Genomic DNA, 144,179 nt, shown 5'->3' on the forward strand with positions numbered 1-144,179 from the left:
ATCTTAACCTGGGCTCTGGCTGTTAAATTAGGTTTTTACCGTTTGTAAATCATTGGTAATCTATTTCTACAGAACTCACTGAAATTCTAGGCAAAAATCTGCAGCTCTAACCCTAACTAACCCTCTCTCAGAGAAGTACTCTATTATTATTTTTTTTTAATAACTGTCCTTCATCATTCAGACTGCAGTTTTACAGCTTTAATGCCCCAAGAAGCAGCTGCCACTGCTGTTGCAGTGACCAGAAGGATGCTGAAGGAGTGTTTAATGGATTCCAGTTGAAAAGAAATGTGTTTTTCCAAGATACAGCAAAGATATGTGGTAAGAGTGGTATTATTCTGTCAGAAATACTAGGATTTATTTGCTTAGCTTTACCCTACCCTTCTTTTTACCCTGCCTGATTTTGATTTTGGTGAAACAGTCAGTTCACCCTAGTAATGACTTAGGAGCAGGCAGCAAGGAGCATGATTGTTATGTGACCTCTTTTCAGAGGGAATTTTACCTTACACCAGTTAATAAAGACTACTGATAACTTTGCTTTACAGAAATGGCTCCCCTCTTCTCACCCCTACCCATCCTTGATCAAGGAGGGGTTTCTGTTATTTTTTTAGAATATTTATCTGAGTAGCAGAGCCTCAGTGCTTTTGCTGTCAGAGTATCTGTGCTGATACCACGTGGTGCCTGGCTAATGCTGTGCAGTCAATTATGCAGTATCTGGGCAGAGAAGCAGTCGCAGCACGTATGAACGTAACACTAAAGTGATCACCTGATGTCTCAGCCCAATCCTTACCTCTGCTGCTAGTGGGAAAGGGTCTCTAAAATGCAATCTCGTGCCTGTTTTTCATCATCTGTCTCCTTCCCAGTTTTGTAGTAAAATACTTGCTTTGTGTTAGGCACAAATGCAGTCAGGCATATAGGAAGGAGAAGGGGTTGTTAATAATATTCCACTTCATCAATCAGGAGAGCTCTCATTTTTAGTACATTGATATTTAATACAGCAGTAAAAAGACAAGCACAATTATACACACTCATACATATTCCAAAGAGAGGGCTTGGCTATTTTTCTCTCCTTTAAGAGGGCAAGGAAAACAGTTTACCATATTTGGACTAAAACCATCTCAAGCTGGAACCAGTCATACCTTTTTAACTTGCATCACCATGTGATGTTCATAAAATCAATATGATATGAAGCACTTTCACGATCACATTTACATTTTTCATTTAGGAATTTGAAAAATTATTCCTCCTGCTGTTTTCAGAACACTGGTACCACAGCATTACTCAATTTTGCTTGAGAGGGATGTGAAATATTAAAAAATGACAAAACACAAACCCTGAGTTAAATACCTGAATTAATTCCTCTGCCTCCACTTCTAACATTTACCACCCTATCTTCTGTTATTTATGCGGAGCTCCTCTTACTCTCACAGTCAGAAACCTGAATGTTTAAGCTGCAAAGAAAAGGTTATCACTTCAATTCATTCGTGGGCAAATTGCTCACACTCAGCTGTCAATCAACAGTCCACTCCAGCATCTGAGCTGATTTGTATCTATCAGGGGTGTTTACTCGACAGATTCTCACAAGCAAACTGGAGCAGAGAAAATGTGTCTAATGATAACATCATGCCGACAACACGCTTTCTGCAGATAACATTTGCATTCTGTGTTTACTGTTTGCAGAGCGTCTGGAAGACATCAAATGAAAAGGAAGATGTTTCTTTTTCTGAGCACATATTCCAACAAAAAAACCCCATGACTCCATAGGAAAGCACTTCAGATGAGGAAGCCTAGATATAACTTTGCCTTTTCTTCCTGCTCCCTTTCTACATATTCCATTTCTTTTCATCCTGCTCCATTGCCTTTCTGTCTCCCACTTTTTTTAATCCCTGTTATTCTGTTACTTTGGAAAAAAAATAACTAAAGGAAGAGAAAGCAGATGCACTGCTTTCTATGTGCATGAATCTATTTCTATGTGCATGAAACTATTCCCATAGTTTCAGCTATTTTATGAATTTTGAATATGAATAGATATTGAAACTAATCAACAGGTGGTTGGAAACATGAATATTCATGAATTCTGAAATCCTCTATTACTTTGCCAGGTATTGTTTGGATGTAAAGAATATATGTATAGTGTAATCTCCACTTTTGAGAAAGAAATTAAGCAGTCTTTTTAGCTGTCCCATGCTTGATGAAGTGGCCATTTTGGACAATAAACTGAGGTACATGTGTGTATCCTTTGAAAAGGAAAAAAAACCCTAAAGCCTGAAAAATATCTTTATGAATTTCTAAGGCCCTCTGCTTCAAGATGAGCCATCCCAAAACTTCAGTTTGATGAGAGACAGGAATAAAATATTTTTAGTGTTACTAAACTAACTGTTACTTTGATTTGCAACTCCAAAACCCAAAGAAAAACTGAATGAACCAATGAACCAGTAAAGAAATATGAAATTAAGTATAAGTAGTTATGAATCTATGATTTCCCTTAGGCAGACATTGATGTCTAGCAGCAATCTGTTTTATATAAGTAATAAGCTGCTGCCACCTTCTGAAAAAAGCTCAGCATGACTACAAATGCCATCTTTCTCTCAAGGCCAGAGTAACATACAAGATCTGAGCCAAGAAAATTAGGCAACAAAACAAGTTCTGCTCCAGCATCAGTGCAAAAAAATCTCCTGCACTTAGAAATTCTTGCTCAAGAAGCTCATCGGAGGGTGGTGTCAACAGTTCCACGCAAAAATGTAAGCATGTCATCCTTATCCCAACTTAGGAAGACGTTCCGACATCCTAGTAACCTTCAAACTGGTAAATGTGACACTGAAGCAGGACAACAGGACTGTGACCTCCCTTCAGCCATATCCTTCTTTATCTTTTAAATGCTCACCTGCTTGAAGAAGAGTCTACTCTCCTTGGAGATAACTTCCTACCACGGCTTCCTCATTATAAAGCGTCAGAAAGTGATCATTTTTCTTTATGTTTTCTGCAAGAACCTGGCTCTTCAGTGTCCCCACCACTGACAGCCAGGGACCCCCTTTCTGGTAGAACTGGATACAACAAGGGTGGTGGGATGAGCCCTCTGTGCCCTGTAAATGGGCCCCCACTAACCAACGCTGGCTGTGTGCTGATCCAGAACTGGGAGCTTCTGCTCAGAGTAGTTCCAAATCTTCAATGACTTGGAGAAGGGATGACCTGGTGCATTTTCTCCTCTGCCAACTTCAACCTGCACAATGCTGGCATGAGCTTTATTTTGGTTTATATTCTGGAAGCAAAAGTAGCATCAGAGGGTACAACAGCAGAGCAGCAGCAAACCAGTGTCACCTCTAGCAAATCAGTACTTCACAGTCAGTAGCTCTGTTATGAATAGATTGATCACCACTCCAAAATATTCCTAAAAATAAAATTGTGGCATTTTTGCCTGATTTTCAAAGCAAATGAGGATTATATCTTCTTAGTGTCTAGCTCCTCCATCTTCCTATAATCTTTGAATGTATTGATCAGTTTCAACTAAAATTGACAGGAAATTGAAAGTGTCAAAAATATAATTTATAGAACTTTAGAAAACCCATAGAGCACATAGCCAGAGAAAATCAATCTTCAACAGTTGCACTGCTGACAGGCCAACATGCTTCAATGAATCACTGAACTAGAGTCCTGTGATATGGGAGAGGAGGAGGAGAAATCATAATCCAAACTACAAGCTGCATGTGAATTTCCTGGGCAACACCCAAGGCTCCACAATGGCAGAATATTAAAGTGGATTTCTTTTGGAGGCAATTCTGAGTTATGCTGGGAACATGGCCTAAAACAAGCCAAATATATGAAGGATTACAAAGATGTCTTAAAACCATTCCTAATGTGTCTTTTTTTTGCTAATTATACAAAGCATCCTGACATAATGATATTTTTGATGCATCTATTTAGCTTTTTCCAGTAATTTAAGAAATGTGTGAGTCTGTGATTAAAGATGCTTGGAAGAATGAACCAAATGAAAATGAAAACACAGAGCTATCACTTGACCTGTTATGACATCCTTTCGTACGCAGCTCAAAGCCCATCACTACCTCTCTTCATTTACTGGCAAGCTTATGTTTCTCAGTGCTGGTAGACAGGTCTCAATGTGCCATTCCAGCACTTTGAGGCTCCATGCATCTGATGAAAAATAACAAAGCAGCTGTTTTGAAGGATTGCTGATTTTCAGGGGTAGTACTGTTATTGATTTGTGTCGCAGAATCAGCATTAATTTTATGATAAAACAGAAGTTGTGACAGACGTAAAACTGATTAATTTAATTGGAAGTATTTCTCTGAAACTCTTTTAGCAAAGACTTCAAAAAGTTGCACGGGGAGTTCTTCACCATTGTTTTGGGTGGTTAAGATCCTATCTGGGAATTTTTTTGCAAGTCAAGGTCACAGCTTTATGCATTATGTTTTTGACTAGTGGGCTTCTTTTCCTGTAATTTCTGAACACAAATGCCATGCCTGGGATGGAGTCTTCCGCAATTTCTTTTTTGTCTGTTTGGTTACTTGTTTGTTTCCTCAGGTTCACAGAACCACCAGCAGTTTCAGTGACCCCCCACCCAACCCCGATTATTTGCAGGTGTCATCTCCCCATGCGGAGTCATAGAATCGTAGAATCACAGAATGTTAAGGGGTTCCAAAGAATGGAAGGGACGTTAAAGATCATCTTATCCCAACCCCCTGCCACGGGTAGGAATACCTTCAACTAGACTAGGTTATGCAAGGCCTTATCCAACCTGGCCTTGAACATTTTCAGGGATGGGGCATCCACAGCTTCTCTGGGAAACCTGTTTCAGTGTCTCATCACCCTCACAGCAAAGAATTTCTCTCTAATACACATCCGAAAATCCCCCTCTCTGAGTTTGAACCGTTTACTCCTTCTCCTATCACTGCGGCTCCTGATGGAGAGTCCCTGTGCGGGGCGGTCCCGGGGCGGGGCCCGCCGGAGCTGTTCGGGGCGGCGGGTGCTGAGCGCGGCCGCTCCGCCTGGTGCAGCCGGGCGGGGCCGGCGCCTCCCCGCGCCGCGCTCGCTGGGGGTGCCCCGGGGGGAGCCGCTCCCGCCGCCGCCGCCGCCCGGGGCCATGGCGGCGCTGGTGCTGGTGCTGCTGGCGGCGCTGGGCGGGCGGGCCGTGCTGCCGGGCGGGCGCTGCGCGGCGCCGCTGGCCGACCTGCGCTCGCAGATCTCGGGCGTGGAGACGCTGCTGGAGGAGTTCCGCCGGCAGCTGCAGCAGGAGGAGCCGGGACCGCCGGCGACGGCGGGCGGCGTAGCGGGCGGCGGGGAGCGGTGCGGCGGAAGTGGCAGCTTCTCCGCCAGGCCCGACTCCATCATCCGCACCAAGGACTCCATCGCGGCCGGCGCCACCTTCCTGCGGGCGCCCGGCGCCGTGTCGGGCTGGCGGCAGTGCCTGGACGCCTGCTGCGCCGAGCCGCGCTGCACGCTGGCCGTGGTGCAGGGGCCCGCCCGCCCGCGGGGCACGGCGGCGGAGCCGGGCTGCTACCTCTTCAACTGCACGCACCGCGGCCGCCCCGTCTGCCGCTTCGCCCCGCACCGCGGCTACAGCTCCTACAGCCGCCGGACCGCCGGCATCGCCCCGCCGCCCACGGGTAAGCGGCTTGCGCGGGGGAAAGGCGGCGCGGAGATGGCGGCAGGCGGCGCTCGGCGCGGGGGCGGCAGGGCCGCGGAGCCTCCGCCGGCTGGGAGCGGGCGCTGTCCGTGCGGCTGCCCCGGCGCCGGGAACCCGCTCCCGGGTCGTGCGTGGGTTGTCGCCGGCGGGAGGACGTGGGGAGGAGAACCGGGTCACAGCGCGCCTGGAGAGGCGGCCCGGCCGTGCCCGAGGGAACCTTACCAACGTGTACAAATATCTGAACGGAAGGGGGGAGTGCCAAGAGGATGTTTCCAGGCTCTTCTTGGTGGTGCCAAGCAGTAGGACAAGAGGCAGTGGGCAGAAACTGATGCACTGGGAGTTCCAGCTGAACATGAGGAGGAACTTCTTTACTGTGCGGGTGACCACGCACTGGAACAGATTGTCCAGAGATGGTGTAGAGACTCCCTCACTGGAGATACTCAAGAACCGTCTGCACGCAATCCTGTGCCATGTGGTCGACCCTGCTTGAGCAGGGAAGTTGGGACAAATGACCCACTGTGGTCCCTTCTGACCTGACCGATTCTGTGAGCGTGCGAGGGCTCTGGGGGTGTTTGGACTTGGGGAGACCCATCCTTCAACACTTCTGCCTCTGCAGAGCCCTTGGCAGGGCATTGTGCCAGCCAGCCAGTGGCTGGGAGGTAGACAGTGGGATGTGCATGTTCACCAGCCCCACACTTCCTGGGGAACCAGAGAAGTCCCAGATCCCTAGGAACTGTGCATATTGGGCACCTTGGAAAGCATGAAGTGCTGGTCCCAGATATCCCATAACCTAGTGCATAGCCTGAGAGCAAGCACTCCTTCTTCTTGGGGGTGCTGTCCAAATGTCATTGCCTAAGACATCTTCTTATTCACTTACTTCAAGATTTTTCCTGTTAAAGAATTTGAGAGCTAGACGGAAGAAGACAAGGATAGCTCACCAGTAGTCCAGAGACAGCATGGACATTCTCCATAAGTGCCTCTGGAAACCAAGCCACATCAAAAGCAGCAGTTTGTTCAGCTCTGAAGGATATTTAAGAACAACATAATCCAGAGCAAGCAGCTGTAGATGAAAACAAATCTGGATTTCTAAATTTGGATTCTCTTTCCTAGCACCCGATGCAAAGAATTTACTTGCCTTCCCCCACCTCCTGTTGTTAAACAGTCTCATCTTAACTAATTTTGACTTAATTTCATTATCTCTGTGGACAATACCTTCCCAAATGTCATCTGCATCTTACTAGGCAATAGATCTCATCTGAAGTAAATTAGTCACTGCGTGCAGCAGGAGGAGGACCTGGTGTTGATGCAGATGAAAACAGTGCCCAGATGTGCCTGCCGTTACTGCTCTTTTGGGAGGGGAGACCTCAGGCTTGAGGTCCATTCAGTCTTGCATGTTTCATGAGAATGTCGATGGGAATCCCCTGGAAACAGGAGAGAGCAGGGGCTCAATTTGTAGAGGCATTATGATGCCTAAATATTTTTTGCAAAGTGCATGGGCAGGTAAATTAGAGAGCTATAGGAAAGATCTTATGGCAATAGAGATGAGGCAAGCTTGAGGTACCAGAAAAGCCCAAGGTGTGATTTTGACATTTTCAACAGGAGAAGTATTAGTTCCACAGTATTATTTATGTAGCAACTTTGGGGTAATTATGTTTCATAAGTCTGTATGCACTTGCATGATAGAAGGCTTAAGATGAGATTTTACATCAAAGTCACACAGAATTAGGCTTCATTTTGAACTGCCTTAATTCTATTAAAACCTGGAACTAATGTAGAGTGCAGTTATGGCACAATATAAATAATATAGTATACAAATGATGCTCTACCTGTTAGAAATCTTGAATTTCTTGAATTCATTGAGTTCTTGAATTCTGGAGTTCTTAAATGCTTTGCCTTTTTAGCAGCTTTTGTGACTATCAACACTGGACTTGCAAGGCAATTTCAGTTCCTAGTCTGCAAATTGCTCTGTGTCCTGTTAGTTTTATTTAAATGTCTGCCTTGTGAGTGATGGTGGTATTGGAAACAGGGGATTATGATTTCTTAGTGCAATTACACTGGAGCTGAAGCAGAGCCACAAAGGAGAATGAACTTGTATTCAAACATCTGTCAGCTGTGACACAGACCAAGAGAGATAAAATTAAGATTGAATTATTTTGCTCTAATGTTTTGTTACCAGTGCATTCTTGAATTACATTGAAAAAATAATCTGGACAACAGGATGATGAAGGCACATCTCTTTTCCCTTCTGTCACCCCATGAATGAGTTTAGGAAATTTAGGAAAGAACTTTTCAAGATTTTCTTCAATGAGGGGATCACATTTTAGCTGTTCCTTTTTTTTTGTTCTTTCAGAGTACTTTGTTCTTGAGTCGTCTGCTGTTTCCTTTCTGATAATACCAAACAAACATTTATCCACAGATTTGGTGTCCTCATAATTCCAAAATATTTCTGGGCATTGGGATCTAGTGATCTCTAAGATCACTAGTGGTAAGCAATGGGAGGATTCAACATCAAGGTAAACTAATACCAAACACATTCAGGAGTTGTTAGTGAAACAACCTTGTATAACAAAGCCTTCATTCAGACAACTAGCTGGAAGCTTCATTATTGGCAGGACAAGCCTGTATAAAGGATGGAGGAAGCAGAATAAATAAAAAGCAGGATAAAAAAAAGCCTATTGTGTTCCCTCCCAAAGAAAAAAGCATTTCACCCCTTTTTCTAGAAAGCAGCCAGCTCCAGCATCTCAGAGTGTTGACCTGGTATATCAGTTCCATACTGCTTATTTACATTCAACTTAAATGCAAGTTAAAAACAGAAGTTAAGAGATTATTTTTCTGCTGACGTGTGGCTGATAGTGCTTTATTCCCATCAGTGGTGGTTGCAAGTGGCTCCTTGGAGTTTGCCTCCTTGCTTTTTTTATGCTGACTTCTTATTCCCCAGATATAGAGGTGTTTCACTCTTTAAGGATCATGTATTCCATTGCTTAAAACTTTGGTGTGGAAAAAGAATCTTCAGCTCAATAGGCTATCTCTTCCTGTGCCGTATGCCTCTCTCAGGCCAAATTTTCCTTTTTGCCATTGATTTACCTTTCTGAAGATGATCTGATGGCTTGCAAGCAAAGGGCGGTGCCTCCATCCTTTGGGACCCAAGGTCTGTGTGGTCCCTCACTCATCTTTAACAAAGGGCTGGCATGAATTGCTGTGACTGACTCAATGTGAAGTGGTCCTTCCTTTGCAACTCGTGCTGCTGGAATATAAAGTTAGTCCAGGAAGAGAGTGTCCTTACTGCTTTGGGAAAGTGGGGCTTGTCTCTGCCCCTGCAGGGCATTGATCAAGTCATTTAAACCAGACAGGTGACATGAAGCCCCTTTCCAAGGTTGAAGTGGAAGACTGGGCTGTGCTGTTTAAGACCCAGGTCAGTCTCTTTTTGACAGTTATTTGTAAAGTAAATAATTGTGTGAAGACTGTACATAACTCATTGATATCAAATAAAAGTTGCCCAGGTATCATAATGATGGTGTTTATTGACAATGAGGTTTGGGGGGTATTTTTGCACCTGGATGTTGCTTTTTAAACAAAGTTGGTTTTGAGAAGCGAGTGTGTACAAATTAGGCAAAGCTTCCTGTGCCGTCGGATGAGCAAGAACTGTTTCATACTTTCTATTGTTAGACCCTGTTTTCAGTTATTTGTATGTTTTCCTAACTTTAGGCATTTGCCTTGAAATCTTCTGTGCCTTATCTACTACTGACAAAAACAAGAAATAAGAATTTGGCTGTTCAGTCATAAACAGTTGTCCCACTGCGTCCATGAGCTCCAAGGCTTCAGGCACATTCTTGATCCTGTTGAAGAGCATGTGCAAGGAAGATTCCCTACACTGATGGGAAAGCACCTTTCCTTGTGTGGCTCTGCCTGCAGGAAGTGAAGTTACAACCTTGTCTTCAGTAATTGCTTTTCTGAGCATAATATCAATATCCTTTACAGGGTATCCTTGCAGAGGTTGAAGAGCAAAGGGCATCCTGGCACTTCAGGGTGCCTAGAGAAGGAATGAAACTTGAGTGGGGAACTGCAGAAAGATGCAATCTTGTGGCTAAAGTTTTTAAATACTGACTTGTAGAACCAGGTTTTACCCCTGTCTCTTCCCTGCACTGCTTGAAGGTTGTAGAATAAATGACTTAAACCGCTTCTGACAGTCTGTGTCACCTAACAGATCATGACTTTTGTTAGTCTAACCCAAAAGCTTGTGGTCTGATTGACAAAAGTATTTAGTACTCACAATTTTAATCAATAAGCATTGTGCTTTGAATATAGCAAAATGCTACAAATCCTAAATATTCTGAAAATCAAGCTTTGAATGTCTTAAATAAGACACTTAAAATTGGTGGTCTCTGATGATTTTTAATCATCGTGTACACTCCTTCATCAGGATGCCAACTTATGCTAAATAGGTCTTTCATTCCTATAATGATGTATTATAAATAGGGACTAGAAGCCTATTGAAATATGCAGAGCACTATAAAAGGTATAAAAAAGGTGCTGTAGCTGCCATCTGCATGTAAGCCATATTTAAACCTATTTTCCTTAGTTCAGATTAAAAAGGTACACTGATGCTAACAATCCTGTTTGTTGCATTGCTAAAACATCCAAGTACCTAGAGAGGTTTTCTATGCCATGTGCTTCTAATGTTAATTCCTGACGACATCGTAGGACAATTAACTAAAATTGAAGCAGATACTACTTTGCTTAACAAAATGTGCACTAATGAACGTGTTCCTCTTCCAGGAAGCTGCAAAGAAGTGAAACAATACCTTAACCAAGAAAAAAACATGTTTCATATAAAAAAATCACTCAGCCTTCCCTCATAAATAACTGATCTTCTCTTTTTTTATTGAAGAAGAAGACTATGATGAGCCTCCACAGTGTAAGGCGGGCCAAGACATTGTGCTGCAGTCACCTGTGGACTGGGTGCTTTTGGATGGCCGAGAAAGTTCCGATGACCATGGAATTGTGCACTATGAGTGGACACTGCTGCAGGGCGACTCATCGGTTGAAATGCAGGTACGTGTGCAGTCCCCCTCATGGCCAGTCACTTCCAGACTGTTGTGTTCAAGTTTTAAATGTACAGCTAAAAATATTAAATATATTCAAATCTGTCTACCAGGCACCAGAATTAGGACGCCTGTACAACTTGAACATTTATTTCACAGAAATGTAGAGCAGCCCAGGTTGGAAGGGACCTCAAAAGATCATCTGGTCCAACTGTTTGTGGGACAAGGAGCCTCAGTGAGATTATCTTATCTGTCCAGTCACATCTTGAAGTCCTCAAGTGAAGGAGGTCCCTGGGGAGTTTGTACCAGTGATTATTTCTAGTGGCTTACACAGTTAATCTCTATCCTGGATGGCATGGGATAGCCAGCAGCAAACAAGTAGATGATAATACTCTACTGTATTTGAGCTCTGCTTTGTTTGTACTCACTGCACCTGTTTTTCAGCTTCTGTCACCCCAGTTAGAGACCCCTCAGTAATTCACTTACTAAAAATAATAAGGGATTTTCACCAACAGTCTCCTGTCAGTGCTTATGGAGAAGGTACAAAGAAATGTGTGATGTAGACCTTATGAGATATTTTATCCATACATTTTCTGCTGCACTTTGGTTTCAATTTAAAATTAACAATCAAGAGAGGGATTCTTCATCTTAGCCTTCTTAGTGAATGCCCTAAGATCAGCAGAAAAAGAAAGGAAAAATGTCTCAAATCCACAGGCTCTACTCATAGTTTGTTCACAGCCCACAATATCCAGGGCACACTGGGAACTCCACCTAGAGCAGGAAGAATGTCTAAAGGTGAGAGAGTGTGAACCAAAATGAAACTTTAAGAATAGTTTCTAGATATCATCTGGATAAAATGAACACTTTATTATCAAAGACTTGTTAATCTAACCCCTTGCAGCATTATTTTCTTTAAAGAGCAATTAAATACTTTCAAATTAATCTGTGATTTAGTAACATAGAGTAAGACAAAAATAAAAATTTTAATAAAAATTTAAAGTTTATATTTTTGATATTACTCAAAATCACTCCATAAAATAGAGACAAGTCTTTTGTCCATTTAAACTTGCAAAATTCTCATTAACCTTGGTGGCTTCTGTGTATTTGTTAACAGAAAATGAATTTGACACACATTTATGCTTAAATAAATACTTTTCCATTGAGTTCAGATGAGCTGGGATTTCTCCTACAGATATGTACCTTGGTGATTAGCCGTCATAATTTAAATTTTAGAGTTGAATTAATAACTGTGATTTTTTTTCATGCATTCTTCAGTTGATGTCTTTAGAGCTTTGGTTACTGCCCTGAAGTTACTGGATTTCGTGTCATTTATTCTTTGAGAATAATGCATGAATCCATAGCTACAAGGGAGAATGGGAGTGTGTTTAAGTAAGATAAAAGGCAGCTGTTGCATTGCTCTTATGTACCAAAGAATAAACAGAAGGCAGAGGAGGGGGAAGGACTACTATAAAGAGATCTTATCATATTGTAGAAGGAAGAGGGTTTTTTTCTATTGTCACTGATTATTGCTTTTTAGATAGTTTGCTTCTCTGATTGCTACCCCCATGCTGTAGCTGCACAGCTCCTGGACACTTAGGGACAGTAATGGGTTGGGTTTTTTTAAAAATGCTGATTATCTGTTTTGAGCCAAAGTTTCTGTGAAAGCACATACAGGCCAGCATTCTTCAGGGCAGCATGAAGACAAAAAGGAAAGCGCAGAGATCACTGGGAGGAGTGGTGGTGAATTGAGAAGTCAGTGGCCTTTCCCTGGCTCTGCCCTGGGAAGGGACTTGGACTCCATGGCTCATGAGTTTTAAATACCACATTTCCTCTCCCAGCAATCATAGTGAACAACAGCAGGTGTTTTCTAGAGCATAATAATTTCTTTAATACACTAAAGAATAAAATTCTGAGGGGTCATACGCTCCATCAGGAGGATCAACAGTCTGATCAGATAACTGAGTGCATTTATGTAAATAGAAAAGGAAAGAAATTTCAGTTAGGAAATTTTTTCACAGAGAGAAAAAATGTATTTTATTAGTACACTCTTCTATAATGGTAGGTCTAGGATTCTATGACCATATTAATAAAAAATTCATGTTCTCTTTCAGGCATGAAAAGTCATTTCTGTGGATCCATATATATTGTCTACAGACTAACTTGATAAAGAGCAAAAGGCCATTATTTTACTGCCTATCCTCTAAAATTACATTTCTAATTACTCAAAAATTGAGTTAAATGTATGTGTCTATTGGTTCTCCAGTGCTGAGATCCACAGCTCCAGCTAACTGAATGTATCATGAAAAACGCTACCTAAATGTTGTGTGGGTTTTTTTACAAATGGATGTGAAAAAAGAGATCAAATGTTACACGCTGAAATACATGCTTGAGTAGGCTGGCTAGACCACAGAGAAGTATTTAATCTGCATGGATGGATGGATGGATCCATTGTGCCAGTATGTTTTTTTTACTGTGTGTCTTTACTCAGGTCCCACAACCAGGAACACTGAAACTGTCCCACATTCAGGAAGGTGGGTATATTTTCCAGCTAATGGTGACAGACACTGCAGGTCAGCGGAGCTCTGACAACGTCTCTGTGACCGTTCTGCCCATGGTTCATTCTGCAGCAGGTGAGAAAATGACGGGAGCTGTTGCCTCTGTGACAACCAGGGTATGGTATTCAGAGCAGAGCAAGGGTCTTGATAGAGGCAATAATGTTAGTCTCCATTTCCAGTGTTTTATTTTGCCGTTGTTCATTACATAATGACATCTCTTTCAGCTTTGAATCGCTCTTTCAAAGTGAGGAAACAAGCGAGCATCATTTGCCTGTTGGAGCAATAATACTTCCAGGCACTGAGTATTTGTCCTAATATTGCTCATAAACATGCAGGGTTGGAAAGGTGAGATACTGCCACAGGTATCAGGTGCATTGTAACAGTCAGATGGTGTGGGCAACATGACAGGGCTTGTGCTATAGGGAAGACCCAGTTAAAATTATTTAGTAGTATGTTTGAGGCAGACTAATAATAATACTGACCTGCATCTGTGGTCTAAAAGTTGGCATGGTTTTATGTTTTAATGCATTTAAGTTTTTCTGTCTGATGGTTGCCATTGAAGCCATATGCTACTGGGGAAACTGAAACTGGAACTGAGCCATCATTTTTAAGCTCTGAGCTTCAGAAACATGTAAAAAGCATAAAAGCTAGAAAGTAGGTTAGATTTCAGTGGCTGTCAGTCCTGCTCTTAATGTTATAACTTCTAATTACATTGTAATTAAGAAGTTGCAAGTGCAGATCTGCTGCTCTGGCTCAAAGTAAAAGTTAAATGGCGTTAACACCATGTTCAGCAGAACCAGTGAAAATCTTGCTCTGCACCAGCACAATATCTCTATGTGAGAGGGTAGTCACTGTTGCAGTAAGCTGGTATTACAAAAAAATCTGCTTAATAATGCCTGTGTTCCAGTAATGGATGATAGAGTTGTGTTCATTAATGTTTAATTCAGTTGAAGCAGCCAGAGAAGTTTGCTGGTTTGTTTATTTGCTGCTGTGGGTGTCTGGGGTATCTTTTGTATGGAGCACATAGGGGATTTGCTGTTTTTTAAATTTTTCTAATTCCCCAGCTACGTTAGCAATTCAAGTGCTACTGCTATAGTTAAACCAGTCCCTGATGCCTTAATACATGCAAGATTCGTGCTGTTACTAGTGCTGAAGTTAAGGAGAGGCATTTTCAGATGTTAGGAGTTTTAAAAAGTTGTCTGCATTCCTGGCATCCTTCCCTTAGTGTGGTGCAGCGTTTGGTACACAGCAGGATAACAGCCAAAGGCTGTGACTCCCTTATGCAAATCAATTTGCTCATACGACGCTAATCAAGCACTGAACTTGATAGTGCTTTACAAAGTGATGAACTACATTGGAAATACAAAAGCACAGATGTAAACACTTGATAATTACAGGATCAGAATGGGTTTCAGGAAAGTTTTGAGTATGCAAAATGGAACATCCAGGGATACTCTCCATTTCCAGGGGAATCTAAATGTAAAAGCATGCAGCAGTCAGTTCTTTCTGGTGAAAGTCATTTGTGAGAACATGACCTAGTCCTGTTCTGGTCTGTACAGTATCAAAGTCACTGGATTGCTGATGTCAATAAATGATGAGCATTCTTTAAGTATTTTAATTAGGTTGCAGAAAACATGCCATAAAAGATCCCATATAGTCCATGTGTGTTCATGTTAAACAACATATTGTCAGAAATACAGGATGGATATGTAGTAGGAATTACGTGTTGGAGGTATGCAGTTACAGCCACAGAGATTTCACTCATTTATTTATTTTCAGGACTGTCCTGCATCTTTTAAGCCTAGGAAGATCTCCTTTCAGCTTAGGTCAGCAGAATTCAAAGCACTGTAAGTAAGGTGCAACAGCCTCCAGGCTGAGTATTCCTGTAGTAAAGAGATTGCCAGGCAGGTGAGGAAGGTGCCAGGAACACCGGTTGCCTGTATTTGCTTCTGTGTCGGTATGACATCACACAGCTGAGTCTGGATTTTCTCCCTTGTTCATGTTGCTTCTTGACATAGTGTGGTTTTGCTTTTTCCTCAGTGCTGCAGATTTTAGTCACTGACTCAGTATTTACTACTTGGATTTCTCTTTTGGTAATTTGGGAATTTTTTCTCAACAGCCTGTGTTGGGGTTTGCTCTCGCTACCAGTTTATCTGCGATGATGGCTGCTGCATTGACATCACGTTTGCATGTGATGGTGTGAGACAGTGTCCTGATGGATCAGACGAGACTTTCTGCCAGAATCGTAAGTGTGCCAGGGCACAGTGGCACAGTGGATTGTGAAAGTAACCACAGCCTCAATAACCAAAGGGGGATGATACCGCTTCAGTGGCCTCTCTCCCTGTGAGCAAGCAGAATTTGCACATCGGAAGGTTTAATATCCACATACTGCAGGTGCTCAGAAATTTTCTTCAAAGCATATTAAAACTGTCAAGGGTCCCTAAGTGACAGGTTTTGTGTTCAGCAATTAAAAGATTGGGTTTTCACTTGTATGATGATTCTGGAAACAAGGACTAGAACCATGGTGTCTATCTGAAAGAGTGTCTCAGAGGTACCTTCGCAGTGATGTTAGACACCTTGCATGAATCTGAAACACTGTGGGCATGCAGGGGAACCAGCTGGATCACCATCACGCTGTTTGCTTTCATTAGCCATCCCTCAGCATGTGCCCATGCTCAGCTAAGTGAGCAAAAACCATCGGAAGGTGAATGGGCACAATGGCTAACCACCCTTTCATTATATTTTAGTTGCTGGAGTTCACTGCAGGGATCATGACTGTACTCTTGCGAGCAGTTGTTAGGAATCTGTGACTCACATTTCATCATATGTGTGAACCTGAGGAAGTTGTTTACTCCACTTCAAGGCCCATATTGGAGAGTTTTCCTTAATAACTCTTCCATTCCCTTCAACGTTGTACAAAAATTTTTGTTTCTGTTCACAGTCAGCTCGGGTCGGAAGACGGTGACACATGCAGCTCTTGGCACTACCCAGCAAAAGACTGCAGGACTGGCTGAAAACACAGAGGAAAACTCTGCAGAGAACACCCTGAAAGCCACTGCCAGAAATCAACCACTTCTCTCAGTGGATGCAGACATGTCTAACCAATCGCTTTCTCAGGGACCAAAGAAACAAATCAGTGGATTTGTGCCAGGTAAGAATTGAATCTGTTTCAATAAATCATTCTCCTTAAAGAAAGGAAGTGTCTTGCACCTTAAATTTAATTTAATTGTCTTTTGGTGCCTGGCTAAGAGGAAAAAAATTGAAATGTAAAAAAATACAAAAGAAACCTGTAATAATGAAGTTCTGAGTTGTTTTTCATTTATTATTGTCAGTCTGTTTTTTACTAGGTGCAAAAAGAAATTTAAAATGTAGGAATGCTAGGGAAGTAATACAGTCTAAGGAACAAAATGTGCAGTGAATTAAATACAAATTCTGCCACAGGTTCAGCTGTGTAGGCTGATGTATTAAGGCTCTTTAAATCTGTAGGGGAGTACTTCAGAAGAACGTAATAAAGTACTGTTCAACCTGGGTGAGAGTAATTGCTTTTCTCCTGGTGCTAAGTATTACTTCTCTTTTTATTTTTTTCCTGAACGAATATCTTTACTATTATGGGCCTTTTTTTTTTTTTTTTTTTTTATGAACTCAGTCTCCAGGGCAGGAGAAGTCTTTGATCACTACAGAAAAGTCTCAGGCTCTGGTAACAAGCTACCTCAGGTCCCAGTCCCCAGTATTGCTCTGCACAGTAGCTGCAAGCCTGTAGTGAGCCATCGTGTGATGTTACAGGCAGAGCCCCAGCCCTGCCCTTGGTAAAGCTCCAAAAGCTGCAATGAAATTGATGTGCCTTCCAAGGTTCATGCTGATGAATTACAATAATCTGAAATGTCAATTATATGAAAGCAAAACTGTGTGCACAGAGCCTAAAATCAGTACAAACCCCCCCACTTTTATTTCTTCATGGTTTAGACTGATTCATGTGCCCCAAGACACAGCTATTTATAACCAGCTTTATTTTCCAGTTACAACAGAGCAGTGCTCAGTGCCCTCTGCTGCTGACTCTGGAAAAGGGCACTGCCCTGGTTGGCACCTGAACGTTCCTTCAAGTGCTTTTACTTCATCTGTGGAGTGCTGGGGGAGTGAAAATGCTGCAAAGGGAACACTGTGAACACTCTGCAAAGGGAGTGAAAACAATGTTCTTAAGAATTTGATGGCCCTGAATGAATGTGGAGGAACTGACAGCAAAATCCTGTCTCAAATTGTTTTCCCTCTTTCTGGAAGTATAGATGACCTCAGTGCTCCTCACTGGAGTGACTAAAATTCTGAAGTCTGCTTCAAACCCTTCTCACTCAGATAGTCCTGAATGACACCTGATACGGGGCCACCCAAAGTGAACATCAAACTTCCAAAGGGCTTTGCAGGCTCCAGTGGAAAGTCAGCTGCTAAGTTGGTCTCAAAATCATTTGGCTTGTGAATCCAGGTGTAAAACCAGAACTGAGGTCACCACCTTTAGCAACTGATAATCAGGGGTTATAACTGGAATTGCAATGTAAAAGCACTTTTGCATAATCATTTTCTGTTTACCCGTTGTACAGCAACTTACTTGCCCCAGTTTTGCTCTAAAGGTAGTGTTTTGCACAGGAGTAGACAAGCAAAGAAAAAGTTTCTTATAAAACTAAAAAAGTGTGATGGGGCTCCAGTGATTAGTGTACTACCAGTACCTGTTGTAATCTTCTAATTTTCAACAGGCAAGATTTAAAGCTGCTTTAATTCTTTTGGGTTTAATATCGCTCTTTTGACAAGGCTCAGTCAAAATTTAACTTTAGATGCTTAATAATTTCCCTGTGGAATAGAAGGATCCAGTCTTTACTGACCCAGGAGCCCAATACTTTTAACCAAAAAAAGCAGCAAAGAGCTCAGCGAGGTTTAAAATTGCCTACGGATCAATTCCAGGTAGGGTGCATGGGCTGGGACATGAAGGGGTACGAGGTACTTGCTAATAAGTACATGGGTCCAAAGGGCAGCTGCCAAACCTGCTCTGCCAAAACACGCTCTGAGCTGCCGTCTTCTCCTGCAGATACTTAAACTTCCCGGGAGTCCCATACTGTGTGGTAGTGATTCATGGAGGTCCAGACAGGCTCACTGGCAAGCACCACAGTCTTTATGGAGTCGAGGAGACAGGCATCTAACCTATTCCTAAAAATCCACTCAGATCCATTGATTAGACTTCCCTCCACCACTGCCATCTCAAGGAGGTTGAGAACAAATCTAATAATTATGTGATACAAAAATGAGAGGTACAGAAATGCTGGAGCAGCTTCATGAAGCTCATCTGGAAATGTGTCCAGGAGGGAAATAATTGCTAGATGCATTTTTGAGGAGAGGTAAGCAGTGCTGAGCAGAAATCATACCAGCAGCCTCAAAACTCCAGCAATTCCACTGGCAGAAATCCTGTTCTGGAAGGGACTGTCTGCTGCTGCTGATGCCAAGGTAGAACCTCTGCTTCTGAGTCACTGTAAAAGTCTTTGTTGGCCTGAAGCTGACATTACAAACATCCAGGCTTCTTATATACTACTTTACATAAATTTTGAAAATAAGCTTTAGTGGTTTTAATGTCACTGGTGAAAAGCTGTCTACTTTAGGTACATATTAGGGGATATGGCCTTACAGTGGCAGCACAGGTTCTAGCTTTTTACTTGCGAGTGCTCCATTCAGGGCTACATTTTTCTTAATTCTCAGCTGACAGTTTCAGATCATCATGGAAATACAATCCAGGGAGGAAAATGTGATGCTCTGAAATCCAGTGACTTCAAGGCAGAGTAAGTGAAGGTTTTACCTTACTGGAGACAGCATGTGGCACATTCCAGCTGGCTGCTAGACTTGATGCTTGATACAGGAACTTTCAGTTGATTTTTAAAGAAGAAAAGTTTTTCCCAAGACGTTGCAGGACTGGGGAGTTGCTTTGTTTTCTTTTTTTACATTTGTTTTTTTATAAGTGGTGGCTAAAGTACCAGTAAAAGCATGTCCCTTCTGCTGCTTACCTCTCCATAAACAGCTTTCATCTTTGAGAATTCAATAAAGGGTCTAATAAAGAAACCTCCTTGTCAAGTACTACCATATTTATCTTTTCTCCTTGTCTCCTAAGGAGCTGGGCTAAGTTGTAATGTTTTGGTCTGTGAAATAGTTCCTGGTAGCAGATATATGAGCTTTCTGCCTGTGAGGGTGATACTAGGTGAACTTTTTTCCAGAATCCATTTTCTCTTAATAGTTTCTCTGTTCCAAATTTTCTTTAACCTTCGTTACAGTGGTCCTTCATGCTTAGCTCTGACTTGATACAAACTTTCTAAGGATTTACACTAAAGTATGAAAATGCTCAAGTCCAAGTTAAGGACAGTTTAAACCTTCTGCCTGGCCTAACAGGGAATCTGTTCACAGTAAAGAGGAAAAAACCACAACCAACCAACAAAAAAAAACCCCCAGAAATCACTGATTGTTGACAACGGATAAATCTTGTTCTGCACTCCTACCTTTTCAATGGGCTTCCTCTACAGCAGGGCAAGTCCAGAGGAACACCAAGTGCAACTTAGAGATAAACCACTCAGACACTCAGGGCACTTGAGTCTTCTGCAACAGACTCATTGTTTACCTTGGCCCAAGCTGAAAGGCCAAACATTTTCTTTCAAAGTTGGGAGTGGATGGAGGAAGAGGCATGTAATATCAATAAAGGAGTCCTTTCTCTCTCTGCAGACATGTCTCCATGGTAAAGTAATCCAGACTGCATGTCCTGCAAAGGCCAGCGCAGCATTTCTGCATGGCTGCCTCCAAATAGCCCCAGAGTCCTTCTCCAGGGAAGTTCTTAAGCCCAGCTGCATATTCTGGCACTGCTGCACTTTCAGATGACTATAGAAAACACACAGTAGCAGCACTGCACTCTGCAGTGAGCGCTGGGCTGGTTTCTAAGGAGCAGTGGCCAGTAGCAAACACGGTCATGCAGACAGGTTGCATTCACGAGCAGCCTGAAGATTTGCACTCCCCAGCACAGCCAACCCAAGTGTATAAATCACCGTAACAGCTTTGCATTCCCCTGGCACAGGGTCTCTGCCTCTCCCAGGATGCCTGTGCCAGCTGTTGTGCAGTGCTGTTCAGGGCTGGGATTACAACATTTGACTGAGTACCCAAGCCTTAGTCATGTTTTTACTGCGGAGGCACCCACAGCAGTAGCTGTAACCTAGATCTGTAATTTAGGGTAATTGGAAAGGGCTGTAAATTGCAATTTCCTCAAAACAGACTAGAAAATCAAGAGAAGGTGAAAATCAAATTAAACCCATGTAATATGCTTTATGCCAGGCTCCTAAACTTTGGGGAAATTGCTCTTTGTGTTCTAGAGATAACAGATATGATATTGAGCAGCATTGACTCTGATAGTCTCTCCAGTCATGTAAGAACAGCCACAAGTCCTAACAAAACCCTACATGCTTTATTGAAGGGATTCTATTCTTCTACCCTTGCAAAAATTTCCCACTAAACTTCTCTCCATATTTGCCAAATGTCTTCACAAGCAGTTGATTTAAATATTCCCTTTACTTAAATGGCAGGGGTACAAATTTCTAAACAGGCATTTAGATGCAGGCTGGAGCAGCTCTTAAAAAAAGAGTTGATGTCTTTTGGGTATTTCCACAACAAAGACAAATATTTGTTTAATTTAATTCAGGAAAAACAGAAGCAGAAAACAGCTGCTGGTTTTGGTGTCAGTTACACTGAGGTGGTCTTGCACAGCTCTGGTACCATACAGATATTTTAAAGCCAGTACATTCACTCTTAGGATTTTTTTCAAGCTCACTTTACATGCCAGGACAACATCAGGAGCCCAACGAGAAGAAGGCCACAGCTTGTTTCTACAGCATTCCCTGCAGATGAAGTTCGTGTTTATGCACCCTCAGACAAAATGGCAGGGCAGTAAAGCCAGAGCCTGGGAGGCTGCATTCTGCCTTAGAGTGGGGACATTAGCCTGGACCTCATGACAGTACCAATGAAACAATCCAAGCTTTAATTAGCAGTTGAGTGCATTTGCTGCTGCCACTGCCAGGGACACCTTCTGCGGCTCTTCAGAGCTGGTGGTGGTGTGTGGGCCTTACACATAGTGCACGTTCCAAGCTAATTGACTTAAACACTTCCTTAACACCCACCACTATATGTAATTCCAATTACAACATTTCACATTCATATTCTAAAGATCTTGTAGCATAGTGTGTTTCTGTTAGCTCTGTCACAGTTCTGAAGGCTGCCAGTGAATACATCACAGCACAGTCAAAATGCCCTTGCTTTTGGTTTAGAGGCATTGTGGTTTGGAATGCAAAACTGAATTTACATTTTAGCTTTAATTTCACATTATTTCAAAAATGCAAGTTACACAGTTGAAGTCAGAAGTTCTTAAGCTGTTCTTTTGTTTGTTTTTCCCCGTAATTTAAGCGCTTCACATTATTTAATTCTAGTGTCCTGTGGATAAGACTTCCTGAGTCACTGAACTGCAGTATTCATTTATTTTGCTTGATTATGTGCAGATAACAGTTCCTCAGGGAAAAGAACAGATGATAAAAATGGGGATGGCATAATGGTGCCAAAGAGAGAACAGCTTGGAGGTGGTCGTCCAGTCCCAGAAACAGGTAATTTAATAATAACCATGTGAATTCATTTTGGATTACATCAGCTTTTCAGTCAGGTGCTATAGATACAGATAAAATGGTCAAGAACTGAATAATGTACTTATATATTCTGAACTGTCCCTAACATGATCATACAGTTTAGTTTGACAGCATGACTTGTTCCAGTTACTAACATCTAAGTGACAGACTAGCTGTATTTTTTAAGAACAATTTCAGGTTTTCTCTGCCAGCATCTCACTGTGTTAAATAAAATGTAATTTCTCTTAACCTCATTGTAGGTGCTGTGTTACCCTTAGCCTTAGGCTTGGCAATCACTGCTTTGCTGCTGCTTATGGTTGCTTGCAGACTGCGCTTAGTGAAACAGAAGCTTAAGAAAGCTCGACCCATTACATCTGAAGAGTCCGATTACCTCATCAATGGGATGTATCTCTAAATACTGGATTTGGGTCAGTTGTTTTCTCCCCTTTCTCCTGTGTCCATGAATCTCTGCCTCTATAAAAGGACCAAAATCCTTAGTTAATTTTCAAGTGTAGAAGAAGCCTGCAAGATGAAGAACGTACTCTTTCCCTTCGGTGATAATACAAAACGTGGGTACATGTCCTTGCTCAGAAAATAAGAAGTGTTCAGGCTCTAGTGAGTAGCTCCAGTTCATTGTTGTGCAGAAGACACTGCAGGGTGGAGAGGCCCCAAACTGGATGTGGGGTGCCCTTGCCCTCCCCACAGCAGCTGTGATCTCAGCCATGGCCAAGCATGCCCCAGGGCCAGGGCACTGGAGCAGCCAAGGCCCCGCAGCCCAGCTGTGCTGGCTGAGGCAATGGGGGGAAGCCTGGGCCACCTTGCTGTTCTCAGTGCTGCCGCCACTGTGGGGACCGGGATGCTCCAGCCAACGCATTCCTTGTGTTGTGTTCTTTCCACCTGATGCACTGGGAGCATTTTCATTAAAAAAATGTGTCTTGCTTTGTTAATTAAACGTAATTGCTATCTAAGTGCCAGCTTTTGCAAAGAAAATTGGGATTTAAGGAAAAAGCATCTTCTTTTCACTCAGTTTAAACCTCTGTGCTGATAGCAGAGAGCCATGCTTGCTAAATGCTGAAATGAAAAAATGCAACTCCTCAGTGGATGAGCTTGGACTTCCCAGTGCTCAACAGCAGTTGTGTACTGCTGCCCAAAGAAGCTGTGGATGCCTGGTCACTGGCAGTGTTCAAGGCCAGGCTGGATGGAGCCCTGAGCAACCTGGTCTAGTGGAAGGTGTCCCTGCCCATGGCTGCAGGGCTGGAGCTAAATGATCCTTAAGGTCCTTTCCAACCTGAACCCCTCTATGATTCCTTGTACAATCCCAGGGCTGTGTCTCTCTCCAGAGCTCAGGGCTTGTTCAGCCTTTTCCACGCCCAGCCCGCCACCCTCCCACAGCGTGAGAACGCAGCACACAGCAGTTTCTACCCGAGATTCTGGAGTGTAGGATTCCTGCTGGTTAACCCATAGCTCCCTGCAAAGCTTGAAAGCTTCGGTGATCTGCCCTCACCCCAGAAAAATTCTCATAGAATTAGAGCAAGTAATTGATATGTGTGAGTGAACTGCAGATGTGTTACCAGTAAAATGTGTACAGTACATGTTATATATACAGATATATATACACACACTGTGCTGTCTGTCTTGTTTGGCTGTCCAAGGATGTCACATTTGTCATGGGTCCCAATAAAACCGGAGTCAAATGAGGCATGCATCATTTTGTATGTCGTCTTTTGTACTTCAATAACTTTGAGTCAGCAAGAATATTGCCATGGTATACAAATAGTTCTTCAAGTTGTTTGTTCTTGATTACTTTATGTAAAATAGCTCTAATAAACCTATTTTATTCTTACATTTATTGCATTGTCTTTAGTTTCCATTAAATTTTGTGCTACAAGACTGCATCATGAGAACAAACAGAAGTACAATTTTCCCTTCTGTGAAACAGCCTTATAAGAAGCTGGAACATGTGGTGGGGGGAAGTTGTTGAGATACTTGTTTCAGGGAGCCAGGGAAGGACGGGGCATCTACCTGTATGACCCGTTTCTTGAGCAGTGCTTGGGCTGAGCAGGACAGCAGTCACAGAGCTGGCTGTGCCAACCACTCAGGGAATCTGGTTGCCAGTGCTCCTTGCTCAGAGCCCTCGTGCCACGTGAGGCAAAGTCTGTTGTAATTCAGTGTTACAGTGGGTCCAGGAGACATCTGCTGATGCTGCCCATTTCCGGTTTGGGAGTACGGCCTCTCTTCCATCCCAGCTCACAGCACACATGGCAAATAGCGCAAGGCCCAAAAGACTGCATTTTAAATACCTTCTAGGGAAGACTCACTGCCCATTTGGTTGGGGTCTTATTTTCCATTATTGAAATTTGTGTTGGGTTTTAATTAAATACCTAAATGTCCTTCACCACCTCACCAAAGCAGCAAGAAAAGTAGTTGTTTCTCACTGTGCCCACTGTGATCCTATTACCAAAACCCATTACCCTGGCACACAGCCAGCAGCAGAACAAAAGGTTTGGGTTTGTTTTGCTGGGCAGGACAATAGCAAGATCCCGGACAAAGCACAAGCCAGCCAGTACAGCCAGGGTGCAAAAGGCGGCTCAGCTTTCCAGTCACTTTGCTCAGCTGCAGGCTTTGTTTCTGTGCTACTGCTAGTGAAATAAACCTTCACAGATTTCACATATGACAGCTGAGAATGAATGCCTCCAAGCAGAGAGCCACAGACAGCAAGCACAGTACAGGAGTCTGGCTAGTGCTGTGTTAGAGTTGCCACAGTCTTCCCAGGGACTCTTCTTCCTGGGAGGGGAGATCGTGACAGTTGCTGCCCTGCAGGCCACCAGCCTGAGGCCTGTTACTTCCCAGGTAACAGCAAACTCCACAGCTGGACTGAAATAAAATAGTTTTCACCTTACCAGAGGGCCTGGGGGCATTGTGAGCTGGATGGAGAGCAAGACAAAGTTACCAAAGTAACAGATTGGCTTGGCAGCTCCTGCAATTAACACACACACTGGTCTCAATACCATGTGTTTGCATTTAATAGCTTTCATGCTATTTGATTTTAAATAAGTCATACTGAAGCACTGAGCTAGAGCACACCTGGGAATAGAAGAAAATATTGTCAACATACTCAGGATGCTTTCCCCTTCTCCCCAGGCAGCTCCCAGCCATTGCCTCCTGCTGACACCACTTCTGTAGCCCCTTCCCAGCCACTCCCAAGGATGGGGCTCTCCCTCTAATGCCAAAGGAGTGCTCAGAGCAGGCAGCGGTTCTAGCCCATCTTCATGGCTGCATTGCTGAAATTGCATTCACGGCCTCTCACACAGACCCCAGAGCTGGGGGTTTTACACAGTCACAGACCACAGAATATTCTGAGTCGAAAGGGACCCACGAGTGCTTATCCTGTAGCAGAAGTGAGACACTCTGTGTGAAAATTGTCACTATTTGAAGTCTGTCAGATCTGTTTTTCCTGTCCTAAACACTGATGTGTGTCTATCCACATATCTCTGAATATGCTCAGTCCACCTATTCTTACCAGGATCTTAGACAGGTAAGCAGAGAATATTGACTACTCTGACTGTATAGCTCTGTGGATGCTGCTCCTCTGTGTATTAGGAGAGGTCATTAAAATTAATTTTGTCAGTGTATTTTAATGTTGATCAAGATTCTTATTTCACTTAGACAGTTTTTTTTAAAACTGTTTTATAGCTTAAGGGTACAAATTACTTCAGAAGAGCAAACAATACAGTAATTGCCTAGGTTTGATACATATTTAGAAGTACAGGGTTTTTTTTCCCATAATATGGGCTGCTTGCTACCCACTTTTGCAGGGGATCCTAGCCTGAACATCTCGCTGTAATCATTCCATAGCACTGTAGGATAATAGCAGGGGCAGTTCCAAGAGCACATTTGCAAAACAAAAAGGCTGAAATAGGTCAGTGTGATGCTCCATTTGCTTTTCAAATCCTAGATAAAGCATAAGAGTTTGAATCCCAAACTGCACAGAGCCAGTCAGAGGCAGGAGCCAATAGCAACGCAAACACGCCACCCCAAAACAAAGGGAGAGCCTTTCTAGTAAGCCCCAACAGAATCCACAGTCATGCATCACTGAGGTCTGTGCTGGCTGTTTTCATGTGCATCAAGAATTGGGATTTTTCAGTTTCTAACGGCGAAAGCTAAAAGAGCAAGAGCAAAGGGAAAGGCTAGAGAAGATTGAGAGAGCGCTGATGGGCATAAAGACCAGAGAGAGGCAATAAACACAGAGTAATTAATATGAAAAAAAGCCCACAACACAATTGGTCTGAGCTGAGTAAGAGGGAAACATGCTGTAAACCAGGAATATTTAAAGTGAGAAAAAAATGTGTAAAAATAACTCCGCTATATATTTTTCAAGTAATAGTTACTTAAAACAAGTGGCAAAGTGAGCTGCACTCTGCACTGCAGCCCTGAAACACAGACAGAAATCTAGAATGAGTGGATCAGCACACTTCAGAAACAAGTTTTTAAATATACTTGCAAAAATTTTAATTTTTGCAGTTGTAAGGCTCCTGGCTGACAGTTATAAACCACTCATAAATCAATGAAAAACCAGACAAGGTAGAAAGGTTCAGTGAAGGACTGAGAATCACAGCTTGTTTGGCCAACAGAAATGTATAATCCTGTTCTAAAGAGGGCAGAGCAAGACATTTTACCATAGTTCTTACAACTACCAGATCCTAATGCATTACAGAGATGCATTTAAGATTTCTACACTTGAACCAAATGACTGGACAACACAGATATAGAGGGAGCATGGAACTTGAATGAGTGAAGGACTGGAAAGGACTTGAAAGCAAGCAGCCCAATGGAAGCTTGGGCCTATAGGGAAAGCATCCCTGAAGGCTAATTCCAAGCCCAAGAGATGACTATCCTGAGGCTGCCTCTATATTCAGAGGAAAAGAACTTCTCTAGAGCTCTGATCAGAGCAGTAGCCTCGGCAGATGCTCTGAATTACCCACTTTCCTAACCAGAGGCCTTTGATAGTGTCCTTCTAATCCATAAGGCACTTGCACTAAAAGTTACTGATTTATCTCAGATGCCCCTTCTCCATTATAACTGAAAAAGGATTTGGCAGAAGATAATAAGCAAGAAACATGACCTGTTCATAGTACAAACACATAAAATGCAGACATAAGCCAAACATGGCTGAAAAAAGGACTTCAGCTTCTCAGAAGCATTAGGGACTATTTTCAAGAGTATCTACCAGGTCAGTTACTCAGAAGCATATGATGAAAATGGCTGGACTACAAAGAAACCTTAGAGAATTAAAGTGAGATCTCAGAGTGACTCCATCAACAGTCTTTATGAAAATAGTCTGTTGTTGCTAAAACAGTTTTGCCAAAAGGCATGGGATTGTCTCAAGTTCTAAGTTTGGTGTGATGAGACATAGAGTTATTTTAATTTCTCCTTTCTGAAGCTTTGAGACAATTCTCAAAGGGCAGCTGGATCTCTTCCACACATATTTCACCAATAGCCATGTCCACTCAATTCATAACTTAAAGAAATACAATTTTAGTTCCTGAGCACATCCTGCTGAGCATCTCATTAACACCCTGCCAAGAGCATGAGAGAACAGTAATAGCCTTTCATAGGAAAGTTCAGAGTGCATCAGCTGCATGATGAATTTGTGCTGTGTAAAAAACTTCTACCTGGAACAGAAAGCAGCCCTGTATGTCAAGGAGGAAGTGTGGGAGTTAAATAGGCCAGGTAGAGGAAACTTTACATCACCTCTGCCTGCATAAGTCCAAGTTTTAGTCCATGCTTATTTCCTCAGACCTGACTGAGGCACGGAACCCCAAACCTTGCCAGCTGGGGGCTCTGAACACACAAGTTGTGTTGTTTACAGTAAAGGCAAAGTGGGGTTATGATACCTTAAGAGTGTCTGGTGCACTTCCCACAACTGATCTGCAGTTCACAACCTTTCACAATTAAAAGCAGATGGACAAAAACAAAAATAAAGCCAACAAAGGCAAAATGTACGAACCCACAAAACCAACTTAAACCCTGTGCTTGAATCCATCTTGAATCTGTCCATTGTACACCAGAGTACTTAAACTCTAATTTACCCTTCCTGATCTATGAAGTCTCAACATCCTGAAATGCAAAAGACTGATTTCAGAGCTCATCATCTCCTGCACCCCCCTGTGCACATGCCATCTTTAGGGCAACACTTCCCCTCTGAATTTGTTTGGTTCTGCACAATGTGCTTGTGTTACCTCACCATCTGCCTTTTTCTGAACCAGGACCACCCCTCATTCACTTGGGACAGAGTTCAAGGGTTCCATAAAAGTAACTAGAATTATTCATCTTTTGAACTGCATCCTAATATGTTCAAAATGAGCTAAATAGAACCAAACTTAAAATCATGAGCGTGGTTTGCATTACTCATCCTTTTTCTCGTGTCCTCCTTCTGTGAACTGCATTTAAATCAAAAGCAGCACAACCTAGGGCACATTAACGAGTTAAAGGAAGAAAACACTGCCACGGTAAGAATGGGTTAACACCCTTCTTCCTGGCAGGAAGGAGAGTACTAGCTCAGAATTTTTCTCTAAGTATTTTACTTTACCTCTTTGTGCTGATGGTTAATTCCACAGTCCCTTCACACTCAAAAATCACTCTGTCACAAAAAAACTGCACATGTGGAGAGAACTGCTGCCAGCTGGAAGCTCCAGAGCCTACCACGTAGAGCCCCCCTGGCCCCAGGCATTATTGCCCATTTCAAACTCAACGACTACAAAACATTTCGGGAATCATCCAGGTGGCTTCATCAGCAGTGCTGGTGCACACGCGCTGTGTGCTGGTTTCCCTCCAGAACAATTCGTGTTATGGGCTCTGTGGCCTCAAGCCAGCTGACCAGTCTGAATGCAAAAAGTAAATAAGCAGGTCATTCCTGCTGCATGAACAGAAAGTATCCATACAGCATATCAAACTCCTCCGTGGAGAACCCACAACTGTTGGTGGGTTGTCAAGATACAGATATTGGCTGTCCAAGTCTTCTGCTGCCTGGATCCCAGAAACAACTGGATAAGTAACTCAGCAGTTAAGCCAATCTGTTCTCCCAAGCTGTTCCAGCTTAGAGGTGATAGTAACAGCCCAGTGAAACATGACTGCACCTCTTACAAAAAGACAAAACTTTAATCCTTGCAAGTGGCAAACCACACTCTCCAAGGTAGCTGGATTCAGCTATGGACAGCAGACAGAACTGTGCACAGAGCCTGTTCACCAAAACACACAGATGTGAACTAAGAGAAATTCCAACCAGCCACCAAAAACTCCACTTACATTCCAGGTAGTATTAACAGGCTTTGTAATTGCTGCAATAAATTAATTGACTGAAAATAGACACATAGTTCTGGTCAGTTAGCAAACCAGTATTTCTATACCTATTTACTTTTTGGAAATGCAAAATCCTGTTGAAGGTTAAACAATAAAACCAACCACAAAATCAGACAGACACCTAGATACAGCTTCCTCTCAATTTGTTTTATTTGGCAAAGTAGCAATTCAGACAGTTCACACAGCATTTATTCAAGCTCTTCAAGTCTCCTGCATTTCAACTTGTCCTTGTCTCCAAGATTTTACTTCAGAACCATTGCTCCATCATGGAGGAGTTTCCATTTTTGACTCCTAAATGCTACTCCTGGATACTCCTTTCTGTCCGAGTACCTTGGCTACCATCAACCCCTTCAGTGGAATGGGTTCAGTACTCCCACCAGCCTTGGTCCCTGAAGCCTTTACACCCCCTGAAGTGGTTCTCCCCCAGGAAGCTGTCATCGGGTCTCAGCTTTAACACCACTTCCAAGTCAGGCTAGCTTATTACACTGTGTCCAGAGACAGGAATTTGGATACAGTTGAGCTCATATCTTTCATTTAACTGATTAAATTTGTGAGAAGATGTAAATAAAGCTGAACTCAAACTGAAAGATACAGCGACCAAAAGGTTGAATGTTAGCATGCATCAGTTAAGATATTTCACTTCAACACCAAGAACTAGAGTCACAGTTGATCGTGGGTTAGTACAAATTTGTCAGACGCAAGTGGATTTTTCTGGATTGTATTTTCTAGAATACACACTATATTAATTTCTTTATAAGATTAATCTTGTGCATGTGCTCCCAGGCTGCAGTCAGATCAGGAGGTGGTACATTAACTTCCAAACATCTAAATAAATTAAGTTATATAATATCTTTTACAGAGGAATAAAATGGGGCTGGCCTTCAAAAGGCAGGTTATTTAAAATGTTCTTTTTCCATGTTCAGAGGCCTTTGAATTTTTTATGCTTCCAGGGATTAATCCTATCACAAAATTACTGTTCTTCCACCATAAAAAGTTGTTTTGGTTTTTTTTTGCAATGATCAATATGGATTGTTTTATTCAATAATCCTTCTTATCATTAAAAAAAAAAAAGAGGAAATAATGATAATACACTGTTTAATTACTGGTTGCACAAATATGAGCAAGATGACTGAAGACACACTTCCCCCCTTTCCCAAAGCAGCCCACCTTACTGTACTGCTTTGCAATTTGCTGTTGACATTTTACAGTACCAAAACAGAAAACTTAGGGCAGAAAAAAAGGTTTTCCCACTATTCTTCTATATGAAAACTGAAGAAGTGCATCTATCTGTTCTTAGGAGTCCAGGATTCTTTTGCATGCATCCTGTGTTCCTTTTACAGCAATTTAGAATTCCCTTTCTAAAGCAACCTTCTTTTAGAACCAAAGGGGATTCTGGTTTTTTATAAAGAACCTAGCAATCCATATCTCAGACTACATACCCATCCTAATCTTCTACACAAGCACACAACCCCCCTTTTGCTTTTAACTTTATCTGGCAAAGCAGCCAATAAATTATTTGGTGACTGGAACACACATTTACAGAGTTAGATCCATGTGTATCACACCAGCATGGAGCTATAAACCAAAACAGAATTTCCAGATTCCATTAATCAATTTTAGAAGGAAAGGGAAAACCATGTCTTTTATGTCCAACTTGAACAGCAATGTTTGATAAGAGTGGCCACCAACCTCTGATGTCTTGAAATTTAATATATACAAATGCCTGGTTTTAACGTAAAAAAGCAGCTGATTGTATCTACTACATGCTAGTCTATGACACCATGTCAAAAGCTTAGAAAGGAAGTTCATCTCCTTTTAGTAGCATCTAGCAGACATTGGAACACAGAAAACCTGGTATTACCTATGTAGTGTTGTAAGGTGCACAGAAGCAGTTTTACCAAGGGACACAGGAGCCGAGAGAAGTGAGTGTTCAAGTTCCCCCATCAAAATCAGAGTTCACAAGCTACAGGTCTTTATCTGCAGTTTTGCAGAAATTCACTTTGAACAGATGAAAGTGAAATAAAGGCATGTTAAATAAAACAGTGCCCACATAAAACTTTCCACCATTTCTTTATCAGGTTTGCCTTGAGCATCTAAAAAAATAAAACAAACACCACGCTTTTCCATGCTGATAACAACAGTATAACGAAGTCCAAAACAAGCTGCAATGCTGTTGGTTTTCAAAAAGCTTTTAGAACTGGAGATGAGCAGTCCACTGTAACACTATGTTTGGGTCAAGATGATGTAGCTTTTACAATTCATCCCTGTAGAAAGAAAACACATGCAGTTATGTTTCTTCTCCCCTTGGAAATCATATTTGAAATGTTTTTATACTGAATCAGGTTGCATTTAAGTGCTCATGCACATCAGCAAAACTTCAGAAATCTCTTCAAGCATTTGAGAAAAGAAACAAACACCAAAGGAAAGGCAACAGCAATCCCATATTGTCTATACCATCTCATATGATTACGTGACTTATCGTGAAATATGGGTCCCTCTATTTTACATTTAATGGATCACTTGCTTTAAGGAAAACCCACACACTGCACAGCTACTAACACAGCTACCTGCCATCCAAATTCTGCTGGCTCCACACTGGCAAGCAACTGAGCCAACTTACTAGACAGAGTATTGGCAAAATCCATCCTCTGTAGCTGCCAAAAAGGCAAGTTTAGCTTCAGCTGCAGTCTCTGAAGAAAGCTGGGAACACCATCTCGCATCCCTGTCATGCAGTTTGTACCACTTAGTTTATTTATTTCTCCGAGGAACTTGATTAGCTCCTGAAGGAGCTATGATAAATCAGGAGTAGGTTATGGAAAGGTTGGGGACAGGGCAGTATGAGAGAGAGAGAGTGTGTGTGTGTGTGTATTAAAAGGAGATCCAATTAGAAGAAAGGATGCATCAAGAAGCCTCTCTAAATCACTACAAGGAATCTAGAAAATGCAGGTTTTTGTTCCTGTAGGACATTTAAAACACATTGAAACAAGAAACCCATAGAACCTATATTCCAATCATAAAGTTATCATATAGTAGTGATTTAAGTATTTCTAAAGCATTAATTTTAATACAAAATGCCCATCAAATCTGAAAGCTGTGCACTGTGCCACCATGAACATTGGAAAATTCAAAGAGAAGTGTTTTGCCTTTTTTCTTTTTTTTTTTTTTGCACAAGGGACAATCTATAAAATCACAATCAGTTTGCTGAAATTTTTCTTTTAGTAGGTGCATCGGCCTCATTAGCCAAAGCAAACAGTGTCTGAATTAGAAAAAAACCTCACTAATGTGATTGCTGGCTCAATACACAATAGTATTTCCAGCTATCATGCAAACTAACCCACAAAAATATAGTTCTACATGCACACACAAAACCTTTATCCTCCAGGAATCATACAGCATGGAATGACAGCATGCAAAACATTTTAAAAGCAACTGAAAAGGCTGTAGAAACTAGTGCCTAAATGACTAGTTTTCTCTCTAATGCAGTTGGGATGCAAACCTTGTGATTTGTAAGTGATAAATATTTGCATTCTTTGCACTTTGCACTGCCTCCTCATAGTAAGGTACTAATCATACAGCTTTAGAGTACTGCAGTAATTACAGATAGCAGAAAAAAGCAGGAGGCAGAAGAACACATCTTGGCAGGAATAAAGAAAAATCTGTTTATAGCTAAAGGTTTGGAAGCTCTCCATATTTGCCTATCTCACAAAATGGGTATTTGCTTACTTTAAACAGATAAAAATAAATGAACATCTGATACCCAGTTTAAAATGTGGTGCCAGTGAATTCAGGACAAGTGTTTCATTCATACCTAACACTTCCAGGAGCTGCATCATCAGTTAATTTTTACAACTTCAAAAAGTGTTTTTAAGTAACAACTACTGATATTGCTGGCTTAGCCTCATATGCCTAATTGTGGGTGTGATTTTTATCCCGATTCCTACCATGTATTCTTACAGCTTTATATGGTCTTTTATTGTGACAAGCAATTCTTAATCCTTCAAACCTGAGGTAGACCCTCAAGTAACTGTAAGCCTAAGAAACATTCTGTATTTACTTCAAAACTATTAAACACAATAATTTTACCCAGCCACAGATGTTAGCAAGGTTTTTCCATAATGCTGGTAATGCACTTAAAGTACTTAAAAGTACAGGTTTGTTTTTTCTTTTTCAAAATGGTATTTCTACTTAAAATATATAATTATTATATGAATGTGTCATTTAAAATAAATTATATTAACATGGCAATGTTTTAATTGGTGGTATTTTTCATTGCTTTAACATATTCATGACACTACACCCTATATGTGACTTTCAAATAAGGATTTTCATATTTTGTTTTTTAGAAATTTACTGTGTTGAGGGGATCAGCTTTCCTCAAGAGATTTTTCACTTGCTCTTCACTACTCATCAATCTAACAACAGCATGCCAGCCCAAACCAATCCATGATATATGTGTTAAAATTATACCGCATTTATTTTCTACAGATAGAAGTTGAATTTACATGTGCATTATTGGACTGTATGTACCGGAAAGTTGCAAAAAAGTCTCAGATCACCTGATAGGTAACAGTTGTCAGCTTTCTCCCCAATGTAGAACAGCCTGCAGACATAAATACATATTGCAAACCAGCATCAGCTGATCTAAGCTGATCCTGACTGCATCAGAAGCTGCTGAGCTATGAAATCCTCCAGGTTTCAGCTACTGCTAAGAATCAGGATACAGGTCTGTCCTTCCAATGGTAAAACAGGATCTATCCTGCTACAAAGCTTAAAAGAAGACTCTTAAAAGGAGACCCTCAAAAGGGGCAGAAAGGCTCCTCTTTCCTTGTTAAACCTATCTTCTTGTCCTCTAAAGCCACAGGAAAGATCTACTAATTTGTATTCTTTCTGGCCACAGCTATTTGCTATGATTCTTACACAACTCACATAATTTCTCTCCACCTTCATACATGCTCTCCCTCCAATCTGCTTACCAGCTCCTGCTTAGCAGGCAATATATATATTTAGGGTTTAAGTCACCACAGTAGTCCTTAGGCCTCTGGAATTCTCATAAAAGAACCACTCATCTGTCAACTGAGGCATCAAAGCAACTTTGTAAGCTCAAGTTAAAGCAAATTTCAGAAGTCATTAGCTCAAAATTATTATTCTAGAAAAAAATGTAAGAAAGTTTGAAAAATGTTGGCTTACTAGTAGGGAAAACGTATGCATGAATATTCTACATTTCCCATTATGAATATCCAACAAGAAACTAAGAAGCATTCTCATAAAAAGTCTAATAGGTAGCATTTCAGGTAAATGACAGTTTGTCATGAAATTAAAAAAAGAATCACTAATCTTATTGTTGATAAGTTCAGGATACAAGTAAGTCATCCAGCTTTGCAATCCCTCACCACCTCTTTAGTGGAAGGCATTCAAATTAAATATTTGAACAAACGTTTATAAATCTATCTGAAGTCGGTATCTCACTCTTTTAGATCCACTTCAATTTTGTCATTAGGCAGCATTTGACTTTCTCTTTTCAATACATCATTCATCTATGAAAAACATGCTGTCATTACTGAATTTCAGAATATAGCCTTTTATGAATTACAAATATAGCATCTACTCAGTGTTTCAGCAGCCAAGTATTTCTCCCCTTATAACTTTAAAGATGCAATATTTAGATTTGTAGCATTTTAATCTGGAAAGGTGCTATTATAAAATATTTATTATTTGCTATGATCAATCATAAAATTGAGAGTAAAATGAAATTATAAAGAAAATAAATTTTTTCTGTAATCTGCCATTGCAGATATATCACATGCATTTTAACATAATTCTACTGGGTTTGTCTGGCAAGGTTTTGGTAGTGGGGAAGCTGCAGGGGTGGCTTCTGTGAGAAGCTGCCAGAAGCTTCCTCCATGTACTACAGAGCCAACACCAGCTGGCTCCTAGACAGACCCTCCACTGGCCAAGGCTGGGCCAATCAGGAATGGAAGAAACACCTCTGTGGTAACAGATTTAAGAAGGAAAAAAGTTATGGTGCAGAGAAGAGTGGAGTGGGAACATCTGAGAGGAACAGCCCTGCAGACACCCAGATCAGGGAAGGAAGAGAGGAGGTGCTCCAGGTACTGGAGCTGAGATTCCCCTGCAGCCCAAGGTGCAGCCCATGGTGAGGCAGCTGTGCCCCTGCAGCCCACAGAGGACCACAGGGATGCAGAGATCCACCTGCAGCCCGTGGAGGAGCCCATGCTGGAGAGGAGCAGGTGGATGCCTGAGAGGAGGCTGTGAACCCATGGGAGGCCTGTGCTGGAGCAGGGTCCTGGCAGGAGCCTGCAGACCCACGGAGAGAAGAAGCCATGCTGGAGCAGGTTTCCTGGTAGGATTTGTTACCCTGTGGGAAACCTGTGCTGGAGCAGGCTGTGCCTGGAGGACTGCATCCCAAGAACAAAGACCTGCCTTGGAGCAATTCATGAAGAACTATTGCCCATAAGAAGAACTCACATTGAGAAGTTCATGGAGAACTGCGTCCCATAGGAGGGACCCCACACTGGAGCAGAGGAAGGACTCCTCTCCTGGAGCAGCAGCAGGAAGAACGTGTGATTAACTGACTGTATACACCATTCCTTGCCTCCTTGCACTGCTGGGGGGCAGGAGGCAGAGCTAAGAAGGAGGGAGAAGGGATGGAGGAAAGGTGTTTTTAAGATTTGTTTTACCTCTCAGTATCCTGCTTTGATTTTGCTTGGCAATAATTCCAATTAATATCCCCAAGTCAAGTCTGTTTTACCCATGGCGGTAACTGGTGAGTGATCTCTCCCTGTCTGTAACTCAAGAGCCTTCTGGTGTATTCTCTCTCTGTCCACTTGTGGAGGGAGCAGCTTTGGTGAGTACCTGCCATTCAGTCAGGGTCAAACCATCACAATAATACACAGTTCTTAAATTTAACCTAAAATATTCTGTGCACAGATTCTTTTTGCCAAAGTAAAATAAAAACTTGAACCATAATCATTGTTCTGCACAGCCTGAGGAATTCCATGCAAACAATAACTGCTAATTTCAAATGAAATTGGTCAACTAGGTCATATGGGGCACTTGAAACACTGAATAAGTTTCTAATCAGAAACATATTAAAACATATCCTAATAAATACATTTTCCAGAGGGGTATTAATCCTGTTTTGTAACAGTAACAGCCCCAGTTTAGTCACTGAAGTTTTTTCTCAGAAAGGTCATACTGTCATTATAATTTTGTATTTTATCAGCAAATATGACTTTAGCATGACATTTATAAATAAATTCTACTAATACGATATATGTAAGACAAAAGTAGTTGTTAACATTTTTAAGCAGCTGCCAGTCTGGAAATCAAATCCAAAATGCAGCAGAGACTCATTGCTAAGTGTTATTTACATTGTTACTCTCTTATGCCTCTGTATCAGCAATAGTGTGGCTGGCAGGACAAGGTATTCCCTGGAGGTATTTAAAAGATGTGTAGAAGTGGCCCTTAGGATCACGGTTTAGTGGTGGACTTGGCAGTGCTGGGTTGACAGTCGGACTCAATGACCTGAGAGGTGTTTTCTATCCTAAGTAATACCTTGATTCTGTGACTTTTAAAATTGTCTTTCCATATAAGTAGTAAGTGAACTCTCACAGAGAAATAAAACCGGAGAGTTCCTAATTTATGCAAGATTTGCCAATAAGGGAGCCATCAAACCATATTCTCAACTGTGAAACACAAGAGGCCTTCTCTCCACCCTATTTTTTAGTAAAAAACCCCGAGGCAATTGAAAAGTTTTATGTGAAAGGATATCCTTACCAGTATAATCACATAACTGAGCATTGACTGCTGGATCTCTGGCACACTGCATTGTTTTCTTTTGTACCAGAGATAGGATTCCTGTGTGTATTCTACTTCCAAATGGCCCAGTGAGTCACATTCGAGAGGATTCCCACTAATATTTGGAGCTCAAAAATACTACTGCAACTGAACTAAAACTAGAAAGCTATGGACTAAATTTAAATAAATTTAACAGTATTCACAAATATAATAAGATGCTTTATTTAGCAATGTACTGAAATCCAAGGAATATTTTCCTTCCAGCTAGTCCAGACTTCCTTTTGCTACACGTTCCAGTTTTACATAGCAAAGCATGATACAAAATACCTGAAGGCAGGTTTGACTTCAAACACCACTTAAGAGTGTTGTGCTGCTTCACAAGAGCACCTTGCAGCCCCATAAAAGAACTGTACTAACTTCTCCAAAACATGAACGGCTCAGCAAAAATTTAAAAAGTGTCTTTCCTGCCAACTGGAAGGTCTGCTAGCCTAGGAAAATGCTGCTGGCCTTTCAACTGTATTCTGTGAAGGGACACCAATTCTCCATTCAAGGTGATGAAAGAGTTACCTGCATTAGAAATGAAATCACATAATGTAAACTAAAAGAATGACAAACTAAACACACAGAATTGAGCTACTCTTAGAATGATTATTGTTTAATGAATTTGAGATTTACAGCAACTAGTCTCCCATACACTACAGATTTTTATTACAGAAACACTTAGAGATGCTTTTTCAGAGGAGTCTCTAACTGAGCTCCGCTCACAGATCTTGAACAATTTAGAAAAGATAAACTGAAATCTAGGAAGTGCAGACAAAACACCTCTTTTACCCTTGATGCCAGCACAGATAACAAATGCTGACCCTATAATTAGAAATTTCCTTAACAGCAGCTGGCTGACCATATACTTCATAGTCACCAACAAGGAAAAACAAAAAAAAGAAAGACCTCCTGTAAGGTCAGCAGTGCAGACAGTTATCCTAGAAAATGGAATAGGAATTTTCTTAAGATGACAAAAAGGACAATTAAAGAAATACCAAATGTTACATGAAGTGGACTTCTGAGATTTTCTTTAACAGAGAGTTCCCAGACTGAACCAAATTTAAATGCACATAGCAAGACACAGCCTCTATGCCATTGTAGATCAACCCTTCAGGCTAAGCACTGACCTTTCCTTATAACACCAATGTAAATTCTTAAATTAAAAATAAATAAATAAAATCAAGAAGTGTTTCAGAAAAGCACAGAAACTGGTAAGAATTTCTGGGGAAAATAACCCCACAGTATTCATGACTGAAGAAGGCCCAAAGACAAACTATTAGATCTTCCCGAGCTAGCAGACAAAATGAAATACCAAACTGCACAGAAGAGATGCAAAAAACTCAAGAATGCTAATCCTTAATACAGTAGTAGTGTATCCTTAACACTAGTAGCAAAGGATAAACACTATCACTTGAGAAACCCTTCTTCCAGTGTTTTATGAACACACACTGCTGCTACCAAAAAGCCCCAATTGCTACTATAATCTGATCAGGTGGAAATGCAGAAAAATCTATAAAACCTCTCTGAGAGAAGGAAGGCTTAAGAAGACTACTTCTCTTTTTTAAAGCAAGTGAAGCATGGACTCCAAACTTAAATAAAACATTTGCCAGAGGAGGAAACTGACCACAAAGGAAAGCTTCCAAAGCCTTACAAAGGCAGGAAACCCCTGAGTACCACACTGAGGGAATACTGGCAATATTCGAGGCCGAAGTATTCATTTGCATAACAAATACAAAACATTTGAATAACAAGTATGTTTCACAAGCTTTGAACTAAGCACTATCTCACTGAAGTTGTTTTAGAAGTAGTTTGTCCGTGGTGGCTATATAGTTATCCAAGAAACACTGAAATGAGGTTTCAGTAAGCAGCGGCATGCAAACTGTATTATTTGTACTTTTTATGAATATTTTGATAGGTTAGACTAAGTATTCATGTATTCAGTTCACAAGCTGTACTCCAGAATATCAAGGGAAAAAAGCCAAAAATCTAAATTTAGGTTATAAAGCTCAAGAGTTGTTTTCAGAACCCACTGCACATCTCTGCACTTCATTAATGCCAATAATACATTCACAAGCACATTCTGCCAGGAAGCAAAACAGCACTGCTGCTTTGTTCATTCACATACTAATGCCTAGCATGGCTTAAGTTGACAGCCGCATTAAGTCTACATTACTGGCTGTTCAATCCAGCAAAAGGGAAGGTTTCCTACCCCTAGAAAGGCCTTTAGAGTTTGCTGTATTGGCAAACATAAATACTGCCCCATCAGAGACAGATGACAGACTTCTAATAACACATCTGAGACAATTTTCTGAACACTACTCAACTACATTTATACTTTAGGGAAAAAGGAATTATGTTTTCCACTTTTTGCTACCTGAGTCTAAAGGAAATGTGCTTGCAAGAACATCTACATTTTCTACAATGGATTTAGCAAAAATTTTTCTTCATTTGTAGCATTTCAGAAAAATAAAAAATGAACACCCAATTACCACTAACTTACAGGACAAACCAGTATTTATTAAGTAAAATTTTACACTTCACCCTAATTATTGGGCAAAATAGTTATAAAAAGTTCATTAAAAGTTAAGTTTAACCTTAGAAAATGCCGTGTTTATAATGACAAATAAGAATCTTCAAAACACCAAAGACTAAAGGAAAACATGTCCAAAAGAGACAAAGTGCAACCCATGCAATATTTTTCTTCTGCTTTTAATTGAACTCAAACTTAGCATAACCTCCTTTGGGTGATGTAGTAATGCAGACTGAGTCACTTTTCATGGTATGGAGAAGCAGAAAGCAATGACAGCAGCAAAGGCAGGCCTTGCAGTCTATCTGCTAAAAATTCACACCCTTTCACCTTGCATGTGTGTGGAAGAAGTAAGTGGAACAGAAAATCACTTCCACCTGGACCACTGCTTCTCTTTATCTGTTAAAGGCACATATATCACTCCCATCAGAGGCTTCATTTTGACACTGCCATCTTCTAGTTTGTCATACTGTTCGAGCATCTGGTTTCCCCCAGCAGGGCCAACTGGTAATATCAATCTTCCGCCAGGTTTTAACTGGTCTATAAGCTAGAACACAACACAGAAATTAGAATGTAACCAGCCACTTCACAGAAGCTGGATCCAAAGTTTGTTACAGTAGATTAACAGCTTTGCCATTATGTATCTATCTACTTTTATGCAGTAGATAACTACTTCCATTAGGAAAAATAAAAAGTGCACTGAAAATGAGAGTATCACAGCAACATGGTACAACAACTGGTATTACAGTAAAATAATTAACTGGGTTGGTTGCAGTTTTATTTTCTATATACGTGGGGGAAACGTAAATAACAATATTTTTACAGCAGATTGAATCTTTTAAACTGTTTGGTTTAACTGTTCAATAGTTACTGTGCATTGGTACAGGCCCATCGTCAAAAATTCTGGGGGTAACTGATCTCCCCTTAAGTCCTCAGAGTAAGATTTGAGATTGGTGACTTTTTATTATTTCTCTTCCTGGAATAATTTTGTCTACAACACACTCACTATCCAACAGCTCCTCTTTCATTCTGTGAATGGAACAGCCTTTTATGAAACTAGTCTAAAATATATGAATATGAGTAAGATAAGTGACAAGTAAACAGAGTATATGAGAAATGCTTGGAATTTTTTTTTGTTTTCATAGTTAAAGGAGGCTAGTCACAGTAGTCTCAAGGAAAATTCCACACTTCCCAGATGTCATGAAAAAAAACTTAATCCCCATTGCTAACAAAAGCTATAATTAAGAACTGTTTCATTCACTAATAAGCTTTCAATTACTTTTTAAATTGTCATCTGTCAACACTTTGCTAGGAATACCCCCCTACACACCTACACACAAAAAAACCCCAAATCCAAACAATAAAACCCAAATAAAGCCCCCTTGAAAAAAACCTAAAAAACCCAACCAAGTTTTAAAAAATGAAGCAAAAGAAAAAACCCCACCACTGGTCATTGTCTGGGAATGTCCAATCTGTCTATAGCACCTCAAAGTCCAGTCTTTCACTATCCCTCATTAAGATTTAAAAACCTTAACTGGCATCTAGCATATCAAAATCATGTTATGTATTACCATGTGCCTGATGAAAGGAAGAGAAAAAAAAAAAATCTAATCTGCAAAAAATGGACTACATGTATGCACACTCCAAAGCCCCTAGTTACTCTTCAGCTTCTCTAGTAAAAATTGCCCTGTATCCATTTTGAAAGCTACAAACAAATGGCACTGTTTGTATTTCCAGCTGAGCATTTTACTTTCAACAGGCTCAGTGCTTTGGAACTCAGGAAACACACTTAAATTTTGTAACTCAGTGTTCGATAAAATTGAATTATCTTATGAAATAAAATGCTCCAGTGTGTTGTTGTAATAGAGGGTTGCACACATGTAATTTTAAAATATGTTTATTTAGAGCAGTTATTAGAACAAACAGCTTTACCGAACCAACAGGAAGCCAAATTATAACAGAGACAAAAACCCCACACCATACAGTAATACCACACTGCCCACTGATACTCCCAGCAGTGCAAGCTACCAAGTATTTTACATATAGATGTATGCAAAGCATTCTCTACAGCTAAGATATTACAGAAACACACACACAAAACATAAAGGCTTACTGCTTGGGGCACAACCGGGGCTGCAGCTCCAACATGAATTGCATCATAGGGAGCTTCTTCTGCATATCCCATTCGTCCATCTCCCACTGCAAGAAAACACTTTTTTAAAAAAAAATTTCAAAAGGACTGGAGAAAACAGCTGGTTTCCCATATCTATATATAAAAAATAAACACATTTGTAAAATAAATGCATTGAAGCACCCTCATAGGTGCATATACATGCTTATAAAAGATATTACATACTATTGAAGCATCTGAAACTAGAAAGCATGGATTTATAATGAAAGTTCTTGGAAACACATGGTCCACCTAGAAAAGATACTGAAGTATTTATGTTTCCTACCATTTCCAATGCAGGTGAGTTTTATCCCCTCATTACATTGCTTTGCCTTGTCTTCCTGCACACCACTCCTGAATATAATGCAAATCATAAGTCCAAAGCACTTAACATCAGAAGCACCTATCAGAAGACTCCAAAGGTGAGGAAAAGACAAAGGAAGTGTTCCCATGGACTATACGCCTACAACTGCACTACCAGCTGGAATAGAAGCCCGCACCTACATGCATTCATTAATGCAGTACTGCAGTGACCTCTGCACACCCCATGTTTGCCAGCAAATGAGCCTCGCTATTCTTCCAGCAGGCAATCACTGGACTAACACAGAGAGCCAGGTCAGACTCATGGCTAAAGCTCCAGGTGGCTGCTTGGAAGATGCTAGGAGTAATTACAGTTTTCAGAGGTTACCAGTGCTGCTCCAGCTTTGGTGGAGAACTCATGGAGAAGCATCCTGTCACAGATATCTCATACCACCCCAGTTATGCAGAAAGAAAGAGTAACAGTTTGAGGGTTTTAAGCCAATGAAATGTGACAAACTAAACTGGACCCCGAGTTAAGTTTTGAAAGAAGATGATGTGAATATGGCATCCACAGTATTTACAAGAAACCAACAGGAAATTCAGAGCAAGTTAGGCAGACTCCCTCTGGAGTTATTTAGAACAAATGTAATAAATGAGGCTGAACCATCCATAAATTCATACTCTGTAATTACAGAAGTCCCAATAATCAGTCAAGAACAAAAAACATGGAGGTTAATGAGCACAGCCCTCTGCTCAGCACAAGTAATTTGGGGTTTCCCATCTTCAGGCTGAACTTTGACTTCTGTGCAATCACCAATAGCACAGGTTAATTAGAACTGAAAGAGTCAAAAGAAGTACTACAGCCCAGTCAGAGGCTGAAAATTTGTCAACTTTTTGCCTTCCAACAACTCACAAGGCAGGAAAAATACACGGTCACCACAGCAGGTTTCACTTTGACCTCCATGATAAGGAGGGCCATTGGGATAGTAAGAACACCCTTAGGTATCCAAGACTGTAGAGGAAGACTTGGACAGCTCCTCAAAACAATTAAAACTGGGGTGTTTGTCATCTTCCTTATGAGGTCCTAAAAGATGACCCTGGCAAGGACCTTCTGCACCCATGCTCTTCAAGAGAGCACATTTCCTCAGTAGCTAAGAAGCCTCTTAGAAGTCAGTGGCAAAAATCCTCATATCATCAATTCTGACCAGCACAAGCTCCAACCAAGGGCCACAAGGAGAAGCTGCCAGGCAAAAAGTACCAGTGCTTCAAGAGAACTCATACCTATCGATCACCATTTCCACTAAGTCAGCTGGCAAGAGAGATCACCAGTAACGAAAATTCCATTATTTCCAGGGTGTAATCCTTCTGACTGCCAAAGTGGGTTCTACTGGAACAACCACCTCAACGCAGTCAAGTATATAATTTGTACTTCTATATCTTAGTAGCACTGTACACTTCTTCTAAAGAAGCAGCAATGAGGTGTTACTGTGTCTGCTGTTCCATCAGAGACAGCAAATGAGAAAGACTTCTTTAGCTTATTCATACAGATACTGCTACAAATTATGTTAGCTACACAAGGAGGCAGACCCTCATTCCCCAGGGTGCAGCAGCAGGCATTAGAAGCAGTGATCTCCAGTAATGCTGGAAAAAAAGCGTTTGCCAAGTTGAAGAAGCAGCTGTGAAAGAAACTGCTGTCACTTCTGAAGAACAACACGTATTCTGAAACATAAATATCCCTAGTGCACTGTCTAGAGAAGTCTGAATGTGACTTCTGCACATCTTATCACTTCACTGACAGCAGTAAAACAGATCCATAACCAACTAACTCCTTTGCTCTTAGAATCAATAGCTAACATCTTCAAAAACAGCACACACCCAACCAAAAGGGAAAAAAAAAATCATGCTCCTTCATATGCATCAGGCACAGCATGGCTCTTCCCTTTTAAAATCCACAAAAATTCTTATGGTTACAGAAGAAATATATCCACCCACAATTGCAACACACTTTTAGAACATCCAGAAAATTTTAAAAATAGTTAATTCAGCATTCATATATTCAATGTTATTCAAATTATTATATTATTCAATGTCCAAGGGGAAACAGCAGCCCAAATTTTCAGTTTTTGCTTACATCTTGAATAATGTCACCTATCCTATTCACATCTCCAGTTACATGCAGCCTGTTAGTGAAGTAATCATGGTGGTGGGTGGCATCTGGTGATGAGGAAAAAAGCACGTCGGGACTTTTTGATATAAAAGGGTTCTGTAGATTGTTTATGAACCTAGACCGGATCTGCTGATCACAGTACTCAAGCCTTCAGTGCCTCTACACAGACCTGTTTCACACAGAGTTGTAGCATGAGCACAGAAACAGAAAACTACTTCCCTCATTTGTTTAGAATACCTCATCCCCTGCATCAGCAAATAGTGCAGTACAATAGAAGCAGATCTGTACAGCAAAAGTTTTTACTGAGAACCTGGTGTCCATGCAACATAGCATTTCAGAATAACCGCTTCAGTCTAGATCTAAGTCTTACTGTCTTAGTATCCACATATCAAACATATTTGGTTGCTTCTTGGAACACAATCTTGTCTAGTTTCATTCAAAAGGAATCAAAGTTTGTGCTTTCCAGGAGTACTCTCATGTGAGCTAAAGTGTGGTAAGGAGAAGCACTTGAGAGATTCACCTCAAAGGCTTCCTCATGATATTAAGAGTAAACAAAATAAAAATCAAGCTATACCAATAAAAGCACCAAAACACCCACAAACTAACAAAGTTAAGTTAATCCAAGTATACCTACTCCCAACTTCTCAATGCAGTTCTATTACTGAGACACCCCAAAATAATTTTGGTGGTCCTGAAATGCAGGTATGGTACATGTGAGGTATGACAAAGCAGTGTAGAATGTCTGAAGCATAATGTGAAAAGCCAGCAACTTCCCATCATCAATCAACTGGTTTTTGAAAGTTTTTTGTTTGTGTGCTTGTGATAGGGGTGTTTGGGTGGGGTTTTCTGTTGCTGTCTTTTTGTCTTAAAGAAACACCTGTCTGGATTCTTGCTCCACATCAAAGAGCTCCCAGGAATCCAGCACAGCTGAAACATTCTTCTCCACTTAATTCACAGAAGTATTACTTGTCCATCTGTACTTTTTAAAAATGTACCTCACAACAAAACTATTCACAAGTCTCTTAGTCATCCTGCTACATAGTCAAAAATAAAATAGATAATGATGTTTACTTAGACTTCTAGACTCGCAAGAGCACCAGAGTTTGTTTCAGGAATGACCAGAAGCATAAGTTAAAACCGCTTTTGTACAGCAACAGTGGAAATTATTCCCTCATTCCCCCTCTACAGCCCTAGCAGTCTAAGTTCTTTTCCAATAAGTTCGGAGACATAAGTGTTCTCAGCAAGATACATTGCATGTTATACATGTGTACGTGTTGATAAACTTATTAAAAAAGTATTTAGAAAAGTCCCTCATTTACCAAAAAAGACCAAGAATCAAAATGGTAATTAACCTAAGAGCCAAACATCACATAATAATTTTTCCAAGTGCTCTTGTAAGAAGCCTCAAAAACATCCACACCTTCAATTTCTTCTTTAAACTTAATGAATAGAATACTTTCCTCCTGCCAGCCTTGAATCATCTAAGAAAAACAAACAATAACCAGACAAAAAACCAAAAAAAAAACAAAGAAAAAAAACCAAACAAAAAATCCCCCAAAATCTTTTTTAAGTAAAAAACCATATTTAAAACAATTCACTGTCCTCGTATCATTTTGGCATTATTTCCTCTCAGTAACTCTAACTGAATTAAAGTACTTTGGTGTCAATTAATCACTTCCCTAACATACAATTACTGTCAATTTTAAAAACAAGTGAAATAAACTTCAGTGTGCATACTGCCAATCTACTTGGCAATCTACTTTTTCCACTTGAATCTTTGCATTCAGCTTTCTCAACTACTGTATCAGAAGTGTAAAGACTTTGTTAAAACACCCAAATTTAGGTGACAGGGTATTTATTCAAGAAAGGTTGTGAATTCAACCCCAATTTTAAACAGCAAATTTAACACGACAGACCTTCAGCATGTAAAGTATTTTCACCAAAAAAACATCTCCCCGTTAACATTTTCTAGTAGAATGATTACATATTCTTTGAGATTACCAGAAGTCATACTCTCAAAACTGGGGGAAGATACCATTTTTCAAAGGCCTAAAGACAACTTGGATTTCAAAGTTTTCATTTGGCTCTTCTTTCTTGGGTTTAACATCTTAGATTCAAACTTTTAACAACATCCAATTCAGCCATTTTCAACCAGCTGCTAGAAAGAATATCAGTTTAATTAGTAAGTATATCAGTCTGATGCTCACCAATCAGTTTCACTCTTCCTGAAGACAGCAATGTGGGATCGTCTTTTTTGACATTATTTATTGAGTCATCTACTAGTTCTTTGATATGATCAATTCCTACAACTTGTCCTTTGGGACCAACCTGGAATAAAAATATACAGTTGAACAATTTCTGCTAGTTTTATTTACAGAATGAGTACTTATACTTCCTGAACCCATTTCTCTAAAATAAAAACAAAACCAGCAAAGTGGAAGTATTTTCCCAATGTTATTAAAACTACTGCTTGAAATGACAAATGATCCTGACTGCTAGAAGCACCTGATAATTAAAGTGTGTCTGCATAGTTTTATAAATACTTGTAATAATGATCTTTTTGAGATGTGATTCAGTTGTGTTATATTGTTAGTGGAGATTTCTTCTTGGAATTTTTAGAAGTTAAATTTGATCATGTTTGTTTACCTGCAATAGAAAGTAACAATGTCAAGAACAAAGACTAAAACTAATCTCCTTTCACACTGAACAAAACTTACTAAGAATTAAGGCTTTTCTAGAGAAGACCTTACTTCAAAGATTAAATCATGCCTTTTATTCTAAATTATCTCAAGAGTCCTATTCTTTCAGAAGCAAATGCTGCAACTACCAGTCAGGGACAAATTACCTTCCACTTATCCTTACATTCATGAATCTACTTTCAGATTTACAGCTCTCCTCCACAGGAGGAGTGGAACTTCTGAGAGCTCATAACTCAAAAAAGGTCACAAAATCTCTGTATTCTGAGGGGGGCAGAAAGAGGTCTACTAACAAAAACCTCTCCATTACATGTATTTCTTCTAGAATTTTGCCTTTAGTATAGAAAAAAACATTCAAAACCAATCCAAATCCAAATCAAAAATCTGACCATTTTTAACAGGATCCAAAGAACACAATGGCAGAGTATGTCATAGCAGCAGCCCATGTTGCCTAACAACTGTCTTTGGACACATCTGAATGCAGATGATGCATCTGAATTGTTTATGTTTCTGTATCTTACATTTTAATGTTGTTAAGACATGGAAAATTAATAACTGGTTATCCTGGGGAGGTTTTTTTTTGTTTTATTATGAACAAGTCCTATGTTAAAAACATTAAAAGAGCAGCGTTAGCTTTTCTTGTCTGAGTGGAAGACCACCACCCTTTGCAACAGAGCAAGACACAGAGCAAGTTTTCACTATGACAGCCATGGGTTGCTGTTTGGAGGAATGCCTGGCAGTCAGTTGTACTATACGCTGTCAAAAGATCCAGTGTACTCCAAACAGTAATGTAACAGAAATGAAAATTTAGCAAAATGGTCAGAGCATGAAACAGCCTGATAAAGTAAGAGAACCACCTGCTACATGTGACAGTCCATTTTGCTGAGTCCTCATCAGTCACCTCTGTGTGTTACCTTGGAACTGTGAAACGCATTCAATTGAGACAACAGAAAGATGGCACAGTTTTTGGGATCTCCATGTTAGGAATTAAAATATACCCCACTCTTTTCATAAATCCAGTACTGACAGGATGAAAACTGTAATTAATTTGATTTGCCAGCAACCTTCAAAAGTAAATAAACTTAATTTTGCAAGCTATGTAGGTAAGTCTATCACAGAAGTTCACCATGAAAATCCAAACAACAATCTTAAAGATGCTTTACTAGTCTAAGTAAGCATAAAGCTTTCCCAGAGGTACCACAAATGAGATTATCATCATAAGAGTACAGTTGTCATCTATGGGCACTGAGGCACTTGTGCCACAAATGTGAGCTACTAATTCTAGATCTCAAGTAGACTGAGAAGCAACATCAACATAGTCACAAAAAGCACATCCCCAACTAAATTTTGGTGGCAAAACACTCTACCATTAATTTCCATAATATACTTCTTTCAAGTTTTTGTTACTGTTAGTAATGCTGTCAAGCAGAACGAAAGCATTTACTCAATTTTTCCAACACACATGTCTGTAAGGCATTCCACTGCAAACTACCATGGAGGATTCATAAGAGGCACATGACATTCATATGGCAATAAAAAGATAGAGGGATTAACTTCACCAAAATTGGAAAGAGATTTCCTTTTTGTGCTGGTTCTGACTTATCCACAGATGTTTTAGTAGAGAAAAGTGCACAACTACAGTTTAGCATGTCCTACTGAAAATGGCTATTCCTTTATGCATTCATAACTTCAGTGAGAAATACATATAGCCTGGTCAAAAGTTTTAATGCTTGAAGGATTGGCGTTCCCATGCTAGCACTTGATTACTGACTACACAGTCAGACCAAAAATAATAGGCAGAAAGTTGAGTTAAGTGCCATTTAAGATTTCCTCTAAACTGCAGTTTGGCTAACTACTTTTATTTTTGTTTTTTGTAATTTTGCAGCTAATACTTAGAAACCTAAATACTTTTGCAAGTGTATTGACCAGTCCTAAACATTCTTAGCTAATTCTTAACAGCGGGAAACAGAAGTTTTTGTAGACTCAGATTGGTGCTTGAAAACAGAAAAGTAAGTAGCAAAGAAACTTAAATGAGAAATTATCATATGTATCAACACATTTCAAATTGACTTTGCAGAAAGACAAAACAAAAGATCTAGTCGGCAGTTTAATGAAGGTCTCTACTAGCCATAAAGCAATTATAAAGCCCTGGAACAGAGAAGGAAGAACTGATTATATTTCCCTGCATGAATCAGTCTAACAATACTATAGCTACAGCCACTAAACCCCAAATTTTTAAACCTTTTTTTCCCGATGTAAGATAGGAAAGAACACAGAAAATTCCTTAGGTACAGGTTGAATAACACAACTGAGATTAAGTTACTTGGCAAAGATGTAAAATACAAATTAATATCTAGCTTATAAAAGGTTAAATGGACACTTATAGTAATGTTTGTGCAATATAACAAGAAAAGAAAGCAATTAAATTCAAAGAAAATTTATATATACAAGATATTTTCTTGTGGAAATAGGATTCTTTTAAGACTCAAAAGTCACAAAGCTCTCATCACATCAGGAATCCGTGACAATTTATCACAATGAGAACATCCATAGTCACACAAGATAACAAAAACTGAATTGTTCAAGACAAACATCTTTTTCCTTCAAGATATAAAGCAGCAACTAAAATGCAATAATTAAAAAACTCAAAACAATCCAAAAACCCCAAACTTCCTCACTAGCCGGTTTCTTCACCATTACACAATTTACTGAACCATTTAACTTGAACATCTACTATCAGCTACCACATCAAATGGGTACCAATCACACCCAGGAGAGTAAATTATTTTCTATATATTTCAATCCACTATGAAGGATGCTTTTTTTTGCTCTGCAATTCAGTTACACTTGAGTTCAAGCAGTTCTGATGATCAAGTGATTAAATTAAATAACTCACCATTCGTGAAAAGCATGCTGTAAGAATTCCACTTCCTGATCCTACATCAAGTGCTTTGGCTCCTTCATGTAACTGATCAGACAGAAGTTCAAGTGCATATGCATGCTAAGAGAAGACAGAGAGAGAAAATTTCAAATTATTTTAAATGTCTGTTTTACTCAAGATATGTTCATTTCTTCAGAGATTTTGGAAAATGCCCAGAGCATTTGTATAAGAAATTTCAGAATAATTTCTATTACAAAGAATGGGGAGGGGGAAGGAGTTAACTACACGATATGATCATTGTTACTTCATTGTCTTCAACAAATTTCATGAGTGTATTTTTTTTTATTAGCATCCATATACAAAGCCTCATCTGACCATTCAAGCTTCTAGCACAGACTCTATTTATATATTGGGAAAGACACGATAAATCAGTTTATTTCTCCTCAAGTCTGGTGACTCTTACTATTCTGGCAGCAAACGGCCAATAAAGCTTATCATTATGCTATATGCACTGGAATAAGCTGGGATGAAAGCTAGCTAGGAAGAAGGTAGCTCCAGAGCATCAAGGAAAATGGCTATTGAAACTACCTCCTGTATTACCTGCACACTTGCTGTGTCAAAGAATGGGAAAAAGAAGTTGTCTTTTCTAAAGGCAGATAGCCAGGCTCATGTATGGAATGCAGTAGTCTATGGATACACTTGATAGCTTTTGCTTTTCTATGTGGTGGACCAGTACATAAACTAAGCTTAGGCTGCACAGTAAAAAACCAATTTGTTCTTTAATGTTTCAGAGATAGCCATTACCACACTCTTTCAGCTTAATCCATCCTACCCAGAAAACAGAAATAATTAGAACATTCCCTGTTAGAACATTTCTTGTTAATATTTGCTTAGAGGATATATTGACTTTTTGCTCTGACACTTCATATACTATTAGTGCTAAGCATTGGAAAAATAATGACTGGAGGGACTGAAAATTTTAAAGCATAATTAACATTTATTTTTCCCCCTAGCAACAGTACTTTTTTCTGTCTTTTCTTGAATAATATTGTTAATATTTCTATACAAAATTCCTGATTTTTCATATTGATAACTAAGTAAATTCTAAGCCAACTACACAGCTTTTAGTCAAGAGAAGCAGACTTTTACTATGTTTTGACACTTTCCAAATAATGAAAAGACAAAATACATGCACCTCTTCACTTTTTATCTCAAATAAAGAAACACAGAAAAAATATATCTGCGTTAGATGCATGCACTGGAATCCCAAGTGGAACACTCACCCTGATCTCAAACCACTTGGCAAAAAAACCTGCAACTCAGTACAATGTATCTTTTTCCTGGTCCAAAGATTTAAAGGCATTACAGCAATACCATACTACAGAAATCACTGTCATCCACTCCTGAATTCTTATATAAATTACAGAGTAATTTACATTGGAAAATCTCTGGAAATCTTCTGGTCCAGTCCTCTTGCAATACATGGGCATTTTAAATAAGGCTGCTTAGAGCCCTGTTCAGTCAGCTTCTTTGTATATCAAAGAACAGAATTTCCACAAGCTGCAAAGCTTGTTTCAGTACTTAACTATCCTCAAAGTTTTTTTTTTATTCTAGAAACTAATCAGATTTCCTATGTTGCATTTTTTGGCCCACTACCCCTCATCCTATTACTGTACATCTGCAAGAAAAATTTTGATCAGTCTTTTCTACTCACTCCCTTTAGGCAGTTCACAATAGCATCACTGCAATCAACTACTCATTAAATTTACTAGGGTAAATATTTTATTTCAAAAGCATCTGGATGTTTATAAAAATGCTTATAATTTTTTATTTAAAAATTATAAAATAAAACCTATACTAATCACCTAGCTTTAAAGCTTACCATATGTGGAGCACTGATTGTTGCTTGGAAACCTGTAAAACAAGAGAATGGAAGATGTTCATTGTTGTTCACACAGCAACCTTACAATCTTTATTACCTTGACTGTAAAATGCAACACCTTCATTGTCACCCTCATTCAGGGTACAACATCCACACCCCAGCAGTTACAAAGGTACTCTACATCAGAAGTGAGTTATAGTACATCAGCTCAAAGCTATGCTGTGTCAACTCTGGACAGGAAAAAAAAAAGGTTTTATCCTTGACCACAATTACAATCTCCATTTTTCCACTATACATCGAATTAATATCACATATTGATCAAGTATGTTCAATTCAGAGGAGTAATGTCTCCCAGAATAATGTAATTCCTTTTTCACTTAGCCCCTGTGTAGAGACTTGAATTTGTTAGTTTGAGTTTCATGTGATGGAGACCATAGAACATTTGGAGAACAACCTTGTGCATTTTGCAAACAGCAAATGAGAACAAACACCTATTAGAATGGGAGCAATGCTCACTTATACTTATTTTTGCAAAGATACATAAGCCTTTGGGCATGTATCTTAAAATATTTTTTTATTTTCCTGTACAACTAACAAAATCCTAATAAAATTCACTCACCACATACTGTTAAAGACAGAGAGATCAAGAAAAAATAAATTAGTACATTTACATAGTTCATTCCCTTGTCTTGGAAAGACAAACTGGGACCTGGATGGGAAATAACTGTCCTATCAGTACAACTAACTATACAAAGCCTATTTTTAAAGACTTCACATAATGGTTTAAGAAACTTTGCATTGGTCCCAATTGAATAATTTCTAAGATAGAGACTGTTTCTATCATAAACTGGAAGCAAATTGTTTTTAAGTATTTACATCAGCTGCACCATCACAAATTGCTGTGGTTTCAAAAGTAAACACATATTAATATTGGCTGAAAAACACCTCTCTACCTGGTATATCCAAATATGCCAACTGCAACCCACAAGAAATTGAAACTTAGTTAAAAGGTATCCAATAAACTGATGAAGAACTAAACAATCTTCCAAATTAAAAAAATTATTTTCACATTCATAACACATAAATGACAAAAGCAATCACAATTACACAAATGAGAACAATCTCAATCACTTTTGCAAGATGCTCTTACCTATAGACTGTGGAGAGTCCATGTAAGGGTTGTATTTTGCATAGTGGCAACGGTCTGTAGCCAGCATTACTTCAAATACCTTGTCTGTTTTGATTATTCCATTTTCTATAAACAAACAAATATATACAGAATTGAAGGCATTGTTTCTCTTCTGCAGTGCAGGAGTCTGTGAAATGTGCTAACACATTCATAGCTTTGTGAGAAATCAAGTGCCTTACACAGATCTCTAACACTCTTCCCCTCATCATACCGCCCATGGCAGGGGTTGGACTACATCATCTTTAAAGGCCCCTTCCAGCCCAAACCCTTCTGTGATACTAAAATCAAATTTGGGATCCAGAGACCAAGTGATGCTTAAGCCAGTGAATTTTGAACCAGACTTTCCCAGCAGTTACAGGTGCTTTTCTAAAACCATTTGCAAAGATCTACCCCCTAGGAAAACTCAACTTCATGCACACTTTTGATATTCCTGAAAATATAGTCAGCAAGAAATTTGTATTACAATACACACCAAACAAGATACACTTCATATTTCTAAGAAGCTATGCAAGTAATTATTGAAAAGTATACACAAGCCAAGTTAGAAATGTGACGTTGAAGCACTGTCGCTCAGTATTTTGGTTTCCAGATCTGTTTGTCTTGTGTTAGTAAAGAAAAAAATCCTTTTGTAAAGAAACTCCTACAGAATCAGAATTCTTATGCTGGGGCAGACTGAGGCCAAAAAGTTTTTATATGGAAACATTCTGAATCTTTGTTCACTTTTCAAAATAAAATATAAATGCACATGCATGTAAAATGTCACAAGCAGCCATTTTTCCTTGCAATTTTACTGAAGGGTTTTTTAACATTGATAATTCTATTTTTTTTTAAGTTCTGAAGAGCCATTTATGAATAACAGAAAACTCTGGAAAACAAATGAAAGGAATTAACTAATTACTTGCACTAAAGACATAATATAAACTCCAAATAACTAACATTTCAAAGATGGGTTTCTGCATTTACTACGTTCTTTAAATATGGATTTATTTGCAAAATTATACTTTAAAAGAAAAAAAAAAAAAGATCACTTGAGCACCATTAAAATCTAACCCAAAACAAGGAAATCAGATTATGGAACTTTTGTAAGATTGTCTGCAAGTTGCACCAGTGGGTTTTTTTGAAGTACCACCAACAAAACACACCTGTGCCCAGGACTGGGCTAACTTCTGCAGAGACTTTCCTGACTGTTTACTGGGTGCTCCCAACTACACCTATTAATCATAGGATTTTCCTGTCTTTTTTTCTTATCGACTATCTGTGTCCAGAATTAACTATCCTATATAAAATAGGCTTGAATTCAGAGAGCAAAATAACTCCCCAGACAGGACTCCTTTTTGGTCTGAAAACAAAGTATCACATAGAACTGCAAAAGGAATATACTATCACTAAGGAAATTATTAAGCAAAACCATACCTTTTCCAAAAATATTATTTTTTAGAAATATTTCTGTATCTGGTAAGTCCCAGTAAAAGCATACACTCCCCTCACTGTCCCCACACATTACATATATCCTGTTCTTTGACTTCATTTTGAACTGAATAGTACAGCAGTATTCAGTTAGAGGAAACTCATTTCAATGCAAAGTTTTAAATCTGAGCCAGTAGACATTTGCAGCAGCTTGTAAGTTTACTTACTGAGCAAAATTGTACCCAAAAGAAAACAAACAAACCAATCCATTAACACATTGGCACTAACAACATAGGACAGTAAGGAGAAAAAAAAGTTTTCCCTGACCACTTGAAATTAGTTGAATTAGTTGTACAGTAGTTCTGTGAACAAAGCATAGAAACAAAAAAAATCAAAATTTTACTCTTAGAGTTTCATTAGGAATCACTAAGAATTAGTATCTCCAAACCAAATGTACTTTTTTAAAAAGGAGAATAATCCAGGTGATTATAACAAAAGTGAGGAGATAAAGGCTCTAGGAGGCTGAAGGGATGTCAAAAAGCAGTCACTGAGAAGCACTCGCAAAAGGTCTAAAAATAGTAATTTATTTCTTGACATGCAGATAGATGCACATATTCTAGAACTACAGGTAGCCACCTGCTCTTTCCCTTTGTGCCTTCTGGAATAAATATGCAGAGAACACACAGAACAAGGTTCCAGCTTGGAAGCGCAAGTGCAGGGCCCTATGGTAAGGCCAAGAACCTTCTCTAATTTCACAAAATTTAGTTCCAGTCAAAGTACATACAACTACCAAATAAGAAGCTTACACTGACAGGCAAATTACAAAATAGCCCTAAAACCAGAAAATACTAATATTCTACATTATTATCTACATAACGCTCTATTTGAGCATTCAGGATGCTGTCATTCAGCAAACACTCATGAGATTTGCTGACGGTTGCACTGTCTTTGATTATTGTCATATTTTTCATCAGTAAATAAGAATTGAAGAAAGTTACCCATACTCAGTCCCCAGAAGAACCTGTGGGAGAACCTGAATCTGGTGTCAGCCATTGATTTCAATTATTGAATAATGCTCCATCCTCATGAAAAAACCAACACCCTCTCAGCTATTCCCCCATAGATTAAGACTGCTTTCAAATTTGCTTATTATACAATGGAAAAACCATCAAATTTTAGGTGGGAATTAAGAAAAGCAATCAAGCTCTAAACAGTAAAGTCAATACTGACTTAGCTGTAAGTTTTATTGTGTTGACAACAATACGATTTTTTTTCTTAGTCTCACTGCTGAATGTAGAGAAACATAGCAACTGCAAGGTACCAAACTCCAAAAAAAGTCCTTTCTCTCCTGCAACAGTCAGTCGCAAGATAACCAGCTGCCAGGATCTTAATTCTGTCTGGAACGTGTCTCTATCAAATTCTCAATTAAGTCCAGAAAACAAGTATATCCCCTAAAGAAGCCAATAATAGAAGCGTATATTGCAAAGAAGACATTCTAATTTAATGCCATCTCTAACTACCAAAAAACCAAAACAATCAAAAAGAAATTAACTATTAATAAAATGCTAATTAAAAACATTTTCTAACTCTTAAAATGAAGCTCTATATTGCAAGAAAATGATTCACAATTAAATGCATAAAGGTAGAATATCCTTTCCAATTATAATGTGTACAGAAAACTCTCCTTGAGGATACTGTTGGGTTTCAAGACTACTAATCAGTACTGCAAACAAATCAGATATTAAAGTGTTTACAAGCAAAGGATAATACACAAACACACTGACAGCTTGAAATAAAAAGTAAACTCAAATAAAACAGAGTTATATCAGTGCAACTTCCAAGCTTCAAAGGGCTGAAGCCGAAAAGTAAGTACTTAAAAGTGGAGCACTGCATGCCAAGTTCAAGAGTTACTCTCAGCAGAGGCTGTGGCAATGACAACTTGACATAATTGGAGCATGTTTTGAAAACTCTCTCTGGTCTGCCTCTTTTCCACAAATAACGCTATGAAAACAGGAAAAGAGCTCAGAGCAGTCCTTAGACTTGAAGGTGGGAATTTATCACTGTTGAGTGTAACCTGGGAAACTGGGCAGTTGGCTGTCAGAGCGCAAGTAGAGAAGAGTCTGAAAATGCACCATGGACTTCAAACAAGTAAACAAGCTATCTTTTTATTTTATCTTTTATTTAGCAACAAATGCATTACTGAAGTGCTTATGTTTCAAAGAATTGCCTACATCACTGATGGTATCCTGACTGTTGATCAAACACATTTCTAACCAAACCATAAAATAGTGGCAGTCAACATTTACACCAATACTGGCTTCCAGATCGGAAAAGAGGATGTGTCATTGCCACATGATCCAGCACACATGCTTACTATACAAACTATAACACCTACTCAAATACCTCCTGTGGCTGACTTTATGTATTAAAATCCCAAAACCATTTACTGTGCAACTACTTCAGCATCTACATAGTTCAGCTTCTTTTCAGATTACTTTCTCCATAACCACTGCAGAATACTTCACTCATAAAGATCAATTTTCAGAAAAACACTGATGTTTTTAAATCATACAGAGGTCCTTAAGACATAACACAAAGTATATACAGCTTTATGTTAGAAAAGATTAATTCATGTAGATTAAAATTACTGATGTGACAAATCATAGAATGGCTTGGGTTAGAAGAGACTTTAAAGGTTAACTAGCTCCAAATCCCTTGCCATGGTCAGTGACATCTTCCACTAAACCAGGTTGTTCAGAGCCCCATCCAGCCTGGCCTTAAACACTTCCAGAGAGAGGACACTCACAACTACTCTGGACACCCAGTTCCAGTGCCTCACAACCCTAACTGTAAAGGACTTCTTCCTAATATCTAATCTAAACCTACTGTCCTTCAGTTTAAAGCCATTTCCCCACACTGTCCTATCACTACACACCCTCGTAAATACAAGTCCCTCTCCAGCACTGTTGTAGGCCCCCTTCAGGTACTGGAAGGCTGCTGTAAGGTCTCCCAGAGCTTTTGCTTCTCCACGCTAAACAACCCCACCTTTCTCAGACGGCCTTCACGGGAGAGGTGCTCCAGCCCTCTTATCATCTTCATGGCCATCCTCTGGACTCACTCCAACAGACCCATGTCCTTCCTATGTTGGGGGCCCTGAAGCTGGATGCAGCACTCCAGGTGGGGTCTCACCACAGTAAAGTAGAGGGCAGAATTGCCTCCCTTGACCTGCTGGCCATGCTGCTTTGGATGCAGCCCAGGACAGGTCGCTCTCAACAAACTTGCAGAGGGTGCACTCAATTCCACTGTCAATGTCACTGACAAAGTTAAACAACACCAGTTCAAGTGCTGACCCCTGAGGAACACTACTTGTCGTGGTCTACAATCGGATGTTTAGCTTTTGACAACTCTTTTGAGTGCTACCACCCAGTCTTACCCATCTAACGGTCCATCTGTCTAATCCATGCCTCCCACTTTTAGAGACATAGATATAGTGCAGGACCGTGTCAAATGACAGTCTCCGTCTGACCCCTGCAAATCAGCTAGCAACTTTCAAGAGCGAAGTGGGCTGGAACAGAACCACATCCTGATTTGCAAGCAATGTGAAGTTCATTGGTTTTAAGCACCTGATCAACCAACATTTTTAAAGTCAAGGTCTTTTTGTTTGGGCAGAGGAAGAAAAGATGGGAAAGAACATGACTCAGTTAATAAACTTTTATTTAAGTAACGAGCATAGCAAGACTTCACTGTAAAGCATGAACACAAAGAAAGCACTTTGAGCAAGAAGTGACGCATCAGCACCATAAAATCCAGTAACGGACACTGACCCTAAAACATACAAAGCTCTTTGTGCTTAAGAAATTGAAAGTAGGTGTTTGTAAACAAGTGTTTCTTATACCACTCATACATGCAAACTTCTTGTACTTTGCTGATAATTTAAGAGCTATTTGTCTCAAACTTTCAGCTGCCTATCTAACGTCACTATGATTTGGATTCAAAATAATACATTATCCAAACAGGATGTTGCATACAACTCACTGGAAGGAATCAGTTAAGAGTCTATCATTCAGAGACAAAACAACAGAAAGACTGGGGAAAGCAAGGGTGCATCAGAGCTAATCTTACAGTCCAGAAGTTAAACACAAATGTCAAATCCCATGAAAACCCCAAAGTGACAGAAACTAAAAATAATGGGAATAATAATAGTAATAATAGCAATAATAGTAATAATAGCAATAACAATAATAATAATAATAATAATAATAATGATAAATATTCAATTACCATTTAAATGCTACTCAAAACCTGCAGAGGTAAAACAACATGGGAATTATAAGCTAGGCTCGACACAACCAACTAGTATACTAGTAAGCTTCAGTTAAATACAAACTTACCTGTCAACATTTCCCTTTTACTTCAAGGTAGTATTCCTTCCCTATTCAATAAGAATCACCTTCAAAAACAACCCATCCATTCTGGTATAACAGTAAGAGTTTTCTATTTATTTTCATGGATCTGAAAGTCTGTGGGTAACTAATTTAGACATTTTAACCACAGCTGTATTGCCCCCTCCTGCTGTAGGCCAGTGTTGCAAAGTTGGTATTAACCATTTTCTTCTCTGGGGGAGGAGAAAAGCCTGCTGACACAGCCTTCCAGCACACAGATTTATACAGAAGTTCTCTGCAATGCACTCACATTTACCTTAATGGTTATGTTGATTTTGTCTCAATCTGTATCAGCAGCTGAATGAAGAAACTTTGGGGAGTACATGAAAGAAGAAAGTAACTTTAAGGTTGGTATCAGCATGCAAAACCATAAAACCACACCTTCCAATGAACTTTAACACCGGTGTGCAGATGAAGGAGACAACCTCCAAGCACTCCTCAATCCCTCAACATTTGAGAGGACTGAACTTCACCTACACATCACATGGAAAGTCAAAACTGAAGAGCTCAATACAAACTGGCAACAACCATCAGTAGTAACTAAAAAATGTTGCAGAGGTTAAGATAAACTTAGCTGGATCAGACAGATAGACAAGGAACTCTCTTCACAGCAAAGCTTGAGGCAAAACTACTTACAGCTTTAGTAGATCTGTAAAGAAAGGCAGATGGTGCACATCTCACACCTTACTGAGCACATTCCGTGCAACCACTCTGCAGATCTGTTTTCAGAAAAGCCAACGCTGTTAAGACCAGCAGCTAGACCACATGAACCGTTTGTTATTATGAAGGTGGTTTCATTAAGACAAGCACTAGTACTACACGAAAACTGAGGATCAGAAAATCAGCAAAACATAACCCTGAGTCTTGGAACAAAATGATGAAGAGCTGTCCAACTAGCAGAAATTAGGAAGAATTTCTGAAGCTGTATTTCAACAGTGCAAGCATTTAAAACTATTTTGTGCTCAAGTCCACTACTGAAGTATTCAGGTTCTGAAGTCTTAAAACATAACTCACAAGTCAGCCAGTCCAGGAGAAGGCCACAGTTTACTGATCTCAAGCTTTGAAAGAGTTCACTTTGTTTTTGTCAAATGTTGGTAATTTAAATTAAAATTTAAAACATTATTAAAATTAACCTAATAAAAAATTTAATAAAATTATTTAAAGTGTTATGTAGCACTAAAGAACATGACTTTGAGGGATAACATTCACATAAACAATAATTCTAAAGAGCATGAATATTATGCATATCTTTCTAGGCTTTCCAGTACTCTTAGTGATCTCTTGAGACCACATCAGGATGAAAGAAACAGTAGCATTAAAAGAAAAGCTTGGAATTATATTGAAGGTAAACCATAGGAGATTCCCTCTTTTTAAAATGCCTACGTGCAAGAGTAATGACCTGTTTTGGACAGATTTGCAGTATCATTTCCATTTTGCTATGGATTACTAGGCAGCTGCAGACCACCAGGAAAAAATCGTACCACACCATTATATCCACATACAAAAATAAAAATGTATCTTCAATCAAGCAAAAGAACTAAACATTTTTTAATTAAAATTATTTATTAGGCGTTATAAAGATTTTGATGTAAACAATCAGCCAAAAAATGCCCTCTTTTTTCCTTGAATGACTGAGAACTTGGACTTTGATGCAGTGGATTTTGGGAGTTTCTGGGAAAGTATGGGTATGTTTTTAACATTACACTGACACCCTGTCTAACATTAAGGGAAAAAAAAAACATGCCAACAACAAAAGAACCAGTTAAGAACACAATCTTAATTTACACACCAATAAAATGTGATGAATATTCTTAAATTTGGGTTGGGTTTTTTTTGTTTCTGTTATCATTTCCTATTATCTGGGATATTTCGTTGTCTTGATTTACTCGAAGGCCTGCCTCTTAAAAGATCAAGGGTGTAGAAATTCCTTCAAAACATTTCACAAACACTTAAATCTTAAAAATAAAAAAGTTTTACAGCAACTCCTTTAGGCAATGATTCAAATTACTTGCTAACAAAATTTTTTTAAAATCTCAATGCTCCAAAAAATAGCATCACAGATTTCAAGTCTGCCACCTGAGACATGAACCAAATTTAAGAAATTTTAGATATTTTTAAATTAACATATCAGTGGATGTGTTCATTTTTAATTTAAAAAATAGTTCCATTTCCAACCATTTCACTACCTGGTCATAAGTTACAATGCTTAGTCACTGAAGCCTCAATACATTTATGATGAATGCACCCAACAGGTAGCATAAGTGCTTGTACAGGGGAGTCATTAAATTTGGTCTAATTTTCCATTATTACTTCCCTTCTTCGTATTCATCCAAGTTACATTACTCTTCCTTATGCAAAATTAGATAGATGTAAAAGAGATTTGGATAAACCAAGGGAAAAAACATGACGGGGAAAATAAACAAAACAAAACCAATGTTTACTTCTTGCTGAACCTAGCTTAGGCTTACTATATCTGATGCTTTCCCATTCATGGCAGTTCCCAAAGAGATTTGTCCTCAGCAACCAGAAACCAGCACCAAAGGTGCAGATTCATTGTAGATAAGCCTTCATCATGACAAAGCATGCCAAGATGTCATTTTAAATTATTTAACATCTAAATAATTAAAACACTTGGAGAAATATCTTTAATGTGTTTAAAAATAGAATTCTCAAACCCTGATAATATTTGAGTATATACTGATTTGAAGCATCATTTACACTGAAAAATTAGGATTCTGGTCTTATGCGAGGTGCAAAATTCTATGGAATTTGTGGCATCTTATAAATTAGAGTTAATACCTTTTGTGATACAAGTTTATTAGGTGAGGAAGGTAAAAGAATGTAGCAAGAAACAAATCCACAGATGGTTAACAACATCTGATGGTTAGCCACAGCCAAGCTAACTCACCTTCACTTTCACTGAGAAATGTGGATTCAAGAGCAGGTATAGGTGATGAAAACACCACTGGCACAACATGATCAGAGAATTAAGCAAAGCAAGCTTGTCATACAGCAGCATGACATACTGACTGAAGGAAAAAGGCACAATAAGGAAACTTAATGAACTTTGATTGTTTGTGGATTGTCCTGATTGGACAGGAAACCAGTTTTTCAGTCCTTCAGGTGGGAAAGAAAAGCTGATTTCTAAGATGTTGGCATGCAAAGTAACAGGACCTGGCAAAAGCCCAAGTATGAAAGACAGAAGGAAATCGAAATGATCTAACAGTGACCTATCAGCAGATAGCTGAAGGTACAGAGAGAGGGGGAAAAAAAGTTACAGATTTAAAATCAAAATACTTTCAACCAAGCAAGATAACAGTAAATAACCCACCAATTATTTTCCTCCTTCCTCAGCACCTCAATGTGGAAGATTCACAATAAAAAGAAACTTCTGTCAGAGTTATTTATTTAAACACAGGCAATTATTTCTGTGTTTAGCATGATTTCTAACCCTACAGTAACCTGCATTTAGATAGCTTCCTAGAAATGCTGTCTGCTGAAAGGTCTTACTTTAAATATATTTTAGGGGCAAAATTTACCCAAATTTGAAGGTGTATGTTCAACTATTTTCAGTTAGGAAGAAGCAAAGATTTAAATAATTACTCTGTAAAGGTGAAAAATAGGTGTTTTAAGTAGCTTTAATGCAGAAAGAATTATTCGGATTTTAAAAAGGGATTTTTTAAAACTTAGAAGTACTTTCAAGAATCACTGAAACAATGCAGCTGAACAGCTCATAGCAACAGCACTTCAAGGACAGCATTTTTGTTGTGAAGAGTGTGTTTTAAACAGGTTTATTTTGTGTATGTCAAATTGTGCATCTATGATGCCTCAAATTAACAGTGCAAAAACCTGTTTACAAAGTTAAAAATCAGAAACCAAAACAATGCACTGCAATATTCTTTAGTAACTTGTCCCTAAGCATGTACTGAACAAAATTCCAGGGCCCTCTTTAATAGTTTGTCCCTTTTAAGACAGGACAGCAAAGATAAGGCTTATAAAGAATAATTGCCTAAATCTGCATTGCAAATACCCAAAATTACTTGTCACTGCCCTAACACAATGATTGTTACCACTACAGAAAAGTTAATTCTATAGTTAAGGCAACAGTGAAGTGAGCACTAAAGCAAATGTCATGAAACGGAGAACTTTATTGCCACAAAACAGAAGCACTAGTAACTATCAACAACAACTTATAATGAAAAATAATCTTTATTGCTGTTTTAAAGGAAAAGAACATGTAGCCTACAGGAATCTTCCAATGATGTTTTTATTTGGAAGCAAAACCAGATTAATAAATTCCCATTCTCCCCAGTCCGCATTTACCCACAACAAAGTTCACTGCTTCTCCAATCATAATAGTTCAACAGCTTAGAGACACTGAGGAGTTTAAATCTTGATGTTTCACAAGTCATGAGAAAGTGACCCAGTCTTACAGCACTGCCTTCCTCACAAGCAATTCTACAAGAATGGTCAAGAACCGCGGCATAAAGGCAGGAGCATGAACAGGACAGGAAACCAGTTTTTCAGTCCTTCAGGTGGGAAAGAAAAGCTGATTTCTAAGATGTTGGCATGCAAAGTAACAGGACTTTTCAACCAGGATTTGCTGCAGTAGAAAACATACACTACATTACACACTCATTTACTAAGTTATACACAAGACAAACACCGGACAACATCAAATTAACCTCATCCAGTTTGCATTCTTACTTTTAGCATAAAATGCTGTAAATGCTATGTAGCTGTTTTTAGAGAAGGGAAAATACATTGAGAGAGTCTACTACTTCAAAAGAATTCTCTGGAACATTTTAGTCTTTCTGTCACCAATAATTTTTAAGTTTGTTAAAATATATCTGGGAGAATTGTATCATATTAAACAGTACTTTCTTCTAAATCTGTTCCCAACTTTAGCAACAAGGTATCATCTTACCTGAGGAACTCTAACTTGAAAGTTACGGTCTTAACTCAGCAGCTGCTCTGCACTGATAAAGCCCTACACCATGACCGGGGTCCCACCAAAGTTGACAACACAGTCTTGCTGCAAGATCAAAAGCCTCTGTGCTTCCACAATATTTTATTGCCAATCCACTATCTCCCTGTTTAACACCACTCAAAACATTTTGGCATGCATATGCAAAACACAGAGGGCGAAAATACAAACTGTAATTTTCCAGAAAATTACCATCACAGCATACTTTGAGATTACAATATTAAGCACTTCTATTTTACTTTCCTCTTCCTATACTACTATTGCTGTGTACTAACCACAATGGTTTTTAGCTTTGTAATTGTTATTATTTGCAACACCCTAAACAGCTTCCATGTGTTGAAAAACTGTCATTGTCTTCTGCAACAAAGAAACTGGTTTTGCCTTCAGGTTCTGAGTGCCACAGACTATTCTGGCAATAATTGCTTTTTGGATATATTTTGGAGCTTAACATTGATTTTTACATCGGAAAGTTTTTCCCTGCTGTGTAAGAGAACAATATTTCACTAAAACAGTATTTATTGCCCTTTCAGTTGCAGAACAAAATAAAACAAAAAAAATGCATTGCAACTCTTGTAACTAGAGAAGTTGTTATGTATTTATTAAACACATTTTTACAATGAAATTCTATAATAATTAGTAGTTTTTACAAGGAAACTGAAAGTCACTTCAGCATGTATTATTCTGTTGGATGTGATAGTTCTCAAAAGAAAATACTGGGAAAGACCACAGGATCAGATGATCTAACATAAGCAAAGAAAAGGAGAAAGGAGAAAATAACAAGGGTGATTCTCCTATGACTCCAGAACAACGAGGAGGCCACATAGCTGAACTTGTCTGTGGTCTTGTAGTATCACTAAAATAGGAGACGACTGCCATAACACAAGCTCTAAATCTACGTCCTTTTACGTCTAGGACACGGACTTGAGAAAAAGAGAAAAGGCCAGGAGCAGAGAACAGAAACACTGTAAGTATATTTAAGACGGGTTAATTGTACGCTAATACGAAAAATGGAAGCTCTGAGTACAGAAGGTGTCGTCGCTCCGTCCTCTCAGGACCTGCAGACTTCAGGATGTACTGAAGTACACCGGCGAAGAAGGGCCCGCCCGACACCTTCCACATTCAGCACGGGGACAGCACAAACCCTCGGTGAGTGCAAGGAGCGCCCAGTGCCGGGCAGCCACCGCAAAACTCGGCTGTCACAGCACGAGTCCGCAACCCCGACAGCTCGTCTCCTCTCCTCGCGGTCCCAGCCCACCCCTCCGAGGGGAGTCACTCCGAACCCCGCCGGGGAGGGGGGGAGGAGGGACTGCTGCCACACGCCCCTTCCACCCAACACAAACAGCCGCGGCCTCTTCGGCGCGTTTCCCAAACACGGGCGGCTCCCGCTGCGTTGTTCAGCCCAGGCCTGAAAGAGCGGAGGGCGCCCGCCGACACCACAGCTCCCGCCGCCCGCCGGCCGGAGAGAAGCCAGACGGACGCCGATCCCGGCGCGTGCGGTGGATCACGGGCCCTTCGGCACTGCCGCCGCGGCCCCGCCTCAACTCGCACAAGGCACACAGGGACGAGGAGCCGGGAACGGGGCCGGGGAGGGGGGGGGACGCGGCGAGCAGGGAACAGCCACGGCCGCCGCACGGCGCTTCCCCTCCGGGACCGCCATCGGTGCCGCCCCGCCCGCCGCATTGCCTCCCGCAACAGCCCGGCCCGCCCTGCGGCACCGGCCGCCGCCCGGACACACACCCCCCGCCCGGGCACGCACGGACACACCCCCAGCCGGACACAGAGACACGCACATACAGGGACGGACAGACGGACAACACAGACACACGCGGCCGGGCGCCGGCGCCGCTCCCTGTGACAGTTGGCGGCGAGTCGGGCGGGCGCCGCGGCAGCGCGCGGTCGCTAACGGTCACCGGGCGGCCGGTAACGGCCGCCCCACAGCCCAGGCGCCCCGCCCCGGGACTCACTGCGGAGGTTGTGGATGAGCTCGGAGTGGCTGGCGCCGCCCGACTTCCAGGCCATCGCTAGGCACACTCTGCGGAGCAGGTACAGAGCCGCCTTCAGCGCCGCGACTGCGCACAGCAGCTTCCCCAGGAAGGACACAACCTCCAGCGCCGATACAGGCGCCGCCTCCTCGCCGCCTCCTCCCGCGGCCGCCGCCGCTGCGGCTGCCGCGCGCTCGCCGAGGGGAGGGGCCACGCGCCCACCGCCCCGCGCGCCCGACATGCCCCGGCCGCCGCCGCCGTCGCTCCGCCGGCCCGTGCTGTGCCCCCCCGCGCATGCGCGCCCACCGTGCCCAGGGGCGCGCGTGGGGAGATCCTCGCGCGCCGGGGCGGGGATGCTCAGCGGCTGCTCCCGACCCGCGCGTTTGGCTGCCGGAGCCCTGGATCCCGCGCTAGCGGCGAGACTCCGGTCCTGCCCTCGCCCCAGAAACGGCGGCGGAGCAGGAGGCGCGGGTTTATGAATTTAGGAGCTCTGTTAATGAATGAGATAGCGAAACGGCACCTCGGATAGCACACACTTTCCCCCCTGCCCCGGCCTTGGTCGCTCCTGTGACACAAGTCGGTACACGCCTGGTACCGGAGAAGGCGGTGTCGGGGCTGGCGAGCACCATCACGGCCCCGTGGTGGTGGCGGCGGCGCCAGCTCCCAGCCCAGCGCGCGACCCGCCGCCCTTGCGACGGAGCCAATTAGCGGCGTCCCCCCGGCGCGGTGTTTTGCATGGGGCGCGCCTATTGGCCGCGGCCAGCCCGCACGGGCCAGGCCTACGTGTTGGAGGCTGCCATTGGTCAGGGGGCGTGGGAGCTGCGCGTGCCGTGTGTGTCCCGGGCAGGCGACGGTGGCAGGCAGGTGCGGCCCGGCACCTGGGAAACATTGAGAAAATTGGAGCGAGGTGGAAGGTTATGGAGAGTTGGCTTAGCCATATATTGGCTAAACGCTGCCAAAGTACCGATATTCCACAGGAGCATCTACCGGTGCAATGCCGACGACAGAGGGCAAAGTTGCAAATTAAAATTCCTTTTAAAAGGATGTCCAGGTCAGTAGCTCAGAATTTAGTAAATGCTGATGGGACTTTATTCTGTCCCAGCATAGGCCCACGATGAAGCAGCAATCTTAAGGGGAAAGTAGCACCTTCAGATCCTCCCACAGCCCATAACATAATTAGGAAAACCAGAGAATTCACTTCCTACAGTAACGTAGTATTCCTGCCTGCTCTGAAACTCCTTTATGATCAATTTCACCACCAATATTCATTTGCCACAGGTTACTTATATACATCTCTTGTTTAAAGGGAAAGCATATACCATCTTTGCTATTTTGGGGAACCCACTGTCAGTGCTGTGACTTCTGCATTTGTGCTGCCTTCCGGTCCCTGCAAATGGGCTTCACACACCTGGGAATAGTTTGCTGCACTTCCTTTCTTAACCAGGCACACTGGCACAGGTGTGGTACCAGACGGCAGGGTTTTCAGTTCTTGGCTTTTGAAACATGATACATAACTATGGACAGGTAGGCCATAGTTGTATATTGTATAAACATTGGGGAAAATAAGGTGTCATCCAGCAGATATAATTTCCAGCATTATATTGTTTTTTAAAAGCAGTTCTGATACAAGGACACAGCCTAAAATACCACCATGGGAGATTACACAGATTACATCTTCTGTCAGAGAGCACATCTTGGCTGGGAGCGTTGAACCTGTTCCAGCTCCACACAACACATGTATTTCATCCAATCATTGCTGGTTCAGGTGAAGAAAATGAGGTGAAGGTGGGAATCTGCTTCTCTACTTTGCAGTCAATCCAGGGCAAATCTGATAGTTGCTCAATGCATATACCGGATCCCATCCATAGACTTCCCATCTGGTTCTTTTAATCCTGGAGACAGATCCACTGCTTCATTCTGTATTCTCCATCTAGCTTCTCCTAAGCATGATCTGGCAACTGTCCGTGTGAGGCTCCCAGCCTGTCCTAGAATATAAAAGGTCTCCCTATTACACCCAGTGGGCTGAGAGAGAAGGAAAGAAGCCATTGGAGTTCAGAGGAATTCCCAACGGGCAGCAAGTACAGAGAACAGACAGACATTGTAAAAGTACAGCACAGAACTACTTATTTGTTTTAAATGGAAAAGACATTTTCTGTTGTCAGATGCAAGCAAACTGCATTGCTCTCACATAGAGAGGTTGTTGGCAAGAAAATAGCTGGCCCATGTTTAAAAGCATTCCAGGGATACTTACCCCCTTGGGAGACCAGAAACACAAGAGAAACCATTTACATACAAACTGATGCTGCTTACCAGGAGCAGCTTGAATTAGGCCTAAGCTTGTCACAGAGCACCAAGAGCGAGCCTGCATTTCTCCCTTAGGAGTTTGCAGTCTTGTCCAGTCACTTTCTGACTGAGTATACCTATTTGCCATGTTCTTGACAAGAGTATTCAGAGAATTAAAACAAGTGTGGGCCTTCCTTAGCAATATCTGGGGTGTCTTGGGTGGATACCAGGCATGTGTGAAGGAAACAGCATTTGACTTGGCAGGCTTCCAGGAGCTCTAAGACAAGCCAAGTTGCCTCAAAGGGCCCTGGGAAACTAACACGCACCAATAGTGGCAGGATGCACCCATTTACGCAGTAAACAAACGTAAGAGCCCCAAACTCTTTCTGTTCTACAATCCCAGGCCATAAGTCCATTGTTAAAACCTATTAGGAGCACATCCATTGAGATGAAACTAAAAGCAACATAGCCATTCTTTACTAGAATGAAATACAAGCAGAAATTTTTAAAAAAGTTGTTTTCTGGCCATCATCATTCATGTGGAACCTCTCCATTTGCTCTGATACTCAGGATATCTGTATCCTACTCCCCCTCATTTGTCCAAATCAGTATGAGCACCTTGGTCACTGGATGCCCACTGTCAATTGCAGGCACCTTCATCTTCCACATGTAGAGCCATCTCCCTAGAACTCTTCAGGGAGCTGCTGCATGGATGGTCTTCTTAGGCAAGAGGCACAGGAATGCCAGCAGCCAGAGTGGGCCATCATATGATTGTTCTGACACAAAGATCGCACTAACTGTAAGCACATCGGCTCTCTCTCCTTTGCTGCACACTCACCCACATCCCAATCCTCTAGCTGTACTTACATACATTTATATATAAACCCCTCCAAGCTACTATTTCTGTTTCATCCCTTCCCTCCCACCTCATAAGCCCATTGGATTTTTTTAAAATTCTTTGAATTTAGAAAGAATTTGAAAAATTGCTCATCACTGTCTGCTCCCATCTGCTTCTGCATACCACAAGCAGAAAATTCCTTGTGAAATGTTCCTGCTGTACATTTCCGCAGTTACGTCCCAAACCCTACACTAATTGGCTTTTACACCTACACACACTCCTCTCCCTGACTCCATTCTGGTTTTTAACTTAATCACTCTCCTTCATCTCATTTCTTTTCCTATCAGCTCAAGCCACTTTGGTGTGCACCTTCCTTTTGTATTACCATTTCAGAAGTTCACATTATTTTGAACTCCACATCCATGTTTTCCCAGCTCTGCACTCAAAGATGAGGTGAGAAGGACCCAGTCACATCAGCGACTTTCCCCATTAGGGAGCAGCAGAACTGGGATCCCTTCGTGAAGGAAAGTGAGCCTTCCAGATGACACCTTCCAGATGACATAGCAGGACACCATCCCACAGTGTCCAAGCAAAGCAAGCAGAGCAGGACTGGGACAGAAATGGTTTTGCCACCAAGCAAAGTGACAAGTCAGACCCCAAGTTAAGCCAGCCACCAAATTTGGGCAACACGGCTGAGCACAGGCCATCCTACAACACAGCTCAGGCCAAGAGCAAGGTGCCCCAGCCCAGAAGGGAGCTCCAGCCAAGGGCAAGGCTTATGAGTGCACTCAGGGCCTGGCCCTCTGCTGTTACATCCTCTCTGCAGTACTTGGGCACAGTGACTGTACTGGTTCAAGAGAATGAACTGGGCACAGCTCCAGGAATTCTTACCAGCTGTAAACATTGTTTTGGCATCTCCAAATAACTTTCTTTAAATATTGTTCAATGATGATGGGAGGAAAGCAGAATATAAGCAAATCGAATTCAGAATTAGCTTTATCCTGCCCTAGTAGAACCACTGATCTAGTAAGTGCCTTTGTTCTCAGGGCCCCCACCTTCTATCAGAGAGACAGGCATGCTTTGAGTTTCTTTCCATTACACTCCTAGCATTAGCCATATTTAAGGATAATCCATAGATGCTCCTTGTTGTCTCAGCTGATATGTTTGGACTCAACTCTCAGAGTAAGCTTCATCTAGACTTAACGTCCTTTTTGAAAACCTCAGAAATATCAGATAAGGCACATTTCCTCCTTTTATATGTTTATTTAAATCTGCCATTACACTGAAATTATATACTAACACAGTACACATCTTTCATAGGGATCAAGCACAGAGAATATATTTAAAGGTTTACAAAGCAGCCCTAAATCTATCACAGCTCTCACTTCCGTCATATAACATGCTGCCAACATTTTCTTTAAAAAATGTAGGACAGGGAAGAAAAACTGTGACTGTTCTTTTCCTCTAAGTGAAAATAAGCCTGTATGTCCAACTTACTTCCCTTAATACTTCCCAAATGCTTTTGAACAAGCAATCCTAAGCAAAGAAAGAAAGAAACCATCCAAAAGCATAAGGTAAAAAATACACACAGAAATCACAAACTAACCAACAAAAATATTTGCCTAATAAAACTTTCAATAATCCCAAAGTGTTTTCTCTTCAACTTTTAGCTATCTGGCCTGTAGCTGTATTCTGAGGCTGCCTATTGATATTTCTCACAAGTGTTATAAGAAATAGCTGAAAATACCCTTGGAGTCGACAGTGACTTGCAGAACTGCTGTTAGCAGCTTAATAACGGGTGCCAGAAGCATTTGCTACTGTAGAATAACAATGCTACTGTCATGTGCAACAAAGCTGTTGTAAGGTATGTTTGCAGTATGGTAGACTACTGTAGCATCCAGCTTTTGGAATATGTTCAGTGTTGGATTCTGCTGAATGTAATTACGGGAAAAAAAGTTAAATTAAGTTCAAATGATGCATTAAGCATATAAAATATCACTAATTTGGTATTGCACTTGAGGGATTACAAAACAGCATAGCAGACTTGATGAGGAACTCAAAAATGCTGTATAGAAGAAATCTGACAGATGCCTTTACCAGAAAAACTGCAATAACACAGGTGAAAATTTGTCCAAGCCACTGTTAAATCCATCTGAAAGAACCTCTGAGACCCGGCAGCATCAGCTTTGGAAAAAGATGCAGCAGAAAACAAAGCTGAAAAAATCTTTGTGAGAAAGACCCTTACCGGACTGCAGTGACTGGACCGATAGTCTCATCCTCTGAAATGACAACTGACAACATAACTATGTCAGCCTTTAGTTTACAACTAACCACTGAACTTTTCATTGCATAGTTGTTTAGGTCTCAAGTGAAATACTAGAAAGGAAATACATGTGTGTTCCTGTTTGATTTAACAAACTATTTGGGACAAAAAAAAAATATTCTGTTTATTTCTGTATAGGTAGGAATCTGGCAGAGCAAGGAGAGTATCACTTCGAATTATCCGAGTTTGACCCCAGCCAGCAAGTACCAGGCAGATATTTGGTCACATAAGACCTACAAAACCCCCCATCCCACCCCAGGGGGAATGGGGAGGAGGGCTGGAATAAAACAAAGGTAAAAAACATGGGTTGAGATAGTAACTTCTCTCTTAATGACTCTAATATTTAAATCAAAGAAGATAAATAGCCTGTCCCTGGGCAGCAATTGGTCCCTCACGGCCAATGCCCCCCAGTTTATATAGTGACTGTGATATTCTATGGCATGGAATATCCCTTCGGCCAGTTTGGGTCACCTGTCCTGCTCTTGGCTTCTCGTGCACCTGCTCACCGGCAGAGCGAGGACTGAAAAGCCCTCGACTTGGGGTAAGCACCACTCAGCAACAAGTAACGCATCAGTGTGTTATCACAGTATCCTCACACGGAATCCCAAACACAGCGCTGTGGCAGCTACTAGAAAGAAAGTTAACCGTGTCCCAGCTGAAATCAGGGCTTACTTAAAAGCAGATGTAGACCAGAGATGCTTGGTCGCCGTGTAAGTCACTCATTTTGAGAAAACAGACGTTGGTGCATGTCATGCAAAGGTGACACACAGACACAACGTTCCGGGAGACGCGGCCCAGCCGAGCAGACAGGTAACACAGCAGCACGATCACTTCTTCCTGTATTTCCTCCTCTCCGGACCCGACCAGCAACCGACGCCGAGCCGATATGCCGGTGCACCAGCACCAGGCGCCAGGCAGGGCACACCAAGTCCCGATAACCGCGGGCAGCTGGCGCCGAGCGGCTCCCACAAGCGGCGGGGCCCCGGCCCGCACGCGTCCCGGCCCGCTCGCGCGCGCCCCCGGCCTGTCCCTCCGCGCTCGCCGTCGCGCCGCAGCCAATCAGCGCGCGCGGCGCGGGGCGGGCGGGAGCGGGCGCGGGGCGGGCGCGGCCATGGAGGACGTGAGCGCCAAGTTCGTGTCGCAGAAGATCAGCCGGACGCGCTGGCGGCCCCTGCCCGCCGCCGCGCTCCAGCCCCCCGACATCTTCGCCACCGGCTCCTGGGACAACGAGGTACTGGCTGGGCGAGCCCGGAGGCGTGGCGCGACCTTCCCGCCGGGGCGCGGGGCGGGCGGCGGCGGCGTCGCCCCACGCCGCCTCGGTCCCCCACGCGTCCGCCGCTTGGTGCGGGAGAGCGGGGCCGGAGCCGGCCGTGAGCACTGCCTGGCTCGGCAGTCCTGCCCTTCGCTGATCTGCCGTGCTCGCGTCCCCAAAGAAGCCGTGGGGCCGCCCCGCCGCACGGCAGCGTTATTCCCCTGGGCAAGCGCTTCCCTCCGGCCGGCGGCGGCTTCCTCGGGAACGGTGCGCAGCCCGCAGCCTATTGCTTTCCCTGGCTGAGGCTTATCGCTAGGTACTTTCAAAAGCATTTTCGAGTAAATGTGGTGTCGTTTCCGTTCAGGATAATAGGGTCTCCATTTGGTCTGCTGGCGACCTTGGAAATGCGGGCCTCAATGATGAATATCATGGAGAACCTCATCTGCTGTGTGACATCCAGCACAACGGTGACGTTATGGATATGCAGGTAAAATAGCTGTGTTGAACAGATCCGTATTTTTTAAGGGCTTGTCACTTAGGAGAAGTTAAGTGAGAGTGAGCTGTCAAAATGGTGAGATTGGCCAAATATTCTTATGAAAGAAAAGGACAAAACCGATCAGTATTGCTTTGTGGGTTTCTTTTTTTTCCCCTCGACCTACCAATAATTTAGGTTACTCTAAAATCAAAGTTATCACCTTGGTACTAACGTTGACTAATAGTGTTCTTATTATCTCTGTCTAGTTTTTGGATCAAGAAAGAATCGTGGTTGCCTCATCAACAGGAACTGTAACTATATTCCGTCATCATCAAAATAACCAGGTATGTAACATGCACTGGGTTTAAGATGCTATTCTCTGTAATACAGGTCACTTTGATCTTAGCATAAGAAATATTTGATTGCTAAAAATATTTCTTTTTAAAGTCTGTTAAAAAAAGCTCTGACTTCATACATACAAGGAAAGAAAAAAATGTTTTGCACACATGCCACATAAACTAGATTCCAGAGTGAGATTGGGATATCTCCTCCTGTATCTGTAACCAAACAGCCCATTCATTGAAAACTGATACTTTTAAGAGATTGGAGTGTTTTGGGGCAGTGGGTATTAAAGGACTTGTACCTGCCTTATCAGAGTTTTTGCATTCTTGAACTAAATGACTCATGTTCAATTCTAACAAATTATAAATGAATTCTCATGAGTGTCACGTGAAGGAAGGTATGTAAACTCTGTAGTCTTCTGCTTTGAATATAAATCACTGAAAATAAATGCATAATTACTGTATATGCTCACAATGACACAATAAAGGCGAATGTCTGTTAATAATTTGGTGTGGTACCTAAAATAAACTAAGTTCTTGGCAATCAAGATCTGAATCTGACCTTTTATTTTCTAAGGGCCTCAGTTCTTTTCCCCTGTCCTGAGGAAAGATTGAAGACATCAGTCTAGTGAAAGACATTTTATAGTCCATCGTGTTCTTTCTAATTGCTAGATCATGTGAAAATGGTGGTTCAGATAAGAAATAATTAACGTTTTGTGGAAGGGTTGTGTGCTTAAGAGTTAATGAAAATTTAGATCTCTTGATTGATATCTGTATAGGAGGCTCTCATTCCCATGAGATAGTGTGGCTTTCCTGGAGCTTGTTTCTGGTTTCATGAGTATTCTGAAAGCTTTGTTCTATCAGGTTCATTATTTAAGACCATAATTTCATGTCTGGTTACTATTTAGACGTTATCTGCCAACCATCGGTGGGAGAAAGCCCATTATCACGTGGATCAAGACACATCTGGTGGTGGAGCAGCCTGTACCGGAGTCGTCTGCAACAACCCAGAAATTGTCACTGTTGGAGAAGATGGTAGAATAAATCTCTTCAGAGCTGACCAAAAAGATGCAGTAAGAACTATAGGTATGTCAAATATCTGTTTAAATTAGTTGTTTGGAGGGGGTTGTTTGGTTTTCAGCTTATTATAACAAAACAAAAAAGTTAGTTGAAAATTGATTTCAGTATTCCAGGTTGAACATGTTTCTTCCAGATTATTCCTATACCCATCCAGAATTCAAATACTTAAAGCATATTTCAGATATATTTCTGTATTCATCCAGGTATTTGTAAGTTCATAGTTTCACAGTAAAAGTTGGAGAGGGACAAGAGAATATCTTGGAAGATGCTCTCAGGTTCTTCAGGATGGAGTTCTGTGGTGTAAGCAATCTGTTTAACTGGTTCCCAATACAGTGACACCTTGACATTTCCCAGGCACTAAGCTGAATTCTTAACATGAAGATAGAACTCTTGTACCTCATTCAGCAGTTGTCAAGGAATGCCTTGGTATTTTTGTTATTGTTTAGTGGATTTAAGAGTACAGTACAAAGTGCATAGGTTTGTAGTCAGTTAAGGTAGGGAAAAAACCTCTAAAGTTAGAGATTATGTAAAAATCGTTTGGAGCCATAGAGGCGTATCATTGCTAAACCACTTAGTGTTAGTCTGTCATAAAACTTTAAATCCTCTAGAACCTCAGTGTTCAGTAAGCTAACATTTCTTTTTAATGGTGTTTCAGTGAGTTTTTTTCTTCGTCTCTGCTTTCATTTAAACAGTAGGCAGAAAAGTCATTCAAATATCTGTAACCAGACATAGATGTAACTTTTTTGTCTGAATATCAGAAAATGTTTCCATCTTATGCAGAAAGATAATTTGCTTATATTTTCAATACAGGCTTACACAAAGAATTTTAAAATATTTGAGGTCAAAGTAGACTTAACAAAGTTGCCCTGTCATAATAAAGATGAAAAATTTATATATAGTAGCAGAAATAAAAGAAAATAGTGTGTTTTTTCAGAAGGCCTCAAAAGTTTCACGTCAAAGCTGTGAATTGTTTGACACTGTAAATTACTCTGACAAAAAGAAGCACTGGAGAAAAGGACCTGAAAAAAAAGAGCCTTGCTATTTAGTTGTTAACAAGCACAGCATAATTCAGGTTTAACTTGATCGCACACTGACAGTTCAGAAAAGGTCTAAAAGTTGGTGAATTAAGTGTTTCTGCATACAGTTGCTTAATGTTCTCAGCCAGAGTTACTGTTTCTTGTGTTCAGAACTCCATTATGAAAAGCTCTATAGCTGCTTCCTGTCAGTAGGTGCTGGGCATATAAAGAAAACTTCTGAAAACCATAAACTTGGCTGAATTGATTCTTCTTCTAGGAACTACAAAAAAGAAATCTTACAAATCAACAAGTAGTTCTGTAATCACCAGAGCTAATTTAATACAGATTCTTACAGATATGTCTCAGTAGTGTTTGATGTAGTAAGCAAGGGCTCCTCTTTCACAGGGTATTTGCAGATACTGGACCGTCTCTGACCCTGAAACTACAGAGGTTATGAACATGTTTAAGTAGCTGTGTTCTGTTCTCTATTAAGAGTTATTTTGTTCCCATTAAATGGAGACTAGCATTCCATAGGTTTACCTGAATGCTTTCCTCATCTCTTGCAGACAATGCAGACAGCAGTACACTCCATGCAGTGACTTTCCTTCGCACAACTGAGATCTTGACAGTAAATTCAATTGGACAGTTAAAAATATGGGACTTCAGGCAGCAAAGAAATGAACCATCTCAAATATTTTCTTTGTAAGACTTCTACTTTTTTACTTACTTACTGAAAAGCATGTGCTACTTTATATAATTGGATTCAAGTCTTTCCTAATAGCTTCCTAACAACAGGATGATAAATTACTGATTTTTTTAAAAAAGGATTTTAATTTCTTTGGTATTCAAATAAGCAAAAGCAGACTACTTAATGGCTGAACCACTGTTGTGATTAAGCATTGTGCTTAGCTGGTCTGTTTTATGATTTAACTTTTGAGGGACTATTACACCTGTACACTTCTCTTTTTTGAGGAAAAAACTTTCAATCCTCAACCCAAAACTCTTTACCTGTTAATATTTGCTTTTCTTCACAGGCCTAATGTAAGCTTTCTGGCATTTGGAATATATTTGAATCGTAACTTTGTGCCTTACAAGGTACTGTGAGAAAACAAAATGAGCTAGATTTCAATCCTGTTGTTGTCTGTGTAATAATTCCCATTGCTGTTCATAGACTGTGGTTTAGGTACCAAATTTTGTTAGTGCCCAATTTCCCTTTTTAACTGTTAGTATATACTAAAACTATAATTACATCATGCCTCAGAATATTATTATTATTATTATTGTAGGTATATGTAGAGCATTATTTGCATGCAAGGCTCTCTCACTCCTGTAAAGCTGTCAGATGCTGTGTTGATGTCAGATGTGTACCATAAGGCACAGAACCTGATCCTCATGCGATTGTAGCTTCATGTTATTGCCATACCTCTGGTTTCCAGTAGATGTCATGTGCCTTCAGCCTGGGGTGGTCAAATGCTGCAGAAATTGAAGGTGCTGTTGATACTGGTACCTCACTTGTCAATGCTCCTAGGGATTAAGAAGGGGAAAATAGGAGCTAAATAAAAAAAAAATTTTGGGTTATTTGGTTGTTTTTTCTCTTTGCAGGGCAGGTGACAGAGTTCCATTGCACTGTGTGGATAGGCATCCCAATCAGCAGCATATTGTGGCCACAGGGGGCCAGGATGGAATGCTGAGTATATGGGACATCAGGCAGGGTACTATGCCAGTGTCCCTGCTAAAGGCTCATGAAGCAGAAAGTAAGTATCTGAAATGGAGGGGGGAGAAGAAGGTGGCATTTTAGAGAATTTTCTGGTTTCTGTAAAAAAAAGGTGTTGTGACTGTGGTAGAAAACAATCACATACTTGCTACTTCATTGACTCATAGAATGGTTTGGGTTAGAAGGGACCTTAAAGCTCATTTATGTCCAACCTCCCCTGCCAAGGGTAGGGACACCTTTCACTAGACCAGGTTGCTCAGAGGCCCGTTCAACCTGGCCTTGAACATCTCCAGGGATGAGGCATTCAGAACTTCTCTGGGCAACCTGTTCCAGTGCCTCACCACCCTCACAGTAAAGAATTCCTTCCTAATAGCCAATCTAAACCTACTCTGTCAGTTTAAGGCCATTCCCCTTTGTCCTATCGCTACATGCCCTTATAAGAAGTCCTTCTCCAGCTTGCTTGTAGGCCTCCTTCAGGTACTGGAAAACTGCTGTAAGGACTCCTTGGAGTCTTGTCTTCTCTAGGCTGAATAATCCCAACTCTCTCAGCCTTTCCTCATAGGAGAGATGTTCCAGCCTCCTGATCATCTTTGTGTCCCTCCTCTGGATTCACTCCCAACAGATCCCTGTCCTTTTACTGGGGACTCCAGAGCCAGATGCACTCCAGGTTTGGTCTCACAAGGGCAAACCAGAGGTGCAGAATCCCCTTCCTCACCCTGGTGGCCATGCTGCTTTTGAGACAGCCCATGATAAGATTGGCTCTCTGGGATCCTAGTGCACATGACTGGGTCATGTCCAGCCTCTCATCCACCAGCACCCCAAGTCCTTCTTGGCAGGGCTGCTCTCCATCTGTTCATCCCCAGCCTGTGTTGATACCAGCGGTTGCCTGGACCCAGGTGCAGCACCCTGCACTTCATCTTGGTAAACTGCATGAGGTTCTTATAGGCCCACTTCTCAGTCTTGTCCAGATCCCTCTGGATGGCATCCTGTCCTTCAGGTGTATCAGCCACACCACTCAGTTCGGTGTTGTCTGGAGAATTGCTGAGGATGCACTTGATCCCACTGTCCATATCATCGATGAAGTCATTAAATGGCACTGGTCACAGTACTGACCCCTGTTGGACACAGTTTGTCATCAACTCATCCATTGAACAGTTCACACATCAAACCCATATCTCTACAGTTTAAAAGGATGTGGGAGATGGTCTCAAAGGCCTTACAGAAGTCCAGATAAATAGCATATATAGCCCTTCAGTTGTCCACTGATGTCACTCTGTCAGGGAAGGTCTCTAAGTTGTTCAGATGGAACTTGCTCTTGGTGAGGCCATGCTGGCTATCTTGAATTGCTCCCTGTCCTTCATGTGTTTTAGCATAGCTTCTAGGAGGATTTGCTCCATGTTTTTCCCAGGACCAGAGCCAAGGCTGACAGGTTGGTAATTCTCAGGGCCTTCCTTTCTACCCTTTTAAAACATGGGTTTGTGCCTATCTTTCCCTTTTTCCAGTCCCCTAGTACTTCACCTGGCTGCCATAGCTTTTCAGGTGTGGAGAGTGGCTGGGCAACTACATCATCCACTTCCTTCTCTGGGATGCATTGCATAGATTTATGTACATTCGGGTTCCTTAGGTGATAATGAACTCAAGCTTCTCTTAAGCGGGAAGGACTTTGCTCCCCCAGGCCCTGTCTTGCAGCCCACCCACTTGAGAGGTATGGGAAGAGAGGTTGCCATTGAAGATTGAGGCAAGAAAGTTGAATAGCTCAACCTTCTCCTTGTCCAGTGTTACCAGTTCTCCAGCATTGATTATTGGAAGACATAAACCTACTTTGACCTTCTGTTTCTGGCTGACATACCTGTAGATGTCCTTCCTGCTACTTCTTTTCATCTTGCCATGTTCAGTTCCAGGTTCTCCTTAGCCTTCCTCACTCTGTATCCCTCCATAACCTTCGTCTCTATACCCTTCCCAAGATGCTTACTACTACTCCATGTGTTTTCATCCAGTTGGCTTCCTTCTCTGTATAGGAGACTCTTTTTACCTAAAAGTGAACTCTGTCTAAACTAAAAGTAGACTTAGTAAGCAATTCTTTAATGAGCTGTTAGATGCATTTGAACAGAATGGCTGTGTTTCTAGCAGGGTAGGTGTATAAATAGTCATGGAAGCTGGTGCTGTGTTAGGCAGATAAGAGTAAAGCAGAATGCAGATACTGACTTAAACAGGAGGAAGGGGAGACTCAACATTCGTTTGGTGCCTCCACAGTGCTGAAACAGCTACTCTCCTGGTAACTACATGAACAAGGTGACAATTAATTTTATGCTGAAAATTTTGTGATTTGATGTTACAATTACATTAGAGGAGTAAAAATATTTTTGATCTTAAATTTTACTGACTTAAATGTCTTCTGCAGTTGTGGTATTTAGACAAAAAATAATGTGTGTCCTGGGAAGGAATGCATGCTGTGTGCAGATTTAAACTTAATAGCAGGGATACATGGTAGTATGCAGAATGCCTGGATTCAGAGAAGACTTTAACAATTTTCACAGTACTGAAAATGCAACAAAAGAGCGTCTTTTTCTTTTTTTTTTTCTTCTTTTTTCTTTCCCCCTTTCCGCCTGCCAGCAGAGGGAAAACTGCAGTATATAACTTAGGATAGGGCTTTGGGTTTCCTACCCACACACAATTAAAAATGAAAGGTTTTGATGGAAGCATGGGTTCTTGTAAATGCATGTCTATATCATACTATCCAATGCATTGATCGAAGTACTTGAGACTTGTTCTGAAGTGGTTTTGTTTGATACTTCCAGTGTGGGAAGTTCACTTCCATCCCTCCGACCCTGATCATTTATTTACGTGTTCTGAAGATGGATCTCTTTGGCATTGGGATACTTCCACAAGTGTATCTGAAAAACCATCTTTTCTTCATCAAGGTAAGAATTTTTGAAGTCCATCTGCACTGAATTTGTCAGTTTGTCAGTGTTCTCACATGACCGAATTAATAACGCAATCTTAATACAGAAAATTAAAAGCAGGTTTCTTTTCTTAGAAAGCAAGCCCTGATAGGCACTTGAGGAAAACTACTTATACGGCAAGCAGTTGCACAGGGGTTTTTGTAGTCTGGTTTGGGTTTTTTTAATCTGCTACTCTCTGGCCAGTGTGTGAAGGGGCACATCTATGATCTCAAAGATAGATTGTGTTCACTTAAAAATCATCTGTATGTAGAAAAGAGACAGAGGCAGCCTGACTGACATTACTGAGTCTCTGAGGGAGTTACACTAAGTTAGAAAATTGATAGGTTAATGAGAGTGGAATTATGAATATACAATGCAGGGTAATAATTGGAACTTTCAGTGAATGAAACTATCCTTTTGCATGGTGGCAGGATTTTAAAGTTATGATACGGACTTAATATAAGCATTTATTTTCACATTCTAATCAGAAAGACTGCTAAGGGCTTGCTACTTTAGACTGCAAATTGTGGGGAAACTTTCAGTTGTCACCTGCTGCCTTTGGCCTCAAAGTTGTCATTCAAAGTAAAGTTTTATGTATGAAAATGATAGGATTACTGATTCAAGTTGCACTCCGCATGTTTTCAAGTATATGAAGTGTAAGTCTTTTAGCATCACTTCAGACACCTGCTAATTTTATGCTGAATGACAGTTCTCATAGTGTGAGACTTGAATTTGAATGTAAAATATTATGTGGGAAAATTCAAAGTGAAATATAGGTATATCACTTGCTGCAGAGTAAGTAGGGAGGAGGAGCAGTAGGGAATAAGTGTTATTGAAGCAAAGCTGAAAACCCCAAAAAGAGCAAAACACTTTAAAAAGACCTTTGTTCTTCTGTCTTTGCTTTAGTATCTGGCTAGAAAAACTTGCAGGTCCTTACGCTGTCTGTTCAGTGAGATGAGTACATAGCTGTTGTGATTTGTCTCAAGTGACTGCGGAGCTGGTAGAAGGCTTCTGTAATCACCTCAAGTACTTGATTTTTTTATGCTATTTTTTCCTTAAAATGAAAGAAATGACCAAAGCAATGACATCTCAACTAATCTCAAAACTGACTGAAATGTAAAATTCTATTTCCATTATGTCTGACCCGTATCTACTGTGTTTCTCCAGATTCTGAGAATCTATAAACTAAATTGAAACTTACTTCCTTGTCTTCCCTCTTTCCTTCAGGAGGAAGAAGCACTGCCTATCTTTCTCACAGTACCATTAACCAGTCTGTAGTAAGTGCCTGGCTAAGCAACGATCCGACCAAAGACCGCATGGAAATCACCAACCTAATTCCAAATCAGACTTTGTCTGTGAATAGTTTAGATGTTCTTGGACCATGCCTAGTATATGGTACTGATGCAGAGGCTATTTATGTGAACAGACAGCTTTTTGCATGAAGTGACTGCAGTATCCCTTTGAAGTATTGATCAGCTTGAACTACTGGGAAATGTCAGGTTCATTCTTAATGCTACTCGTTAAGTCTGTTTTTGGCGTGTGTGGGAGAGGCCTCAGCTTGGTCCTGGTGCTGTGGAGGAAGTGTGAGGTACCTCAGATTCTGACAGCTGTCACTTGTTGATGCTCCAGGATGGGTAACTGAGCAAGCTTACATGCTGTTTCTTCCTTGCTGCCTGCTTGGTTTTGACAAGCAGGAAGGTAGTCACTAAGGGCAAGATCTTCACTGTAAAGTGATGTCCATAATACACATGCACATAAAACCGAAGAAAAGGTAAACCCTGGATTTTTATTTTTCCCTGTAAAGATATTTTTCAAGTGTTATTTCTAAAGCGGAACTGTGGGGTTCTTGGAAATTCTTTTTATGTCACCTGAGAGAGATGGGGGGTTTTTTTAAGCTAACGTTTTTATATATATATATATATACAGGGGAATGTAACTTTTAATGTTGGTTCATGAGAGTTGGAAGGAAAACTGTTAAAGCTATGAAATGTGAAAGGTTCTGTAGAAATCTAAGCATTCTAGCAACATTATTTTGAATTATTTACAGCTTCATCATGGATGCTGCATGTTAAAACTTGATAATGTACTGGTAAATCTCCCAACTGAAAAGTGAGGTTTATAATTAAGGAGTCATAATTGACAGATGTGTTGGCTGTGTTTTCAGGTGTAAGAATAAGACTTTCTAAACTTGAGACAGTCTTTGTCAAAAAATTCACATCTGGTTTCTTGAAATCTTTGAAAAGTTAAATTTTATTATTAGCATTGTATCTGCTTTTTGTTACAAAGAACCCTTTCTCTTTTTAATAAAAAAGTTTTGCACAAGAGTAGTGGTCTGACTTATTAAAGTAATTCAAGTAGATGTGCGTGCAGGAACTTATTTGGATTGATCCTGCGTATACAATCTGAAGGATGGAGAAACCTCAGTATTTGGGCAGGAATAGGTTAGTTATGAGGTCTTACATGGCCTTTCCACCATAACCACTCTAGAGTGTACTTTCATTCACGTCGGCGCGAGTGGCCTTGGTCTGCTGTGGCAGGAGCACCTTACCTGATGCACATTCCCTGCGTGTCTGGCTGCAGGAGCTGGACGGTGCACGGGGGACAGGGCTGTCCTCTTGCAGCGCAAGGTACTGAGTTGCCGATGAGCTCCTTAGAGCAGCTTAAATTTAGCTTCCCGATTTATTTGAAGTGCAAAAGATGGAAATTAAATGGATCACTCCGACTGCTAACGTGTTGGTTTTCCTTCCTGTTGAGCTGTAACGAGTCCATCGCTCGGGCATCAGCTGGATCACGAGGCTCGGCGGAGCTTTCTCCCCTCATTAAAAGAAGATCAGAAGATCGGAATTTGTCCGTGGTGCTCGGCACTGGCCCGGGAGAAGCAAGCCGTGCCTGCCGCCGGGCAGCGCGGACGGCCGTGCTGTGCATGTGCTGCTGCCCCGCACGGGCTCGCAGGGGTTACAGGCCGCTGCCGCTCCCCGCCGGGGCGGGCGGGAGCCGCCGCAGCTCCATCCGGGAGCGGCCGGAGCCGCGCGAGGCAGGCCGGGATCTGCCCATATCCGGGCGGCTCCGCGGCGGGGACACCGACAAAATGGCGGCGCCGAACTGAGCGGCCCGAGGCGGCGGCGGGCGCTGGCGGAGGGACCGAGCGGGCGCTGGCGGCATCGCCGAGGGGCGGAGGGAGGGAAGAAGGAAGGAAGGGAGGGAAGAGCCGCGGCCGGTCGGCGCCGCGCGGGCGGGGCCGAGCTCAGAGCGCCCGGGGCGTTATCGCCGCCTTCTCGCCGCAGGTAGAGTTCGCCGTGCGGGGGCCGCAGGGGGGTCGGGGCGGTAACGGGCCCGGTCCGGCTCGGCTCGGCGGTCCTGGGCCCTCTGCGGGACGCGGCCGTGGCAGGAGCGACCTCAGGTCACGCCTCGGGCCGGCGGGGCGACAGAAGCGCAGGTGTCCCAGTGGGGCGCGTTCGGGATACTCCTCCCAGCGGTGAAACACTCCTGGCCTGCGTGGTCCTTGGGAGGCTGGGTCCTGCTGTCCTGCAGGATTCGGTGCCGGCCTGAGCCAGCGCAGTGGGGTTTTGGTGCTCAGAGGCTGCCGTGCTGTTGTTAGCCGTGAAGCTCGCTCCGAGGTGCGCCTGAAATAAGTCCTGCTGCTCCCGGGAATACATGCGTACGTAGAAGAGCTGTATCCTGCTAAAGGACATAGCAGAGCGTAAGAATGGAAACAAACCGAGTGAATGCACAATGTTCCTAGTGTTCAGCTGGCCTCCGGTTCTTTCCAGCTCTTGCTTCTCTGACTGTATGTAGTTCTCCCTGTGTGCTAATTTCAGGGTCCATTTTTCTCCTCATCCTATGGAAACTTTTAGCATTGGAAATGCATCCTTTAGGAAATTGCTGTTGCAGCTCAATGACTTGTTACCTGAAAGAAGAGCTTCTTTTAGTTGGTCTGAACCAAGTCCCTACAAACTTAATTTTAGGATTTGCAAAGTCTCTGTTACTTTCTTTATCCCTAGCAGTGAAGCATTCTGATTATGTATAAAATAAGCTGTTAGAATAAGTACATGACAGAGGGTACATAAATAGATTTATATGTGATGCTCAGTACTCAGTTGGAAATATGAGTGTTGAAAGTATTTTTATAAGGAATATTGGAGTTACATTACAAAGCTCTGTATTTTTTTCCTCAGAAAATCGTGGGATTCATTGACAGTTGTGTGTTGCCCTTCAGAGAATCACAGACTGGTTTGGGTTTTAAGGGACCTTAGAGATCATCTGGTTCCAACTTCCCACTAGACCAGGTTGCACCAAGCCTCATCCAGCCTGGCCTTGAACACTTCTGAGTTTTCATTCAAGCACTTATTTATGTAAGTCCAATCTTTCGTGGTTATAATGTTAAAAAGACAAGGTGGGTTTTTTTCCCTTACAGTTTGACCTGTAGAAGAAAACACTGCGTTCCCAGATTTTGAAAGGAAGTAAAAGATTATTTTATTCAACTCCATTAGAGAAGAGAATTTAATCAGCAGAAACAGCTGCATTAACAAACAGATCATGTAAGGACACAAAACTACAAGGGGGAATAGACATCAGTTCCATTGGATACAGTTGGTGTTTGCTAGTTAGAAGTACAAAATTGAGATACATTTCTTACTCAGCAGTCAACACTTTCTTCCTTTAAAATGTGTGCAAATGTCTCTAAGTAGAGGTGACTTGAGAATTTTGAGATTCATGTATAAAGCAAGGTGAACTGTAGTAATTCCTGCTTTCTGGAGGACTAATTAGATTTGTTTTCCGAGAATTAAATGCTGCCAAAAGGAACAACCCACCAAAAAAAGTTATTTATTTGGGTAAGTTCCTTAGCTTGGTTCGTGCTGTTTGGCCTTACAAACAGTTGTGCTGTCTTTGGTAAGTGGTGGGAGATAAGTGGAGTGGCTGGTTTACACTCCTAAACCTAAGTTGCTGCTAAAAATTGAAGGGAGAGTGCAGCTTTATTTTCCAAGATTGCTCCTGATTTATGATTTAAGTGTCCCGTTAATTTAACTTTGATTTGTTTTAGGGGTGTTAGATTTGTCTATCTCAGCTACCTGAGGTGTAATCATAAAGCGAATGCTGAAATATGAGATGAAATTTGTAAAATATGTAGGTACAAACCCCTTGTTTTCTGCTGAATTCCAGGCCTTTGGAATTTGTTAAAAACTTATGGGTATTTTGTCAAGTTTTCGCTTTATTTTCTTTGGAAAAAGTTTTCCACAAAGTATTTTCGATGTGGTCTTAAATATGGCATGTTTGGAAAATTATCTTGAAAGTGGCCAAAATTAAATTACATTTTATTGCTCTCATGCTTTACTTTCTGTTGATTTCTGGATTTCTTAATACTTTGAGCAAAATTTCACTGTTAACTATTAAAATGCACTCTTACGTCTGATGATCTTTTTCTTATTCAGTGAGCACTGAAGAATTACATGCTATCAGACTGCATTAAAAAATATATATAACTACCCAACTACACTCATTTAAGGTTTCAAGCCTATCACAGTGCAAAGAAAGCTTGTGGGTGCAGTTATACCCCTTAAGATTTAGATAGTTTCTAAGGGAAATTCTGTTACTTCTAAAATGGTTTTCCTAGGAGAATGGGATTAAGTGGGTGTCCTTTGTGTTTCTTTTCGCAGTCCTCATTTATGTATTACTTCCCAGCTTTCAGTTTTTGTTCAGGTAGCACAAGTATTTCATTCATATAATTTCCATGTGTTTTAGAGAGTTCTTTTTCCTATTAACTTGTCATATTCTTCCTCAATTGCTGAGTCACTAATTGGTTTATGGCAGTGCAAGTATTATAGAAGTGAAACCTGAATGAAGAAAGAGTGGCTTTTTTGTAGACTGTAAAATTTAGATACTTGTTTAATTTATGTCTAATATGAGAAGCACTTAGCAACACAGTAGTAAAGGAACAATGTTAGTTGAGCTTCACCATTTTTATTGCCTGTGAGGGAAAGACAGTGCTGAAACATTTAGTTTATCTTGCACTGTCTGAGTAACCGATCTTCCTCTGTGAAGCAGCAGAGACTGAAAAAGTTTTATTTCATGGTATTCTAAAGAGGCAAATGCTCTGCAATTTCTTCAGTGTTTCACTGTGGTTGCTTTATTCTTTGCCATGGCAGTTGCAGTACTAATGCCCAGCCTGGACACAGAGATTTGAGTTCTCTGCAGACACAGGGCTCTTTCCCTGATGAGTCAGCGCCTTCAAAATGCAAACGTTTTTTATTTGGCTTTTGGCAGAAAATTCCATTTCCCTTACCAAATGTCATAGCTATGCTCTCAGCGAATTTGATGCTTGAGTTGTTAAACAATTTTACAGTAAAAAAAAAAAAAAACTGATTAAATTTTCTTTGATTCTCTTCCTGCTCTCATCTTCCCTTGTGTAAAATAAATTTTAAAATTAATTAACCATTGACAAAGACTGGTTCAAGGAGACTTGAGCTAAGAGACTGTGACAGCCTCTGAATCTGAACCCTTAAAGAGATTCAAGTGGCAGATGGTACTAGAAATCATAAAGTTGTATGTGATGAGCTAGGCAAGTGTTTACTTTTTACATATATGACTGCTAGAGAATGGATAAAATCACTGTAATTACATGCTCTTACTGATCTACTTCTCACTTCCCTCTTTTTGTGGAGCTTGATGTCAGAATCATTGAACAGCGAGGTCATTTGGCCCATATCCTGGCTTACTGGGTAGTAGAGTTGGCTCTTCTGGCTATAAAGGTGTTGGTGGAGAGAACGCGGGTGACAAGTGGACACAGGAGAGAGGGGAGGGAAGGAAGCAGTGCTTGGGTAGCACAAACCAGTGGTTGATGTCTGCTCTTGAAATCTTTTTCTGCCACACAGAGGAGTTGCTTTCCACTCTGTCCACATCCTTTGCAATCAGGACTGTTTAGACTTGAGGCACCTAAAACATTTGTTGTTAACAGACAGTTAAAAACCCAACATAGTTTGTAAATTAGGTTGAGTAAAGACTGCCTGAAGAATTTGCTTAGCATGCTTTTAGTATCTGTGAAGGCAGAACTGCATGTGAACATTTCACTGCCACCAGTGCTACATAGTGAATTATTTTACTGCTCTGTTTAATGTGATTTCTTTTTTTTGGTTTGGTTTTGTTAACAGAATAGCAGTTTTGGGTTGTGACAAACTCCAGCACTTCAAGAACCAAGTTTTCACGGTGAACAGCCGCTGCTTTCACAAGTTCTGACATCAGCCAGTCTTCCTTGAATTCTGGTGTGCGCGAGTCCTTGGTGGAGGTTGCATATATACATGTTTTCATGAAGAGAAGTGAGAAGCCAGAAGGTTATAGACAAATGAGGCCTAAAACTTTTCCTGCCAGTAACTATACTGGCAGCAGCCAGCAGATGCTACAGGAAATACGAGAGAGCCTCAGGAATTTGCCTAAACCCTCAGATGCTGCTAAAGCTGATCACAGCATGGGCAAAATGTTATCTGAAGATCCTAGACAAGGCCGAAATCCCCCCAAATTTGTAACATATCATAAGGTTTTGCAGGAGATAAGAAACTCACTTCTGCCTTTTGCAAATGAAGCAACCTCAGCTGTCAAAGGAACATCAGAAGTTAATCGACAAATGCTGCAAGACTTACAAGCTGCTGGCTTTGATGAGGTGAAGTGTATTATTTTGAAGATTTGGTGTTCTGCTAGCTATAAACTATTAGTGCCTGTTGGAGGGGGTGTTGGTGAGGGAATGTTTGAATGATAAGCAAAAAGCTTCTTCAAAATCTGGTAGGTTTCTGATTAGGACATGAAACCAGTAATAGTGGGGGATGTAGAAGAGGACTAGAAGGATTTAGAGAGACTTGGCTTTGTTTTTTTAAGCATCTTGTCCAGGTTGTTCTTATGTGGTAGGTTGTTTTAATTATTTATATAATTTTAGGCAGAGAGGACTGGACTCTCTATAACATGGATTTTGCCTCTGATACTCATAGCAATTTTGGATTGTGCTCAATTAAAATAGGTAGATACAATATGGCTGTTCTAAATTGAAAGGCAATACCAATTATTTTAGAAATTAATCTGAAATGTGGCTTCCAGGAATGAAAAAGGAATACACTTACAGCTCCTGTGTTTATACCAGGACCTGCACGTCAAAGTAAATCACGCTTGTTTTCATGCCTTCTTTGTAAACCTGGGTACAAAAGCAGGTTTACAAAAGAGCTAACAAACCACTCATCTTTCCAAAGGAAAAAGGCACAGTACCAGAACAGGGATTAACTTTACAGGCATGCACTGCTTGCAGTAGTGACCAGCTCATGAGTTCTGCTGTCTGTGATGCTTTTGGTATTTACAGAGATCTACCTCTACCAAGAGTGAGCTTCTCCAAAACTACCAGCTGGCTTTCCCTCAGCATTTGTTTTTTCAAAGTAGATCGGTTCGCAGGTCCATTTTTACAGATTGAACCTGCAGCTGGTTTTGCAAACTGAAGTTTGTGGTACGTGGCTGGATAATAAACTAGAAAGGTGTCTTAAGTTGGTATTTTTGTTGGATCCTTTGTATCTTGAAGCCTTTTGCTCCTACCGTTTGTTCTTGGATACAACTGCGAATTCCCATGACACTTGTGATTATATGGGGCTTTTTTCAGACACAGTGCCAGCATAAGTCCTTTCTGCCATGTGTTAACCTGCAGTTGTGTCACCACAAAAACCCATATGGCACTCATCCACATATGCCACTAGGAACAGATACAGCTGAAGGAGGAAAGCATTTTTCTTGGTTGGGAAGTTTCAAAACGTATTGAATTTTTTTTTTTTTTTTTCAAATTAAATATAACAAACATTCTTGTTATTTCCCCCCATCCCTCAGGTAGTAGGTAGAATTAATGGTTAAAGTGGAACAGATGGATATCAGATGTGTGTATATAGATAGTTTTTTCAATATATATATGTGTGTGTGTATAATAATTAGGGTAGAATGATGTTCATTGTGTTTGGGGTTTTTTTATCCTAAATAGCTTACGGAAAATCTTATTTGCTTACTATGGTGTAAGTACGTATGTTCTGTGTAAGGTGATAACTCTTTAAGGCATTGAATACTTCATATCACATAGGTAACCAAATTTTTGAGCTGAAAATACTGTATCTGCTTTTTATTGTATCAGCTGGTCTGTAAAGATTGCAACAGCTTTACTGTATGGGTTTTTTTTTAAATTTTAAAATCCTTTTTTAAGGTTCTGCTTTGTTCACTTAATATAATTACTGTTTCTGAAGGTTGTATGTAATTTTGTATGTTTGAGTGTTAAAAATGATGAAAGTAGAAATGTGGCTTTGAATTTGAAGTTGGTACTGGCAGCTTCCCTTCTGTGCCCTCTTTGGTGTCCTATTGGTTTGAGTAGGAGGTGAATGCTGTCATATGTTTGTAGTTTGCATAACAGTTCAAACATCATGTGAACTGAAGTGATTGCTTTGATGCGGCAAAATATGGCCGTAACAAATCATTAAAGAGAGTGTGCTTTAGCTATAGGGAGCTATGCTGTTGATTTGTCTCAAAATTGTTGGGTCAGCTGTACAGATCTCATTCAATATAAATGGGAGAGCACCATCTCTGGAATTCTGCCTCGGTTGCTTGACCTTATTTCATTCAAGTCAGTGGAAAAGCCACTGGCCCATAATACATTTTCCATTGACTGAGATGGGCTTGTCCCTCAGATCAAAACTTGCGTTTGGATCTCTAAGAACACAGAGCCTAAATCTACGACAGAAGTAATAAACAGAGTTTCTGCTGGTAATGTTGTATTCATCAGGAGGAATTTTTGAACTAAAAAGATCCAAATTTCACTTTAGGCTATCTATATTTATTTATATCTTTTGTAGAATAACTTGGGTTGGAAGGGATGTCTGGTCATCATGTAACCTGTTAGCTGGGTAATTCACTGCAGTAAAAAATTCTTGTATGACTAAGCTGTTGTATGAATAGCAAGATGACATGATTCACATCAAACTACAGTGCTTCAACAAGTTAACTTTTTTTCTGAACATTGAGACTGCTGTACTATTTTGGATGATCTCTTCTGGAGAAGACATTTTAAAATTCGTTTTAAAACAATTGAGAGAAATTGATACTTTGTACTTTGGTAAAATTAGTGGAGGATATTTGGCTAAATAACCATGATTTTTGGTATTTTCTGTGATTTTCTTGTAAATTATTTTTGTATATAATTTTCTCTTTAGGATATGGTTGTGCAAGCTCTTAGACAAACTAACAACCGTAGTATAGAAGCTGCCATTGAATTTATAAGTAAAATGAGCTACCAGGATCCTCGCCGGGAACAGATGGTTGCAGCAGCAGCAAGACCTGTAAACGCAGGTGTGAAGCCACCAGGTAGGTGTCTCCATGGTGACGCAGTAACTCACTGAGTGTATTCTTATAGGAGATAAATAGAACATAGTAAATTTTGCCTTCACGTGCTCACAGTGGAACAGAGATGCTGAGATACAGGTTTTTTGCTTTTAAAAACAGCATTTTTAACATCTAACGTAATCCTTCCGAAAGTTAGGTCCATTTTATATGAATTTCTTAAGCATTGTTTTATAACTGCATGGTTTTATTACTGTGCATAAATATTTTATACAAGGAATGGCATTCAGATCTCGTTTTGATAATTCTTGTCCCTTGTTGATGTGGTGCCTGTATTTTGTTCTGTGTCAGGTGCCATTTAGAAATAAATGCTGAATTCTTGTTTTAATTTTTTGTCTCTCTTCACACACACTCCCACACAACAGCGCTCTGTATGTGTATTTTTGTGTATATATGTGTGTGTATTATTTATATGTCATACAACTACAATATTTGTATTTTAGGATGTTATGTTTCAGGATCCCTCTCAGCGTAATTTCCTGCTTGGTTCCAGGTTTTGTTTGTATAGTTTTTAAGGCAGGCTTCATGTTCTTAGAGGCGTTAGAGGACAGACTGTGTCTTTACTAGCAGAGTCAGAATTTTGCCTCTTGCTATTATTTCTTTCTTAACAGATACTACCACATTTTTAATGCAACTTGATGTCTTCTTTTCAGTAGCATACACCAAAACAAAGGGTAACTTTAAAATGCATCAGAAATACTGAACTTTTATTTGACTAAAGTTGGGTGCTGAGCTGCTAGCACTGGAGTTAGATTTTAAATTAGCAGTATAGGTAGGAGAAAAAATTAGTCAGGAGTAGCAAAGAATAGTGTTATTTTTCTTCAGTCTGTTAAGCAGGATTAGTTGGTGCTTGTGTGAAGTTCATAGGTAAATTCCACCATTTAGACAAAATTTCATTGTAACTTGCAGAAATATAGTAATTAACACATTCTTTTAGTGAGGATAGAGTGATTTTCAGCAGCTAGACTACTGTATGTGTTTAGACATATCTTAGTGTTAACATTGTAGAAACCACAGTAAGACTGCCTGCACTATCAGTTCCTTGTATATTTTGTTTATGTGATGCAAAATAGCATCTGTGAAGTAAATATCTAACAGGGTTTTGCTCTGTAAGTTTTGAATTTGTACAGTTTTAATTCTTGCCTCTCTATCTATAACACTTTTACTCAAAAAGATACAACTTTTAAAATTGAAGTAGTTAGTCAAATTCTGCATACAGGGAATATAACAAGTCTGGATGATCTGTATGCATACAAGTGTGCAAGCCTTGATTTTACGGCATTCAGTTAAATTTATAATAGTTTAAGAACGCTCAGTGTTTTGCAAGTGTTAACTGGAAGGGATAGCAACATAACATTTTTTTCCATGCTGTTACTTTTTTTGCATTTGTGCTGGACATTCTGAGAGTTTCTTGTACATGTGATTAAAAATATATTATGTGCCTAATAATTCTGCATATTACCATTTTTTCAATTAAATTTTGCATTTTTACTGAAACAGAATGTATTTTCAGGAGAGTGATTTCTAAAAAATCACTTTCTAGTATTATATAGTTCCAATTTTTTTTTCTCTTATATGTGCACTGAGTCTATTACCATGCAGTGCTGTGTATTACTAGAGAAAATTTTCATGTGAAGTACAGTGGATTATATTGTGTCAGAGAATTCAAGTCCTGTTTCTGTAGTAATTAATGCAGAAGAACAAAATATTCAAAGCAGTAAATAGGAGTAAGTTCTAATAATGTAAATGCTGTGTTTTCTTCTCGTGGAAGCAGGGGCTGTCCAGCAGCCAGTTAACCGCAAGCAGAGCTGGAAGGGTTCTAAGGAGTCCTTGGTTCCTCAGCGGCACGGCCCTTCCCTGGGAGAGGGGGTTGTTTATCGCTCAGAAAGTCCCAGCTCTCAGCCTGATGTAGGAAGGCCGTTATCTGGATCCGGCATTGCGGCATTTGCTCAGGCTCATCCTGGCAATGGACAAAGAGTGAATCCCCCACCTCTACCACAGATAAGGAGTGTCACTCCTCCTCCTCCACCTCCTCGGGGGCAGACACCCCCTCCAAGGGGAACTACTCCTCCACCTCCTTCCTGGGAGCCAAATTCTCAAACAAAGCGGTACTCTGGAAACATGGAATATGTGATCTCCCGTATTTCTCCAGTGCCACCAGGAGCGTGGCAGGATGGTTATCCACCTCCACCTATGAATCCTCCTCCTATGAATTCATCCACACAGGGTCAGAGAGGCATGAGTGCTGTCCCCATTGGCAGGCAACCAATAATCATGCAGAGTTCTGCCAACAGCAAATTTAGTTTTCCCTCAGGAAGAGCTGGAATGCAAAATGGCAATTGTCAGGCAGAATTCATAGTTCACCAGAATGTGGTGTCTGGGAATTCAGTGAGTCGCCAGCCACCCCCATACCCAATGAATCCAACTAACAGGCAGAGTCCCACAGCACTACAGATGCAGGCAGGAGGATCTGCTCCTCCTTCAGCATACACCAACGGGAATCTTCCTCAGGCAATAATGGTGCCAAACAGAAATAGTCACAACCTTGAACTTTACAACACAAACGTAGCTGGAATACCTGCGTCCTGGTCACAGCCTTCTCCTGTGCAGCCGCAGTCATCGCCGGGCAATGGGCACGACATGCCTACATGGCAGCCCAGTGTTCCCATGCGGTCAAACTCCTTCAACAATCATCACGGCAGCAGGCAGAGTCACTCTGGCAGCTCCCAGCCTTCAGCCACCACAGTGACAGCCATAACGCCAGCTCCCATTCAGCAACCAGTGAAAAGCATGCGAGTGTTGAAACCAGAGCTACAGACTGCCTTGGCACCCACTCACCCTTCTTGGATGCCACAGCCCGTGCAGACTGTTCAGACCATTCCCTTCTCCGACAGTCCCTCTACAAACATGGCAGTTATGTCTCCTGTTGCGGAGGCTCCAAATTACCAGGGTCCCCCACCACCTTACCCGAAACACTTGTTACATCAGAATCCTTCTGTCAATCTGTATGAGGCAGGACCCAAGCTCAACAAGGAGGAGCCACCTCCTTTATCCAGGGAGGATGAGAATGAAAAGAATTACGAATGTGTTGATTCAACAGATAAAGAAAAGAAACAAATTACAACCTCACCTGTTCCTGTTAGAAAAAACAAGAAAGATGAGGAAAGAAGAGAGTCGCGCATTCAAAGTTATTCCCCTCAAGCCTTTAAATTCTTCATGGAACAGCATGTGGAGAATATACTCAAGTCACATCAGCAGCGTTTGCATCGGAAAAAACAGCTAGAGAATGAAATGATGCGGGTAAACTCTTCCTTCTTTCTAAATCTATGGCTAAACTGTTCCTGTATTAATTTTATGAGATATGTCTTAATTGTAGAATTAAATAGCACAGATAAATAGAACATTTCAGTACACTGTGGTATTGAAGTCTATTTTTAATCTTAGTATTTATGTGGCAAGTTTCTTCCTTGTCTTGTTTACCTATTTAATTTTCTTCTTAGAAATATTGATTTTCAATTAAGTTTTTTGCACGTCTAAATGTATTTTGTATGGCCTACATACAGTAAGGCAGCAGAAGCAGAATAATTGTTGCATGAACTGAGATGTAGCTACATGACTCAGCTTTTTGTTATGGGTTCTATTTAATCCTGATTTTTGAGTTATATGCAATATTTTAATGGTTTTAAAAAATGTTTCTTTTTTTTTTTTTAAATGCCTAGTGCAGATAAAAGCAAAATGGTGACAAGTGGCAGGCTGGTTAGTGCACTAGTATAGTCACCCAGTGATATTTTTTACATTCTGTAGTTTGTTACCAGTAGGGATAATTTTTTTAAGTTAAAAAAAAAAAAATTTAAAGGTTATTTGGGGCGTTTTTTTAAGAATGAAAGAGACATGCTATTTTTTGTGTAATTATTTTGTAATCCATGCTGTAAATGTATCTGTTTAAACAAGAGCAATTGAAGGGCATAATTATGAAACAAATACATGTGAAATCAACTGTTTTCTGCCTGCATGGAGTCAGTGGTCTATTTCTGGTGTTTCAGCATTCTATTAAACCAAATCAAAAGGGTAAAAACTGGAGCTGACATAGGCATATGTCATTTCAAAAGAGAAAATACTGAGAAGTAGTGAAACAAAGATTTACAGAAAGGTGAAATTGAGATGTCACATATATATATATTTCTTAACAATTGTAGTTGAAAGTTTGACATAAGTATGATGTACCTTTTTATTTATTCTATGAGAGGATGTATTTGGCTTATGCCACTTTCTTGACATGCTGTTTTTTAAATCTGTGTTTTCTTACTCTGAAAATTCTTACTGTAAGCTGTAGTCTTTTGTTAGTGTTTGTTTAATCACGAATATGTAAATATTAGCAAGATTTCATCCTGGAACTCTTACTAGATCTTTATTCTTAGTCTTCTCTCTTTCCTTTTTCACTTCACTAACAGCTGATTTAAACTGTTAAGGTGCGGGAAGCTTTCCTGAACACTGTAGCCTCCATCCCTGTGTAGACAAGTAAGATTCTGAAGCAACAGTGTTTCTTAAGAATAGCATGATCCCTTTTTAGAGGGCTTTGCATGCAATCCTGCATCAAAATTACGCATGAATTTATTTTGGCTATTTTTGAATACTTAAATGTAAGATTACAATTAATGTTGATTTGCAAACTTCACTTTCCCTTCTTACTGTGTTGTGTTCTGTAGTATGAAAGCAGTGATACAACTTTTCTTGATATTTTTCTTGTGCATTTAAAGCACCTTAAGTAGGGGTATTTTATAATGTTTATAATGTTTATGCTAGATTTTTAATAGTTTATGCTAGATTTAAAGCTGGGATGTTAATTACAGGCTGAAGGGTGGAAGATGGGATATTATGCTTCAGCAGACCTCTCCTTTTTCATAAGCGCATAGGAGAGGAATGCCACAACAATAAAGTGTATTTTGTGTCTTCATGAGGAGGAGAAAGGAAAACGCACTCATTGTTTATTTTCAGAAAGTTTTAAGAAGATTAAGCAAGTTTTGAATTCCTTCTTTTCTCCCCTTTGAATTTTGGAAGAAAAAAACCCCAGAATACCTCCCTGTGACGATACCTACTTTCACAGGATGCTGTATTTCTAACATGTGACATATTTCTATGCTGTCAAGTTTCCTAGTAGTCTCAAAAACGTTTGCTTTAGATGTGTGGATTTGGCCAAGAGTTATAATAGGTGTCTTTCTAGCAAAGAGAAACTGAAGTCATCCTTTAAGGCAGAGCGAGATGAGGAAGGAGCAAAACGAGAGCAAATTGTGTGATGATAGAGAGCAAGTGAGGAAACTCTGGTGTCTGGCATTTTTGTTGAAATAATCGGAGATATATATATGCAGAAAAGTTTGTGCAGCTGACAGCTTGTTAATTTTTGGTAAATGCTGAAGCTAAGGAGAGTTCTAGGGAAAATACAGCAATTCAGAGAGAAGGTTTGTCATTAGCATTTGGTTTAGTGGATGACATAGGGAAGAATGAAGGTGGATTGAGGGAAGAGATGACAAATTGCAGTACTTGGGCTAGTCTTTTACAATAAAACTGTTAGCATGCAAGAGATAGAAAGCAAGTAGAAGAAAGCAAAGCTGCGAGGGTTTTAGAGACTCTTCTCTCTATGTCCTGCAGTGATTAATTACTGTATTGAGTCTCATTCCTAGGGGATTGTTGCCATCTATGTTTTATTCATTACTACCTTTGTCAATAATGGGTGAAGTTCAGGTTGTGGCAAGTTGGTCTGTACTGAGGCAGACTTTAGGGTTCAGGTGGGCTTTGAGAAGGTAACCCCACCATTATTTGAACAGGTCTTCAGTTGTCTTCTTGACATTTGTAAGTCTTTAAAAAATCCTTCCTTCTCCGTTGAAGTGTGTCTTAAGCCTGTTCATTCACAGAAAAATTAAGATGTTTCTGTCTTGGAATACAGTACACAGATATTCCCACAGTAAGACAATTTTTTGGTTCAGAATAGGTAGTTGAACCTATTTCCCACACCAGTCTTGAAACTACTGCTACCCAGTCCTAACTACTGCCTGAGGTCCACAAAAAATTTTGTCTACAAATTTGAGACAGCCTTCTCCATTTAAATCTTACCAAATTTGTATTCCTTGTGAAGTTTGTTTGCATTTTGTATGCATTTTCCTAATTGCATCTCCTTTAGATCCATTTTTGCTATGATGTCTGTAAGAAATTTACTGTGTTCTAACGCTATTTTCCTTACTAGGTGACATATAGTAACTTGTAAAAGCATTTTTAAGATACTGAATGATATCTAACTGATACTTTCTCTCACCTTTTTTTCTCAGTCACATCTATTATATTTTGTTTCAAGTTATCTTGGAAGTCAGGCAAGGCCGAAGTTATCTATTAACATACAGTCTATACAGGTCTAGACTTAGTTACTTAGTCCTATTGATGGTCCTGAGTACTGCTGTGCAGACAGTATCTCAGATATTTAAGCTTTAAAGATATGGAAGCAGCAAGATTTAGTATCAAGAATTGATATGATGTGACAATAAGAAATGGAAAGCTTTTAGAATAGTGCTTGAGTACAGTTGTGATGTTTGCAGGGATTCAGTGTGGCCATGTTTGAGTTTATGATCAACATGTCCATTAAAAAATAAGGAAATGTGCTACAGGTTGAACTTGGAAATCATTGCTGTGGGATGGTGATTTCAAGCCAGATAGGCAGATAAAATAATTGAGATGCTGTGAGAAAGGGACCATATAGTAATTTGAAAGTGCTGTCAGAAAACCAGGACTGAACATCAAGCTGTGTGGGGATAGTGTCACAGAGAAAAAATACAGAAAATTGAAGACAGATTGTATTCACATTAAAACAAAAAAAGAAGGGTTATTCTATTTCCACGCCGTGAAATTTGCCAAGAAAAATAGCGCCAAAATTGAATGGGACTCTAAGGGAATTGAAACCAGCAAAAATACACCAGGAAGCACCCATGTTGGGGTACAATGAGAATGATCAACGTGGTTCTTGTGGATAAGGGTGTCCACGCTGTAGGTGATGAGTTGCATGTGGCCTGTGAGTGTTTCAGCTGTCAGAATGTTGGTGGCATTGGCTGGAACACCAGGGATGTTCAGTCAAGATAGGGATTTGTACACAGATGGGAGCCAAGAAGAGGTACTGTAGGGAGGGGCGAGCCACTTCAAAAGAAAGTACTCTGCTCAGCTGCTTGGTATGTAGAGTGGAGAGCAGTGGTGAGAGTGTGAGCAAAGTCCTGTTAGAAAGGGGTGGATTGTGTGATAAGAGGGAATATCAGGCCCAGGCTTGTGGTGGAGGCCTTGGCTTGGTATGGGCGGGCAGTAGGAAGCAGTGCCAGTAGGATCTGTTTTGGGTAGCTACATGTGGAAGTGTGAGAGTGGGAGAGTGAGAAGGAATGCATACTCCCTCCTGCAGCTGGAATTCTAGAGCATGGTCAGTTCAGTGACTTCTGCTCCAGCTAGTCTGTCTTTCCTGTGGCAGCTCCTTAGCCCTCAGCAACTTACAGCTCCTAGACATGTCTTGGCTTTCTTTAACCCTGTAAAGAGAATTGGGGAGAGAGCTGATGCACACTGTTACTCAGATAGTATTATTTGCAGTGGTTTTTATCAGTAATTTGTAAATTACATTTCTTAAGAATATAGTAGTCCCTTCTCAAGATCCTCCTGGTGCATGGCACCTTGTGCATTTTGCTGTTGAAAATGATCACATTTCAGTTTTTTATCACTCCTGTATGTTTTCATAGAATCCTAATGTGTAAATTAAAACAAAACCAACCCCCTTTAAGTATTATTTCTTGTCCTGTGTATAAGTATTTGGTTTGCTTTGCCTAAGCTTTGTAATTAATTATGAGAAGATCACGAAGAATTAAGAGTACTGTTCACTCTTCAGATTTAACTCTGTTTGCTGCACAGGTTGGATTGTCACCAGAAGCCCGGGATCAAATGAGGAAAATGTTGTGCCAGAAAGAGTCCAATTACATTCGGCTAAGAAGAGCTAAAATGGACAAGTCAATGTTCGTAAAAATTAAAACCCTGGGAGTTGGTGCATTTGGAGAAGTTTGCCTAGCAAGAAAAGTGGATACTAATGCTCTATATGCAACAAAGACTCTGAGGAAAAAAGATGTCTTGCTTAGAAATCAAGTTGCTCATGTTAAAGCTGAGCGGGATATCCTTGCCGAAGCTGATAATGAATGGGTGGTTCGCCTGTACTATTCATTCCAAGATAAGGACAATTTGTACTTTGTAATGGACTACATTCCAGGAGGTGATATGATGAGTCTCCTAATTAGAATGGGTGTCTTTCCAGAAAATCTGGCACGGTTCTACACAGCAGAACTGACATGCGCAGTTGAGAGTGTTCATAAAATGGGCTTCATCCACAGAGATATTAAACCTGACAATATCTTGATAGACCGTGATGGTCATATCAAATTGACTGACTTTGGGCTCTGTACTGGATTCCGATGGACCCATGATTCAAAATACTACCAGAGCGGTAAGAGAAATACAAGTATTCTTTACAAGGAATTAAGTGATAAATGATAGAAAGATGACTGTGCCGTTTCCTTTATGAGAAGGTTTAAGTAGGCTTTTAAAAATCCTACTTCATTACTTGAAACAACAGCTGAAGAAAAAGTTGGAGCAAAAGAGAAGTTTTGAGAGTGGTAAAATACAGATTATCTGATAACTTGATTATAGTTTTCAAAAATAAAAACATACCTTCAAAAACAAGTTTTAAATTACTTTTGATTGGTTTTTATCAAAATATCACATATCTTAAGCCAGACTGTTACACAGTCTGGTGGGAAGATAGAGATTTAAAATGTGATTTTATTTTTTGATTATTTAAATGTTAGAGGTTTTATGTTTATGTAAGTGTAAAAATAATGTACACCCTGTACCCCCAGTGTGGTTAAGAAAAATCTTGAGAAGTGTTGAGATTGGTATTTTCTTATAGTTATGTCAAAAATTAGCTTAAAAAAATTGTCCTCAGAGGTTGGTATTTTATATCATAAATAAAAATCAACATCCTGATGTTGATTTCTGTTTTAACTCCCAGGTTGAGTGTTGAAACTGAAACAAACTCTGTCTTGTAACACGAAATGTTAACAGAAAAAGAAAATTTCATATTAGATAAGAACTAAAGTAATCGTCCTCAATTTTGCCATCCTTGTCACTCCATGGCAGGTGATCATGCCCGTCAGGACAGTATGGATTTCAGCAGTGAGTGGGGTGACCCAGCGAACTGCAGGTGCGGGGATCGGCTGAAGCCGCTGGAGCGCAGGGCTGCGCGGCAGCACCAGCGCTGCCTGGCCCATTCCCTGGTGGGCACACCCAACTACATTGCACCAGAAGTGTTGTTACGAACAGGTGATGAATGCATTTTTGTACCGCAGTCTCGCTGCGAAGTAACTGGTATTCGGGTGTTCTGCTTCACCTTTCTTACACCGCCGCTTTTCCCAAGGACAGGATATTTTAACAAATAATAAATAGTTGTTAATATGGAAATCTTACATAAGTATCGAAGAGAGTTCTTTTGTGAAGTTTTTGATTCTTAGAAATTCAAGATTAAAATTATACGAAGGCTTGACTACCTTATTTGAACTTTATTTCAGGTTACACACAGTTGTGTGACTGGTGGAGTGTTGGAGTAATTCTCTTTGAGATGCTAGTGGGGCAGCCTCCATTCCTGGCACAAACACCACTAGAAACACAAATGAAGGTAACTTTAAATGTCTGGTATTAACAGTCTTAAAAAGGCTTGAAGTTTACATAGTCTTTCTAATTTGTAATGGAAACAAAGGTGATGTTTGAGAGCACTGCCTATTCAAGCATGTTACAAACTATGGAGATTTTAAACTTTATGTTACTGTGGAGGTGCACTTAACTTATAAAGGAATTTCTAGAATCACATTCATAACTTTTATCTGGTCATACAGTGAACATGCCAACTAAAAATCATGTCACATCTCAGCCTTTCACTTTTTGTATCTGTTCCAGCTATTATTTCCACTTTCTTTTCTTCTCCTCTTCCAGTATCTGGGGGTTCTTTAGCAACACTTTGCTTCCATGCCTGCTTGCCTGCAGAGGATTTCCTTTGGTGATTTACCTGCAGGTGCCTAGCATGGGAATGTGGAGGAGCAGCAGATGACTGCCTGCTCAGGGCTACTGTCAGCTCAGAGCCTTTGGTCCTTTCCTTCCTGAGCCCCTGCTGTTTCAGTGAAAGCATCAAGGCAGTCTTCTGCAGGTGTCATTTTTGCAAAATTGCATTCAGTTGGTTCAAAAGTAGTGCAGTATTGATTTTTTTTGAAACTTGAAATCTCTTAGTCTTTACAGTACATCATATAATTCATCTCCCTCACCTTTCTAGGATTGTAAATCATGTGCCTAATCTCAGGTTCCAGGTGCTGGATTTTATAGCAGGGGTAGTCCATACCAGACTAGTTCAGATTTGGAATGTGAATGAACTTTACCTGGATTTTGCCAGATTTCCAGACAAAACATTCCTTGTGTTTCTGAAAGAGCAGCTTCATGTTTTCCCCTCTACTGTGAAAAACCTTAGATGTATTGAATTATTTCTTTGTGGTCATTTGTTTTATTTTGTTTTTCTAATGTGTTGTTTCCTTTTTATGAAATTATAAATAAATAACACATCTTTTTGCTTTTAAGGTTATCAACTGGCAAACTGCACTTCATATTCCGCCTCAGGCTAAATTGACTCCAGAGGCCTCTGACCTTATTATTAAACTCTGCCGAGGGCCAGAAGATCGTTTAGGCAAAAACGGTGCAGATGAAATAAAAGCTCATCCATTTTTCAAAACAATTGATTTTTCAAGCGATCTACGGCGACAGTCTGCTTTCTACATTCCCAAAATTGCTCATCCTACGGACACATCAAACTTTGATCCTGTTGATCCAGATAAATTGTGGAGTGATGATGATAAGGAGGGGAACAGAAATGATACCCTTAATGGGTGGTACAAAAATGGAAAACATCCTGAACATGCTTTTTATGAGTTTACCTTCCGAAGGTTTTTTGATGACAATGGCTACCCATACAACAATCCAAAGCCCATTGAGTATGAGTATGGTAGTTCCCAAAACTCAGAACAGCAGTCAGATGATGATGATGATGAACAGTCAGGTAGAGGAGTTCAGAGTCGTGATCTGGTTTATGTTTAGTAGAGGAATAAAGGTCAAAAATGAAATAATCAATTTTGCAGCTATAGCTTTTAAAAAGTCTCTTCCTTTAAGAGAATTGAAAGAAGATTGCTAGGGTAAATACATGCACACTTTTTTTAAACACTAAAAAATTATGTCTTCACTTTCCCTTTTTTGTACATTTTGTTTCCCCAGAATACAGGGAAATCCTTCTCAAAAATTAATTTATTCCTGGAATGTTAATTGTTTAATTTAGAAGAGGTTTGATGTTAGGTAAAAAAAGTATCACTTGAATATTGTTATTGGTCCTCTGTACTCTAAGTACTCAAAATAGGAAATAGTGATTTTTTTTTTTCTTTTCCCTAAGATGATGCCTGGTATCTATTTGTACATATATTGAATAATTTTAGAGAACAAATCTCTGCTTCAGAATTTTTAATCACAGTTTTTCCATGCATTGACCAAATATAAAACCTACTTTACACTAATAAAGTTCTCTGATACATTTCTAGAGAGAAAAAAAAAAAAAAAGGCTGCTGTACCCTCACTTCTCACTGTATTTAGCGTTATTATTCACAGTGTTGGAAAAACAGCCACCTATCCGGTGAAACGTTTCCAGCTGCTGTGGGAGTGGCCTAGTTCTCAGCTTTGAAACAAGAAAGTGTCAGTCCTGGCTATAGTATGATCGTAAGATGATAAAGCATTAGAACTAGTATTTTATTAAATAGTAATTGGATTTGATATTAGTAACACTGTAGCATGTGAGTGGTACTCTCAAAGCAGGACTGCTCACTCGGAAGCAATTTGTCTCCTGTCATCAGTTCTCCTATAGATGTAAGAGGAAAAGAAGCTTTAGAAACAACACTTTCTGAAATCTAGTTTAATTTTCTGACTACAACCAAACTGTAAAGTGTGTACAGTGCTGCTTTAGGTGGAATTTTTAGTTTGAAAAATAAATTTTAGAATAGTGTCTTTATGATAAATTTGAGATAGTAATGGGAAAAGATTATAAATTATGACTTTTGAGACTTGTTGTGGAGACCCATTTCCTTTGGCTGGAACAGTTTTCCACCTGGTTACACAGGCAGTGAGGAGAAAGGCTGTACATGGGATCTGTCTGAGCTGGCAGTACAGTTTCAATGCTCTTTCACAGCCTGGTTCAGAACAGAATTAGGAACTTAGAGCTGTGCCTGCTGCCTTCTGCATTACTGTTTGCATAATTTCCAGCAGTAGATGATCAGGTATCTCCTAGGGTCTCATGGTGGGACGGTACTGAGCCTGTTGAGGTTACATGGAGCAGGGATGGGAGCGTCGCTCTAAGCAGCTTCACCAAGACGCGACCAGGAGTTAGAGTTGAGAGGCAGAAAGAATTATGTTTTTGTCTCTATCCTTCTTTTTCCTAAAATTAACACAGTGGTAAAAAAAAAATGCACTATTTTTAGTAAAGTTCATGTCTTTCCAAACATTCTTCTTCCTTGGAATTGAATTCCAATGGATAATATAATAACATGTGTGTAAGCATTACTGCTTTCCTAAATTATTATTTGTGCCATTGCACTGGCATTGCAACTGTCTAAACATCATAAAATTGATGTTCATAGCTGTTCTTGCAGCAAGCATCAGTTACTAGTTTACTTTTCTCACAAAGCTGGTTTGTTTGCTCATGGCCATTTGTTCTCTTTCTGTGCTCCAGTCCAGTGTCTCTCTTTGTGCCAGTGCAACTGTCTGTAGTACTGTCCTCAATACTGGATCAGCAGAGGAAGTGCTTGTTGGTTAGCATTTGGAGTTTCCTTTCCTGTAAGTGTGGTCATTTCAGTGATCCAGTTTCTAGTGTGGTCCAAAAATGATTTATATTGACATAATGGAGGAACTGCAGCAGGTTAGCAGTGAGGAAACTTCTTAAACATTGTCACAGAAGAAAATGTTTGTGGAAGTTCACCCCTCTACTGTGAAGTGTTTATAATGGTTAGAAGGTGGTTATGAGAAGTTGTTTTCTCAAACAAGTAGTTAGTTGCTTTCTATAATGAAAATGAATTTGCAGCTTAATAAAACAATTCCTGTTCTGCCTTTTCCACAGCTGTTGAAATAGAGTAGCTTTTAAAATTAATTTCATTTAGCTTAAATACTGTAAAATGGCTGCCGTGCATAACTACACCATTTTATATATTATGTACAAAAGATTGCTTTTCATGTAAATAAACTTTAAAGATTATCCTCCCTCACAGTAAGTATCCCAGTAAAACTGGTCTACTTGTCTTGGAGTAAAGTATAATATATTACTGGATAAAGGTAATTTAATCAAGCCTGCCTCACCGTTTATGAAGTGTGCAGAGAAAATAATGTCAATTCATTAAACTGACTCTTAAAATTGCCGTTCTTTTTAGTATATCTCTCCTCTGCCTGCACTATACAATGGTGTGTTCCTGTTAAATACTATTACTGATCTTAGGCAATTTAAAATTAATTTTTAAAAAGGATAGGAGAGTGTCCTGTAAAAGCACTATTGGTCTCAAAAGTGAAACCAGTTGCTTTTATTAAAGGAAATTATTGATTCTTTTAAGGACATGTGCAAGTACTGAAATACTAAATACTCTTTTGCCTTTTTAAACAAATACAAGAAGTGTTCATCTTTAGAATTTGGTAGATGATTCTGGCATTTTCCAATATAATGTATTAGAAGCTGTAATGTACCTTGTTTGAATTTTGCCACCTATATGCTGCAGTATTATGTATTTCCTTGCAAAAAGTGCAGTTTGTTACGGTCCAGGTTCTCCTCTGAGAAAGTTAGTTACACATGAATGTTGTCACAACTCTCCAGCACGCTCTGCCGTACCCATGTTTTGAAACTTGATGTTTCATACACAGATTCAGAGTCTATTGAGATTCTTCATAGTTGCTGCTTAAAACATGGGTGTTTCACTGGTGACCTATGATGGGGATTGGTTTGTACAGGCAGTGGAGAACAGAGGCTCCTAGCCAGCAGCTGTGGAATTCTGCAGTAAGTTTTAGTTCAGGTTACTTTTACTTTGTAAAGCATGAAAACAAGTTTCTCTTTTATGTGCCCTTGTATACATATTAATTGTATTTATAAAATGTTCTATAATCCTATAACTGTACTGTAAATACTATTTGATATTCAGTGGCATTCTATCCTCGGGCAGGCCCTCTTGCTGTATCTTTTCTATGCTTGATTTGTAATAGAATCTATAGAATATATGGCTAGAAAGTCTCTTTGAGACTGATGTATCTTCTGCTGTTGCAAAGCTGTCAGTGGGAATGATTTATTTAGACTCCTTTTAATATTATTCATCTGATGGGCAGTGCAGTGGGTGGGTTCTTAGATGACGCTGTTGTCACTGAAGATACTATTAGGCTTTTGTTTCAGATGATGTGGGTGTTTCAGATCAGACCTTTAAATCTGTTTGCTTTATTTCAGCCAAAGCAAAAAGATACTGAGTTGGGTCAATGTCGTAGTAAAATGTTTGAATGCCTTAAGATGCTCATGGTAAAGGCACTATTCAAGTTTACTGATTTATATATATCTATATAGATATATATAGACTTATTCCATGTGTGTATAATGTATATATAATGTCTTTTTTTGTATTATAAGACTGTCAGTTCTTTTGGATTCTCCAATTAAATACATAGACCATCCCACAGTTCTGCTTAAGCGGATCGTTGGTTTATTCTGTGTCTAGTTAGTAAACATAACAATCTTGCATTATGTCATGGCCATAGTAAGTTATTCACTGGTCTTTTGAGTATTCTTTACTTGTCTCAGTCATGACTGGGCATCCCCTTTTGCCAGGTCTCTGCATCCCTGCAATCCAGCTACATGTGGGCATGTGATCTCTGAATGCCCCTTGGTACATCTGGCTCTTAGACGGTTATGGGGTGGTGGCTTGGGCCATGATCTCCAAGTCTGCTGATGTTCATATGAAAAGAATGTGCATTTTTGCTGACTTTCCCAGTAGGTACACTGGAGTATCCATCTTCTTTGTGCAGGAGTGCCAGGTTTCCAGTTTGTCAGTGCCCAGAAGTTGAGGAATGGAGGCCTTCTTGCCCTTGCTGACTGAACACACAGCATGTGTTTGACCTGGGGATGGGATGTGAGTGGGTGGTTGCACTGACACCTTAAAAGTTACTTCAGAATAAGAGAGAGAATTCCTGCTCTTGTGAGAAGCCTAACTGAATTATTGGATACTGATAGTCAGTGACATTCCTGAGTTACAGAAACTGTTTGTTTTCTCAGAATCGGTTTCTGTAGTGTAGCACTTCATGGAGTAATAAACCCCACACTGAATCTTTATAAGGAGTGAAAATCACATTCTTATTTTTCACTATTCAAATATGAAAGGTAAACACTAGTTGTCCAAATGAATTTATTTTTCTGTCCTCCTTCACTTCCTTCTTCTACAAGTCCCCTTTATGCTGCAACAGCTCTACTGTTTAACAATAAAATGGCACAAGTGTAACAGTAGAAATGCTATTGTACTTGGCTGTCATCTCATGTTCGTAACCTGTTCTCAAAAGTATGTATTTTGATGTTCAAGTGTTCAATTTGATGGTGTTCTTTCCATGTCCTCTGCTGGCTCTTTCATCAAAATAAGTAAATATTAGGAATTACTATTATGATTTTTATTATTTACGATACATTATGTATCATGAAGCTGTTCCTTAAGAGGACAATTTATCATAGCTTTCGTCTGTATTTGTCTTTGTGAAAATCCCCTTCTTTAGGTACACATCTCAAAGTGCTAATGCAGAAACTAGTGTGTTATTGGAGAGACTGAATTATATCCTAATTCTTCTACATTTGGGGAGGAGGTTGTGGAAGTACAGCACCATTTTTTATTCATTAGCCCACCTACAAAGGGGAGAAGGGAAATTCCTCCAGCTCTCATCAACTAAGTGCTGTGATACACTTAAAATTTTAGAAGCTCAGCCGCAGCTTTCTGTGTCTTTACAGCTGAAGTAATGTAGGAATGATTATTTTAAATGTAGACACTTGTTAAATGGATAGACTAAAAGCTCCAGTTTAAGAATGGGTAGAAATTTAAGAACAACACGTAAGAATGGATGTGATATACTTAATTAGAGGATGACATACTGCTGTGGGGGTTTGGAGTTCACCCTGAAGGACTATCATAAACCTCCTGCATTGTGCCCAACCTTTAGATCCTATTTGTTGCTAAGCAGCTGAGTCTATTTAGACAGGTGATGAGGTCCTGCTCCATCAGGACACTCAAGGGCAGTTTCCTGGTCTGACTCCTCTCGGCAGCAGGTTTTCCTCAGCACTCTCAGATGCGTTTTCTTCCCCGGAATAACACCATCTGTGAGAGTTTGAAGAGGTGCAGACAAGTCACAAGCAAAGAACACGGAGATAAAAGTGGGTGCGTGCTATTCACTCGGCAAAACTCATATTTGTGAGTTACGGAAAGGAAATAGCCGAAGGAAGCCCCTCGAGCACCACGGCAGGATCTCAGGTGGGTACAGTGGTGCGGGGGGGAATCCGCGTTCGTCATCTTCGACTGAGGAAGGCACAAGCTTGTTCTCGTGCAAGCATTGGTGGTTCAGTGGTAGAATTCTCGCCTGCCACGCGGGAGGCCCGGGTTCGATTCCCGGCCAATGCAGTTGCTCTTTTATTTCCACTTGGTTTCTCCGCGCCTTTTTAAATTTTTTCTTTTCACTACTCCTTAAAATATAGAACCAAACCAGCTCTTCGCTTTTAGTAATACCTCTCAAACAGACACTGGCTCCTTGTCGGCCTTGCTGGGCGGACCTTGTCCCCCGTCCCACCAGGCTGGAAGTGACGCAGCCGGATTTGCCTTCAAAAATTGCCGGCGGCGGCGGCGGGAGGAGGTGGCGGGCAGGGCCGGGGCGGGGCCAGTGCCGCTGCAGGAGGAAGGGGGGCGGAAGGAGTGAAGAACTCGTGGGTGTCGGGAGCTGCTGCCGCTGCTGCCGGTGCGAGCTGTGGGGAGGAGTAAGTGAGCGAGAGGGGCTCGCGGTGTCCGCCCGGGCCCGCCTGTCCCTGCGGCCCGGGACGGGGGGCGATGGCCGCGCCCCGCGTGGCGGGGCCGCCCCGAGGGCTCCCGGACACGGGCGGGCTCCGCTGCTCTGTCCCGCGGCCGGAGGGCGAGGGGCCGCGGTGGTGGCTGTCGCGACAGCGGTGACCATGACCACGGAGCTCGGCGGTCTCATGAGGGCTGTGGCTCACACGTGGTTGGCGCCGCACGGGGCATCGCCGTCGGGGGCTGCCGCTGCCCGCAGGTGTGCGGCCGGCGCTCCCGGCCTCCGCAATCCGCCTGGGTGGGCTGCTGGTGCTACCGGCACGGAGCTCTGCTTCCTACTTCTTCCTTCACCCTCCACTTGCTTTGTTGGTTCTGGGGGTTTTTGTTAATATGCAGGAATCTGCGATGATGCAAATTTTCTGTCCAGACAGAGAGAAGCTGCGGGCAGCAATTCCAGGTATCCATTCTGCCGCGGACCTCTCTAAACTTCCAAAGAAATTTGCTAATTTAACATTGAGCATCAAAAAGAATGCTAGCCCCCCTGAAGTGGGGAGTAAGTAGCATGTTTAATAAAGCCTTCTGAAAGGCTTAGCCTGGAAAACATAAAATCATTTGCTACCAGTGTATCTCTACCTAGTGATTGATTTTTTTTTTGTTGTTTGTTCGCACAAACGGCCAGGTATATTTATATTTGTGGCTGCTGTGGTTTTCTTTTGCTACCGTTACTGTTGAATACAGCAACGGAATGAGAACCATTTTGTTTAGTATCCGGTAAGTCTGGCAACTCTTCTTCCCAGGTAATTGACATAATCACTTGTCAATACCAAATGTTGGCCGTGGATGTTATGAGGAAAGGTGTTAAAGCTGGAATGGAGCTCGGAGATGATGCAAGGTTATCATGTCTTCAGTAAAAACTGATTCCTGAAAGCTGTTACTTTGGGGTGTTTTTTTCTCATCTGGCTTGCCAAGAGAACTTTGCAAGTATTACACGGTTGCTTTGATGTCAGAGCCTGTATAGCAGGCTGAAATAATGGAAACATGTGTACTCTGCCAAAATTCAGGCTCTGGCTTAGTGCAGACATTGAGGTTGGAGCGAAGAACTCCTTGGAAGTATTTTCCATGTATGGCTCGTGCTGTTCTTCGAGTCAGCAGGTCCACCACAGTAATTGATACACTCTGGTGTTAATCTTCACTTCTCATCTCTGCATATCAATCTCGTATTTTATTTTTTAAAGTTTTTCTTTGTGTTACAGGATTGATGCAGTGTTCGGTTACCATTTCCCGGATTCTAACATATCACTGTGAGCAGAAATTACTTACAGTTATTCCTTATGCTGATTTCTTGAAGTCATTATGGAAAACATGAAGCATCCCCCGTGTTTCCTTGATAATGGTCAGGCTGTTTCCTTTCAAATGAAATACAAAAAAAAGTTCCAAAACCTCATTCTCACAAGCCGTAGGGATCTTGAACTTTTGTTAGGTTCAACCCTCGCTGGACTTGGCTGTTCTGTAGTCTAAAAATATTTTAGGTCCTTGGAGCAAATGATAAAATGTATTTTGTTACTAGAGAAGGGTTGATTTCGGGGAACCTTACATACTCACAGCTAGTGTGAAGAGTGATTATTCTTGTTGTGAAGCGTGTGTGTTTGTACACAGTGAAGAATTAAACTGGCAAGACAAAGTGCTTAGGTTATTTTCCTTGTATCCTGTTCACTGTAAACTTTACGAGCTTTTTAATGCTTTAGTGGCTGTTGGAACACAGATAACTTCATTGGTCCATGATTCATGGAAAGGTCATGGCTGATAAGTGCAGACCTGCTGCTTTGACATCCTGTTACGTGATAGCACCAAGGACTTGTAAACATACGCAATATTGCTAAGTGTTTGTAAATACTTTAAAAATTATTGAGTAGTGTCGGATTAGTTTTGTGAGAGTTTTAATCCCTTCAGTTCCGGTTTAACTCTGGATTTGTGTGTACTCATGCCTCGCACATCCTACACCCGGCTGAGCTGCCCCAGTGTATTGTGACCTTCTGCCACAAACTTCAGTCTGCTTTCAGATTAGTACCCTAACTCTTCTTTTTCCCCCTTAGAACGGCTTTAGCATCTTCAGTTACAGGTGCAGCAGAGCCATGGACTTTGATTAGTGTATCGGCTCTGACACTGCCAGAAGTCAAGTGGCAGCAGCAGTGGCATGTCCAGACATAAGCAGAGCCAGCAGCTTTTTCTGCCTCACTTGTACTCAAGAGTCTTGCATTTGGAAGCCACTTCAAGCTCTTCTGCTCTTATGAGTCAAGATGAAGTAACAAATTAAATTTGTTTTCTAGTTTAAACTAAATTATGTTGCATTTTCAATACCACTGATGAAACAGGTGGATTCCAGTAGCATTATAAACTTGCGTGAGCACCTTGTTTTTTCTTTTTTTCTTCCCATGAGTTACTAGCTCATTCTGCATACATGTCTGTTTCTACTTGCTGTCCTTACTTTCTCTGCCTTTTCTAACCTGAAAATCTCATTTACTCTTTCATTATGTGCAGTGTTATCCTTCTGTTCCCAAGCTTTCATATATTTCTGGCTTAGCCTCTTTAGTTTTGGGTTTTTTTTTTTTTTTAAATAGTTATTTTCACATTTCCAAATGAAAGCTATTCTTACAAACTTTTTTTTTTTCTTTTTGTGGATACATAGAGTTGCTGTTCTGCTTGGATTGCTCTACAGCATTCAATGAAAAAAAGTTACCTGTGACTTCCCTCTGTATTTAAAAGTCTAGTTTGGTTTTAGTAACTTGCTATTACTTGATTTTTAAAATGTCTATTAGCATCTTGCTCAACTTGTGATTTCAGTAGTGTTAGTCATCGGTTTGAATTCTCAGGACAGGCAAACAGGTGTATCTGGTAGGATGAGCAGGAGTGGAAAAGCTTGCTCCTAAATATAGCAGGAAAAACTTTGGTAACATCTGTGTGATGATCCATACAGCAGCTGACAAACATCTTCAAGCTCTTTCTCCTGAGGTTAAAACCAAGAGAACTCCCAAGCCAAACTCTGTCTCCACAGCATAATTAAATTAGCCTGGGATATGTTAGTCTGTGTAGTTGATGGTCACATTAACTCTATCAGCTTGTAGACATCATGGCCAGCTGGGCGAGTGTCTGGCTGGAGTGAGATTACAAGGTGGAGGTTGTGTGATAGCAGGTTTCCAAGCTCACCCCCACGGGTCCCTTCTGCAGGGAGGGGTGTGGGCTCTCAGAGGCCTGTCTTCAGCTCCCCTGCTGCCAGAGTTTTGCTGTTTCAGACTGAAAATTTTTACAGCAGCTATCTGCTCCAAGGGAAGCTGGGGAAGGAAGAGGACGGAAGCAAAAAAGAAGAGGATGTTGGCCCAGGAATGCCTGGGCTGTGTGTCTGTGCATAAAACTACTTGGAAAGGGGTCAGAAAAAAGAGTGAAAGCCCTAAAACGTTTGATTTGTACTTAGCAGTCCCTTTTAAAATTGAGAGCTCACATTTTAGCAGTAGGTTGGCAGGTGTGTGCAAAGTGTGGCTTCTGAAACCTCTGGTAATGTGTCTGAATTGGACCCTGACCTGGTCTTGAAATATATTCTGTCTTAGGTCTGTTTATGGCGCATGTGAATTTAGTGCCTCTTACATTCTTTAAATAGTTGATCTGTATCAAGTGTGCTTCATCCCAGGGCTTAGCTGGAATTGCTTGTCTGCAGTTGCTTCTTCCTGGCACTGGGTACAGGTACCAAAATGAGAGCAGGACAACTCTCTTGCAGGCATGTTTATTTGCTGATTTTAATGTTTTCTGTGCCTGGTTAAGAAATTAGGAGGTGAGTGGGGACATTCTTGGTGCATAAGAGGCAAGAAAAGTGGAGACAGTGCAGGTGTCTTAGAGAAGGGGATGGGGTGTATTAAAGACACTGACAGTAACATGGGAGACTGCTCTATGGACAGTGGCACTGTAAAGAATGAGTACTACTTCTACTGTACTTGTGTAAATAATACTTCTGTGCTATTCTAATCTAAAAGCACAGATTCTGCTAGTGCTACAAAGTGGAAGCAGTCACAGTCTATGATGTTTGCTTCAAAAAAACATTAACAACCACCACTGGCAGGGAAAAATAGCATGGTTTGAACAATATGTTAAATAAAATGGGTAGTTACACACTAAATGTTTAATTGTGGCTTTTACTTACTTTCAGTGATAACTTAAACAGCCTCAATGTTTTTCAAGGGTTTATTTTTAAGTGTAAGAAGGAAAGTGATAGAAAGATGCAAGCTCGGCATGGAAGATGGATATTTGTTACAAAGAAACATTAAATAAAATTGAAGAATTGTAAAATCAAACTAATGGAAGAATAGTGTTTTCCGCAAGGCAAAAATTAGACTGTTAAAACTCGCATGGAATGTTAAGACAAAAAAAAGTTAACGAAACACAATGCACTAGGAAGAAGAGCTTTGATTTATTACTTGATGGGTGTTTTTTGTTTTAAACCACAGGCCAGCACAGTAAAATACTAATTTATCTTACAGTAGAATAAAGAGGCAGGGAGAATATGCAATTGTGACTTGAAGCAGTGCATTTAAATCTGCATATTTTATATGGGCTTTTTGACAGAATCTCTGTGACAAGAAGCAAAGCTGTGACATGAAACGTTTAATTTCTAGAAACAGAATATCAGTTATCTTATTATACGGATGACATTAATTTTAGGCCTTTTTTTTCTATCTGGTATTTTTTCAGCTTCTTTATTTTGGTATGCCAAATGAGCTAATAAGCATATGAAAATACTTAAAAAAAATTGTTCCAGTACTGGGTTGGTTTTTTTACTTCCTTAATATTTCCTGGTTTTTTTCAGCTTCATGTTGAACATGAGCCTTGTTATGATCATTGAGAATGTGAAGTTGGCCCGTGAATATGCCTTACTGGGAAATTATGACTCTGCAATGGTCTACTACCAGGGAGTTCTTGACCAAATGAATAAGTATCTGTACTCTGTGAGAGATACCTATCTGCAACAGAAATGGCAGCAGGTAAATTAACACTTTCTGGGACATTTTGGGGGGAAAGCATTGAAGTAGCAAGAATTGCCTATCTTATTGTAAACAAAAATATAAAAAGACCTACCCCTATTCTCTAATAAACAAGTGTTGTTATATATAGGCTTCTTTTTTGTTACATAGACTTGTTTAAGTCATCTTCATGACTTGTCTTTCAGTGGCAGAACAGTCAATGCAACATGCTCCTTGGGAGCCAGTGCACTGTCTGCCTTGTTGGCTACTTGCTGATGAGTGCCTGTTACGCTGAAATTTTTCAGTCTGGTATCATTTGGGTCTTATTTCCCCCAATGTTTTAGTGGGGCTAAGGTCTTTAATAGCAAGTGAGTTGTTAATTTGTCCTCAACAAAAACCATGATTTCTTTTCATTGGTATTCTGTTTATTAGGTTGATATTTCTGATTGATATTTAGTCTGTTAGGTTTTGTCATACCTGTTTAATCTGCAGAATTTGTCAAAAGTCTTTGTTAAATCCAAAATCTCTCAGTTTGTTCTTCAAATGTGCTGAGGAAGGCAGAAAAACCTCCTTAGTATCTAACGTGCATAATTCTTGTTTACTGAAGTAGAATTAGGTAGCTTGTTAAACCCTGTGGAATCCATCCAGGCATTACATGGGCTTGAACAGAGGACTGTTACAAACTTATTTCCAGTGTGCTTAATGTGCCTAATCTACCTTTTTTTTTTTTTAATCAGGTTTGGCAGGAGATAAGTGTGGAAGCTAAGCATGTGAAAGATATAATGAAAACACTGGAGAGTTTTAAACTAGACAATACTCCATTGAAAGCCTCACAACAAGAATTACCAGCTCACGATGCAGAAGTCTGGTCTTTGCCAGTACCTGCTGAACGTAGGTAAGAGGAAACCTGAAGACCTAAATTAATATTTATCAGGACAAAGTGTGCTTTGACTTCAGCCTGTTGTGGTGTAATTTTTGTTCTTGAACTTAGATGTGTAACACTCGCACCAGCAGCTTGACACCATTTGTGGTGAAGGAGGTGTCATTTTGAGGCAGCCTAATCCAGAATGTTCTGGGGGTTTTATCTTACATTGGCCTGACTAGTGTCAAGCTTCTTCCCCTACACACTGTTGGCTGAGTTGTTTGGTTTTGACTTTTTATTTCCCTTTTGTCTTTGCTGGCATTAATTAGCTGGTTCAGGATGCTAAAGACATTGTTCTGTGTGTCTAGTGGGTTTTTGTTTGGCTTTGTTTTTTTCTTTTTTTTTTGTGAGTAGCTGCCTGAGCTGGTTCACTGGAGGTTCTAACATATGCCAGTGGTAGCACAAAGGAGGGAACAGGAGTACATGCTGAGCAGACACAGAACTGTACATTTTGACATAAAGTGATTGTCAGATTACTTCAGCTGTATTGTCAAATTATTGTTTGAGGCTTTGAACTTACAAGGGTTTTCTCACAGAGAGATACCTTCAGTCTTTATGGGTACATTTTAATGTCTGTTTTTAAATTGATTTATTTTAAGCCTGCCTTCTGAAAGAAATGGGTCCTGTGTGATCACATTATTTCTGTATATCTCATTTAATAACTTTGGAATACTCACAGCCAAATTCAGTCAAATGTTATGGAAGGATAAAATCTGAGAGGTGGAACTTTCCTAATGTTTTGAGGGTTTCTAGAGAAAAGATACACAAATCCATGTTTATAAAAAGGGAAGGTCTTGAGAGAACTGTTCCTGTTCCATTTGTCTTGCCAGCTGCTGAAATATTGAATTGTGGCAATATGAAAAAGCCACAGTGAAAACTTGGGCTGTGTTGCATCAATTCCCATCTTGAGATAGCAGAACTCACAAACTGAGGTGGAAATTAGGTGTGGAATCACACTGTGTATTTTGAGCTTTGGGGTGGAATCCGTAGGTGTTCATAAATACAAATAGGTTGGTAGAAATTCCACTTGGAGAATGAAAATACTCCTAACACGTATGGTCTTACCATCAGCATATTCATGTAGTGTAATATGCATTTCATCCTGAAGAGATCTGTAGTGTTCTGACAAACTCACTGCTGTGAATCAATTAAAGACAATTTCTGTGAAGGTATTATGTGAAGGATCCTGACACATCTTAAACGATGCATCAAAACACATAATTTAGTTTCAGTAAATGCTCTCCAAATCAAAGATTTAGATTTTCCATTCTCTGGAAATATCCCTGAACTTAAACTTGGCAAGTAGCTTATTAATGCCGAAATTTTAGGGGGGCCCATGGAAAAAGTGTATCTGTGAGAGTAATGGACTTGTATGGGAAAGAAACTGAATTTTAAAAAAGAAGTTCATAATACCAGTCACAATAGTGGTTTATTCCCAGGCACTTCTAGAAGCAGTTTCATTTCCAGCAACTGGAGGCCTCACATACATGTTTTTCTTCAAAGGAAGTGGGAGCAAAAGGTAATGAAAGTGAAATTGTCATTCCCACAAAACATTTACATTTCTTTGTGTAGAGAAGTGAGGACCATGGTGATAAGCAGAATTTTTTTGTTTGTTAATTTTTTCTAGGCTGCATATTACTTTTACTGATGAAATATACAAAGCAAAGCACTTGTTTTAAAAAGTGAACCCTGAGCTTGTGGCAAAGGGAAAATGGATTTTTACTGACTATCTTAAAATACCTGTCTTTGACATATAGCTGTTTCTGACATACAGATTTTTATCTTGAGCAAAATGGCTTTTCAGTTTGTAACCAGTTGATTTGGTTAGGTAGTGCTCACCAGTGGCTTTACACTGAGGTTTTTTGCATATGTTACAACTAATTAGACCTTCGCCAGGACCCAGGAAGCGTCAGTCTGCTCCGTGCAGTGATTGCAGAGCTCACAATAATCGTGTAAGTGCAGCTGTCAGAGGCTCTCACCGTCCATCCTCTCGAAATCCCAGTGATAAAGGGAAGGCAATCCGCAGCCGGGAAAAAAAGGATCAGCAAAATAAAGGAAAAGAGGAAAAGGTAAACTTGCAAATAACTTCATGGAGTTGTGAAAGTCAGACTTGCTTTCTTACTACTGAGTGTATTCTAAAATGACATCCCTATAAAATGTTTCTTCTGTTCATGTCAGCGTGCTGATTTGAATCTCACCTTGTAGGGTGTCTTTGCTTTGTGCACAGTGTTGATTATGGATTAATTAAAAACAAACAGTTGCTCTGGGAAGTTGGGATCTGGTAAATGTATCTGAAGGTGGGTGTTTCCAAGCTCTTCTTGGTGGTGCCAAGCAGTAGGACAAGAGGCAGTGGGCAGAAACTGCTGCACAGGAAGTTCCAGATGAACATGAGGAAGAACTTCTTTACTGTGCGGGTGACGAGGCACTGGAACAGGTTATCCAAAGAGGTTGTGGAATCTCCCTCACTGGAGATACTCAAGAACCGTCTGCACGCAATCCTGTGCCATGTGCTCTGGGACAACCCTGCTTGAGCAGTGAGGTTGGACCACCACTGTGGTCCCTTCTGACCTGACCCATTCTGTGGTTCTGTGACGTGTTTACTACAACTTGAAGGCAGTTGTTTAAGATTAATACCACTGGATTTCTGAGATGGAGCCTGGTGGCACTCATTCAAGTGGGACATCTTTGTGGCTTAATTGCTTTGAGTATAATGTAAACCAAGATTGACTTGCCTCTTCAAAGCATTTCAAGATTTACTTAATCCTTAAAGGAGAGTCTTGTGGGGTTTTTTGGGTTTTTTTGAGATCTGTTCAGTTTTAGATGAACAAAACCCCAGCATACTTGAACTCTGATCTGTTCTTGGCAATCAGAGTGCTTTAATTTTCACTTTGTGTTCTGGTCTCCATAAATTTAGCTGATGACCAAAGTAAGAGACCATACAGGAGACAGTAGATTCCTAGTTTTCCAGGGTCTAAAGAAATCAAATATCCATGCAATAGTTTGTTAGCTTCAGCAGCCTTAAGTTGTGGCAAGGTATCATGGCCTGTGGAGATAGCATAATCTACAAGGGTGGAATTCTTTAGCTGTGTAAGCTGCTACTTTTATTAGGAGCTAAATTAGATTGTCTTTGAGTGATAATACTCTCTCCATCAGAATATACCCACAGAGAGACAGGATAGGTCTCTTTTTCTCTTTTACAGTTGTTCTGTCATCACCAGTGCTTGCTGTTAAATGTATAAAACCAGGGTATGTCTAGTGCATTTTATTTCCCTTCAGTTGCATGGTTTCTGCTGTTTGAGCCCTTTCAACTGTGTAGCTTCTTTGCTTCAATTCTGCTGCAGAGCTGCTTCTCTGCTGTTCATGTCCATGCTTCTGTATCAGTTAATTAGCTCTGGTTTTACTCCTGTGGTCTCCCTGCAGATCACCTCTGCTCATTCTACATATGGAAATCACACTTAATTTTGTTTTTTGTGTCCCACATACATGGCATATTTATGACACTTAGAGAATTTGAGATACTCTCAGTGTGACACTTTGTGGTCCAGTCTTATGCATTATTTCCTCCTACCTTGTCTCAGATAGTTTTAGGTTTCTCTGGGAGAAGAGGCAGAAACTGTTACACTGGGATAGGTGTATGCAGTTTTGATTAGGTACCAAAGCAAAGAAACTGCATCAGTGCAATATGCTGGCTTTGGGGAGAAGGAAATGAAACAAGGGCAGTACAGAAATCTGGGTGAAACACACAGATCCATCCTGCAGTGCAGCTGTAATGTGGATGCTTCATAATTTTCATGCTGGTTTATGTTGCCACCTTCTAAAAATATGATGCTGTTATGGAATTGTGATAAAAACTAATTAGTAGCATAACCATTGTTATGTATTTACATTGTTATATCCTTTATATGTAGAACAAATCCACATCAGAGATTTCAGAGTCTGAACCAAAGAAATTTGATAGTACTGGATATGACAAAGATTTAGTAGAAGCTTTGGAAAGAGATATAATTTCTCAGAATCCCAACATTCGATGGTAAGTTTGAGTACTGCTGTTTAGTCTCTTGAGTTGTTGTTTCTATTGCCTCTTACATGATATGACAAGAATTAAGTATTTTATCAGATACTTACGTAAGGAAAGTATATACAGCTTTTCCTTACTGCCTTTGAATAGGCAACTAAACTTCTTATGTAGCTGAATATTTCTAGAGCTCAGTTTTTTTTTTTCTCCCCCACACATAGCTTCATATAATAGTTGGGGCTGGATGGGACCTTTAAAGATCAGCTTAAGCAGTCCCTTGCCATGGGCAGGGACATCTTTCCCTAGATCAGATTGCCTAAAATCCTCTCCAACCTGGCCATATGAAGCTTATCAAAATTTTCTGGGAGTCCTAAAATCAATTTTTGAGATACTCTTTTGCAATGTAAAAGTTTCTAATGTCTGTCAGTGTCTCTTGATTTGAAAAACTGTTTTGCTACTTTGGGGCATAGCAAGACAGAAAACTGATTATGATGCCATGAAGATTTTTTGCCTTTTCTTTTATACCCCTGTTATACCTTTTTTACAACTTCTGTATTCTTTAGTGCTTTTTGCCTACATTCTTGGACTTGTCAAGCTAGGAGACTAAACATTTTAGAAGCTTTGTAGTTAGGGATCACTGTGCCCCAGACCCCAAGGTCCTCTCCAGAACACATTCTGTAAACTAAGATAGAACCATCCAGGGGAAGGTTCCTTGGGGAGGGGGGCTCACTCGAGACTCTCATTGGGGAATTTTTGATAGATATGCTAATTAGTAAAACCTATAATGTTATACCAGATCTTTTGGGGGTGTGCATTGCGGGGTGCACTGAGGTGCATTTGACCTGGACGTGTGCACCTAAGGATCCTTAAAATAAATACCAAGGTAAAATCCCTTTTCCCCTTCTAACCATGTCTGCCTCTTGATTTTAAGACCAGGAAAAGGCACCAATTAACAAAGGAGTTAATGTCAATATCAGAACCCTTTGAAATGTTGCTGGACATGATGTGGCCACTAGTGTAAAATAAAATCCTGTGCCAGTACCTTTACATAAATGTGTTAAACCTTATACAAAGGTTGTTTTGTGTTTCAAATGTTTCCAAGCTTAGGTGGTTTTGTGAGGATTAAATGAGCAAAAATCTTTTGGCAAATAAAGTAGGCTTTAAAAAAACCTGAACAGTCCCACAAAACACTTTGTGTGCATGCAGCTGTCATGTATTTCAGTTTAATATTTAAATATGTTTCAGTTTTTATATTGACTCTTAAATTACGACTTCAGATTTGAAACTAATTCTTCATATTGATGTGTTTTGAAACCAAAATGTTACTTGGGCACATGCTGATAAGAGGAATGCCCTGAGAGTTACCCTCAAGGAAATAAGACCAGCCTGTAAGGTATCTAAGAATTAATACATTTGTAACTCTGAAAAAGAATTCTAAAAATTCTCTTTAATTCTACTCCATTTACTAGTCTTCAGCAAGTTGTTCTTGTAACAATGAAAGAAGGTATTTAAGTTTCAGGGCCATCTCAGCAAAAGAAGAAGGCATAATCTGTAGTTAGCCTAAGTTGCACCAACTTGCTTTACTCTGTTCTTCTGTGGATACTGACAGTGGTGCTCTAGTGAAATAGTTCATGTCGTTCTTGCTTTTGCATCCAGCTGGAGTCTACCTGCCAGATGCCAATTGTAGTTGTTACAGGCTTTTGCCATTAGAACGTAAATAATTCAAGAAAATGCATTGGGTTTATGGGAGAGCTGGTGTGTAACAGTAAGTTTAATTGTGCTGTGGAGTGACTCTTTTGCATGCCATTTGAATCTGTCAAACAACTTTCTCTTTCTTGTCAGGGATGACATTGCTGATTTAGTAGAAGCCAAAAAGCTGCTTAAGGAAGCTGTAGTTTTACCAATGTGGATGCCAGAGTTTTTTAAGGGGATTAGAAGACCCTGGAAGGTATGAAAAAACCTGCTTCTGTGATCATAAGTAGGATTTTGAGATTGCATCTTGGCAGAGTAAGAAATGTCAAATGTTTTACACTTTAAGTAAATTCTTTCCACATTTTAGTAGCAAAATTTATGGTAGATAATAACAGCAAGACAAAGATGTCAGCCAGATACCTGCACTGTCTTCAGCTACATGTTTGCAAGTAAGCAATACTATTCATTACTTACCTTTGAATAACTTTTCAAGGGAAAGTGTACATCCAGTATTTTACTATTACACTAAACAAACTGTAAAGTTCTCTGGTTTGGTTCTTGTCCTAAAAGTGGTTCTTTTTCATATTAATAGGGTGTGCTGATGGTTGGTCCTCCTGGTACTGGAAAGACCCTCCTAGCAAAAGCTGTAGCCACTGAATGCAAGACAACTTTTTTCAATGTTTCTTCTTCCACACTTACCTCAAAATACAGAGGAGAATCTGAGAAACTTGTTCGTCTGCTGTTTGAAATGGTGATTTAAGTTTCTGAATATGAACAATGAGATAATGAAGTAGAATCACCTCTGGAACAATGAAACCGCACCAAGGTTTCATACTCATAGCATACATAAACAGCTCTCCAAGCTTCAAATGCTTGGGGCATTTCTGATTTGCCCATTTGCATTTCAAGATTATTCCTAAATAGATTTATAAAAGCTGAAAAATTAGGTCATCTTTAATTTTCAGGGTTAGCTTGCTATGTTAGAGGTAGCTCACTAAGCTGGTGAGTGCTGCAGAACATACTTGAATGTAAATATAGGGATGGAATTAATTGCTTTCTGGGTGAGAACCCTATTTTTAGGCTGTGTTTTGTTGTTTTTGTGGGTGGTTTTTTGTTTGTGCTTAAAAGAAGTGGCCTTCCAAACTGTATTTGGCTTCAGAGCACATAATACTTGAAATGGGCTCAGAAAATAGTTGCCTTTTTTTAACATGTGTTACCAGGTTTGCATGCAGTGTTTGCACAGTACTGAAGGGGAAAGCAGAGTTGCAGTTACAGTAGTCAGAAAAGTCAGGAAGTAAAAGATCTTTTACATTATGGTTTGGTAGGTCTGGTACCAGCTCATTTAATGTCAAAAATGCAGATACACAATGAACAGCATCTCAACTGTTCTTTTTTATTATCCTGGATCCTTGTCTTTAAATGCTCTTGTTTTCAAAAAGGTCAGAGTTATTTTGCAGTTGACCTCTCTTGGACAGGTTCCGTGTCATGGTGTCCCAGCTTAACATTCTTCCTAACTTTAACTGAAATCTTATTCAAGCATTCTGTGATGACTTTCACAGCTAAAAATGTTACTCCTAATGTGGAAAACTGCCTATAGCTTATTAAATGTTTTTTTATAGCCCTAGCAACTACAGGGCTTTGCCAAAAGCTCTCCTACTCAAGTGCTGTGAATGAATGCACAGCTGCTCTGTACCTGAGTGCTGGGGTCTGAGAGAGGAAAGGGTGGGGATTGTTCAATACTTGTGAGCTGCTAGAATGGGGTAAATACATCATTACTCAGCTCTGAATATGCTGCTACTTCTTAAATGAGAGTAGACTGCTATTTCAGCTTCTTCTTTATCTTTTGCTTTCTTCAGGCTCGATTTTATGCCCCGACAACCATATTTATTGATGAGATAGACTCCATCTGTAGCCGCAGGGGAACTTCAGAGGAGCATGAAGCCAGCCGACGTGTGAAGGCAGAACTGCTGGTTCAAATGGATGGTAAATAACCTGATCACTGGGAACTGCTGGACTGGAGGAAACTTGAGGGACAAAAACCAAAAATCATTCAAAACTTCACTCTTCAGAAGCAGTTTTTTGAAAGCCTTACATGAAATTTGGGTTAAAAGCTACAAGTGATGTTGTTCAAGTCTTTTGGCCTCTGAGCCAAAAGTGATCCAGAAAAGGAGGATTCAATAGAAAATACATGATTTCATAAGAGCAGCAGAAAAACCCCCTGTTTCTCTCAGTCTTCGCCTGGCATGTCACTCACTTCTTCAAAATTAAGTAAAAAGTGGTTCAAAAGAACTGTTACCTGTTCCAATTTAAACTTCAAAGGCAGCATTACACTTAACTTCTTTGGGATCTCTTTTTCTCCCAAAAATATAAGTAAAAGTGAAGATCATCTGTTTCATAGAAGTGGTTGGGAGAGTTTTCATTTTAAAACACTTGAGTTCACTACAGATGTGTGGCTAGTATTTCACAAATCAGCGAGGTTCAAAAGCAGGTAACAGCGCAGAGTTGCTGTAGAGGCATCCTTTTTATATTCTGGTGAGCACAGAGAAGGATAGGAACTACTGAAAAGTGCTAATCTATGGACTGATTTGTGATAGAATTCCATGAGTCAGAAGATTTGCATATTTATTTCTCCTTCTCTGATGTTGGTACCCTTTTATTTTTGTCTTTAAAGAGCAGCAGAGCTGTAATACTGTTCTCATGTCAAGTATGTACATAATCTGATTTTATTAATAACAACTATTTGAATCCTTTTACTTAGGCTTTCATAAATAGTGTTTTATATGCAGGTTCTCAAGCAGACTAGGTGCAATGGCTATCCCACAGCCCAATCCTGTTGTTCTAAGCAAAAACAGTAGATACAGAGAGTAGCAACTTTAAGAAAATTACCTTCTTCCTATTGTAGCAGGTTCATACTGTTTAGAAATTGAGGTATTCTGTCTGTCTCTGAGAAGCTGTGATTTAGTTCACCAAATTTAAACATTACTTCAGCAGTTTGTACAGTCCATCTGTACACGTGAAACCTTTGGCCGGAATTCAGAAGTGAGGACACCTTGTAGGGAAGTCATGCTGCTTTTGTGTGGCTGTTGGTGAATACTGTGAGGGACGCCTGGTTTTTGGTGTGGTGGTGGTGTTGGGGGTTGGTTTGTTTCCTCGCATGCTGTTACAAGGTGTCGACATGAAAACTGAACCACTGTTTTGGCAGAAGTACAAACAACCTCCTGTAAAACCATTCTAGCTATGATAGAGAGGAACTTCCTGGTCTGAGCAGTGGCCTCTGCCCCTGCTCCTGTTTAAACCAAGTTTCCATTTAGGCTTGCAGGCTGTCATAGAGATGAAAAAGCGAACTCTGTTGCACTTGGTGATTCTGTTATGCTTGGGCTTATTAAAGTGCAGTAGAGTAGCTGCTTTAATACTACAGAACTGTTTTCTCCATACATGAAATTTCAGAAAACATACGTATATTTTACCTCCTCTTTTCTCCATTGCAGGTGTTGGGGGGGCTACTGAAAATGATGATCCTTCTAAGATGGTCATGGTGCTTGCTGCTACTAATTTTCCTTGGGATATTGATGAAGCCCTACGACGAAGACTAGAAAAGAGAATTTACATTCCTTTACCATCAGGTATGAAGAATTCGGGAGAGGAGTAGTTAAAAATTCTAAAATCTAAACTTTATCAATATTGCTTTAGTTTTGATCACTTGGTTTAAAAATCTAATTGATACATGTATGCAAATTCACTTACAGGTTCAGGACCAGGTTGAATTTAAACATAAACATTTACTCTTGTAGCAAGTACAGTGTCCTTTTTCTCATTCTTCTCTCTTATCCTCCTTCAATTTATTATTTATCTTCAGAAAGCAAATTGTATAGACTCAATTTTGTTTTCTCTGGTTAGCCAAAGGTAGAGAGGAACTCCTGAAAATAAATCTGCGAGAGCTGGAACTGGCTGATGATGTTGACCTTGCAAACATAGCTGAGAAAATGGAGGGTTATTCAGGTGCAGACATTACCAATGTATGCAGGTAAGTTGACATTGCATCATTTGTGTTACTACTGCTGCAGACTCTGGGAAAACTGTAAGGTAACCAGTTTACGTGATTAAAGTTATTGCATAAAAATGGACTGTAACTTGTCTTTTATGTATGGCTAAAAGGTGAAATACTGCATTAATACTTACCTAAATTTCTGTTTGAAGAGTAGTTGCAACCTAGTAATCTAATCCGCTGTGGTTTAGGTAAAATTCTACCTTCTTTCATGTAGACTAAATTCCATGCATGAGGACTATCCAGAGGATGGTAAACTTTAACTTGTAGAGTTGAAGTCATTCTGCTGGAGTTGTACAACTTCTGCAGAAATCCATGTGTAAGAGGCAACAGTGATAGAGGCTGGAATAACTAAAGTAAAACCACAGGGTTTTCTTCCTTCATGACATGGAAAAGGTGTAGAGTCTTGTGTGATGGTGCAAGAGCTGTGTACTCAGCACGTTGGTTTTTGTGATTAGACTGACTAAAGTTTTCTGCTACCTGCTCCATTTCCCTGTCTTCTCTGTTCTATTGGCATACAATTGTGAGCATATTCTCTAGCCTAGATTCCTGAAATAATTGACTAAAAATACCTTCTAATCCTTCTGTTATATTTTCTTTGAAAAATTGGAAAGGGAAGGAAAGGACTGATCTATTAAGAGATAAGTGTCAGTTGTCCCATGCACATTAAAAGACTTGCACTGGCACAGTCGCAGCAGTGGCAAACTCTGGGATCTGCAGTACGGGGCAGAGAACTGAAGCTGCTTAAGGTGCTGTTGTCATCTGATAAGCACCTCTGTAACGCTGCTTTCAGGCTTTGGAGGTAGCATGGAAGTGTGGCAGGGCAAGGCTTCAGCTCCTAGTTGTTCCAGCCCAACTTTTGTGGGGTTGTGCTTTGAGCATGATGAGAGAGCTGGAGTAAAGGCAACTCCTGGCTACTTCCTCAAACGTGGATCCGTTTCTTGCCTAGATTCCTAACGTGGCTCTGCAGACACGTGTCAGCACAGCTGAGAGGACAATGTGCTGTGCCACAGGGATGAAAGCAAGTAGCCTGTACGCAAAGCTGCCGCCAAAGGCTCTGTCAGCAGGGCTGCTGCAGGCTGAGCTAAAAGTTTGGAGCCTCCTTGCACAGTGTCTAGGAAAAGAATGGTATGTTAGTTGCTCTGAATCTGTGTTGTGCAGGTTTGTTTCATTTGTAGGTTTGTGAGATGAATTTGTGGTGTTCTTTTGATCAGTCTTGGTGTTGGTTCTGCTTTGAAAGCAGTTTGTGCTAATAGGTTCATGTTGTATGAAAGAGTGTTTATTTGATCTGGTGCTTTGTGCATTTTAGCTGCAGTTTGTCTCCTCCAGTTTGTTCAGTGTTTGTTGTTTGTAATTAATTTTATACTGAATATCAATACACTTGTTTTAGAAGTGAAAATACGTGATGTTTTTCAGTGAATTTTATGTGTATATGTATTTGTACACAGTTACATTTGATTTTATTTAACCAAAGTCCATTTGTACAAATACTATTAAAAAAAAAAGGCAAACAGATAAAACCACAAAGAAACATCTGAATCTTCCACTTGTGGCAGTCTCTGAAGTGATGACTGAGGTGGCAGCAAGCAGAAATCCAGATGAACTGGGATTTGGATGTCCGTGATTTGAAATCACTAAGAAAGTACTCATATTAGCCTGTGTATTTACACTTTGTTCATGGTGTCAGGAGAAATAGCTCTTGGGCATGATTGTTTCATTTACGTTGAGACAAAAAGATGTGGCTGATTTAAAAGCGCTTTTTTATGATTCAGGCTCTCAGTATGTAAGCATAGTAAAGTCCAAGCCTGTATACTGTGACAGTCCTTGCTAGTGACACAAGCAAAACCTAAGAATAAGTGGACCAAGAGCTCTGGTTTACTGAAATGACCCTCCTATCTTAAAGAATTTGAGGTGAAGTCAAAAGTTTGCTGAGCCAGAGTGAAAACCAGTCAGAGGTAACAGTACAGTTCCTAGCAGTCAGCATATAACCGTGGGAAATGAAGGTGAACCTTCATTTTAAAATGACTTTCAGGAAATACAAAATGCATCTAAATTGCAGATTAGATGTGAGTATGAACTGACTTTGAATCATCGTTTTGAGTGGACTGTGAATGTTGAAAGGCCTTCAGAACAGAACTGGCCCCTGCTGGCCCCTCCAGTGGGTGGCTGCTTGTTTTTTGAATACAGCTTTGGTGCTTCTCCAGGCACCAAGGGTGCATTTGAGAAAGCACCAGGAGTTCCGTTTGGAATGACTGTCCATAAAATGACTTTACAAAAGGAAGTGGTGGCAGCTGCACTTCGGTTCTTTCTGTGGGTTAAGGTACGATGGGCTGGTTGGTTAGATTGTTGGATTGTTTTTGCTGGACTTTCTGGGTTTTTTTTAACTGCTGTCTGGAAGCAAATTAGATGCATGTAATGTTCCCCCCACCCCACTGTGTAACAGTAGCTTATGGTTTATAAATGATGATGTAACAGCGAAGCATGGTGATATTTGGTTGAGATGGAGTTCAATGAGGCAACCTTTTGGTTGGTCTGACATTTTTGCTCCTGTGTTACAGATTTTAATTTATTAATTAGCACTGATATTAGCTTGGTTGGTCAGAGCATGGTACTGATAACATCAAGGTTGTGGGTTCGATCCCTGTACAGGCCATTCATGTAAGAGTTGGACTCAATGATCCTTGTGGGTCCCTTCCAACTTGGAATATTCTGTGATTCTGTGAACTATTTAGTAAATTCCTGAAGTCTGTCAGCTGTGGTTTCCTTTCAGGGGGGAGGGGGTGGTACTGAAACAGAATATGCTCAAACCATCTTCCTAAATCCTTCCAGAAGACAAACGTATAGGTTTTTCTCTCTTTGGATTCGCACCTACTGATATGACACAATATACTATTGTGACATCACCGAGATTACACTTCCATCTTTTTTACTGCTAGACAAATAAGCAGCATTTTCTGGTTATTATAAGATATATAACAATGAATTAGCAGGAACTTTAGCCTTCCAGTGTTATCTAATTATCACCTCACCAGCTTATCACCTGCTGCTACCAGATTTCCTGCTGGAAATCTAAATGTAGTCAAACCTAACATGAAAGAAAATGACACACTCATAAAAACACTCAGTGCTTATTAAGGCCAGAAGTTTGAGGAGCTACAGACAACAGATTTTGTCATTTAACACTGAGATGTGAGCATACCGGTTAGAGGTAGATACTGTTGACTCCTCTGTCTTTGAAGTGGGATTCCTGTTCAAACATTCAAAACACTCCAGCTACTCCTTCTATATCTACGAGGAGTGAAATTGTTATTGCCTTGTTGCTGTTCAAAAATACTATAAACAGCAGCTGCATCATAGGCATGCAGTGACATCAGCTAAACCAGTTTGTCCTCACCTCTTTTGCCTAGCCTGTGAATAGCAGCTGTTCAGATAATGCCATGTTTGAAAAATATGGATAGCATGGTATTGTAGTTTGTACAAGCACTTTGAGATCTTCCCATCAAAGTTTACAATTCTTTATTGTATCTTTCTGAATGCAGCAGCTTAGCTGGAATGCCATGTTGAGCCTTTCAAACAATTGAACTTGCCATCCTGCATTGAGTAATGATTTTATTTTCTTACCCTCCGACTAGAGATGCATCGTTGATGGCTATGAGGAGGCGTATTGAAGGCCTGACACCAGAAGAAATAAGAAATCTTCCCCGAGATGAAATGCACATGCCAACAACTATGGAAGACTTTGAAATAGCTTTGAAGAAAGTTTCTAAATCTGTATCTGCTGCGGACATTGAGAAATATGAGAAATGGATAGTTGAGTTTGGATCATGTTGAGTTGTCTTCTCTTGAAGAAAGACCACCTTATGTCTTAAAACAGCTTTAGAAGTAATCAGTGATGTGTCACTGCACTGCATGCTCTTTTTAACTTTTGTAATTTAAGAGTAACAGATGTCTAAATAAATTTTTTTCGAAAATGCAAATTCTGCCTCCCTCTCTTTGAACTAGCTCAAAAGTGACCCATTTTTCTCACATGCTGATGAGTATCTGCTTTGATTTTCAAGATTTTAAAATTACTTCAGTTCTAGAACTCCTTTCATCAGAGTATTTACTCTTGAAAAATTGCTCTTGTGTCAATAAAACCCCGCAAACTAGCCCTGCTGAGTGAGTCAGGGATGCTGAGAAAATGGGACAAACAAGATGCCGATGGTCTTCCTCACTGATATTGGCAAATTCTGCCCTTAGACGGTTGTTAAAGAACCTGTGCAAAGGCTGAGATGTGGAACAGCAACCCTCACGCTGGAACAGTCAATGGAGTCAATGAAGTTTGAGCAAGGGGTAAGATCATCACAGGTTTACAGTAGCTGTTAAGTAATATTAAAATACATCCAGCTGGTATAAACTAATTCTGTGCAGCCAGCAGTGATGCTGTCACAAGTGTAGTTTCCTTGTTAGTTTGAGAAATGAAAAGCTTTCTGGCATTAATTCTGAAATAGTTTTTCTTCCTTGACTGTCTGGTACTGCAAGCAGCAAAACTCCAGACTGGTGAGTTGGGTCCTGGTTTACACGGTTATTCTGGTAAGGCTGTTCTGATAAGGCAGCATGTGTTGTGTTTGTGCTCAGTTGATAACCCTGACTTTACAGTTGACATCTAAATTCTCTTTTTTCATCACTTAATAAGTGGCATGTAGAAGCAGTTACCTGAGAATGGTTCTGCAGTAACCATCCAGGTGATTTAGATTTTGCTGAACAGTGGTAATTGTAACTAAAACACCTTTAATTTCTATTCATTTTCTACTATTTTGGAAACTCGTCTTCCTGCCAGCTCCTCCCAGTGGAGCCAGCTGTAGTTCTGCTTATGGGTAAACTCCATGATTTTTTGTGAATCAAATAGGTCTGGACTTTTTCCAGCTGGTAGATACATGCTGTATAAAGCTGGCTGTGGAATTCCTGCTGAAATGTCTCTTCAGATGCTGCAAGGTAGGTGGGAAGGACAAATGGTAACGCAAAGTTGCAGTCTGAGTAGGAGGCAAGTGCATTTCAAAGACACAGCTGTGTACATGCCATTCATCACTGTGTTGTGAGTGACAGCTGGACACGCTGAAAAGGGACTTCCAGCAGCGTCAACAATGAGAGGCTCAAGTATGACACAGATCTTGTAGAATTCCTGAATCCCTGGGTGACCTGGCATGATGAACCCAGAAATGAAAGGGAAAAGTTGAGGTGAGTGTACAGGTATGTACATTTATAGACTTCCATTTCCAGAATGGAAAACAAATTTACTATTTCCAGATAGCCACATGTGTCAGAGTTAATAAAAATATGCAAGATTTTGAAGATGTGGGTTCTCACTATTTATTTTTGTTTGTATGTTAGGGTGAGTGTGTAGCTGTCAGCTGTTGTTGCAGGAGGAGATTTTTTTTCTTGTAATTCACTGCAAACAACCCAAAATACTCAATCTGTCCCCAGCCTAAGAAGGGAGAGTAGGCAAGCTTTGGTTCTTGGCAGCAGTCCAGTAAGGGGCCACTTAGACTGTGTGTGATACATTTTGAGAACTTCTAAAGTAAATCTCAATTTAAAAGCAGTAGTTTAGTTTTCAACCAGCCCTGTTCACTCTAAATGAACAAAATTACCATCTTTGTAATGTGTGGTACAGGGAGGAAAAGGTGGTAGAAGCTGAATTTGTAGCTCAGAGGTTCATTTTGGTTTGGAACACTCAACGTGGTGATATGTGGTTCTGAGGGCAAGAAGGGCTGCAGGGAGAGCCATAGTTTGAGAGATGATGTTGCTCTTTCTAAAAACCTGCTCCCATCCTACCAGGGATGTTTTTGGGTAGCTGGGTTTTGTTGGGGTTTTTTTTCAGTTCCCAGTCCCCCCACCCCAGTTCCTTCCCCTAGAGGGCACATGTAACCTGATCAGTTCCTGTCTGGAAAAATGAGACCTACCATGACTGGCATGCAGGACAGTTGCCCTTTCCTTACTGTCTTGGCTGAGGTGGTTTATAAATCAATCTACAAAATAGTTCAGAGTGGTGCTAGCTCAGACTAGCACGCCTCTGAAAGGCATGAGACTTGTGATTTGGGAAAACCATGTGCATGCTAAAGCAGAAACACAAATGCTGTTAGTTTTTTAAGACTTGGTAACTCCAGCTTCATAAAGCAGCAGAAACTGTCTGGCAGTTACTGTATTCAAGATTTGCACTGTTTTTAGAATTTCAGTAACCTCATGGTGGTACTTCTCTCCTGGTACTTCCTAACTTCACAGAAATCAACCAAGTTTTCAAGCAGTATCAACACTTTCTCAGGCTTAACCATGCATTTGTTGCAGCTGTTTAGAACAGCTAAATCTCCTTGTGGCTGTTGCAGGTGCTTGGTTTCCAGTTTCATAAGGAGGGATGCAAAGAGCATGTGCAAACAGCTGCTGAGTTTCCATCTGCAGCGTAATTCCTACTTGGTGCTTGTGCACTAAGGAAGAACTATTGTGTTTCTTGTCCATCCTATTTTTTTTTTCCCAGAAGAAGCTAACTTCAGCCTTGTTCATCACTTCTACTTGAACTATGCTAATAAAGGGGCCAGGGAATATCCATGTAGGGAAGTTTGTTTGCACCTGTTTGAAGACTGGCTCTTCTCTGTGCAGTCACCATTCCTGTGCTAGCCCTAGCAGTTTCCTGTTCAGCCATGGGTGATAACCCCTCTGCCCCTCACAAGGTACCAGAGCAAAAACCAGAGAAACAAGGGGAAGTTTGAGCAGTGTCCCCGTTACCTTGGGCTGATGTGGTGTGTATGTATCACACTTCACTGCTGGGTGGTGAAGTTTGGTTTGGTTTCTTAACACAGCCAAGTCAGCGTTAGAAATGTTCCTTTTATCACTGCAGTGCTGTCAGTTCAATGAGACAATGAGAGCTGCTCCTGTCACAGACCAGCTGTAAGGACCAGCATCTGAGTGACTTGGATCTCACTAAACTCATGATAATGTTTCCTTAGGACAGGGGGGGGCAGGGGGGAATCCCAGCTTTCCTCCCTCACTGTAACACCTCCAGCTGAACATGGGTAATTCTGATCATTCAGATGATAACTGTGCTCAGTCTCGAGTGCCAGGTAGTTACAGTTCTGAGGTTTTTTTCCTATTCATCCTATTGACAAACAATTTTTGTAAGTAAGAACAATGAAAAGCTAAGAAAGAAACAGTGCCCTGCGTCTGAAATGTTTGGCAAAGTGCTGTTTTACCTAACTATAAATGCACACATGAACACAGATTAATAAACAATTTAAATGTTTATTTGAAAAATGTTAACAGTACAAACTGGCATGAGCAGACTGGGCCTACTCAGCAATGGTAAGCCAGTATTTCTGTAGACTTTAATGGAATTTTTTTTTTTTCTCTTGGGACTTCATAGAGTACTGCTGTCACAGATATAAAAAGCAAGCTGGTTACAATTGCTAACAATTTTTATGAGTGGAAGGGACCATAAAAATGTAAAGTGCTTGAAATATAAATCTGCCTTTTAGATTTTTGTTTTGCATATATAAAATGCCAGATCTTTTGAGTAACAGAAATGTTTGGTAGTGGTATCTTCCTTGCAAGACACACTTGATCCTATGAGAGCTGGAACCAGGTGGGGCAGCTTTGCTTAGGTTTGCAGGCACAGCTGATGTTTGCAATATTCCCTCATCTTTTTCTGAGGAATGCTGTCTGTGGACTTAAGGACACCCTGAATTTCATTGTCTTGCTAAGTCAGGACAGCTGACTTGGTTTATGGGCATGAAGGCAGCCAGGACCCTGTCCGAGGTGTGGAAAAGTGACTTCACAGAAGTTAAAACCAATGGTAGCCCTCAGGGTGGAAAGCTGCTCTATTCTGAAGCTTCTGAAAAGGCAGCTGTTCTATTTTGAAGCTTCTGGAAAGGCTGCTTGTTTATGGAGAGGCACAAGGAAGTCAGCTTTGGGCCTCAGTCTGAGTGGCCCTTTATCAATTAATCAACTGACTTAAGTTTTCTTAGTAGGAAACAAACAAGGTATTAAGATCAGGTGCCAAATATCAGATCAACTAAAAGTGTGTTTTTAAAACCAGTAACTCCAAAGTAAATAACTGTTTTAAGTACATGCTTTCTCATCTAAATTATTTTTCCTGTCTGAAAGTTCTGAAGGCAGGCTGATGGCAGTCACAGGTACAAAGCTGACTTGATCCAGGAAAAGGATGCCTCTGAAAGGTAAAGTTACCTGGCATTAGAAAACAAGACACAAACCAATTCTGTGTTCTAAAAATTAGACTTAAACTTCCCAAACTTAGTTTAAATCAATGCATCAACTAAGTAGTAACTTCATAATATCTCTTACATGAAGCTGCAATGAAAAATGCTTCCAAAATGTACTGGCTGCAGTTTCTGAGGGCTCCCTTTGCACAGTTTCTACGTCTGAAATGTCAGCAGTGTAGGCTCTATCTGCTCAGTTTCATAGTAGCCTACAACTGTCTGCTGTCAGAACCTACAGCTGATTCTCCAAGACTCACATCTGCAACTGTGTCATTCACCAGATGAGATGTTCTGCTCATTCTTACTAGTTTACAGCCATGAGTTAAACCTTTGCCATTTTTTAGAGGACCACTTTACACAGGTAGGAAGAAAATAACTGTGTGCTTTAGGGGTTGTTTTTTGGGGGCTTTTTGGGTTGGTTTGTTTTTTTAAAGTGGAGGGGATGGTTCAATTTATTTAACAAGGCATGAATAAGCCCATGTTCTCCAACTGGAAATTACTGCAAGCTGGTTCCTCTGCTCTATACTGACCTCTGCTATGCAAAGGCCATCAGCCACTTTGCTGAACAGTTTGTTGGGATTCGAATTTTCTTCTCAGTTCTACTTAGTTCAGTTTCACATGTGGCAGTGTTACGCTACTTACTGCTGGGGGAAGTACAAAGTGTTTCTCCACTCTTTCTGCCCTAGCCAGGGAAGCCCTCCCATCTGACAGCACGCTGTGTGAAATGTCAGGGGAAGCACTGCCCCTTTTATCACTGCAGTTTCCAACCTTCCTGATCTTTCAACCCTCCGTTTTTCTGGTCTGTCTGAAGGACCAAGGCCACTCATACCCCTGAGTGGACACATGAATTAACTGCATGCAGGGCCATTCAGAGGCACAGCTGATCAGCTCTTCCAGAGCTGACTAAGGTTGCTTTGAAGTGCACGTGCTTGCCCATTCCAGCACTAAATCTACACTGATTTATTACCTGCAGTTACTAATTCATCTTTCCACCCCTTGTTCTGAGACCTTGCTTTTCCAAAAAATCTTGGTGTTGCTGGTAACATACCATGTAGAATCAGCCATTGTAGGCAATCAGCTTTATTTGTGGACTCTTGCCAGCACCAGTTACTGTGGCTTGGAAGCTGCCTACAGAGGTAGAATTCCCTTGGAGAATTCCCATGCAAATTTGGAAAGCCAAATTTGAGGCCTTTCAGAGCTACTGTAAAACTCCAACACCGTAGGAGTGTAAGATTTAGAGATGTTGGAATTGTTTAGCTCTAGTTTCTACCCTCCTCTCTTGGAACTATGTTAATAGTGTCTCACAACCTAGTCCCTAGAAGACTTGATAAAAATTTGGCAGTGTGACAGCTCAGCTAAAGATATTTCCATCAAAATACTTTCCCATGTTTCTCTGAAATGCCTATGTGTCAGAAGTACACTTGGAATGGAAAGTTACCACTAGCTTTCTCATTGAATTGTTGCTACCATTTTCCTACAGAGTGGGGCTGCTTCAAAGATTTTTTAAGTCACTGTTTTGCCTTCATCACAGCAAAAAAAAAAACAATTACAAAAATTACTTACTTGTTTTCACAGGAAGGGAGAATCACCTTTAAGACTTTGATAATAAGAGCTGCTCCAACAACTCCAACAACAACAACTTCCATGAAACTAAACAAGATAGGTAAAGACTGAAACCAGAATCTGCACAACCCTTTTCTCAAGTCTTCCACCCACTGGCACATCACCTACAAACAGGTAAAAAAACAAAGACAGATTGCAAAACAAATTAACTGCTGGGTTTTCAGGGGTTTTATTTAGCTACCGATAAATCACATTACATGGTGATAATTTTAAATTAAACTCATACATGCTTAAACATACATAAAAGCACGATGGAATTGACTGGTGGCTCAGCTATCTTTATCCTTCAAAGTTTGAAACAGGTGAAGGTTTAGTTCTGTGTTCATTAAGGGCCCCTCTGGAAAATAAAGGACACTTGAACAGAGCAGGCAGTAGGTTATAATGGTGAGTGTTTTGGCCACAGAGGACGCCATGAAACCCATTCTTGCCTAAGATGGAATTGAAACTTCTCCAGCTGTGTTTCCTACAGCAGGTAAGACCAGTGGTCTGTTTCTCAGAGGGGTAAGCACTTGAGCAGAGTCAGAAGAAAATGGTGTAATTTAAAGCTAAGCAATATTTGAAACTGTCATAAATTCTTAGCTCTGTATAATGTAAATATCACAACTGACTATCATGACGTATCTGTGTGGTCAGAACATTGCAGGATTCAGAAGCCCATTGGATTCCTACTGGACTTGTCACTGGTGAAGGGTAATTTAGGTGGGGGCATTTTTTGGTTTATTTGGGGTTTGTTTATCTGCAGAAGTCCACTGGTCTTAGTGGTTGTCTGTCTTTAAATAACTGTACTTATATACGAATAATTATACTAGTAATTAAACCAAACAAAAAAACAACAAAAGCACCTTGTAAGAAGATGGAGGTTCTATCCTAAGAGGGGTCTCTGGTAACTTGCCAGGTAATGTCTCTTCATCCACTGTAGTTTCTACTTGCTGGATGAGGTACTGACTGGTAGTTTGCAATGGATCTTGAATATCTGAAGAAGAAAACTAGATTTAGTGGGGAGCTTGCTTTTTATTTGACTCACTCTGCAGGAAAACAGACATGCTGCATTTCTCTACTGTACATTCCTCAGACAATTACAGCAAGAACACAGAAGGCTTCTCTTTCTTTTGACTCGAGTAGTGAACTTGATAAGAAGCAGAAACAGTGTTACAGTGCAGCCTTTAGCTATGCCCTTAGCTGTAAATTTCAGCTGTCATCAGATTAAAAGGTTATAGACTAGATCAAAGTATTCTACTCCAATTAAATCCTTGAGACATTTTGATGAAACAAAACTGAAACAAAATTAAGGCACCAAATAACTTCTCTTGCTTTTAAGTTATTCAAGTTTAATTACAGAGAACTGTTCTGTAGTTTGGAATTAACCCAGACAGGTATTTCCTCTACAGTTTTCTCTTTCATTCTCAGGAAATAAGGGGAGCTTTAGGGAAACTTCCATCATAGATCTGAGAGAGAAATTTATTCCTGTCAGATGTCTGGACTGCAGATTGCCAAGTATCAAGTACTTCAAAGGAGAACAGATTTGAAAACAAACAAAATACCTAATAACAAGAGCTGAATTTAGGTGTTTAAAAAAAATAAAAACCAAGCCGTATAAAATAAAATTTTTCCCTGTTAATGAAGAAACTGTTTCACTACATAAAACAAGGGACTAATGATGCTCTTTTACCCTGTAAAGTAATACACCAAATATGGATGAAAATACTACTTAACAGCCGAGAGATACCTTTTCCTGAGAGGTTGGGCAGTGTAAATAACACGTCGTTGTCCCTTGGCATGGAATACAGCATGCTCTCTTTCAAAGGGACGGTGTAGTTGGAATGCCTAAGTACTCTCAGGTCCTTTACTAAAATATCTATTTCTGTTACTTCTTCCTGCTGAACCTACAAGAGATGCAAACGTAATATTACTGAGTTTAAAGCAAGACTGAAGCAGGCTGGCAGAGGACACCAGTACATCCCAGAAATCTCCAAGCCACTAAGATGTAGACATAGGGCTGTTATAAGATGAATTAGTACTCTTTGTTTTTACATACCACACTTCTGCAGACCATACCATATCAGAAAATATGCTGAACAGACAAGGTCCCTCTCCCTGCAAAAGCACGTGGGAGTCAATCCATGGGCTTTTAACCAAGTCTTACAAAGTACATCACTATCCTCTTGAGGCATTTTAGGGCATGGAAAACTCAAGTATGTAATGAAAGCATTTGCAAACATTGAAAGTGTTGCTGAGGCAAGACTGACACTTCTGCTTTTGCAGGAGCATTGCTTTTTTTCAAAAGCTGAAAGCCAAGTGTCACAACATTTGACAGTGTCCTGCTTGACATCCTTGTCTCCAAACAAGAGGCATGCACTGAAGAGATGGACCAGGCAGTGCATAAGGCATTGGCTGGATGGTTGCACTCTAGAGAGTTGCAGTCAGTGGCTCAATATCCAAATGGAGATCAGTGACAAGTGGTGTGCCCAGGGATGGGTATTTGCACTGGTGCTATTCAACAACTTTGCTGGCACCATGGACAGTGGGATTGAATGCACCCTCAGCAAGTCTGTTGATGACACGTTGTGGTCAACCTGCAGAAGGGAGGAGATGCCATCCAGAAGCAGCTACAGAAGCTTGAGAGGTGGACCCCTCATGAAGTTCAACAAGGCCAAGTGCAAGGTGCTGTACCTGGGTTGGGGCAATTCCAAGCACAAGTACAGGCTGGGCAGAGAATGGAAAAAGAGCAGCCTTAGAGAGAAGGACCTGGGAGTGCTGGTGGATGAAAAGCTCAGCATGACCTGGCAATGTGCACTCACATTCCAGAAAGCAAGCTGTATCTGGGGGCTGCATCAAAAGCAGTGTGGCCAGCAGGGTGAGGGAGGTGATTCTGCTCCTCTACTGTGCTTATGTGAGACTGCTTTTGACTTAAAGGAACAATCAAGGAAACAGTATTAGCCTTCTGGTTGTTCTTACTAGGTCCCTATGAAAATCTGAAATGCATTGTGATGTCTAGTTTGAGGCCTGAAATACAATGCCACTGTTGTGTAATAACTGAATCAAACCACGGTATTTTAGGCTATTACCAGTGGGATAAAGACGTCATTGGAAAAGCTACAGACCTCTCAGTGGGGCTTTTCATTAACAGAGTAAGATTCTGACATGATACAGATCCCTGTAAAAAATACTACATGCTGACTATGCAATTAATCAAGGATCAATGGTATTATCATCATAATCCTTTAAAAAAAGAAAAAGGCAGCAGAACATAAGCCAGATTCAAAAAAGCCTGTGCACCTGTAAGATGCAGACGTGCAGAAACAGAAATATGACACTGCTGCTGGCTTCAGCATCTGGATCTTCTCTACAGAGCCTCTTTAGTTAGTTAATCAACTACACCATCCAGGTGATTTTGAGAACTCAGTTCTGCACATTTCAATCTCAGCTAGAATTGCAATGCCTCACATTCACTGGTATTTGTGCAAATACAGTTAGAATTGAGGGGGTGGAGGTGTTTGTTCATCTCAAAGTCCATGTTCATTATCAAGATTCAAATTATCTTCTATGCAAAATCTTCTATGGCTTAGCTCTCAGGTGTAGTGGGCTTTCACAATAAGCCCACCTGCCGTAAGAGTTTCCTGCTGCAAGCTGTTGCCCATGCTACATGCTTGAAACCTTTTGTTAGCTTGGAATAAACAATGGGGAAAACCTCAGGACTCAGAACGAGCCCATGCCCCTTTTGTTTGTTTTGTACATTATTTTATAAATCAGCTCTCGCTTGTGAGTCTGGCTTTGCTTGCACAAGTTCATGTATTCAAAGAGCATGTGATACAGTTAATGATAATTATGAAAATATGAATAGAAGCATTAAAACCTGAAGTTTCCTCTTGAAACAGCCCCACTAATATACTGCCAACTTTGCTGTTATCTCCCTCAGTACTGTGTTAGTTAACATTAATTATATACTTCGTGTTCTAATCACCAGCTAGATACATGTAAACATTTTAATTCTTGGGAACTACTTGCCTCTCCTAAATTAAAAACAAGCAGAATGCTGCAGCAGGGCTTTTTTTTACCTGTTTTCCATCAATTTCTGTCACTTCTTCCTGAATGACAATCCGGTGCAAATCAGAAGTGGATGCCAAAGGCCCCTCGTGAACCATGATGCGAACACTGACAGTTCCCAGGCGCTGCTGATCCGGTAAGTTATCCAAGCTTCCGTTCTCCACTGTTAACACACAGTGTCACAATTTTCAAAGAGAAACCACCTCAACCAGAAAGCAGGACCCAGCCATAGAGAAAACAGGTGCAACTCTGACACAGATGCCATTGCACATTTAGCACCTGAATGGAGAAGTCAGGGGACCACTAGCATCAAACCAGAGATGCCAGAACAGCAGTAGCCAAGTCTGAGCTATGCTGATGTCCTTAAACACTTCCAGTAACTGCTTTTACAACCAGTACTAATCTGGGCAACAAGTAAAACAGATGCTAGGATTTTTTCACGAAATCAAACTCAGAGCAGGTCTCATAACACAGCAGAGCTGTACAATCCCCTGACTCAGGCAGCCTGCAAACAATGTCGCATCTGCATCTCTTCCTCTGAGGTTTGCATCTAAGCGCTCTAAGCAGAGCTCTTTGGCTTGATTATTGCTGCATTTGTATTTTAGTTGTCCAAAGAAGTTCATAAGAGTAATGCCACAGCCTAGCCAGCCACCTGTGTAAACATCTTGGTTTGCACAACATTCCTCTTCCTCTGAATACAGAAGCAAATATGCTCTTTTCCAGGCACACTGCATCTACTACTCAAGATGAGTGCCAGTTCCCTCCTACATATTTTTCTGTCCCCCTCTCTGTTTTCATATGTGATTGGTGACACCTCAACCTCTCTTCCTACCCAAAAGCTTTCAGCTATTTCAAAAACTTAATATTCTACAAGTACACACAGAACTGCCTTTCTACCCTGGCTGTTTCTGCATAGTCTTAGTATCCTTCTCCCAGTTAGCACACCTCTGCTTCAGGTGAGGGCATGCTAGAACTGAAGTCCTGCAGAAGCACCAGAGTGGAGGTGAAGGGTCTCTTCAGCATTCAGGCAGCAAGGGACATGAACTGAGACCAAACCATCCCTGCTGCTAAGCCTTTGGTGCTGTGTGTGTCACTTGCAGTGCTGAGCCTGTCAGGTAACGTGGGGTAAGGCTCGACTTGGGTCTCTCAGTCACACAGTAACTACTCACTGTGTCCATTACTTTTATGCTGTGATCCCTGTCCTCATAAAGCTATTTTGCTTATTTAAAATGTAGAATACTTTTTGGCATAATTTAGTAATATCTTTCATTGCCAAAATTAGTGGCAGAAGGAGAGAAAGTTCCCTACAGGTGTGAGCCAGGGCACTAACCTGGTTGCTGAGTGTTTTCTGATTTAGAGCAGTAAGCATGCATTAAAGGCCCAAAGCCCCTAAGATGCCAAGCAGCAGAAGCTCCCTGTGCTCCCAGCTTTTACCATATGTCAGGCTGCTTAACCACCACTACATGCACAGGAGTGACAGATACACTTCCAAAACTGACATTTGGGGGTACTTCAAGTGGGGATGTAGGTGCCAAGAATGATCTGACAATTATGTCGGAGTATGTCATCTGTAATATTCCAAAGCATGATTATTAAGGTCAAGTTTTGTTTTTATATACATTCAGGAGTATTTCCCCCCCTCTATCAGAAAGTATCTTGATATTTCTTTAGCATTTTACAAATACTACCTGAATCTGTTGTCAATAATTTAGTAAGTAAACAGTATAAACATTACACTACAGGTAACAGAGGAAGGTGCTGTGCTGGGGACTCAGACCCAATCAAGAGAGACAGTTCCAGGTTTCTAGTTCTCAGGTCAAATCAGTATTTTCCTCACTGCTTCAGATTCAAAACTAGTCAGTGAAAGCTATAAAACTATGATTTGGGAAATAAATATGAACTACAGAAGAGTGTTCAGGACCTCTCAGAATTAGTCAATAAAATCATATCTATTTTTCTGGACTGAGTTATTTTGCAAGTAAATGACATTTTGCCATGGTTTTTTACCAGAAAAAGAGAAATTGATTACTGCTCTCCCTCTCTAGAAAAGAAGTCAAATTAATAATTGATGATGCTTGGGAAAGAAGGGTTCAAGCAAGAAGGTTATGACTCAGAGAAGCAATTTGAAAGTGTTAGTATTCTGTAAGTGCCTGATGAGGATGACCTCAGAAATCAGCCTAGAGATTGACTGAACCTGATGCAGCAGCAGATCGTTCTCAATACAACAGAAGCTTAAATCAAATAAGCATAATGGTCTTTGTTTAATTAATTATACACTATGCTCTGTGGATCTCCAAAAAAATCACAGTACTTTCTGGTTTTTCACAAAAAACGTGGCATTGAATCAGAAGAAAAATAGCAGTTTCAAGACAATTTGAAGTCATTAACCACTGCAGGACCCTAGCAAAAGTGCAGTATTTGTGCTATAATACCCTATCCAGCAGGAACTTGTCTTATAGACACAGAAGTGAGATCATTAAAAGATCTCCTAACAACAATTCATATTTTTGTTACTGAATCTCCTTCTGGATATGTGCCAACCAACCCAGGGACACAGCCATTAGCAGGGTGGAGTTGCATCCTTCTGTTTACACTGTCTAGCCTGTAGTGCAAAACATTCTTTTGAAAAGATGGGCAAAGTCTGGATTTTAGATTAGACCATTTACACACAAGCCTGTTAATGTGACTTGAGATGAAGGCAGTAAGATTTTTCTGATCCATTTCAACACAAAACTTGTCCTACCTTGGGAAATGTTTTGCTTCTACAATGCTCAGGTTTGCAAAATACAGAACACATAGCCATTGTAAGCTTTGGTTAATAGACAACAGGGAAGCCAAATACCCTGGGGGTAGGAGAAACTTTTTAAAAACAAGGAAAAGAGAATACTCACATATTACTGTTTGACATGTTATGTGGGCAACCCCGCTTTTCATGGGGAAGTCATTTAGATATACCTGTCCATTAACATAGGTGATATTAAACAGAACCTGAAAGAAAGACAGCCAGAATGAGTGTATGTTTCCTGCTCCTGTGCTGCAACTCTACTCTCAGAGGAACACACTTCATACTGACTGACGTCAGAATAAAGGATATATCTGCAGCTGCTACAGACTTTGTTTTGCTACATATTAATTCACTGAATAAATAGAAAAACCAGACAAACCTGTCCTTTGTGAAATTCTCCACTGGTGTTCAGCATCGTAACACCAACTCTGATTGCTTCCTGGAAAAAAAACAGTGAGAAGAGATCTAAGTTTGAGAAAACACATAAGCCACTGCAGGCAACTTTCGTGCACTGTCCTGGCGCATTCCCAGGCTTTCTATCCAGCAGACAGAGGAAAAAGGAATATGCTTTCTTGTTTCATGTAAGGATTAGTCTGGTTTTTTCACCCCTCTTTTTAATAAAGAATATTGATGAGAAAGAATGACATCTGCATCCCCCTATGTAGGTTTCTGGGTTTTTGTAATAAAGATAAAATAATAATCATCATCATCATCATCATCACTTGTTTCACAAGGCTATAATGGAAGTCTCTCATATTAGCTGAAAAATAATAGACCATAAAAGGTAAAAATCAGATTCTCTGTAAATGTTTTTTTAAGCACTCAAGTTAGTCTTCAAAGTGAAGTTTAATACATGTTAGTCTATAGTAAAGAACATTCAGTTTTGTCAGCAGTAATCCTGTTTCTTTGGTTATGATTCCCAAATTATACCACATGGGACACCTCAAACTTGCAGATAATTGGGATTTGCTTCTTTCTTTCAAACTCTAATTGCTGTAATTTATTGAATCACTCATTCTGTCCTCTCATTTCTCCCTTGTAATTTCAGGGAATGCTTTGCAAATGGGACCTTAAATCTCCCAGGTCTGCCCCTGAAAAATACTACATACAAAAATCAAATCTTGCTTCCACATAGCCAAAAGTAATGACTGCCACACTGCTTTTCTCAGATGCCTCTTCAAAAACAATGTTAAGCTCCATATTTGCCTTGTGGGGAGCCTTAAATCATTACAACTTCATTTCATTAACACCTGAATGTGGCACTTCATGCTATGGTCTAGTTGACTGGGTGGTGGTCAGTCAAAGGCTGGACTTATCTTAGAGGTCTTTTCCAACCTAAATGATTAGGTGATTCTGTGATCCATTTTCCTCTGGAAAATGTCTCCATACCCTCACTTTCTTCTTTAGCTTTGTAGCTGGGTCATGGTTTCACAACCAACAGTTAAAAAGTGAGTCATGTCTCAATAAAAAGTTGAACATGCTCAGAATTTAAAATAAATAAAAATGTAAATACACAAAAAGACTTTTCATTTAGCATTTTTACACAATACTAAATTTTTAGCCAGAAAATATGTGAAATATACAGTACCCAGCATAATACAGCCCCATTCATGAACAGAAAGCTGCTGAAGTGTGACTATAATGTCAAAAAAGCATTGAAACAATGGGTGTTAACAAGCACACTCAAGTAGCCAGAACTGTCAAAAACTGAAAAACAACATCCAAGTCTAATTCAGCTGCAATCTGGCATCATGAGAAGAACGGTTTAAAACCTAACACAGATAGCCTTTGGGTTGGAAGTGACTTGGAAATAATTTTTTGTATTTCCCCTTTGCCCAGACCCATTTGCCATATCAGTAGGAAGGCCACCGAGACCAAAGAGAAATCTCTTCCTCAATGCCCCTTCTATGAAATAGAAGCCTATTTCTATGAAATAGGTTTTTATATTGACTTTTCCTCAAAACTTAAATCCTAGATATTCACAGTAAATGAAAATTACCAAGTTAGTCAGACAACGTAAGTCTGTAACTCAAAATACAAACTGGATTAACTGCATAAACATAGGATGTATTCTATCCTGTCTTCCTGTAATTTTCTCAAACCACTTATTTTCTTCTCATATTTTAAGAATTGTGTGTATTAATAACAAAATAAAAATCCACCAAACTTTTAGATATTTTAGCTCTTAGCATTCAGAACTCTTAAGTATTTTATACTCTCAAACTGTTTACCAGATTACCAAAACTTTGTATCATTACTTCCTAGGATTTTCTGTTTTCTGGGTATTCAAAGGGCACAAAAGATGGATTTTCCAGGAAGTCTTAACAGTCCTTCATTTTTTAAGCCACAACTTACGTTTCAAGTTTTTTTACACAGAAAGTATTTTGCAATCTTTTTTCAACATCTACAAAGGGACTCAGTTTACAAGAAAAAGGAAAGGACTGATGAAAAATAGGAAAATCCCCTCCTACCTTTTTTCTTTAAATCAAATGCTTTATTTGAAAGTGAAGGGCATGAAGGAAGCTAGGTATGCTCAACAATTGACTGTTAAATGTACAGAGTGAGCTATACATACAATGATTAATTTCCTTCAAAACAGCTGTCAGTTCCGTTGACACAGTATCCACAAGCACTGTCATGAATTCCAGAACATACTTAGAACTTGCACTTGAAGAGCACGTTAAATGTTTAAGAAATTAAATATTTCAGTTGATCTCTTCTGTGCTGTCACAGGTTCAAAAATCAGATGGTAAGGTGCAGACAAATAAGCCAGTTTAACCACTTGCTGCCTCTGCTACTGAGAGTGCAGATCTCTCCTGCACATCATCCTTCCCTCTCATCCATGCCAAGTCAGCGAGGTAATTTAGCTCATTAATGGCACAAAAACTTTCCCTTTTTTGCCAGACTATTTTTCTGTCAGTTGAACAAGCAAGGAAGAGCCAGACAAGCACAAGAGGTCCAAGAACACAGCTGGGAGGAATGAGCCGGGCTCCTTGTTCTGATGGACACAGACTGCTGGACTGCCTCTGCTGCGTGATGTCTCTGTCCTTGCAGCATCTCCTTGGGAGATGTCTGTCCTCACCATCATCTCAGGCGATGGTGATGCATCTCCTTAATGGTACAGGTTCATAAAGCTCGCCAATAACTCAGAGCAAAGATTAATATTCCCCTACAGCAGCTGTATCATGACCCTTGCAATTTTTTGGTCACACACAACAGAGAACTCATGCTGTTGCCATTCCTGTGACTAGTCTGTTCACATCCAGATCCAACAAATTCTACTGTTATCTTTCCATGTGCTGTACCATTCTACTCAGTTGTCATATGTTCTTCTTTTGCAATTTATGAACAGGTTGTTCATTAGTCTTCATATTTCCCCACGGAAAATAACAGTATTCCAGCTCAGTCTTAACCCTTCCTTGAAGGCTAGTTTCACATTGCTGTCTTCCCATGGCTTCCCACTGGTCTCTCCTGCAGTGTCACACTCAAAACTCAATGGGTCTTGCTGTGGCCATCTTCCTGACCCTACACACCCCATACCAAAATCTACAGGAGGGCAAAAACCACCAGATGCATGCCAAATGCAATGAAAAGCTGGGCAGGAGTGCTGGGGGAAAGGAAGCAGCAGCTCACAGGAGAGCAGAGCACCATCCCAGCTGATCCACTTTCACCCCCAGCAGGGAACAGGTGATGCATGGTACTGCCCCTGTTATCAGAAACCTGACTGGTACCCCTTCAGTATCTGCATGTTGATAAGTGCTCAAGAGCCATATGTTGTTTATGCCTCCTAACAGGGAGGGAAACAGATGTGGCAGGCCAAGAACTCTTGTCCCAGGCTTTCAGGATGAAATGCCTGGTCTGACAAGCCACACTTGCTAGAAAGTGCTCCAGTGATAACTCAAATCCCCATCTTTCCAATCCTAGGGCTGAAGACTCACAGACTTACAGAACATCCATTAATTTCAACAGAGGAAATTTTTTTTTATATTGCCATAATAAAATTCACAACCTGAGGGTGGAGGGGAAGAAGGTGTTTTATAGTGCTTTGTAGATTTGTCTTGTGGTTATGTACTTCATCATTTTGTAAACACATAGTTTGCCAATCCTGCAGTAACAAAGCCACTGAGAGCAGAACATGGGAACTCTGCAGAAATCCATACTATTGCACCATCAATTCCTGGAGAAGCCTCAACTATG

General features: G+C 40.4%; 6 protein-coding genes across 8 annotated transcripts in view; 4 read left to right on the forward strand and 2 right to left on the reverse strand.

The window, feature by feature from the left end:
- Window positions 1-5,095: 5,095 nt before the first annotated feature.
- LRP11 (LDL receptor related protein 11) lies at window positions 5,096-22,325 on the forward strand (the record flags this gene model as incomplete). The annotated part of the gene is made up of 7 exons (XM_082277070.1): window positions 5,096-5,618; window positions 10,527-10,690; window positions 13,169-13,310; window positions 15,355-15,480; window positions 16,177-16,386; window positions 21,791-21,892; window positions 22,171-22,325. 7 exons carry the CDS (start codon window positions 5,096-5,098, stop codon window positions 22,323-22,325), a joined length of 1,422 nt encoding a protein of 473 aa, XP_082133196.1.
- A 7,947-nt stretch (window positions 22,326-30,272) lies between these two features.
- Window positions 30,273-65,997, reverse strand: PCMT1 (protein-L-isoaspartate (D-aspartate) O-methyltransferase; the record flags this gene model as incomplete). Its single annotated transcript, XM_082299346.1, has 8 exons — window positions 30,273-31,533; window positions 39,984-40,200; window positions 41,767-41,852; window positions 46,498-46,618; window positions 49,883-49,987; window positions 51,750-51,781; window positions 52,900-53,004; window positions 65,739-65,997. The coding sequence occupies 7 exons, from the start codon at window positions 65,995-65,997 to the stop codon at window positions 40,021-40,023; spliced, it is 888 nt and encodes a 295-aa protein (XP_082155472.1). The 3' UTR covers window positions 30,273-31,533; window positions 39,984-40,020.
- A 6,304-nt stretch (window positions 65,998-72,301) lies between these two features.
- On the forward strand, window positions 72,302-82,334 carry NUP43 (nucleoporin 43). The gene is made up of 8 exons (XM_082302406.1): window positions 72,302-72,431; window positions 72,817-72,939; window positions 73,194-73,271; window positions 74,177-74,354; window positions 75,931-76,066; window positions 76,967-77,118; window positions 79,877-79,999; window positions 81,248-82,334. Exons 1-8 carry the CDS (start codon window positions 72,312-72,314, stop codon window positions 81,460-81,462), a joined length of 1,125 nt encoding a protein of 374 aa, XP_082158532.1. The 5' UTR covers window positions 72,302-72,311; the 3' UTR covers window positions 81,463-82,334.
- Window positions 82,335-83,188: 854 nt separating this feature from the next.
- Window positions 83,189-104,878, forward strand: LATS1 (large tumor suppressor kinase 1). Of its 2 annotated transcripts, none has more exons than XM_082303075.1 (9): window positions 83,189-83,304; window positions 84,196-84,372; window positions 87,166-87,671; window positions 90,232-90,382; window positions 92,190-93,718; window positions 98,345-98,927; window positions 99,620-99,802; window positions 100,048-100,154; window positions 101,102-104,878. In XM_082303075.1, the coding sequence occupies exons 3-9, from the start codon at window positions 87,321-87,323 to the stop codon at window positions 101,612-101,614; spliced, it is 3,417 nt and encodes a 1,138-aa protein (XP_082159201.1). In that variant the 5' UTR covers window positions 83,189-83,304; window positions 84,196-84,372; window positions 87,166-87,320; the 3' UTR covers window positions 101,615-104,878. The 2 variants fall into 2 exon arrangements, with proteins under 2 accessions (XP_082159201.1, XP_082159202.1); XM_082303076.1 differs by having other exon boundaries at window positions 92,193-93,718.
- A 2,635-nt stretch (window positions 104,879-107,513) lies between these two features.
- On the forward strand, window positions 107,514-127,138 carry KATNA1 (katanin catalytic subunit A1). Of its 2 annotated transcripts, none has more exons than XM_082276704.1 (11): window positions 107,514-107,579; window positions 112,460-112,634; window positions 113,351-113,508; window positions 115,421-115,604; window positions 117,444-117,565; window positions 119,393-119,498; window positions 119,835-119,993; window positions 121,099-121,225; window positions 122,731-122,865; window positions 123,140-123,266; window positions 126,920-127,138. In XM_082276704.1, exons 2-11 carry the CDS (start codon window positions 112,464-112,466, stop codon window positions 127,116-127,118), a joined length of 1,488 nt encoding a protein of 495 aa, XP_082132830.1. In that variant the 5' UTR covers window positions 107,514-107,579; window positions 112,460-112,463; the 3' UTR covers window positions 127,119-127,138. The 2 variants fall into 2 exon arrangements, with proteins under 2 accessions (XP_082132830.1, XP_082132831.1); XM_082276705.1 differs by lacking the exon at window positions 126,920-127,138 and adding an exon at window positions 124,237-124,340.
- A 3,480-nt stretch (window positions 127,139-130,618) lies between these two features.
- The window catches only part of GINM1 (glycosylated integral membrane protein 1), an 18,547-nt gene continuing 4,986 nt past the window's right edge, over window positions 130,619-144,179 (reverse strand). The window contains exons 2-8 of the mRNA XM_082277265.1: window positions 140,362-140,421; window positions 140,089-140,185; window positions 137,209-137,360; window positions 134,880-135,036; window positions 133,996-134,126; window positions 133,094-133,257; window positions 130,619-131,481 (exon numbers count right to left, since the gene is read on the reverse strand). Of these exons, the coding sequence (XP_082133391.1) occupies window positions 131,373-131,481; window positions 133,094-133,257; window positions 133,996-134,126; window positions 134,880-135,036; window positions 137,209-137,360; window positions 140,089-140,185; window positions 140,362-140,421 (870 nt within the window). The 3' untranslated portion in view covers window positions 130,619-131,372. The remainder of the gene's footprint in view (window positions 131,482-133,093; window positions 133,258-133,995; window positions 134,127-134,879; window positions 135,037-137,208; window positions 137,361-140,088; window positions 140,186-140,361; window positions 140,422-144,179) is intronic.

The sequence above is a fragment of the Coloeus monedula genome, assembly GCF_965178545.1.
Source record: "Coloeus monedula genome assembly, chromosome: 2".
Lineage (NCBI taxonomy): Eukaryota > Metazoa > Chordata > Aves > Passeriformes > Corvidae > Coloeus > Coloeus monedula.

Excerpts from the sequence above, each read along its gene's own strand:
- NUP43 (XM_082302406.1), top strand. The coding sequence starts at position 72,312 with ATGGAGGACGTGAGCGCCAAGTTCGTGTCGCAGAAGATCAGCCGGACG. Across the intron at positions 72,432-72,816 it reads CCGGCTCCTGGGACAACGAG|GATAATAGGGTCTCCATTTG; the intron begins GTACTGGCTGGG and ends GTTTCCGTTCAG. Across the intron at positions 80,000-81,247 it reads ACCATCTTTTCTTCATCAAG|GAGGAAGAAGCACTGCCTAT; the intron begins GTAAGAATTTTT and ends TCTTTCCTTCAG.
- KATNA1 (XM_082276704.1), top strand. The coding sequence starts at position 112,464 with ATGTTGAACATGAGCCTTGTTATGATCATTGAGAATGTGAAGTTGGCC. Across the intron at positions 112,635-113,350 it reads TGCAACAGAAATGGCAGCAG|GTTTGGCAGGAGATAAGTGT; the intron begins GTAAATTAACAC and ends TTTTTTAATCAG. Across the intron at positions 122,866-123,139 it reads TTACATTCCTTTACCATCAG|CCAAAGGTAGAGAGGAACTC; the intron begins GTATGAAGAATT and ends TTCTCTGGTTAG.
- LATS1 (XM_082303075.1), top strand. The coding sequence starts at position 87,321 with ATGAAGAGAAGTGAGAAGCCAGAAGGTTATAGACAAATGAGGCCTAAA. Across the intron at positions 87,672-90,231 it reads AAGCTGCTGGCTTTGATGAG|GATATGGTTGTGCAAGCTCT; the intron begins GTGAAGTGTATT and ends TTTTCTCTTTAG. Across the intron at positions 93,719-98,344 it reads TAGAGAATGAAATGATGCGG|GTTGGATTGTCACCAGAAGC; the intron begins GTAAACTCTTCC and ends TTTGCTGCACAG.